Below are 144,179 nucleotides of genomic sequence, written 5' to 3' on the forward strand. Positions count from 1 at the left end.
TTCTTAGAGTCGGCCTAGAGCGCCAGGTAGTGTGGGAACTGCAAGTGTGTGCGCTGCACTAGAGCGGCATCTGGGGAGCAAGACCATGGGGCCAGATAAAAGGTTAAGTCATCTTAATATTTACTGTAACAAGACCGTGATGGGAAAAACAAGCCACCATTTCACTCCCAGTCACCCGTTCTAAGTAGAAACTAGGTGACACACTGCTGTTGCCTTAAATGGCATGTTCGCAATAGATATGTTAAGATCAATCTGGTCCTTATTAGAATATCAAAAGGTAGCTTCTGGTCATATATTGCCTCATGACTGAACTTTATATAAGTGGACAGGCCAGGTCCTTCTGATTTATGAAGCTCTTTATGTGCATATCTCCAAACATGAGTGCCAACTGGAATTGCAGTTTCCGTTTTTGAGGACGGTAGATTCCAAACATCAGCCAACAGCAACAAGGTGTCTTGAAGCCCCACTTGCCACAGGAGACTCATGAGTGAAAACAGCCAAAGAGTTTTCCCAGAATCATTGTCTCATCCCTGAGAAACTGGGTTTCTGATCTCGCATCAGCTGACTTCCCTGTAGACTAAGGCAGTTGTGAGGTTTGCAATACTACCAGCATCACCTGTAATACAGGAACCGTTTCTGCAAGGAAAAAAAGTCTCAAGTTCACTTTGATTCAGAAACAGAGCCCAACCTACAGAGCCCAGTCAGGTTTGAGGTAAATTTACGAACTTAAGGCAGTATTGACCCTGAAGAGAGTCAGCAATATGTCACTTGCTGTTTCTGTTCAGGACTTGCTGAGACCAAGAAATAGCCCTGCTGTGGTTCTTCGAACATTAACAAATATAGAAAGAATGTGTAAGCAGCAGAATTTTACCTCTTATGTTCAATGAGGCTGTAAGGCAGTGAACTTGGCACCATGAACTATATCAGGCTTGTTCTTCAGTCTTTGAAACTAGACCACTGTTCTTGCAGAGAAAAAAAAATGAGCAATTGACTGACCCCAGACCTCTGACGTATATGTGTGTTGGGGGCCTCATATCAGCTGCTGTATGCTGCCTTGTTGGTGGTCCAGTGTCTGAGAGATCTCGGGAGTCCAGGTTGAGACTGCTGGTCCTCCTACAGGGCTACCCTCCTCCTCAACTTCTTCCAGCTTTTTCTAAAGCACTTATCTAGTGATGACAAGAAAGAATATGCCCTCTACATGCACTCTAAAACTTGAGAGTTTGAGCCAGGAGAGTCTTAAGCCTAGAGGAATAATGACTGTAACAAACTGAACTCAGCAGGGAGTCTCTAACAAATGGATACTGATATCCAGACTCTTCTAGAACTTCAGTCTGATGAAGACTAAGAGGCATGAGTGGGTGCCATATATGCAAAGGGTGAATGATGAAGGAAGTACCAGAACTAGGATCTTACTCTGTACACATACACTGATGATACCAGTTTTCCTGTGTCACTTGTAAATCACTTGCTTTATAATCCTATCTCAAACACGATGGTGATGTTTGATACTAGGTTTCATTTCTTTTACTATATCAAGAAATAAATGTATATATTTTAATATCAGATTTAAAATTTTCTATTCTCCAAGAATTTCTGGAGAATCATCATCCATAATCTCAAGCTGTATTACAGATCAATTACGATAAAAACTGCATGGTATTAGTACAGAGAAAGGCAGGTAGATCAGTGGGATAGAACTGAAGATCCAGAAATAAACCCACATACTTATGGTCACTTGATCTTTGACAAAGGAGCTAAAACCATCCAGAGGAAAAAAAGGCAGCATTTGCACTCTAGCTTGAACAATTAAACAAGGAAGAGAACTAAACAAGGGAAGGAAAGACAAAGAACAGACATATAATGAGATCCCACCAATGACATCTGAATAGAACTAAAAGTAATCATGCCCAACAAAAAGGCTAAATAGATTTTTGCAAGGTAGGATTTATGAAGAAAATCCAGGCTATGTAGATTGGTTTTATGAAGGAAGTTTGACGTTCACTTTTCAGGGAGTTTTAATAATAAACTTTCTGGATTCCTTTAACCAATAAACCACACATTTATATGCATTAAGAGCCAGTCTTCTCTGTGAATACCGCTAAGAGGAATGTTAGCACAGAAATTAAGAGAAAAATACAAATAGCTCTAGGACAGGTCACCTAGAAATATGAATTCTATACAGCATGAAAAATAACATCTACTATGTGATATATCACATGCTTAAGAATGTGAATATTGCATTCCTCAGAGTTTAATGAACATTTGAGTTAAATAGAGAAATAAACCATTCATTCTGGAACAGTAGGATATAGGAAAAAGGTAACAAAAACATTTGCATACTGGGTCTTCACAAAAATATCTTTAAATGATCAAGTGGATATTCAATGTATATACAAAATGAAAGGATGGATTGATTATATTTTTAATATTACTTTTTAGGTTTGTTCATTTTCTACAAACTTAGTCTTGAGGATGAAGAGGGACATCTCAACCAAAATGGCATTAATGAAGTCCCTTGGGATCAGGAGCTTAATTACTATCTTAAAATATATAACATTAAAACATAATCGCTATTGTATCCAAGGGGAAAGTCTTAACATGTGGTGAATCTTAAACTAATAGCGTGTCTTCCTTTAAAGCAAGCAGAACAATCAGTCATCAGATAACATCTACTAGAAAGAGATGGTCTTTAATATCATCTTTGACATATTAAAGACAGAAGTGGCAATTCAATAAGGATCCTTCCATTGTTCTTTATACAGATTTAAATGCTGTGTTAAAATTTATCAGTTATATTTATTTCTAATTGGTAACTTTCTAATCACTGGAATTAGAAATTCCAATATTTACTGAGCTAAACTTTCACAAAATAAGGCACAACTACATGATCACAAGTAGTAAACACAATATAAATAATGAACCCAAAAACTAAAGGAGAAAATACTCATGCAAAAGTATGTACAGAGGCTATGGATGTATGATCCAATTCAGAGAAGCATAAAATGTCAGACTGGCTGGACCATGTTACAGTAAGTTCAATACTTCTTACAGAGAGAACACAGTGGGCTTTTAAATTCTATATTATACAACTTTACATAAATTGTTTATACACAGTATTCACATGTGCAACAGTAACAATTTGATCATTGAAATTCAGGCAAAGGGCAATTAAGACAGGGAAAATGTGGCACATTATAATTATAGAAGATCATTCATCAAGCCTGTGACTAGAAATTCTAAATTGATGGCACATTTAATTCTTATAGATCAAGTTACCCATGGTTTTTATAGCCAAAGTGCATTAAAAAAACTGCTATAGTTAAACAGGTCACAAATATCAAAATATACGGCTTTCATTTGCCTTCCACTTAGAGGCTAAACATCTTATGCAAATGCAAGAGTAAAAAAGTAGCCATAAAGACCTCAAAACTATATAAAATAATCATGAGGACCTTTTAAGAGGAATGGGAACATAAATTTGGCAGTTGCTATTTAATATTAGGATAAGGAAACTATTAAACTAGCTAATTCCACTTTAAGAGGTAGTTGAACAAAATGTTTATTTGTACACTGCACTGAGGTTTTTGTGTTTGTTTCCTTCTTCTCTTTCTTCAGAATGAGTAAGTCCTATATCAGCAGCTTTTCCTGCTATTACACATATTCTGCACATACAGTTTATTGTATACAAACCCAGCACAACCTGATTTTAAGTTTCCTTTCTGTGCTGGGGTTTGCAGTTTGCCAATACCTGACACCAATTTTGCACGATAACCAAGAACTGGGACTCTCTGTATGTGGCAGCTCCAATTCACTGACAATACAATACCACCAGAAAACATCTAAATGTACAGCCAGAAAGAACTCACAAGACTTTTTAACTAGATGAGAAAAAAACATAAGATTTGTTTCTAGTCCATACTGAATTTGTAATAGTTGAGAGGAACCAATGGTTTGTTGGGCTTCTGTGTGTCATCAGTATAGTAGTATGTGGTACAGACGTTGCTTGGGACCTATGACATAAGATTAGTTGGGAGGAACAAGAAAACTACCATGAACAGATACAATTTTCTTTGTTGCCACCCCTAATTTTTTGTGAAGTAGAGAGTGCACAAAAAGATAGTCTTCAATTAATGGATGAAATGAATAAATATTCTAATCCAGAATTTTCACTAAGTTGTGCTGTGAATATCTTCATTTTTCTAACATACTTCAAAGTATTTATATGCAAAAACCAAAAATTCAGAATTAGGACTACCTGAAAGGGTTCAGAGTTATGTAAAATGTATGAACAGCTCAGTCTATGCTGCCCAACTATTATTGTAAATATAAGAGCCACTGTATAAGCTCAAGGATATATATATATATATATCTCCAGGTCCTGGGATATAATCAGTAGGGTTTAACTTTGCTTAATAACTAAACATTACATGTCAACCCCTGTTGTTTGTATATGTTATAAATATGTCATAAACATGAAGATCCCAGCATACTCCTGACAGCAGTTTGTATTATAAATTCTTTCTTGCAAATGACATATTAGCCCTTATCTTTCTCCGCTATTGTTATTAAATGACTGCTATGATTCAATGTGTAATTTTATATTTCTTCTTCAGAAAGATAATTTAAACACTAGTATGCAGTAAGTTCAGACTTCCAATGCTTTTCCAATAACAAGTTTATCACCTGCCAGACAAGTGACCTTTAAGGGGTCTACCAACTGTATTTTGTTTTCATCCTAACTTAGGAGCTCCCAGATGTATAGAGGGTGGGGCTATACGAACTCTGCTCCGTAGCTGCTGCATCATCTTATACCACTATTTTCCACAGTTAAGAGATCCCCTGTTAATATGGACCCCTCATCAGACATAAAGCCAGCTTTCTAAATGTCAATGTATTCTTTCCTATTAGGTTAGAGCATGTATAAAGAAGAATTTTACTATTTCCTTGCCATTTGATTTTGTCTTCACAGATATGACAGTAACTGTAGCAGTTCCTAGCTTTGAAAGACTAAAGTGTAAGCACAAATACAGTGAGGCTGAGCTACACTTAGGAAGATTCTAAAGCAAACAAACTCCCTAAAGATGCTGCGAGGAGAGAGTGAGGCTGTGCTGTGAGACCATTTCAGAAAACTTTCCACCAGCAAAACCCAAGCCCAGGCCACCACATGGCTCTACAACCCACCCTCCAGCTCAGGGGGGACTTTCATACAATATTTTAGGGGACTGTGTCTGAAATAAGATAGAGAAATGGAAAGTAAGTCTAGTTTCACAAATACAATCTCAGAAGTACCATAAATTTTATATAGGAGTTCATCAAATGTACTTGAGAATTTAATCAATATTTCCCAAACAAAAACCACACTCAAATTTATAGTTAACATATCATTTAGCAAAAACTGAATTTTACAACACTCAAGTGATATGTGTTAACAACATAATTGAGCTACAGACCTATACAGGAGAAAACAGTAAGTGTTACATTCCTGTGCATGACTCCACCAAGAGAATAGAATCACTGTGTTATTGTGTAACAAAACCGCAACAAGTAATACAAACCATCTAGACATTCAGTATGTATAATCTAAGAGAAAGAAGCTAAGGAACTGTATTCATCATTTGTGAATAATTAAATTATATTTAAAAAAATACATCACTATTTTCTGTCCAAAGGTTATTTACATTTCATTGGCTAATTCTGACCTTGGCATGAAAGCTGCTTTAGGGGTTTAATGGAAAAAAGTAATTAAAGATGAACCCAAGTCTCAGAAAAATAGAAGAGTTTTACTTGATACTGGTAACATTCCAAAATATACGAATTTCGGTCTGGCCTAGTATGCAGCCAGAGTCCAAATCAATTTATTAAATCTAATGTTAGTGTGATAACCCGTTATCCTTGCAAATCATTGAAGCATGTATCACAGACACGAACAGGCTTCTTTGAAGAAGGAGTTAAGGCGTTTTTGGCTGAACACTCAGCACAGAAGATGTTTCCACACTGTCGGCAGTGGTGCTGGCAAGACAAAAATGAAACAGTTTCAGGGACAGACACTATAACAAGAGGGTTACACACCTACATGAGTGTTGCAGAGCAGTGTGTGAAATTACCCCATGGAATGTAGCCCATACACTGATCAAACACTGTGCTAACATTTTAGATAGCTTTGCTTCTATCCTAGAATTCACAAAAGAACTCTAGGAAGCCCTTCTTCTAAAACATTAAAGCACTCCTTATCAAGCAACAAACTCTTCCTAGTCACCAAAAGCCCAGAAACGCTGTCTTTACTTGTTATTTAAACTATAGTAATAGACTATTTATAGTACACTTCTTTAGATCACTCTGCTTTTGCATCTTTTAAAACACCTCATGTATAATTAAAACACACAAGCTGACTATCTACTAACTACTTCAGAAGTGACTGAATTTAAAACTACAATTCAAACACATAAGAACCAGAAGCTGGCCCTTCTGGACTGATGTTAAGGAGCCCGCAGCGCAGCTCTGGGGTTGCTCACCCGCCGCACGGTGACTGAGAAGCACTTCCCACAGGCCATGCAGTTCTGCACTTCGTTGTCTTCTGCCCACTTCCTGTTTAACGCCTGCGTGTGTTTGATCTGTTTTAAAAAGGTTTGATACATTAGAATATATAACATTTTACAGAATGACAAACTGGTTATTTGTTGCAGGTATTTACAAAATTTTGACTTTATGCTATATGAAACTATTTTTTTAAAGATTTATTTATTTTATTTATATGTGTCCACTGCCACTGTCTTCAGACACACCAGAAGAGGCATCAGATCTCATTACAGTTGGTTGTGAGCCACCATGTGATTTCTGGGATTTGAACTCAGGATCTCTGGAAGAGCAGCCAGTGCTCTTAACCACTGATCCATCTCTCCAGCCCATGAAACAAAATTTTACGGTCAGAAATACTATTCTATTTATCAGAATAGGTACATTCATAAATCTGAATGACAAAACAAAATAAAATAAAGTTTTATTTTTCGGAGGCAATGACAATTACAAAATTCTGACAATTCTGAAACTGTGGCAGTTTTACATTTGTTGTATCACAACAGCAAATTTTTCCTCATGATCACTTCCCTTTCTGTTTTTTTTTTTGATGGCTCCCCTACAACCCCCGACCCCACCCCCACCTGAGATGAGACAGGTCTTGTTTGGTAGTCCAGGCTGACTTCCAGTTGAGGTGGTCTGCCTGACTCTTCCTTTGCAGTGGTAAATCTGCACTGCCTGTCTGGCTTGAGATCATTCCTTTAAATACCCGCCACCTTACTGATTTATTCCTTTGTGTTCCTGTATTTTAAATTTTCTTTCTCTGTGACAGTCTGAGAATTGAAGAATTCTAGAAATACTGAATTGCTATATAAATTTAAAAACAAAACAAAACAAAAAAACAAACAAACCAAAACAAACAAACAAACAAACAAAAAAAAAAAACCCCAAAAAACCCACCAGGGCTTCTGGTCTACAGGCCTTGAGCTAGCAAAGAGCAGGTTTTTTGTTTTTCTTTTTGTTTTTATATTTTCTATCAAGAGCTGAGTTGTCTGGAGGTCTCTGGAGAGTGAACAAAGCTCTTTTAGAATTTTTCTATCAGAATTTCTTACCTTGGTTGGGAATCCCAAGAATTACTTAGAGAACAAATACAGCTCTTTTAAGAATTTTTTTTCTAGTAGCTTTCCATAGGGAACTGATTAAAAAGCTAACACAGCTCTTTTAGAATGTCTTCTGGCAGATGCTGGTGAGGATGTGGAGAAAGAGGAAGACTTCTCCACTGCTAGTGGGGTTGTAAACTGGTACAACCACTCTGGAAATCAGTCTGGCGGTTCCTCAAAAAATTGGACATAGTCCTACCTGAAGAACCAGCTATTCCACTTCTGGGCATATACCCCAGAGATGCTCCAACATACAATAAGGGCACATGTACCACAATGTTCATAGCAGCCCTATTTATAATAGCCAGAAGCTGGAAAGAACCCAGATGTCCTTCAGTGGATGAATGGATACAAAAATTGTGGTATATTTACACAGTGGAGTACTACTTAGCTATCAGAAACAATGACTTTATGAAATTCCTAAGAAAATGGATGCATCTAGAGAATATCATCCTGAGTGAGATAACCCAGTCACAAAAGAACAGACATAATATGCAGTCACTGATAATTGGATACTAACCCCAGAAAGCTCTGAACACCCCAGAAACAACTCACAGGGGTCATATGAAGCTCAAGAAAAACAAAGGCCAAAAAAAAAAAAAACAGAAAGTCTCAGTCCTTCTTTGGAAAAAAAAAAAAGTATAGTACCCTCCTAGAGTATGGTACACCTGGACCTTAAATCACTAATAATCCAAGAGCTAAGAATATAGCCTTTTGGCAATTTTTGGTACTCAAAGATCATTATGCTTAATCTATACTCACCAAGAAAACTGTTCCATGTTACGTTCTGTCCTACATGTACTTTATGCTTGTGGTAACTAGTGGAATTTCAATGCATGCTATCAAACCTCTAAAAGAATTAAGTACTGACAATAAATATTCATATAATGTTATGCCAAAATGCCGCTAAAAATCTGTATATGTATCCCTCTTTTTTAGAAATAAAGTTGTAAGAGAGAGAGAGAAAAAAAAAAGAAAACCCAAGAATTATTTCTAGAATTTTTTAAATAGAATTTCTGATTTGGTTGGAAATTTTTTTATAACAGCTTTTCTGACTCTAATCAAAAAAAAAAAAAAAAAAAAAAAAAAAACAAGAACTATCCAGAGAACTTTTAGAATTTTTACTAGCAGAGAGCTATCTCAAGCTGAGAGAGTTCTCTCAAGCAGACTACAGAGCCAAGAGCTATCCACAGAGAACTGTCTAGGAAGCCATCTTGAGCAGAACAAAGGCTGTGAGCTTAGACCCCCGACTTGGCTTCGCATCTTTGTTTTGCTGCCCCCAGATACCCCTTCGCTCAGGACCCTTGACCAGGCAGAGGCTGGTCTTCGGCAGACAGTATTTATCTGAAAACAGGCTTTCTCTGTGTTATACAGTACTGGAGAAGGAAACCAGGTCCTGGTATATGACAGGGAACTTCTCTACCATGGAGTCACATCCTCAACCCTGAAGGCTTTCCCTAAAGGCAAAAGTCTATTGTCACTGAGAAAGAAACTGGAGGAAGAGAAGTGTCCGCATGACCAGGCGCCTTACCTGGAGGGACTGGTTTTCTCTGCCCAGCTCCTGCACAGCGGCCGTCGTGTTGTCCAGCTTCCTTTGCAGCTCTAGAACTCTGCTCTGAAGCTTTTCTATCTCACCTTCTCCTTTAAGACACCTTACAGAATAGATAGCAAAGACAAAGTTAATATTTAAGAAATCATTAAGGACCTTTCTAGAATAAAAGTAATACATTGGAATACTTTGGTAATTTTAAATATAATACATTAAATTCAGCTATTTAATCTCTTTTAAGGTCTGATTTCCTTAATGACTGCTTACATACCTGCAGGGGTTACACACTTTCATCAACTTTTGGTTTAATGTGAAAAGGTAGACAATATTTCTATTATTTATAATAGATAAAAACTACTTATTTATTTATTTATTTATTGGCTTTTTTTCCAGGCAGGGATTCTCAGTGTAGCCTTAGCTGTCCTGGAACTCACTCTGTTAACTAGGGTGGTCTCTAACTCAGAGATCCTTCTGCCTCTGCCTCCGGAGGGCTGGAATTAAAGACGTGCCTGCACCAGCACCACCACCACGCCCTGCAGTAGTAATTTCATCAGACATCAATCACCTCTCTAGAAGTGCTCTTCTTTCGTCTTGATTATTCTGAACAGTTGCTTCTAAGACAGCAATTTCACCCCGTAAGTCATCCGTCTGCTTCTCAAGCTCACTAACTCTCCGTTGACTAGACTGCCACTCCTTCTTCACGGTACCCAAGTTTTCATTTAGTGTTGTGACTTGCATGGTAAGCTTAGCCTCATTTTCTTCATGTTTCTTCATTCCTGCTTCCTTTTCTTTTATTTCAGAATGCTGAGAAAAAATAGAGAAGGGGAAGCCATTATGTAAGTAGTACAAAATAGTATTTATGTTCATTGAAATTAAAATGCGAAACATATAAATCATATTGAAAAGGAGGCAGGAGAACGTTTTTTCTCACACACTAAAGTCTTAATTCTGCAAACCAAATGTGTGTGTAATTTAAATAGGCTTGCTCAAAAGCCATGATGCAGAAATGAGGGTCTGCAAGGTTCTCAGCAAACAGAGATAAAGTGATACAACTTGAGATTCTCCCGTGTGCCAGGAAGATGCACATGGTACGAGGAAGAAGATGTAGTGTTGACAAAGTGAGGCTCTCCTGCTTCAATGCACTGCCCTTCCTTTTTACAACCACCAGAGCTGCAATGCAAACCTCCAGGTTGACTAGAACATTCTGCAAAGCTATCTGGTGAGATTGTAATCAGTTCAATAAAGGAAAGGCAGGTGCTTCCTCTGTAATGCAGGGAAGGAAAAGCAGGCTTCGGTCACTGTAATTCCAACCCAAAGTTTCTGCTGCCAGTTTTTATGCATTTTACTCAGTCTATAGGAAGATAAATCGTACTGGAGTGATTCGAAGTTCTACTTTAAAGCACATGTCCTGGTATTCAGTTAATTCACTAACCAGCTTCGCTTCCTTCTCAGAGAACTCTTCCTTCCGCTTCTCCTCTTCCTTCTTCACCTGCTCTCGCATCAGCTGCTGACTCTCCTTCTCCTGCTCAAGAGCTGCCTTCAGTGAGTCCACTTTGCCTTGAAGTTCTAATTTCTGTTGAATCAAAAGTTGTTTGGCATCCTTGAGATTTGTTACTTCCTGTTGAAAAAAGCCAGAAAGAAATCATCCCTAAGTCCAGGCTAATTTTCTGTAAACTGACACAAAAGAAGAAGAAAACTCAATGGAGGAAATGCTACCAACAGCCTGTGGGAAACCTGAGAGGTGTCCTCTTGATTGACAGGGGTTTGCCCTGCTGATTGTGGTACCACCCCTGGTCTTATGACCCTGTAAGAAAGCAGGCTGAGCAAGTCATTACACAGCCTTCGCCATGCTTTCTGCTTCACTTCTGGCTGCCACAAACCCTGCCTCAAGTTCCTGCCTTGACTTTTCCCTGTGACAGAATGTGACCTGAGAATTACAAAGTGAAATAAACCCTTTCCTCTCCAGGTTGCTTTTGGTCATGGTGTTTTATCACAGCATGTGAGAGACAGAAAGCACACTAAGGCAACTTTTAATCAATACGTCAAATGACAGCTGAAATTGATAAAACTTTTTACACCACCAGATATAAAGGAGTTTTTGGGTGCAATATTTCAAACCACTTATTTAACATGCAAGGTATTTACTTCCTATAATTTCACTTAGGTGATACTCTATATGACCATGTTTTAATTACATTACCCCAAACCCATCTCTACACCTTTTTTCCAGTTGCTCACTTAAGATGTGTTTCCTGGGTAATCATTTAGTCATCAGACATAGTATTACATTCCGAGTATAGACTGAGTCACACAGACTGGAAGAACAGAAGAGCCTAAACCATAAGATTAAACCTAAAGTCTTACATGTTTGTAAATTATCATTATCACAGAACTCTCTAAATCAGTGTTCCCACTTCATTGTTTCCATCCAAACTTACCCGGAAGCTGCTTTGCTTTATTCAGTAATCAGAGAATAAAAGTAGGTTGCAATATGGATATGGATACCAGGCAATAACGAGATCCCTGGCCATAGTATTTGTCAAAAACAGTAGAATAATTTGTCTAGCACATAGTGGGTTCTTTCTGAATCTCTCTTATTTAATACACAGACACATAAAGAACTAAAATTACAACAGATAAAAGGGAAAAGTATTATATTAACCTACCTTTATGCTTTCTTGTTTGTGGGACTTCAGTTCTTCTTTGAGTTTAGTGATTTCTTTTTCTTGTCTACATTTAATTTCCTCCATCTCTGCCAACTTAGACTTTTCAGTTAGTAGTTCTTGTTCCTTCACTGACTGTAGAGAAATTATAAATAAATATAAACCATCCACTTTCTTGAAAGTTAGTGTGCTAAAATGTTGGTGTTTATGACCCTGCTCACACCTCTCCATGAGGTTAAGTAGAGCAGATTATACATCTTCCCTTCCTATTTACCCTGATAATGTCAACACTGAGATTAAATATTCTCAGTAAATACTATAATGTGAACAGTGCCTAGGAGAGTGAGGCTACTATGAAATATAGCAACTATTCATTTTTACAACTTCTATTACTATTACTGCTTCTATATAAGATTCTCTATTTTGAGTCAACTTTTCAATTTATAGTTTATACATAAATAACTAACTATATAAAATTTTAAAAATCAAGTCATTTACTAGGAATAGAGTAGACACTAAAACAAGATGTGTCTAAGCTGAAGTCCTTGCAGTTAAACACAGTTAAATACTGGATGTCAGAAATGTCTCAATTTGAGTCATAAATCATGAATGCCACCCCAGCTTTAAGACAATTTTTATAATTAAAGGGACTTCCAGTTTGGAATATAACATGCTTATAAAACACAAAAAGCAGTAATAAAACTGGATAGACAACACAGGAAGTAGTAGTACTGAAACCCAGGACCTCCCAGGACTGCACACAGTCTCACACAGTCTCAGGTCTTTGGGGAGTCACTGGGTCGTTAGGGGGTTGACCTAGCTGGCCTTCAAGTCTAGAGTCTGAGTGAGGTAAGGTAGAGAAGGAGGCACCTTTTCTCTCTGAGCCTCCTCAAGTGCTTTACTCCGCTCTTTTATCAGCTCTTCTTTCTTTGCTGTGTCCTGCTCCAGAGTAGCTTTGGCAGCCTGCAGTGCTTGAATTGATTTATTTTGGTTTCCAATTTGATTTCTGTTTGAAATCAAGTCTTCTTGGGCCAGAGTGAGCTTCTCTTCTACACACTTAGAAAAAATTATATCCTCAAATTATTATGGTTAGCAAATTTCAACAAGTGTAACAGTTAATAAAAGCACAATAGCATATAGTAAATAATCACATCAGTGATGAGACATGCTCTGGATATCTTTGTTAGAACATCTGTACATGAACAGTGAAGTGGGTAGTTATACAAACCTACATGGTAGCTTACTCCATACCTGGGCTATCTGGCATAGCCTAATGCCTTCAGGCTACAAATTTATACAGTAAACCAAAGCAGTAAATACCTTAGGCAGGTTCAACACTGGGATGAATATTTATGTAGAAATAATAGAAAAAGATACTAGGCAATAGGACTTTTTCAGCACAATTAAGATCTTAAGGAACTAAAGCTGCTGGGCCTGGTGGCATACATCTTTAATCCCAGCACTCTTGAGCCAGAGACATGTGGCTCTCTTGTAAGTTGGCTGTCAGCCTGGTCTAGATAGTACATTCCAAGTCAGCCAAAACTGCTTAGTGAGACCTTTTATCCAAAGACAGTTGACCAGGAGGGGGAAAGGGATGAGGTAGGGAGAAAAACGCTGAAGGTTTCCTAGAAATAATCTAAAACCATTTACTGAGTATTTATCTACTTATAACAGGAAGGAATCTCAGGTAAGTAACAACTCTATCAAATATATCTAGAGAGCACATATATAGTTGGGAAAAGATCAGTGGAGAAATGAAAGAAAACAATTTAGAAGAAATACAGTTGAATACTACATCTGCACACACACACATTTTCTATGCTCAAGGCCCCCATGACATGGTAAACAACTTGACAGACAAGCCTGAGTTTTGTTATAGGGGGTATTTTACAGTTGTCAATCCCATCCATTACATTCAGCCTTCTATGTAACTATAGTCTGACCAGCTAGAGGCCCATCCTCTGAGCAGCCTGTCTCTGAGGTACAAGTGATGTAGTTAATATCATAGTTACTAATGGCTCTAAGTCCCTCCTGTGGTGGTGAACATTGTCATGTTAATACACTTTGAATTACTATGGAAGCCAACCTTTGAGTGTATTGTGAAGGAATTTCTAGACTAGGTTAATTCAGGTAGAGAGGCCCACCTTAAATGTGGGTAGCACCATTCCATGGTCTGGGGTGCTGGACTGAATGAAAAGGAGAGAAGGGGAGCTGGGCAGGACACTCATGTCTGCCTCTACAGATACCATGTAACCTGTTGGCCTTGCACTCCTACTGCTACAGCTTCCAGGCACAGTATTCTTACTGTGAGTCAGAAACAACAACTGCTTCCTTCTTCAAGCAGCTTTTGTTAGCTGCTTTGTCACAGCAATGAGGAAAATGACTAATACAATCATAGTTACTGACTGTTCTAGGGCTCAGATGTTTGAGAAGCTGAAGTCCAAGAAAGGACCAAGTTTCTACTTGTTGGGTTACATTTGGGGGCATGGTCCTAGGGAAAGGGAACTGCTACCATCAGCTACTTTGGCTGAGGATCTGCAGGGAGTGAGAACTAGCTACCACACTCAGCAGCAGACCCAAGAGAGGCCCAGATTCTTACTGAAGGAGCATTTCCCCTGAAGGAGCCCAGTAATGAAACTCAGGAAAGGACCTCTGCCAGTCAGGATCACACAAAACACACAGTATTACCTATTAGGCAGGCAGCCAGCATTAACGGAGTGCCCTGCATAGAATGCTCCTGATCACGGAAGAGTGGCAGATGCAGAGGAAACTGTACAGGGAAGCTGAGCAAAGGCTCACCACCAAATACACAAGAAACCCTGTGTAAAAGGATGGGCATGGCAACTGGGCCAGATGTCACCAAGGAAAAACTGACTTTTAAAAGTATAAAACTTACTGTGCTGGGAGGGGTATAGGTTCGTGCAGAGTCCCTGCCTGGCCTGCATAAGGCTATGAGTCTGATCTCAGCACTGAAGTAAACAAGTTTCAAAGCTCACTGTACAAACTACTGCGACCATAATTGGGTAATGGAGGTTATGGTTCAACAGACTTACTAAAACCAAAAAAGCAGTAGTAAGCCCAAAAAATTCTGTAAATACCACAAAACCTCCAAGTCTCATTGATTTATAAGATTTTTAAATGCATGGACTATAAAAATTTAAATGTACAAAGTCCATTAATTAGCTCTTTAAAGTCAAGATTAAAGTTAGGCTGTCATCAAGTCTTCATGATGAAGCCATGGGCCAGTGCTCTGCCCTGTGTCTGAACATCTGCTGACACACTCCTACATGGTACTGTGGTGCGTGCCTCACCTGCTCAGCACTGCTTACCTGGGGCTACTCCTCTGGTCCGTTTCTTTTCCTATCTATATCTTAGCCACACCCACGGCAGTAGGCAAATCACTGAGTAGATCAGCTATCAGCCCTGATAGGATTGTAAAATTGCTGTGGTTCCAACTGTTTTTATTAAAAGCCTTCACACTTTCAAATCAAACCTTTATATTAGTTCTTACTTTTTCTGATGTCTGATAAAATGATGTAAAAGTACTGGAATGAGAATATTTAGGTTTAATTATGTATAACCCTACAATTTTCACTTCACTTCAGAAGTAACTTTATATTATGAATTTGAACTGAATAGTAAATTCCACTTCTATTTTTCTGGACAAATAATAGCACAGATTATAACCCATAGAAATACCCAGTGAGCAAACTATTTCATAAACAGTCCAGCAGATGGGGCTAACAGCACAGTCTGGTCAACCCTGCTGGTGTCCAAATACACTGTCAGCCTGAGATATACACTGACAGCTGTAACAGCTACAACAGGAAGCCTTTCACAGTAACTGTCACCTTGTAGAATGCTTTCTCTTCTGCCTTTTCTCTCACATTCGAGAACAGCTCACTGAAGCAAAGGGAAAAAGGTTGACAAAAATAGTTATCCAGTAACTGGTACTAAAAGAAGGGGGCTTCAAGTTAAACCGAGCAGCTCTCCAATCATGGTTCTGTTCTGCTTTATCAGTGGGCCCGAGACTCCAGCATGCCCTACCATAAAACTTCCCCTAGGCCTCCCCTTATGCCTTCTCTTTTCTGCAGATTACTGCAAGTCCTTTAGGGGCTCCTCACTGCCTTTAGGTTAAATGCAAACTTCTCTGCAACTTCCCCTGCCTTTCAATGTGTTGTAAAACAAAGAAGTAATTGAACACCAATAAAATGACCAGTTCTAATTTTTTTAAAGATTTATTTACATTTTTATGTGTGTGTTTGTTTGCCTGTGTATGATGCCTTAGCATCAAATGTGTGTGGTGCCCACAGAAACCAGAGAGAGCACCAGATCCAGTGGAAGTGAAGTTATATACAGGCAGTTGTGGATTGCCATGTGGGTGCTGGAAATCAAACTCAGGTCCTCTGCAAAAACAGTAAGTATTCTTAGCTACTAAGCCACCTCTCCAGCACCCTTGCCTCCACACCCCACCCTACCACCTGCCTCCTTTTGCCCTCCTTTGTTTCCCTCAGTTTTCTGTTTCTGTGTCACCTTATGACTGATCCCTTGCCCTCCCCTGGGCCTGCTATAAACTTATGAACTCTGCCCTCTACACATTCCATTCTAACTCTGTCCTGGTTCTAACCAACGCACATTTGATTACCACAGTTTGTATTTTCTTTATTTGTGTGTATACATGTGCCTGCGTGAGTTAATGGGACCATGTTCATGTAGGACACCAGATCCCCTGGAGGAGAGAAAAATCTTAACTGATTGCCCTACTAGAGATCCAAGCTTCTTTAAAATGTCCAGGTTAAAATTTAAAACGGCATGCTTTTCAGTTTTTTTTTTTCCCTCTGCTGGACCTGTTGTTGTTGCTATTTTTTAACCGAAATACCAAAATCCAATTATTTTTTGCTAAGCACTTAGTATACTTTACAATTTGGATCCTCCTTTTTAAACATAAAATACAAATGTAAGCTAGCACTCCTGGTTGGCTCTGATCAGTTCCTCCTATCACCAGACATCCTTGTAAAGAATGTATTTCCAAATTCTACCTATAGTTCAGGACCTTCTCACATATCTGTGTGGCCTGGTTCTCCTCATAACTCCTTCCCCACAGGAACCCATGAATAAAATACAAAATATAGACAAAATTTTATAAACAAAACTTTTACAGTAGTACTCTCAAAAAAAAAGAAGATAGCATATATTACCATAACGAAAGAGGTGGGGGGAGGGAGAGGAGAAACAGAGACAAGATACGAGAGAATGAGGCAGGGTGCTGGCTCTCTGTAAGCACACAATATTCACTTTCCTTAGAGAAAGGAAATGCTAGTGTTGCATAAAATTTGCTAACCTTTTTATTTATTCCTTTCATTTTAATAAACATGATAGCTCATTTGGTCATATACTATTATTAAATAAGGCTATATTTAGTTGGCCTGATTTTAATCATTAGGCATTCTTGTAAGTTAAAAAGCTGACCACAGTAATAGCACTTGCATTTCCCACAGTTGACTTATAGTCAGCCAGTCTCCAAAACTACTCTCAAATGAAGGCTTCCAACTCCTTAGAAAAGCTAATACCATAACACATGCTCACACTGTAACTCACTTCAAAATGAGTTTTTATGTATGTATGCAGGCATGCGTGTGTGTGTGTGTGTGTGTGTATTTGTGTGTATCATGATTTTTGACATAAAACAGTCTAATTTTTAAAAAGAAACATTAAAGGCATAATTTAATAGAAGAACAGAATGCCTCACAAGAGAACTGTCCACTGTACCTTAAGGTCTTGCCTTGTGGCTAGAAGCTCAGACTCTTTGCCATAGAAATCAGACTGCAGTTGTTTCAGGTCCGCCCGGCACTTGTCATAGTTGCTCTGCAGTGCTGACAGTTTTCCCTTCTCCTCCGCAAGTTCCTGTGCTGCCTGTGATGACTGCTGCTGCAGTTTATTCTCCAGCTCTGTCTAAAACATCAGCAGTTATTTAAGAGAAAATGCCAATAAGAAGCCCGTCAAGTATAAGATGGGACCTATACAACTAAAACATCTGAGAGCCCCACTAAACTACACTTATGGACTAAAATTATATTTTAGTGAAGAACAACCTATTTTAAATTTATGAAGTCAGAGAATTACCAAACCAACAAGTCTATATAATTTGAAATGCAAACACAAGCAGAGAAAGAGACATTATCCTAGGTAGTACAAGGCGCTCTGCTCTCAGGAGCTCAGTGAGGCTACCACAGAACTAGGTTTCCTGAATGACATTTTAAGGCTGAACTAAGAGAAATTTCTAATGAAAGAAATTAAGAAGTCATTACTGTTCTCATTTGAATATGCAGTTTCTACTTTTGAAAACTCAAGAGTAACTCTGGAAACTTCTATAAGTCATCTTTATTGATATCAAGACAGAAAATAAAAATTTCACTAAGTTCAAAGTACTCTAAAATCAATTTATCTTCAAGAAAATGTGGGATAGGGATAAAAATAAAACATATTTAAACTATGTCTATGTAATGAAAAGGCGTGGTTGGCTTTTAAAATAAATATACTCCTCTCATAACAGTTCTGACAGACTTAGAAGGACAGGGCCACTGGGAAAATCCAGAGATCAGAGGAAGATACCAAGTAGGACTTACAAAAAGGACCTAGCACCAAGGACTGTGAGTTGTGGTAATTCACTGTATCTTTTACAAGGAACTAGAACACAAGAAAGACTTTAGAGTTCTCATATGAAGGAATGTTGACAGGAAACAGAAATGCTAATGTCTCTAATTTCATCGATAAAAAGTATACACAAGTTTTTATCTTATTATAGTTAGAAGCCAGTTGTTTTCCAGTGAGAGACCAGATGGAAGGGAGCTGGGAGAAGTAGAGGACAGGGAAACCACAATCAGGATATATTACGTGAGAACAAAAAGCTACTTCTGATAAAAAGAAAAAATGGACACGAGTATAGAATTATCCCTACATCCACCGTATGAATAAATAAATGTGTATGTGTGTGTATGTGTGTGTGTGTGTGTGTGTGTATTGTCAATTAAACAGCCATTGGTGAGTTGCCTCCACTCCAATAAGTAACCCCACATTCATGTTTAAGCCAGGAACCTAATTAAACTCAGTGGTCATTTTTAAAAAAGGACATTCTGTCTTCTTTCATTAATATTGTTACATATACAGATGTAGCTAATGAATATTGAGCAAGGAGGTATATATGGGAGGGCTTGGGGGGGCTAGGGGAATAGATTATGTAATTATCTCAAACAATAAAAAAATTAAGAAGGAAAAAAGGTTAAGTAGTGTAAGAGCTTACAGAAGTGTCGTCAAGAACACTATATACATACAGTTGTTGAAGAGTAACAAGAAATTAGTAAAAATGTACAAAAAATACAGTGTGACAATTATATTCCAATTTCTGATTACATATGAAAGCACAAAAAGACAAATGTTTCTCCATGGACTATGCTTTTAGAAATGTATTTTTATGTAATGTAGCATAGCAGAGAAACTGGCAAAGATAAAGCTTTACATGTATTGTGTCTGATTTATATTCTTTTACTCTAGTAGCATGGAAGCTGACTCAATGGCATGTCTGTTTAGGTTAATCTACAGACTGAAGGCTTGTACCTTCTTCTCTAAAGGCCATATACAAGGACTAAAGTGGGAAAGACCTCATAGTGTTCAGATGTTGTATACTAAACACAGCCTATTCTGTTAACTCATTCTGGACAAGAGGAGAACATGTTTAAGAATGAAAACCAGCATATTATCAACCAACTGTCCCTTTATTCTTGAAAAGAAAACATTCTGCTTTAATATAAAATGTCAAATGCTACAGGAAATTTGACATCACTGAATTTTTTAAATACATTTCACTTCATGATTTTTATGGGCATTGTTTACCCATAGTAAAGATGATTTATTGTAAATTTCTTTAACTTTTGCTAAGACAGTAAAAATGTGACATAAGTAATTGTCCCAATAGCAAACATTGCTTCTATGTATTTTCATGATTATTGGACAAAGGATTATAAAAATTTTAAATAATAAATTAGTTTACAATTCCAATGAACATTCAGTCTTAAATCATGTATCAAATACAAACTTTATATTTAACATGTTAAATATGTAAAACTTATTTATAATGCAACTCTCATTTTAACATTATATGAACTTCCATATATTTTTTATGTAAGTAAGAAATGTTTTTATCAATACCTTTTGTGAAACAGCATTGTTAACCTGTCCTTGAAGTGCTTCGATCTGTTTTTTCTGTTGTTCAGTCAACTGCTTTAGCTGACTTATGTTCCCTTGAAGCTCTTGTTTTTCCTTCTCCTTCTGCTTTAATGTGCTTTGAGCTTGTGTAACTTCTCCCTTGGCTGAACTGAGTTCTACCTTCAACTGTTGAAAAGTCTAGAAGAAATTGAAACTTGTTTTACTCATTTATTCATTCAGAACACACTGCGTATCTGCTTCAACCAACACAGTACTTTTCAGAGATGTTATTAAACCTTTGGCTGTGTTCCAAGTATGACTTATTTCCATGAAGTATGTGGTTACCGTGTCATAGTCTGGAAATATCGTCACTAATATTGTTGTCTGTGTGGTGTTAGTTTTTGTTAATTTGATCTAAGTTGGAGCTATCTGAGAAAAAGAGCTTCAGTTGAGGAACTGGTCTGTGGGCAAGTCTGAGGGGCATTATCTTGATTGATGACTGACGTGGGTGGGCTCAGCCCACTCTGGGTGCTGCAGCCTCTGGCTAGATAGGTCTGGGTATATAAGAAACTAGGTAGGTGAGCAAAGGTTGGGGATTAAACACTCTCCAAGGACTCTGCTTGAGTCCCTGCCTTGACTTCCCTCAGTGATGGGCTGTGATTGGGATATGTAAGCCAAATAAATCTTTTGCTTCCCCAACTATTTCTAGTCAGTGTTTTATTAGAAAAGTAAGAAGGAAACTAGGGCAGCATATGAAGTAAGTCATGTTTAAGATGCTATTGTTTTCTTCAACTATAATGTTTTTAACTGTCTATAATTGAAACTTTTATGGTTAGTAGACTCGTTTTTCTTTTTCTTAATTATATTTCTTTATTTGGCCCTTACATTTTAAATGAATTCCAATTTTGTTAGTGATAACTAGAACACAAACAACAATTTTAAAATAAACACATATGCCATTTAATTTAACAGAAATAAACATTCTCTTGATTTCCATATCAAGGTATGACAGATTAAAAAAGACAAGAGCCATTATATTTTTACAGTTTATAGCAAAGAACACTGTACCTCTTTTTCTTTCTCAAGTGACTTTTTCAGTTCATTCTGCTCCTTCAGTGCACTTTCTGTCTGTACTTGAAGCTGATACTTTAATTCTTTACAAGCTTTTTCCTAATAAAGAAATGTCACACTGAAAACATCCACAATAACTTACAAGTGATTTATCAGTTTACAAACAGGAATAGAAGGGAATAAAGCAGCCCTACACACATACCAGTTGGGGCATTTTAATTAAAATTATGGTTTCTACCTTTGAAAATAAAAGCAAACAACTGACCAGATCTAATACAGCAGCTTTTCCTTTCTGATTCTCCTTCTCAAATTCACTTTTGGAGGATTTTAAAGAATCAGAAACTTTTGACAGTTTTTCTTTCGTTGTGGACAGCTCGGCCACGAGCTCGTCTTTCTGTGCCTTCACTGTGGCCAGCTCTGTGGCTGCAGCTTGCACCCTGTCACTCAGCTCCTTGTGCTGTGTCTTCGAATCTTGACTCAACTTCTCAAATTCTTGTTCCAATACAACTTTTTCTTCTTCTTTCTTGGTGAGGATTTGTTTAATATTTTCGATGACTTCAGATTTATTCTGTAGATCCAATTTTGCACGAGATATTCTGGATTAAAAAATTTTTTAAATTACTGTAATGTAAAATGTATCAATCAAAATTATTCATAAGTGATTACTGAGTCTTGAATTTTTATATGGCTCAGAAGAAAAAATAAAATTATTTTTAAAACACTAAAATCTGTCTTAAAACATCTCATTAGATATACATGATTTCCTTAACAAGGGTCAAGTTGTTTACATTTTCTAACTTAATCAAGTCTTGTCTGCCACCTTAAGTCATCAAAGAAATTCAGATAACAAATCCTAGCGGGTCTACAAGCAGAAAGGTTTTCCAGGCCTCATAAAGTACTGAATCAGTGTGTTATTTCCTATGCATAAATTAAACTGTCTTTTCCTATACAAATATAAAACATATTTTATGTTGATAAATTTGAATATCAAAACACTTAACAGAATGTAGTAAGATAGTTTTAAAGAAATCATTTTACTTCAAAACTAAAGACGAATGGTTTATCTAATTTCAAATATATCAGATTAAAAAGTGATCCATTATCATTATTCCTTTAACACATTTTTTTTAAATGCCAAAATGAATATGCTATAAGAATGAGAAAGTGAAAAATCCATCTTTGAGAATGTACACTAATGGGCTGGAGAGATGGCTCAGTGGTTAAGACCACTGACTGCTCTTCCAAAGGTCTTGAGTTCAATTCCCAGCAACCACATGGTGGCTCACAACCATCTGTAATGAGAGCTGATGCCCTCTTCTGGTGTGCAAGTGTACATGCAGGCAGAACTCTATACATAATAAATACACAAATCTTAAAAAAATATATACAGTGGTTCTGGTGTTTTTCCTTCCACTCAATGTGTTGGTTGTTTTCTGTCATCTGGCACAAGCTAACAGAAAATACTGCCATTGGACTGGCTAGTGGGTAAGCCTGTGATTCATTTCTTTGATGACTGATGTTCAAAATGCCTAGCCTGCCTCGAGCAACGCTAGCCCAGGGCAAATAGCCCTAAGTTGTATGAGAAAATAGTCTAAGCAAGCCATTGTTGGGTGGTGATGGGGACGTGGGGCAAGCCAGCAAGCAGCACTCTTCCACAGCCTCTGCTTCACTTCCGGCCTCCAGGTTCTTGCCTTCCTTTGAAGATGGACTCTAACCTGTAAGATGTAGTAAACCTTTTCCTCCCAAGATTTCTTTTAGTGTTTCATCACAGCCAGAGGAAGCAAAGTAAGTACTCAATAACATCAAAGCTGCAAAAATCCATGGCAACGTTGAAAAAAATCATTCCTAATGAGAAAAAAAAATCCATTCTGTACTTAGTACAGTACCTCAAAGTTGCTCTTTGGTGATACATATACACATTGCAGTATTTAAAATTTTATATTAACTATTTCAAACTGGTGAACAACTCAAAATGACTGCTCAAGAGGAACTGATACCACATTACTACTAAATAGTGACTGAATTTTTATAGAACTAAGTGAACAATAGAAAATGAAGTTAACTTTAACCAAGTAATAAAGGCTTTATTTTTCACTGACATTAGCATTAGTTGTGTATACAACCAGCACTGTGTGCAAGGGCACACACACATGTGCACGCGCACACACATACACACTAAAACAAAACAATGCTTTGTGACTTTCTAAGAATGGTGTGAACAACCAAAGCCTTGTGGGTATAAAATCGAAGGTCAGCTTACACCTCCTTCTGCTCCTGAAGCTGTTTACTCAGCTCTGCATTTCTCAGCTCCAGGTCTGTGCTCAGCTGGCTCTGCCGCTGTAGACTCTGCAAAGCTTGCTCCTTGCTTGCTTTAACTTCAAGAGTATCAGCTTCTAGTTTCTGTGGGTGAAGTACAACATCATTTGAATTTTGACAATAGCTAATAATTAAATACTATAACATTTGGCCCGCACTCAAATAGTTATTGACAAAATATACAAAATAGTTATAATGCATTTATAGAAACCCATTCTAAAACCACAATTGAATGAGGAAGTTTTTCTTCTTAGAGTCTGTCACAGAATATAGAATGGGCTTTTTACATAAATTAGGGGTTATTTTTAAAATTAATTATAAGAGAATCAACTTAAACATAAATATTAAGAATGCAAATGTTTGACAATTTAAGTTTGGAAAACAAAACTAAGTAACAGGTTATTGCTGTATCCACCTAAAATATATTACGTATTTATATGCAGTTAACAACTACAAAATAACAAGACATTTAACATAAAATTAAATGGATTTGTCATGTAGTCCTCAAACTTACACCTACTGATCCTAAATATACAACACTTAAAATTCCAGACTTTGCTTACTGCGTGTCTTTGTTACATCACTGTTGTTTACACTGTACTAGGCATCTCATACATTTTATTATATGTCTGATTTTTTCAAATTTATAAAATCAAACCACTACACATAGTTTTAAATAGAAGCAATGTGCTTTCTATTATCAGTGTGTGTGTGTGTGTGTGTGTGTGTGTGTGTGTGTGTGTGTGTGTGTGTGTGTGTGTTCCCATGTGTGTGTCTTTGGGGAGTGTCTGCAAGTAGAGGACAAATATCAAAATTGAGTGTCTTTCTCAAACACTCTCCAGTTTATTTTCTGAGACAGGGCCTGTCTGTCACTGAAGCCAGAGCTTGCAGATACAGCTAGGCAGGCCCTGCCCGGCACAAACACCACAGGCTCTTTCCATCCTGCCTGACATTTACATGGGTACCAAGTATCCAAGCTTCGGTCCTCCTGCTTACATGGCAGGGCTTTCCTGACTGAGCAATCTCCCTAGACATCATTTAATATTGCTTTAAACAAAACACAAAAACAAAGACATTCTACAGCCAGTGGGGAACCTAACAGTTTTATGCTTAAATCAAGTTAAATGCATATCCTCATTTGTCTTTGCTCTGTGCTAAAAACTTTCAAAGAAACATTTTTTTCTAACTTTTTGAAATGTACAGAATAATGTGTTATCAGTGAGCAAATATTATACAACAGCACCTCAGAGGTTCTTATTCCAATCCCAACTATTTTAAAAAGGAACCCAGAGAAGAGTTCTGTTTCCTTTCTATAACACACCATCACCTACTCTTCTCAATCACATCTATTGTCATTGCCACTACCGTAGGCATTTTAAAAGAACAACCCATTCTTTCATATGACACTGGTATAGATGTCCGTATAGAATACTCATCTCATAATTCTGTAATCATATGTCATCCTCTGACTGATTATAGAAGTGTAAGTAACATGGAACCCTAAAAATTTTTTAACTGTTAGTACTTCTAGAACTAAATTAAAGTTTTCCCTGATCTAATTATTCCATCTATTAGTAAAAGAACAACACCTCACTTATTATCTTAAAGTAAGGATGAGCTTATGATCGCCTAAATGCATTCCTAAAGTTGAGGCAAATTCCAAGGGCTATGCAAAGTTTTAAAAAGAAAAAATTCTACCATAGAAGAGATATTAGAGTAAAATAAAATGTAGAGAAATGAAATAAAATATCAAAGGAGAGAAAAGATTTTACAACAAGACTTAATTGTTTGCTGTCTCCAGGAAATATTTACACTTTACAATAAGCTAGCACTATGTTATTTTTTATTTACACAAACCACCTATTAATGAAGAAATTGAAAAATAAAGATGGAATTAAATTAATTGATAAAGTAATTTTAAATTTTATACCGCTTCATCATTTTCTGTTACATAAAAGTCTTTGAATATGTGAAGGTCGTGAGACTCCAAAGCTGTGAGTGGAAAATATGATCAATTCAACTGTTTTTATGCAAACCTTAATTTGGCCTTCTAAGTATTCAACTTTTTGTTCTAAGGAGAGGTGCTTCTCCTTGTAATCCTTCAGATGGCTTTCCAGCTGAATGCAAAGCTCCTGCTTCTCCTGAAACTTTGCAGTGATCTGATCCAACTGTGTACTGACTTTATTTAACTCCTGCAGAAAAACAAAATTGAAGAGTTATAGTACTCCAATATCGTAAAAGTAAAACTAAAAATTATGATGTTATATAAGAAAATATCTAGATAAGCCTTCAGATACATTCAATGACTTATCAGCCATTTTCTTTATCTACTAACAAAGTTGTACATAATGTCAAATACCAAGCTAATTTGTGTAACTGTTAAATAACTTAAAATATTGTATATTTATTATTTTATGCATGAGTGTTATGCCTGCATGCCGGTGGAGGTCAGAAGAGGTCATCAAATGTACTGAAACTGGAGTTACAGACAGTTGTGAGATGCCATGTGGGCACTGGGATTTGAACCCAGGTCCTCTACAAGAGCAAGGAGTGCTCTTAGCCAATAAATCAACTCTTCAGCCCTAAATATATAAATCAAACCCAGGCCCTCATACTTGCTAGATAAAAACTATGCCACTGAGCTACTTCCCCAGCCAGTTAACACAGTTTTAATAATTTTCTAGAAATGTTATCTAAAAGCTAAAACATGAAAGATCACTAAGTTAGTAAAAGTAACTACTATTATACTGCAGATGAACGTTCTCAGTTGTATTGTAGTTGTTACCTCTGTAGCACCTGCTTACCTCACTAGAATATCTAGCTTCACAGAGAGAATGCAATAATAATTACTTATTACTAATTAGTAATTACTAATAATTACTAATAATAATTACTAATTAATCGCCAGCCATAGGATTTCAGTGTCCATGTTCTGATAACTTTCCTTCTGGTCTTCTCTGTACATTGATTTTTCTTATACTTGTTTTATGTTCTGCTGTTAATGCAGGAGACAGCATTCCTAGAATGTGTGAGGCCCTGGATTCAATCTCAAGTACTACAGTAAATGAATAATTAATTATGTAAATAACATAAAAATAGGATCTTAGTTGCATATTATTATATTTTAAATTTCTTTATTTTTATTATAATTTATCATTCAACTTTCTAGTTCTCTAGATTACATGCATCTGCATAAATTCTCATTTTTTGTTATGACTCATATTTTTAGCCATTCAACTTATTACTAATCTATTTTAAATTCTTAGATTGCTATTATACTTTCTGTATTTAGTACTAAAGATGCAAATACAATCTTTATAGTTATTATTCCCTTAGCATAAAACACCATAAAATGTGGAAAATTCTAAACTTTTAAAAATTATTTTATTTCTTTTCTTTAGAAGCTAATTTTTATTAATGTGTGATTTACATACAGTTACAGATTTTAATGTTCAGTTCTTTGAGTTTTTTTTTTCAATTAGATACTCTGCATTTACATTTGAGATGTTATCCCTTTACCCCACCCGGATCCCATCCCCCCTCCTCCATTTGCCTTCACAAATGTGCACTCCCTCCTGATCCCCCTCTCCACCCCATTGCCTTGGCATTCCCCTACAATGGGAAAACATGTCCTAACTGAAACAAAAGCCTCTTCTTACATTGATGCCAGACACTGCTATCTTCAGCTACATATGCAACTGGAACAGTAGGTCTCTCAAAGTGTGCACAGAGGTTGGTGTCTTACTCCATGGGAGTTGTGGAGGGTTTGATTGGTTGATAATGTTGTTCTTCCCATGAACTTGCAACCCCTTTCAGCTCCTTAGGTCCTTCTTTTAGCAACCTCATTGGGATCCCAGAATTCAGACCAATGGGTTAGCTGCAAGCCTGCTCAGCTGTATCTATATGACTCTAGCATAGTCCCTGAGGGGGCATCTCTGTCTGGTTCCTGCCACTAAGTACTTTTTGGAATCAGCTATAGTACTTGGACTTGGTGACTGCATATGTGGTAGATCCCAAAGTGAGGTGGCTTCTGAGTGATCTTTTCTTCAATCCCTGTTCCTCTATTTGACCTTGCATTTCCTTCCATGAGAGTTTTGGTCTCTTTTCTAAGAAAGACTGAGGCTTCCACTTTTTGGCCTTCCTTCTTTTTGAGCCTTATAATGTCTGTGAATTGTTTCTTGGGTATTGGGTATTCAGAGCTTTCTGGGGCTAGTATCGGCTTATTAGTGAGTGCATACCATGTGTGTTCTTTTGTGACTGGGTTACCTCACTCAGGATGATAGTCTCTAGTTCCATTCATTTGCCTACGAATTTCATGAAGTCATTGTTTCTAATAGCTGAGTAGTACTCCACTGTGTAAATGTACCACACTTTCTGTATCCATTCATCCGTTGATGAACATCTGGGTTCTTTCCAGCTTCTGGCTATTATAAATAAGGCTGCTATAAACATGGTGGATCATGTGTCCTTGTTATATGTTGGAGCATCTTTGGGGTATATGCCCAAGAATGGAATAGCTGGGTCTTCAGGTAGTACTAGGTCCAATTTTCTGAGGAACAACTGCCAGACTGATTTCCAGAGTGGTTGTACCAGCTTACAACCCCACCAACAATGAAGAAGTGTTCCTCTTTTTCCACATCCTCACCAGCATCTGCTGTCACCTGATGTTGAGCATTTCTTTAGGTGCTTCTCAGCCATTCAATATTCCTCAGCTGAGAATTCTTTAACTCTGTACTCCATTTTTTTAATAGGATTATTTGATTCTCTATAGTCTAGCTTCCTAAATTCTTTGTATATATTGGATACTAGCCCTCTATCAGATGTAAAATTGGTAAAGATCCTTTCCCAATCTGTTGGCTGCCATTTTGTCTTCTTAACAGTGTCCTTAGCCTTACAGAAGCTTTGCAATTTCATGAGGTCCCATTTATCGATTCTTGATCTTAGAGCATAAGCCATTAGTGTTTGTTCAAAAACTTTCCCCTGTGCCTACGTGTTCTAAGGTTTTCCCTACTTTCTCTTCTAATAGTTTCAGTGTACCTGGTTTAATGTGGAGGTCTTTGATTCACTTGGACTTGAACTTTGTACAAGGAGATAGGAAAGGATCAATTTGCATTCCTCTGCATGCTGATGGCCAGTCAAACTAACACCATTTGTTGAAGAGGCTGTCCTTTTTCCATTGAATGTTTTTAGCTCCTCTGTCAAAGATCAAGTGACCATAGGTGTTTGGGTTCATTTCTGGGTCCTCAATTCTGTTCCACTGATCTACCTGCCTATCTCTGAACCAATACAGTGCAGTTTTTAATCACAATTGCTTTGTAATATAGCTCGAGACCAGGGATAGTGATTTCCCCACAAGTGTTTTTATTCTTGAATAGATTTCGCTATTCTAGGTTTTTTGTTATTCCAGATGAATTTACAAATTGCTCTTTCCAACTCCATAAAGAACTGAGTTGGAATTTTGATGGGGATTGCATTGAATTTGTAGATTGCTTTTGACAATTTTTTTCCCATTTTTATAATGTTGATCCTGCCAATCCATGAGCAAAATCATTTTATTTTTAATTAGCAAAAAAAACATAGTTTCATTATAGCATTTCCTTAAATAATTTGTTTTGATCATCCTACAAGACTTTTGTCTCTCATTTCCCACCCAATTCTTAAAACATATACACATGCAGATATATATATATACATATACAGTCCCCCCTCTCTCCCTCTCCCCTTCCCTCCCTCCCCACCTCTCTCTGTCTCTGTCTCTGTCTCTCTGTCTCTCTCTCTCTCTCTCTCTCTCTCTCACACACACACACACACACACACACACACACACAGTTTCCCTCTACAGTGACACATGTATCTAAATATTGTCTCAATTTGTAACCACGGATTCTTATGGAACCTGAATGTTTTCTAGTACAGTTTTATATTTGTACACAAATGGAGTCTTTGTTGCATATAAAATGCTTGTTACCAGAAAACTTAAAAATTCAGGTTTTAGAATATAGAACTAACAAGTTAATAACCCTTAATTAGAAACTTAAGGTTCCATGTACTCCAAATCCATCATTGTTTCTCAAAAAGTTTTGTATTGGGAGTATTTTTGATGTCAGTTCTTTGGGAAAGTAATGGTCAGCTTGAATTTCCTTAGAGGTTCACTTCCTTCTTACAATGTTTTAAATAACAAGGATGTTAACAAATCCTCATCAAACAAATGCTGGAACTTGCTTATTGTTTCATCTTTTTTATGTTTGCTCAAGAATTTTGTTAGTAGTATTTGACAGATAAAAACTACATCTTTATGTAGTTGCTCTTATAAATATTTTCACATTATCATTTTCATCTATGATCACATGCTTAGCAAACTACTTTTCCAGATGGAAGTAATATCCAAGTACTATAACTGCATATGTATGATTTCATGTGTATGAAGGAAAATATTAGTGTACTTACACCAACCAAAACATCACCAGGTTCCCTACCTGTTGTTTATCTTGTAATGCATTTTGAGCTGTGTCCAAATGATTCTGGAGATCAGCTCTTTGAGCAGTTTTTGCGGCTTCTGCTGATAATAACAATTCAGTTTTGGCTTTAATCTGTAACAAAATTTACAATTTTTTTAATTCTATATATAATTATTGACTTTCCCTTTCTTAAGATATATTAATTTTTTACAAAACTATTAAAATTTAGGTCCTTTAGTAGAAAATATTGAGACACTGAAAAAATACATATGAAATACATATGTGAAATCTTCTAAATAGAAGTGGGCAGGGGAGAAGAATCCTAGTGATGGTCAGATAACAATGAGAGCTGTTCCTGTGACACTAACCCACAATGGTCTGCCCCTTTGTGAAGGAAATGGCTCTAGGATCTGGGATACAGGTCTGTGATCCAAACATGTTAGAGGCGAAAGGATTATGTGTTCTAGTCTAGTCTATGTTACATGCTTAGACCCTATCCTAAAAAGGCAAATAACTTGTATATGTTTTTTTTTCTTTTTCCTGGAGAAGGCCACTGTATTTTTCAGAAGGACATATCCAAAGTCTACCAGTATCCCAATATGAGCTATGCCATGGGAAGTGATGACATTTCAGTATGGAGTCCAATCAAAAAAACCAACTACACGTGTGTTTAAAATTCACTCTTTCTAGATAACTTCTCATGTAAAGAGTTTTACTTTTGATGATCATTAAAAGACAAGATATTACACATTTAAAACATCAGGCTTTCTACAATATACTTTGAACCAGAATCAAATTAAAATTATGCTCTCTTTATCAAAAATAGTAAGTATTGAAATAAGTTTAGCATAACTCACCTCTAATAAAAAAAGCAAAAAGTAGAAAAAATATAAATATATTTGAAATTAAAATGATTTTAGCAGTTAAAATAATACTCATTTAGCTAAGTGAACACAAAAAATGTAAACTATCCATGATAAAGATAAATAAAAAAATAAACCTCCAAATAATAATAATAATGTTGGATAAGGTATATCTCTACACTGAGTTCAAATTGAGAACTAGAGAAAGCTCCACTTTAAATAACAGAAGAAAATGACTCACTGACAAACACAGGTATCGGACTGTGAAGAACTCATTTTTGTGCAATCAGCTTCATTTACATATAGCAGTTCATCTATATGATGAACTAAGAATCATGAAATGCTTCATATATATGTGACATGTGACATATTTCCCAAAGTCATGTAAAACATGAAGATTTAAGGGAACTGAGTTCATCCCCAGGCACTTTACATTAACAAAGAGCAGAGATCTGGCCACTGCTGCAGCCTACACTGTTGGAACTTGGGCACTGAAGTCCTCCCACAGGAAACACTAACAACAGGCTCCTAAGGTACTCGCAGACACTGCATGTGCTAACTTACCTTCATACTGTGCTGACCATCCTACCAGGAAGTACCCTGGAAGTAGGAATCAAAAGTTACATTACAGAAATCACCTGTCCATAGGGAGAAAGAACAAAAATTTCTGTGGACACAGAGAACCTCAAGAAACTACATAATTTAATTTGTATTCTCATTTTCCACTCAAATGTATGCAAAAAAAAAGTGTACCATGTATGGTCTAAAATGTTTTATGCATACAAACTCATTGCACAGCATATTACCTGTATGTCAAGCTGAGAGACCTTCTCCTTGCTTTCATTTAACTGACTGCTTAGTTCACTGACACTGGTTTCTAGAGAAAGAACACGGTCTTGTGCAGCTCGAAGATGTGCCTTCTGTTCCTGGACCTGGTCATGTAAGTTCTCCTCAGCTTGTTTATGGCTTTCTGACTGATTCTTCAGCTTCTCCATCAGTTGAGTTAGCTAGTACACATAAAAGAGCCTAATTACAAAGTTTGCAAATCACAACAATAATGAAGAAACTCAAATCAAAGTACCATCAGAATTCTGAACTGCCCTATAACAGGTGATTTTGGAGTTTTCAAGTAAAAATCTTCAAAACAAGTAAGAATAATAACCCAAATCCTAAGAACATCAAATTGAGATATACATTATTATTTTTAAATCACCTCTATCCAACTAGAACTTATATGCAATAAAATCACCTAAGTATAAAATTTCAGATTTGGTAAAGGTGTACACTCAGTAACTACTGATACAATAAAGGTAAGGAATGCTTCCATTGCACAGAGCTATTTTCACACGGGCCTTGTAGTCATCCTCACTTCCCAGCTCTCCCACTGACCTGATAACAAAGGGTTCCTTGCATACTGTAGGCATCTCTCAGTTGTCAAACAAATTATACTTCTCAGTTTGACTTTACTTTTGTAATGTTATATTTTCAAAAGCCTATATCTTAAAATTTTAGATGAAATCTAATTCATGCACATGGGAGGTTTTTTTGTTTTTTTTTTTTTTTTTAAATCTACCAATACCTTTTAATAAGTCATCCTCCTCTGATGATCATTACAGGCCACCAACCTATGAGATGCTGCTTTGGGAAGGCATGGTTCTATCTCTTCTCTGCTTCATTTTGAATGGTTTCAACTGTTCTGCTTTTATGTTCACTGATATTTTTTTTTTACTGTTAATTTTCTATGCAAATATTTTACCCGTTTTATCTTTAGCAGTTCTATATGAGTGTTCTGCCCATTTATAATATATAGTTCATGCCCACTTCTCTTCCCATTACTATGGTTTGTTCTTCACACCCATGGGCACTCAGGGGTATTGTAAAGCACTTGTCTGTTGAGCCTGTCATCTCCCATTTCAGAGCCTGTCTCCACCAAGTATGTTTGGTTGCTTTGTGGTTGCTGTTTCTGTTTTTGTTTGAAGTGCAATGCTGATTTTATTAGAGTTTAAGGAAAAAATAATACAGATCAGGTGAAAATTCCAGCAAGCACCAGAAGATAAAAGTCACTCCTGAACAGAGACAGCTTATCCACAAAGAAAGAAACACTGCCAAGAGAGGAAGTGCACTAAACTGCTTGAGAACAAAACAGACTTCCACCAAAGACCCTAGCAGACCCTAATGCGATTTTTGGTGCTTTTCTGTACAATGCTAATTCCTCCCTGACATTGAGCCTTGCAAATTCAAGCTGCCTTAGCCTCCATGAAGTTCTCTCAACCTACACTAATCAGTTCAACAACATCGCTGCTTTCCTGGGTTCTCCCATCCTACATGGCAGCCTGAAAACATGTGTGACTCAGAAGTCACAAGAGCAAAGGTCTCTGGTCTGCTTTTTTTCCCACATGGGTCCCAGTCCTGTGCTTTGCCTACTGGTTAACAGTTGGTAAGAGTGCCTTTACCCACTGTCCCACTTGCCTGTGGTTCATGGAAAAACATCTAAATAGTAATCAGTTACACCAGGTGACCAGAGTCAGAGGGACATTGATTTGTTTTAACTCATTTCTTAATCACAGTTTTAAAAAGTATTGTTTATTATTGTTGTGTGTGGGTATGTATACTGCAGATATGTACCTATATTTTCCTGACAATATTTCTTTAATAAGCAGTGTTACATTTAATTATAGACAATTAATCAATGTTTCATAAAAATTAGGCTAATAAAATCCTCATAAAAATTCTTCAAAACCAACTTGGAGCTAATCATGGTAGTATTTACCTATGAGGCAGAGGTAGAGAGATCAAGTTTGAGATGAATTTGATCTTTTATTATTCTAGTAAGTTCCATGCCAGCTAGAAACACAATAAAGAGTGCCTCTCTCAACAAACAAACAAAAAAACAAATATAATGACTTATACAGCCAGCTGCAGTGGCGTGCAGGAGGAAACTGAGCTGAGGCTGCATGCGAGTTCCCAGGCTTAAAACAAAACAAAATGGAAACTAAGCAAACAACTAAACAGGACCTGTGGCAGAAATTCATGTCACACTATAGCTTCCCGATTAGAACAGCAGTATGACTTATCATTACTTAATTTCTCTAAAACAGCAGCTATAAAATGTTTTCAGCTATTTATTTACCTACTTTTAACAAAATATCACTAGATAGCCCTAACTGGCATGAAACTTGACATATAGGCTAGCCTGACCTTGAACTCACAAAGATCCACCTGCCCCTGCCTCTGCCCCTGCCTCTGCCTCTGCCTCTGCCTCTGCCTCTGCCTCCCAGTTGCTAGAACTAAACGTGTGTACCATTGCACCCATCCTCAGTTAAGATTTCTGTATATTTCTTTTAAATTGTTTATGCATTTTGGAATAATCATTTGTTAAAACTATTTGGACGCTATATATTATCTAATGACTATTATCAAAATATGAATAACTGTTAAGTTTTAAATATTACATAATACTCAGTAATAGCTAACATTTGATTACAACATTTAACTGATTAATTTGTTACTCATTTCTTTTTTTTAACATCACAAAAATGCTAGTAGGCAAGCATGTACCATCAGTCACACCTCTACTTTACAGTGAGCCAGAGGCAGTGACTTACCTGCTATTATACAGGTAATAAGTTACTTCCTCGGACATGAACTGCACACATTTTTTATTAAAACATTGTACTGGCCTTCAATACATAGTGACCTACCTTGATAAATGTATGATATTAAAAATAACATTTAAAAACAAGTAAGAAAGGTCAGGATCATGAATGACTTTTGATGAAACAGTTAATACAACACATGGGGATCTATGTAAAGTTTACAACTGTGTTTGCAAACATACTTGCTGCTGTAGTGCATGGTTTTTCTCTTGCAACTGGTTAAGAACAGCAGTCTCTCCTTCACCAGCTTGGATTTTTGCATAAAGGTCCTCTCTTTCCTTTTCAAGTAAGGAAATATTTTCTTTACTCTTCTGTAGTAAGGCTTCAAGGTTCTGGATCTTTTGGTCCTTATCTCCAATCTGACGTAACACTTGTTCCAAATCATTCTATAAAGAATTAAAATTACAATTTTAAGATGGAAAGTTTAAAAAGTTATTCCTTAAATACATAATGACTAATAGTAAATTTAATTGTTCTAAGTATTATGCCTACATCTTTTTTTTTAAACAATGATTTACTCTTTATTGCAAAGATTTATGACAAATTACTTAAAGGCCAATTTTTTAGTTGCTTATTCCATTTCATCTAAGCATATTGCAGTCAAGTATGTGAAAATGCCTGTTAATGCTCAAATCCAATCTATGATGTGAAGATTAAACACTAAGTTGGTACATCAAATGTCACTTTGTCAAGCAGCATATTATAGTTCAGAAATAGGTTATTAGGACAGTCAAGATTTAAATTCAGGGGCACTCCATGCTTCATCACCTTAAAATCTTGATTGACCAAAATTTAAAATTAAACAGTCTTGATTCTGTAATACTAATTTAATGTATGGATTTTGATAAAAACTTTCAGATGCCTATGTTGTCCATACCAACTCTGGCCTCATACCTGATGCTTTTAATTGTAATTATGAAGGTAACCAGGTTTCCTGTATGTAAAGTTTACTACTGTCAGTTCACTTGTGTATAAGCCATGTGTGCTCACTCTTTCCCAGTTTCTGAAGCTCTGATGTGTTTATCCTCATTATAAAGTTTCTATGACACTTACAGTTAACACAACCACACTGATGACACTTTCGGGGCAAAGCAGAAGTCAACAGTCCTTCAGTGTCATCACCACTGAACTCTGCTCTGTCACTGCTGCCTGGATGAACACTGACATTTAGTTACAAGTTTAAAGACACAAGAGTTTAAAAAGTTGATTTGCACAAAGAAGTAAAAAATTATAAACAACCAATTGGTTTTTAAAAATACAAAACAAACACCTGTCACTTCTGTCATGCCAACAACTTGACACATATACACATGCAGAAGTTCCAGCTGTCATCGAACAGCTGTGCTCTACTATGAGGAACAAACCGCCGCTATGTTTCACACTGACAGAAGGTGTATTCAAAGTGTTTGCTATACTAAATACTGCAATAGTCTGCACGTATAAATGCTGGATATAATAGTTTTTGCTTTGATCAAAAGTATGTGTTAAGCAAGCTAACATTAAGTTCACTAAAATTCACAATAGTCGAGGAATCTATGACCTTACAATAAAGAAACCCAAAATGTAAAACTATAAAAAGCAATGAACAATTACTGCCAGGCAAGATTTAAGCTGAAAACTGCAAGAAAATGCAATTTAAAACAACAAGCTCGAGTATATGTAACATGCAAAAGACTCAGCAGTAAGTTCTACCAACAATGGACTTAAAAAAGAATACATTCTCTTTGCTGGTATAAATCAGATCTTCAACTATAAAGACAAGCCATCCGCCCTCTATCTCAAGAAATTAGCTCTTTTACAGTTGTTTTAATGAAATCTTTCCTCTCGGTTAAATCCTAAGCAGGATAACTTTCATATACCTCTTTGCAAATCTGCTTCACTATGACTTCTTCCAAGTTAGCATCAGCCAGTAATTTCTTCACTGTTTTCTTTACCTCTTCATCTGTAGGTAGTTTTCTCAATTTTCTAATTAAAGTTCATCATCAGAACTATCTTCAGACTCAGACTCTTTTTTGGAACTGTTTTGGTTCTTCTTGGTGGCACTGCTGTCTGCCTGAACATTAGCACTCTTTACAGGGTTTCCACTTTTAACAGTAGCTTTCTGGTTTGCTTTTTCTTTTTGGATGGCTACTCCTCCTCACTTTCTTTCCTTCATCTCAAGACTCTTCTTTGTTTTCTTCTCATCTTCATCTGACAGAATTTCAGAAAATTTAGTTTGCTTTGACTTCCTTGTCATTCCAGAACTGTTCCATTCCTTTTTACTACTTTTGCTGAAGAATTTTTTTGGATTTGTGCAATGGTTTGCCAGAAGGATTTGGATGCATTAAGAAATTCAAGATCCTCTTCACTAGTTCACTGGTCACACCTGACCTAAGTGAAGAACCTCACAGATGCTCTTTAATATGGCATTTCTAAACTTTCTCAACATTTCTTCCTTCTTTTTATACTGGGTACTGCCTTTTTCAAAGAAAAGCCACTAAACTGACCCAAATTCTTCTTCATCAAGGACACTGTGTCAGGCCTGTTGTAAAGCAGTTTCTGTAGATTTCTCAGTTCATCTGTTTTTTTCTTACTCAGAAAGAAATGTATCCTTTCAATTTCACAAAGTTTCTGACCCTTCCCTTGTGCAACTATAAATGGCTTTCTTTGTAAGGAAGACACTTTTGCATTGTCAATCTCTCTACTTTTTCCTTCTCTCTTGCCTTCCACAATAAGACTCTTTTCTTTTCCTTCCTCATCCTGGTCGTCATCCTCCTCCTCGCACTCCTCCCTAGGACCTGGCATCTCGGGTGGGTTCCTCCTCAGGTAGGTTCTGATTCACTTTGGTTCGCACCAGGAGCAGGAGCATAGGGACCGCCCAGTGTTCGATCACCTCCAAGTCACCTACTGGAGTCTGTCACTCCACCTACCTCCCCGGGGATGCCCTTTAGTCCTACATCTTAAAAACAATTACATTTTCTTGTAGCAAATTAATTAAAACCATGTGTTTAATAACACAAGTCTACATTATTTATAAGCATGAATTTAGCAATACAGTTTACACCACGCTTTTCCTAATACTCTGACCTTATTCCCTACATTTCTGGCCCCTTTCAGACACATGAGACACATTCTGTGACTACCCAAGCTCACTCCTACCTAAGAACCTTTGCACTAATGACCACTGCCTTAAATGTTCCCTACACCCAAATGGTTCCCTGTCCTCTGCCAATGTTTGCTCAAGTCACCTTCTGGGCTGGGCGGAGCAGCCCTGCCCATTACATCTCCAGCGGGAGTCTTTTGCAATGGTCTGCACACTGTTTTCTACTGCACTGCACTTAGTTCAGCACACCACGGCTTACTTATTTCTCTCATGTTTATTTACCTCCTTCTACCTCCCACCAAACATATGCTACAGAATATGAATACATTATCTTTCTTATTCATTGGTATATATCCAAGACACATGACACAGATGCTCTGAAATAAACTGAATGAAAACAACCAGTGCAGCCGGGTGTGGTGGCACACGCCTTTGATCTCAGCACTTGGGATCTGAGGCAGGTGGATCTGAGTTCCAGGCCAGCCTGGTCTACAGAGTGAGTACTAGGACAGCCAGGGTCCACAGAGAACCCTGTCTTAACCTGGCCCTCCACATCACTGCTCTCTCACACATGTACACTTATGCAAGCTGACTTCATACTTCAGCGTTCTCCCCAGTTCCCCATCCCTGCCTGGCTGAACCTGACCTATTATTACCTACATTTACCTACATACCCTGATGTGTGAGATTTTTTTTTCATAAGTGATTTACCTTGACTTTCTATTCTTTTCCCTATTGCACTGTGTCTGTCTGTGCCCATATTCACCTCCTCTGTCTGAATGTGACTCTTACCACTTCCTTTTGTCTTTCGAGCTTCAGTGGATAAGCTCAGATACACTCCCCACAGTGTGAGGTATCATAGTGTCTTACCATCCGATTCCTTAGTCACTTCTCTTCCAGCATTTTTTAATAAAGCTCTATATCAGTCGCTGTCATGAACAAGAAACTTATTCAAATCTCTTTTCTCAATAATTCTTCCTAAACCAAATTCCCCTCTCTTTCTACCCACCACTTTTTATATAATTCACATTTAAGTTACAAAAATAATTTATATTTCTTTTCCTAGATCCCACATCTCTCATTTACTAATCAGTTATTTATATTTTTCCTATCACTTTATTGAAATTATTCTGAGCAAGGTTATCAGTTTATCTTAGTGCTTATCTAGCAGATATCTCTACTTGTCCTCATTATTTTCTTTAGATTTGAAACTCCAGCAAGCCTAACAGTTGAACTCATACAGGCTTCAGTATCTTTTTCTGTGCAATTTTTACCTGGAATCTACTTCTGTACCTATCCCAGAAATACATACTCAGTGACTCAGGCTGCCACTTACAGAAAATGTTCCATAACGTTTCCAAAACAAACTTTATTTGGGTCATTTAACTGTCACCTATGTTCCCACGATTATTTTATAAGTGTGTGGAGGACTAAAACTATACTGTTTTAGTTCCTCGGACTTCTCCCATTTCCATGAGACTTTTCTTGGTCCCTTGCACTCCTGAGAGGGAACCTGTCTGTAGAGTGAAAGGCTGTTATTTCCAGCTGTGTCTATAGCTATAGAATTAATTCTGAGACCATGTAAGAAAACCCTCTTAGCTGTTGACCTCTACAGAGGTTTTCATTCTTCATTTCTTTCCTACTCTTAACAGTAAAATCCCAAAGTAACCTACAGTTACACAATCTAGTTTATGTCTCTCCCTCTCCCTCTCCCTCTTTCTCTCCCCTCTCCCTCTCCCTTTCTCTCCCCTCTCCCTCTCCCTCTTACTCGCCCCCCTCTCCCTCCCCATCCCCCCCACCTCCCTCCCTTTCCCTTCCTCCCTCCCTCTCCCTCTCTTTCTCTCTCAATCCCATCAGGTGTTCATTACATCTTCTCTGTCCAAATTGTTCTTACCAAGGTCAAAGACCTCCATGTTGCAAATCTCAGGTTTCGTAATGTCTGGTCCCAGGCAAAACTCCTTAGCCATCTTTCCCTTTCCTCCCCAATCTGCTTCCTGGTCATGGTGTTTTGTTGCAGCAATAAAATTCCTAACTAAGACACCGAGCAACCCTGCCTAGCACTGTAACCCTCACACAGCACTCACATGCTTCCTACCCTGGCCCTCAGTTGGTACATGACTACAACACTTAGACAGCTATGCATCTTGCTTATTTACCATGGGTATTGTTTGCCCCATCACCAAGCATCCAGGGCAGCACACTTCTGTATGTTTTACTCACTGCCATAAATAGATACAGAAGCAGTTCCTTGGCCAAGTTCACTGATTAAACACAAGAAGTGATAAATGAATCCAGGATTCCTTTCCTCTGTCTGACTCTTGTGTCACTCATTCTTCAAACTCAAGAGGGAAGATTACTCACTTCAGAAATGACTTACTGCCCCACAGACAACACACTGTTCCTAAACACACACCACTAACTGCTTTCCTAGAGGGTAAGCACCATGCCTTTTAATGCTCAGTGCTGAGCAGTATCTGGCATCCAGTGCTCAGTAATATCCAATAAATGAAAGAAAGAAGAAACAAACAAACGTGAAAGGCAAATTCATTTCAAACCTGTAGCATTTCTCACATAACAAACTAGACTTCTTTTACCTTCTAAGCTATGTAATAATAGAATTTGTACTAATTTAATCCAATCAATTATATTTTCTTTACCTATAGTTCCAGTGTTAAGGTAATGCTAAGAAGTAAAAGGTATGATCAACACATACTGTATTACAGTGTAGAACTACAAAATTGTGTGTGCATGAGTGTATATGTACATGTGTGTACACATGCAAGTGGAGTCCAGAAATCAACACTGGCTGTCTTCCTCCATGGCTTCTCCACTTTATCTTTCAGACACAGTCTCTTGTGACCAATGATTAGCTAGGCCAGCAAGACCTGCACCTCTTCAGCACTGGTATCACAGGTGACTGCATGCTACCAGAGTTGTTTACTTAGGAAGCAGTGATATGAACTCAAGCTTTATGAATTGCTTCATGTTTCACAGCCAACACTTTGCTAAATGAACCATTTCTCCATCTTTATATCTAATTGGGCAATTTAATAAATAGTTTTATCTAATATAATGTATCTGAATACTTTATAAATTATATATCAAACAAATGTGTTTACAATAAATAATTTCAAAGTACTTCCATTTTTCCTCATAGAAATAAGAATATATCCTAACTATCAATAATACTCGTCATCAAGTGTTTTGCCCTACAGAGCTCTATCCCTACAGAAGAATAAAGACTCTGCTCCCCTTTCTTAGAATACATTTACCTGAGCTTCTCGGAGTTTGGCTGTAGTGCTTTGCTGAAGAGCTTGCTGTTCTTGGTGCTGTTGTTTTGATTTCTCCAACTGATGTTGCAATTCAGTGGAATTTGTTACCTTTTCCTTCAACTTAAAAAATGTAGAGTGTTAGTTGAATGAGAACTTAATGTGGTCATATTACGGATAAATATCTAGCATTATGTCAATTCTCAAATTGTGAAAGAAAAGTAATTCAAGCCATATGGGAAATCAGCTTTAAAGCAGTTTCTCAATTGTCATTATAGAATTATAATTTCATGATTAAGAAGCCATCTTCTACCCACTAAATCTCATCCTAAAATGAAAACAAATCTTTCTCCAGACTATTAGTTCCCCACTGAATTTTTGTATACCACTATGCTAAAGTAATGAATATACAATTTATGTGTAACAATAACCTAAGCTACATCATCTGCAATTTTTTATTTACTTTTTAATGGTTATATTTATGGTATACTAGAAAAGAATCCAATCTGTTACCACATTTAAGACATTACCTCTAAAGAAAAATCTATTGCTGAATTAATAGATTTTATCCTGAGTATCTGTCCAATTCAAATAAAAGTCATAATTCAATCCTAACATTTACTTTAACCACATAAGGGTGCCATTGTTGTGGGGTCACAGTCAAACAGATGATTTGGTGGCATTTCTTTTGTGGTGCTAGGAGTTGAACTTAGGGCCTGATACATGCTGAACAACCTGTATCACTACTAACGTATCACACACCCAATATGGTTAACCACCAAAACAGGAAATCCTCAAGTCGACTCACACTCTGCTAATGATCCACACCAGGTATCTGCTGATCTCTTTAGGAAGTGGCTCTTTCTTAGTAAGAAGAGCACAGCAGCTTGAGGTCCAGCCCAAGGAGGCTTCCTCATGAAGGCTACACTGCAGTTGTGCATTTCCATGCAGAACTTTGAGGAATACAGTAACAGTAAAATGTGAAACTTAAAATGTAGTGAGTTAGTAGAGTCTTCTAGGTGGGGAGAAATAAATGATTTGTTGTGAAATAAAAACAATTACAATTAGAGTTCTTGATACAAAGAGATGTTTAAGAGACTGCAAGTCTGAAGTCAACTACTAATATCAGTTCAGTTTCAGATGCTAGCTTACCTGCTCTTCCAGCCGAGAGAGCTTGAGCTGTAAGTCAGCCACCTGCTGCTCCTTATCCATCAGCTTCTCACTTGAAAGCTGCCTCTGTTCCTTCAGCCTACCATGAGCTTCCCCTAATTGGCGCTCAGTCTCCAGAAGTTTGCTATGTAACTTTAAAACAGAAATGTAAGTGTAAACCAACCTTACTAAACTGCATTTTTCACCAGATAACTGTACGCTTTCTTTCCACTGTATGCCCCTTTACACCTTATACTACAGAATAACTTAAACTACAATTTAATTTTAACCATATAAATGGTAATAAATCACATATAATTATGAGCAAGCAATACATATTTTGTGCCTATTTTATTTTCCCCTTAAAAACCACAGAGGCTCAGGTTAGAGAGGTGGTAACTGAGCAGTTTAAGAGCACTGGCTGCTCTTCCAAAGAATCCAGATTTGATTTCGATCATCCACATGGCAGCTGACAACCATCTGTAACTCCCGTTTGACTGTATCTGACTCCCTCTTCTGGACCTTGCAGGTATGAGGCATCCATGTATCAGCAAAATATCCACATAAAATATAGTAATGCATTTTTAAAAATACAGGAGGCCAAGGTGAGAAATTTAAACTGTAAAATGAAACTTAAAATTAAATATTCAAAGCACATTCAGACACATTCCTTTGAATTTCCCATGGTGATTTTTGTTCGTTTTGCATAGTTAAGAACTATCACACTTGACTTAAATTTTTAATGATATTTTTTAAAAATTATTATTTAAAGTTTTATTTCATTTGTATGGGTATTTTGCTAGCATGCATATCTGTGCACTATGTGTGCCTGGTGCCCAGAGGGCATGAAAAGGGTATGAGATCTCCTAGAACTGGTGTTGCAGTGGTTGAGTGGTTGTGAACTGTCAAGTGGCCTCTGGGAATCCAACCAGTGTTCTTAGTGGCTGAGCCTGGACTCCAGCCCCGAGACAATACTGAACTAAAGAATGGTGAACAGTCTGAATTAACTGCAACTGCTCCGACCTACTGCACACCCAGTACCTGGCACTTGTGCTCATTAACAAAGGCATCGTCACAGTGGTCTGTGGGAATGGCAGCTCTCACCTGACTGACTTCCCCTTGCAGCTGTAGCCCATGCTGCTCCTTCTCTTCCCGCTGCTGCTGGAGCTGCTTCAACTCCACTTTAAGTTGCTGGTGCTTGGTCTCTACTTCCCGCAGTTCTCCTTTGAGTTTTTGAGCAGCCTCTGCCTTCTCACTGAGCTCTCCTTGGACCCTCTGTAGAGAGCCTTCGGATGCTGTTAGCCTTGCCTGAAGCTGCTGGCAATCCAGGTCCCTTTGGTGGAGGGCTGCCTGGATGTTCTTTCTACTCACTGACTCTTCATTATGCTTCTCCTCTAAGTGGGTGTAATCCACGTCTTTCTTCTGCAATTTCTCAGTCAAGTTCTGAAACATCGAGTTTAAAATTTATATTTTAATACTTTGTAATTATCCTAGCTTCTCAAACTATCTTTTGAGTAGCCAATACTACAGTGTGTAAAACTCTAAGAAATACTTTAGGAAAAATTATATCATACCAACTTATAATTTTATTATTAGTTACCATGATTAAACTGTACTGATACAAAATAACAATCACCGAGAAAATATTGCCATAACCTGAAAACACACACACACACACACCCCAAAGTATTTGCTTGTGTGCTTCTACTTAAGTTAAAAAGTGAAAGCTACTTTTCATTCAATAAAAGTGATTCTGAACACTAACATTCTGCAGGCCCCTCCCTGCCTTGGGCTACCCAGCTGCCAAGCTGACTCACAGCACACACAGCACACAGCACACACAGCACAGCACACACAACACAACACAGCACACACAGCACTCACAGCACACACAACACACACAGCACACACAATACACAGCACACATAACACACAGCACACTCAACACACACAGCACACACAACACACAGCACACACAGCACAGCTCATACAACACACACAGCACACACAGCACTCACAGCACACACAACACACACAGCACACACAACACACACAGCACACACAACACACAGCACACACAACACACAGAGCACACACAGCACTCACAGCACACACAACACACACAGCACACACAGCACTCACAGCACACACAACACACACAGCACACACAACACACACAGCACACACAACACACAGCACACACACACAGCACAGCACACACAGCACACACAGCACACACAGTACACACAGCACAGCACACACAGCACACACACAGCACAGCACACACAGCACACACAGCACAGCACACACAGCACACACAGCACAACACACACAGCACACACAGCACAACACACACAGCACACACAGCACAACACACACAGCACACACAGCACAGCACACACAGCACAGCACACACAGCACACACAGCACAGCACACACTGCACAGCAGTGTAACTGCCTCTCCACTGCATGATCCTACTGTCTGCATTTTTTTCTTCCCTTCTGTATAAAAAGCATGTTTTAGAGTTACAAGCTAAAATTAACTCAAATTTCTTTCGGGTCATATAAAAAAATGACCTAAAAATACTTAGCTACTTCATAATTTTATTTTACTCAAACTAGCAAAAATAACAAAAAATAAGACCATCAGTCACAGATCTGGATCAATCAACCTGAATTCTAAGGCTGGTCTCAGTACTGTTGTTACAACTGACACTGAATATTTTAAAATCACATAAAATACAAAAAAAATTTTTTAATTTCCCTAAGAAAAGCAGACATGCTAAGAAGAAACTACAAACAGGACCTTTTCTGTCAGTGGACATTATTTATTCACTGCACAAGAAGAGATGGTTTGACATAAGGACTATCAGACCCTCCATATCGTTAAGACACTGTATAAGTAAAACAAGCATGTTTAACATAGCCTTTCTGAAACAGCTAATTAATTCACAAACAGAAAAGATTTTAAAGGGCTAGGATGTCATCTGTTATGGCTAACCCCCTTTTTAGCATGCAGGAAGCCAGGTCAGTTGCCAGGGTAAAGAAAAGGAAGAGAAGGAGAAGAAAAGAGAACAACTTGTTTTTACAATCTGAAAATTTAACACATGAGAACTGTATTTACCACATTTGTTTCTATCTCACCTACCACCAACTCCTCCTGTGTCCTCCCAACTATCTTTTTCAAATTCACAACCTCTTCTTTGTTTTACACACACCCACACACACATGAACACACACAAATACAGCCTGCTGAGTGCACCTAGTGTTGCTTGGAAGAAGCACATGTGTTTAGGGCTGACCATATGGGATTAGGTCACCTAGCAGGGGGCTGGCCTCTAGAGATTGTTTCCCTCTTCTCTCAGAAGCCATTATTGGTTAAATCTCTTCTACTGGCAGCGGGGTCTTGTGAGATTTCCCCACCTGTGATGGTTGTCAGCTGGTGACATCATGCAGATGGTTAGGTGACCAAACTGTTAAGAGTCCATGGGTGCAGGCACTATGTTATACAGAAGACACTACCCTGTACATGTCCTGGTCCACAGGCTCTCATAATCTTTCTGCCATTCTTTCACGATGTTCCCTGAGCCTTAGGTGTAGGGCTCAATGTTGTACATGTATCAACTGGGGATTGCCAAAGAGTAAGTTAGACAGGGTAAAGCTGCAAGTAAGAAAGTAACAGTGTGAGGTTGTCTGGAAGCCCTCGGTCCTGTGAAAACTCATTTCCTCAGTGTAGGGGAAGGCCACAGTGCTGAGGTAGGAGTGGGTGGGTGGCAGTGTGAGCACCCTCACAGAAGTAGGGGAAGGGGGATGGGAGAAGGGGAACCTGGAAAGGGGATAATATTTGAAATGCAAATACATAAACTGCCCAATAAAAAAGATAGTTTAAAGAAAGAATTAAGGAAGTGTACATGTGTGTTAAAAGGCATAAGGAAAGAAAACAAATACAGGTAAGGTAACAGCAAACCTTAAAACCTCAGTAGGGAAGGGTAGGGAAAAGTCTAGATACCAACAAGTAAAGATTCTTGACCATTTTTCTGAGAAAAAGTAAGTTAACATGATTATCAGAAAAAAAATTACAAAACAAGCAGCACCCAGAAAGGCAAATGGAAGAGGAAAGAGTTCTGCAATTTTCTGTCAACTTGACACAAGCTAAAGACATCTAAGAGGAGGGAACCTCAATTAAGAAAATGCCTCCAGAACACTGTGCTGTGGGCACACCTGTAGGGCATTTTCTTATTTAGTGACTGATGGGGAAGGCCATGCCCATGGTGGGTGGTGACATCCTTGGACGGGTGGTCCTGGGGTCTGTAAGAAAGCAGGCTGAGCAAGCCATGACAAGCAAGTCAGTAAGTGACACCTTTCCACGGCTTATGCCTAAGCCCCTGCCTTCAGGCCCCTGCCCTGTTTGAGTTCCTGCAATGGCTTCTTTCATTGATGGACTATGATGGGGAAGTTTAAGTCAAAACAACCCTTTCCTCCCCAACTTGCTTTTTGCTCATGGTGTTTCATCACAGCAGTAGAAACCCTAACAAGGATCAACAACAGACTCAGAAAAGAATGACAGAAACTTGTAACACTTAACAGTATGTACTTTAACCAAGCAATGAAAACATTCCAAAAAGGCAGACAAAAGACTAGAGGAGAAATGACCCTTATGATTAAACAGCAGCCAGTTTTGCAGGCTTGTAGTATCCATACTGATTTGTACATTATCTTTTAATGGATGTTATAAAAAAAATAACTTAATGCTGTTTTTTATGAGCCATTGACCTCATCTGTGTAGATCGGTAAAATGTTGATGGAAAATCTATTTTACTCTGTTAAAATTTTCAGTTTTATCCAGTGTTTATAAATTACTGACCTTAAAAATCTTAAAATCAAAGTGATAAATGGAAGAAACTACCATGTGCTTTTTAAATAAAATTGTATTTAAACAAAATTCTGTACCTCAAGTTAATTATTTTTCATATAAGGTCTGAACAAAATCACATTACTTTATCCAGGGCTACTCCTATAGCAGGTGGTTGTAAGAGACTGAGGTATTTTGGAGGGTCTTAACTGTCTTCTCAGAAGGCTGAGGCAGGGGAATATCAGTTCACTGATTTGTTAATGATCAAAACTTTCAATGTTGGACATGGACATGTCCTGATTAATTATAAGGCCTGCTCCACTGAAGTGTTTCATGCTTAGTACTGTAATCCCATTAACAAGCCTATTATTGGGGAGACTATAGGCCCTAGTGGAGTGGTACATACTGTTTTAGTGGACAGGCATGTTATCAAATAACATTCTACTCTGTTTTATGCTTCTTTAAACTTCAGTTAGAGAAACTTCTTTTTACAATGGGTTAATGATGAGGTCATAACTGGTCAAAGTGCCAAGTATAAACAACTGAGTGCTCAGCTAGAGGTGATTATTTGTATCAATGTGCTACCTGCCAGGCTTGGGGAATTTCTAAGAAGAAAGGCATAAGAATGTAAGTGCTGACAGATTGGGAAAAGATCTTTACCAACCCCCCACTTCTGATAGAGGCCTAATATCCAAGGTATACAAAGAACTCAAGAAGTTAGACACCAGAGAATCAAACAACCCTATTAAAAAATTAGGTACAGAGCTAAACAAAAAGTTCTCAATTGAGGAATATCGAATGGCTGAGAAGCATCTAAGGAAGTGCTCGACATCCTTAGCCATCATGGAAATGCAAATCAAAACAACCCTGAGATTCCACCTCACACCAACCAGAATGTCTAAGATCGAAAATTCAGATGACAGCAGATGCTGGCGAGGATGTGGAGAAAGAGGAACACTTCTCCACTGTTGGTGGGGTTGTAAGCTGGAACAACCTCTCTGGAAATCAGTCTGGTGGTTCCTCAGAAAATTGGACATAGTCCTACCTGAAGACCCAGTTATTCCACTTCTGGGCATTTACCCCAGAGAAGCTCCAACATAAAAGAAGGACAAATACGCTACCATGTTCATAGAAGCCCTATTTATAATAGCCAGAAGCTGGAAAAAACTCAGATGTCCTTCAGTAGATGAATGAATACAAAAATTGTGGTCTATTTACACAATGGAGTACTACTCAGCTATTAGAAACAATGACTTTATGAAATTCCTATGAAAATAGATGCATCTAAAGAATATGATCCTGAGTGAGGTAACCCAATCACAAAAGAACAGACATAATATGCAGTCACTGATAACTGGATACTAGCTACAGAAAGCTCTGAATACCCCAGAAACAACTCACAGGCCATATGAAGCTCAAGAAAAACAAAGGCCAAAAAGTGAAAGCCTCAGTCCTTCTTAGGAAAAAAAACAAGTGTATAACACCCTCTCAGGGTGTATATACCTGGACCTTAAATCATTAATAATTCAAGAGCTAAGAATATAGCCTTGTGACAATTTTTGGTATTCAAAGATCATTATGTTTAATCTATACACACCAAGAAAATTCTGACTGTTTCCATGTTACGTTCTGTCCTACATGTACTTTATACTTGTGGTAACTAGTAAGATTTCAATGCATACTATCAAACTCTAAATGAATTAAGTACTGACAAAAATATATTTATATAGTGTTATGCTAAAATGCTTTTAAAAATCTGTACACGTATCTCTCTTTTTTAAATAAAGTTGTAAGAGAAAAAAAGAAAAAAAGAAATCCTATAAATGTGTATATGTAAGTCTAGGTACACTAGGTACATAATAGAATTGCAACATGATCCAACAACTTGATTCTTGCATATATAGCCAAAAGAACTAAAAACAGGGCCTGAAAGATAATTATACACAAGTTCTAAGCAGTGTTATTTATAATAACCAGAGAAGAAAGCAACCCTAGAATTTGTTGACAGATGGGTATGTAATATGTCACAAGCCTAAAATGTAGTATCATTCAGCTATAAAGAGATAATTCTGATATTAAATAATGACAGTTAAAGAACCACAAATACTTTATGAATCCCTTATCTAAGGGACTTGGTATGTAAAGGTCATAGAGCACACATACAAGAGAACAAACATGGTGGTTGGCTGGAGTTCAGGGAAGGATAGTAGGGAAGGCTGTTCTTTGGGTAAAAGACACAGTTTTGCCACATGAAGAATTCTTGGAAACTGCTTTGAGCCCATGTGGATATACTTAAATTAAGCACATGCATACCTACATACATGCATACATACACACACGGGGAGGGAGGGAAAAAGGAAGGGTGAGTTATCTTGTCCTACCATACAAATAAAATTATTTTTTAATTATTAAGTTTAATAATTAAATTAAAATTTATTTACCACTATGTGCAACTTTAAAATTCTTACCTGGTTTTTTTGTGTTAATTCATTTATTGAACCTTTAAGTTTTTGTATTTCCTGCACATATACTGCAACTTCTTGGGGGCCTTTGGCAAGTTCACTTCTTAGCTGGTTTATTGTAGCCTGAAAAATAAAATTAACAATTAAAGCAAATAAAATGAGATATGCAAAGGTTTGAAAACAATAACATTTCTGCTGCTATTACAGTTAAGTTGAAGTAACACTTGACACTTTACAACCTGATCTTTATTCTGATATCAGTAATACTCACATCTAAATTTTTTTGCTTAAAATTAATTTTTAAAATACATCCAAGATACATGATTCATTTGTTTTATTATATATCAGCTGAAATGCTGGCTTCTTCATCTGTCTGAGATAACATCAAACTTCAGTTTTTAATTTCATGGTTTTAAATCTATAATTGAGCCTCCTGAATCCAAACAGGAAAACCAAGTTATATCTAGAGATTCTTCAACCTTCTACCTCAGAAACATTTCCTTCTACATTAAAGCATGTAATTACATTCAAATATGTAATCTAGTTTGATTTGGGTGAGTCACCTTTCTAATAAATAATGAAAGTATATTTAATGAAACAGTTTACTAAGCTAAAGTCCTATATGGTTTCATTAACCAACACTACTTTATGGTCAAGCATTAACACTTGAATAGAAATGTGAGATAGTGAACTTAAACATGTTCAATAACGATAAATTGATGTTTATTGTTTAGATAGTTTGATTGCTTAAAAATAATGAAAGGGAAAAGTAGGTGGGCATGTATCTTAGAAAGCTATACCTCTAACACTCAATAGCTCAAACATTAGAAAGCTGCTGCAAATGAAACACATGAGATTTGTATTTCTAGTATTTCCTGCTGGCTCTACTTTTTACATAAAGTTGGTCACTTCCATTGCATATATTATTTATGATGAATAAACGTTACAGTATGGATACTCATAAATTTAGAATTCTGCCCTTACCACCCAACCCTTTATCCATATGCATTACAAAACAGTCCCTGCATCGTACAGAAGAGACCTTGGAGGATCTGGGTTACAGTGTCCAATGCCACTGCTCAGATATTTTTCCAACTCTCTGAGAAACCCAGTCTACACAGAACTTAAATTCTGAGGTACTTTCAGAGGTACTGTGTCTCCATCCATTTAGAAAACAGTGGTTTCAAATCTCAGAAATGAATTAAACAGATTAATGACCGAATTGGATTTATTTTATTTAATAACAATAAATTTAAAAAACAAGTTTTGTTCAGATTAATATGAGCACTTAAAAGTTTAAGTTTGGTCATGATGAAAAGAGATGTGTCAAGAGTGTGCCCCAGAAGGAAGAAATTGGCTGTATGGAGAAACAGAAAAGAGAGGTTCTAAGAGACTTTCCCTTTCCCTGATGCATACTAGCAATCATTTCTAGCTTTTTAAATAATAAAATATTGTTCTGTTTGAGGAAAAATAGTGATTAGAGAAAAAAATAAGGGACATAAAATCTATTTTCTATTCAGATAGACACTCCAATGTCTTTCTCTTTCTGTGGTGACTTTCCTTGCCACCTAGCAACACAAGTTCATCTATGACTTGCAGTTCAGCACTTGCTATAATCACTTTCCAGGATTCCTCTTTACAGAACCTCATGGTGAGTCCCACTTACTATAATCTCTGTACTCATATCCTCAAGATCTTCCTTGGCCACACTAGTAAAATTGTCCCACATTATTCCTGGCCCTTCCATCGCACACACCCTACTTTTATTTTCCTTCTCCACAGAATCTATTATCACTTCACTTCCTACAAAACATCTCAAAAGGCTCGTGTGATTAAGCCTTGATTCACTAGCTCTAATCATTGAGGTCATAGACGGGACCATGAGGTCTCTGACCATTGATTAATTTGATCCTGTTAGTTGGCGATAGTGAAATGTTCGGAGGTGAGGCACACTTAGAGGAAGTGGTCATCAGGGGCATCTTGACCCAGTTCCCTGCTCTGTGCTTCCTGGCTTCCAGAAGTAAGCAACCTACACCACAGGCCCTGGCTAGCATAATGTTCTAAAGGAAAGAATCCACATAAACCTGTACTAAGACCAGAAGACAAACTGAATCTTTCATCCTATAAAATTGTTTCTTGAATGACTTTCACAGCAATAAAAAGCTAATTAACACAAATCAAGATTGGCTTTCTTACACATTTTTTGATTCTCACAAAGGACTATGAATCTTATGAGAACAGGTGCTAACTTAATGATGTATTCTTAAAACCTAGAATTGTTTCTACCACTTAATACTTATTCAAAATATACTCCATAATGAGTGATCATCCCCTCAAAGATTTAATAGATATTTATACCTATTAGAACAATACATGAGGTCCCATCAAAATTTTATTGTCCTTGATGCTATGTTATTAAACTGAATATTAGGCTTTTAGTGGGACTTTAAGTTACAAATAACTAAGCAACAATATTTTGACATTCTGCTAGTGCTACAGAATTATAATTATTGCTTGAATTTCTACTATTAAAATAATCATTTTAAATGGATGAGAACTTGTTTGATTAACAAAACAAAAATGAGCATGTCTACGATGTTCTAAGATTGGCCCATCACACACTACTGCACAGGACAATAAAGATGGTGGATAAAGACAGTACCAAAACTAGCAAGTGTTCCAAAGCACATTACCTCAAATTTAAGCATCTCCATGAGAAAGCAGAAAAAAAATAATAAAATGGTGGATGAAAGGTGGAAGACAGTACTGACAAGGTGCACATCGAGAACACAATAAAAATGTCCACATATACTTACAAACATGATCTCTTAAGCTAACATACTTAATATTCTTAAATAGCTTAAATAATCTTAAATAGCTCTGTATGATTATAATCATCCATATTCCATACTTGCATAAACAGTTTTGCTTTTAAAATTAAGATTCAAATAAGATTACTTGGAACATGAATAAGATTCTTTAAAATCATTTCCATTAACACGGTAACATATCTAAACTCATTGCAGCTTTTTTTAATATTTACCTTCATGAAGGGGTTTCAAAATAATTCTAAATCTTTAAACCTTCAATCTTCAATCTATAAAATCTCCAACTACTTATTAAGCACTTCAAATGTTTTAGAATAAAAATATAGTTTTATAAATATGCAGACAAATGTAATGAGGTCACAAGGTTTCGAGGAAAATAAACCAAAGGTGTATTTAACAATGTGTGTTACATATCACCAATCCCAATTAGAAAACATTTGGTAAATCCTTGTATTTCTTGCTTGTCTAATGGCCTTTAATGTGTTTTGATTCTGATTAAGAAAAAGTAACCACATCAATAATAATTTGATTCTAGAAGATGTTTAAATGCTGAACTTCACTGATATACTTAGCTGAGAACGACTAGAACTCAATTTTAATTAGACATGCTACATATTCATAGCAAGTAGAAGCGGCCCATCTGCCACCTGGACCAACAAACAAATCAAATAAGGTCACACACAAGTATATGAGATAAAACAATCAATTATACTAACGTTTCTATGTAAACAATATAGATAAACATAAAAATATTTTCAGTTATCATTCAATACATAACAACATACAATTTTGACAAAACACTAAAGTAGTACTAAACAATAGGACAAGGCAAGTAGCACAAAATGCTTGGCATGGTGGCTCACTCTCCTAACTCAATCTTAGGAGGCTGAGGCACAGAGAGTCACAGATAAGAGATTGGGGCCAGCCAGGGCTACATAGGGAGTTCCAGGTTAGCCTCGGCTAGACTGAGATACTATCTCAAAATAAAAACAAGAAACAAGCAAACAGAAAGATGAGGAGCACAGAGTCACTCATGAGGCAACTGTGAGACAAGTTCAATGGAAGACAGGGTGCTAAGGGAGGAATGCTGGAGCTGAGTAAGACCTAGGTTTCATATTCTAGACATGTGACCTAAAGAAAGCTGCTACACCTCACAAGCCTCAGATTCCTGCTATGAGAGACAGACCTAATAACGTCACAAGATAGAATGAGGAAATCTTTAAAGCTAACACTGGATCTGCCACCAGGAACAACGGAGATCCAGGGACACAGGCCTGGTGAGACGACTCTCCGAGTAGCCTGGGAACAGAGAGGTCTATGCCGAGCACTCAGAAAGTGCGCACCACACCACTGGTTCAGGGGAGCAGGAACCCTGCCTTAGGGTCTCTGTTTCCACCCAGCAGCCCGTGCCTGCATAACAAGCTTTCAGGCCATCTGTAACCAGGAAAAGTGTAGATCCAGGGACACAAGCCAGGTACACGAGAGAGATGGGAAACAATCACTGACAACAAGACCAGGTATAATCACAGACAACAAGATGGCAAGAGAAAAGCAAAAGAATGTACCCCAGGGAAACCAAGACAACCTGGCAACACCAGAACCCAGCTCTCCCATCACAGCAAACAGCAGAATGCCAACACTCCAGAAAACGAAGACACAGACCAGATATCATACCTAGAGATGAAGATAGAGATCCTTAAACAAGAACAGGAGGAAAAGCATAAAGAAATAGAAGCTTTTAAAGAGAAAACAAAAAACACTCAAAGAAATCAAAGAACTAGAGGAAAACAGAACCAAAGAGATGAAGAAATGGAAGAAAGAATTTAAAATGGAAATGGAAACAATAAAGAAAAAACTAAAAGAGAAAACCCTAGAGGTAGAAAACCTAAAAAAGAAACCAGAAGTCACAGATGCAAGCATCTCGAACAGACTACAAGAGATGGAAGAGAGAATCTCAGGGGTTTAAGACAACATTGAAAACATAGACAAAACACTCAGAGAAGATGCAAAAACCCAAAAGTTCCTAACCCAAAATGTCCAGGAAATCCAGGACACAATGAGAAGACCAAACCTAAGGATAATAGGAATAGAAGAGGGCAAAGAATATCAACTAAGGCACAGTAAATATCTTCAACAAAATAATAGAATAAGCCTCCCCTACCCTTAAGAATGAAATGACCATGAGCATAAAAGAAGCCTACAGAACTCCAAATAGAGTAGACCAGAAAAGAAATTCCTCCTGACACATAATAGTCAAAATGCCAAGTGTCCAAAGCAAAGAAAGAATACTAAAAGTAGTAAGGGAAAAAGGTCATGTAACATAAAGGCAGACCAATCAGACACACCCGATTACTCAACATAGACTATAAAAGCTAGAAGATCCTGGACAGACATCATGCAGACCCTAAGAGAACAGAAGTGTCAGCCCAAGCTGCTATACCCAGCAAAACTATCAATCACCATAGATGGAGAGACCAAGATATTCCAAGACAAAACTAAATTTACACAATATCTGACCACAAACCCAGCACTACAATGAATTATAGGTGGAAAACCCAATACAACCAGAGAAACTACATCCTAATAAAACGAGAAAATACCTAAGCAAGAAAACCAAAAGAAGAAAAACACATAGGCACAAGTCTACCTTCAAAAGCCAAAATAGCAGGAAACAGCAACCACTATTCCTTAATATCTGTTAACATAAGTGGACTCAATTCCCCAATAAAAAGATATAGGCTATCAGACTGGATACACAAACCAAGCATTTTCCTGCATATGGGAAACTCATCTCAGAGATAAGGACAGACACTATTCAGATTAAAAGGTTGGGAAAAAAAACCCTCCAAGCAAATGGCCCCAAGAAGCAAGCTGGTGTGGCCATTCAATAACGAATAAAGTAGATTTTCAACCAAAAGTTATCAAAAAAGATAAGGACAATTTTACTCAATACAGGGAAAATTGGTCAGGAGGAACTCTCAATCCTTAACATAAATGCTCCAAATACAAGAGCACCCATATTCATAAAAGAAACCCTACTAAACCTCAAAAAATACATTGCACATCACACAATAACAGTGGGAGACCTCAACACCCCACTCTCACCAATGGACAGATCATGGAAACAGAAACTGAACGAGGACACAGTAAAACTAACAGAAGTTATGAATCAATTGAAATTAATAGATATCTACAGAACATATCATCCTAAAACAAAAGAATACAGCTTCTTCTCAGCACCTCACGGCACCTTCTCGAAAACTGCCCATGTAATCAGTCACAAAACAAGCCACAATAGATATAAGAAGATTGAAATGCTCCCATGCATCCTGTCAGATCACCATGCTGGTCTTTCATAACAACAAAAACAACAAGAAGCCCATATGCACATGGAAACTAAACAATGTTCTATTAAACAATAGCATGTTCGAAGAAGAAATTTTTTTAAAAATTAAGGATTTTCTAGAATTTAATGAAAATGAAAACACAACATACCCAAACCTATGGGATGCCAGGAAAGCAGTACTGAGAAGAAAATTCATAGCTCTGAGTGCTTCCAAAAAGTAACTGGAGAGAGCATACACTAGCAAATTGACAGAACAGTTGAAAGCTCTAGAACAAAAGGAAGCAGATACACCCAGGAGAAGTAGAAGGCAAGAAATAATCAAACTCAGAGCAGAAATTGACCAAATAGAAACAAAAAGAACCATTCAAAGAATCAACAGAAGCAAGAGCAGGTTCTTTGAGAAAATTAACAAAATAGATAAATCTTTAGCCAAACTAACTACAGAGAAAAGAGAGTATCAAACTTAATAAAATCAAAAAGGAAAGTGAAGACATAATAACAAAAACTGAGGAAATTCAAGAAATCATCAGATCCTACTACAAAAGCCTATACTCAACAAAGCTGAAAAATCTAGAGGAAATGGATGAATTCCTAGACAGATACAAGATACCAAAGTTAAACCAGGACCAGGTAAACCATCTAAATAATCCCATAACACCTAAAGAAATAGGGGCAGACTTCAAAAGCCTCCCAACCAAAAAAGGCCCAGGTCCAGATGGGGGTTCAGTGCAGAGTTTTATCAGACATTTATTCACGACCTAATACCAATACTCTCCAAACTATTCCACAAAATAGAATCAGATGGAATACTACCTAACTCATTTTTGAGGCCACAATAACCATTGTTCTTAAACTACACAAAGACCGTATAAGGAAAGAGAACTTCAGACCAATCTCACTTATGAACATTGATGCAAAAATAATCAACAAAATTCTTTAAAAGCAAATCCAAGAACACATAAAAACGATCATTCACCATGATCAAGTAGACTTCATCCCTGGGATGCAGGGATGGTTTAAAATACAGAAATCCACCAACGTAATCCACCATATAAACAAACACAAATAAAAAACCACATGGTCATCTCACTAGATGCTGAGATAGCCTTTGGCAAAATTCAATACCCCTTCATGTCAAAAGTCTTGGAAAGAACAGGAATCCAAGGCCCATACCTAAACATAATAAAAGCAATATACAGCAAACCAACGGCCAACATCAAACTTAACAGTGAAAAACTTGAAGCAATCCCATTAAAATCAGGGACTAGACAAGGCTGCCCACTCTTCCTCTACCTATTCAACATAGTACTGGAAGTCCTGGCTCGAGCAATTAGAAATCAAAAGGAAATCAAAAGGATGCAAATTGGAAAGGAAGAAGTAAAAACATCACTGTTTGCACATGATATGATAGTGTACTTAAGTGACCTCAAAAATTCCACCAGAGAACTTCTACAGCTGATTAACAAGTTCAGCAAAGTGGCTGGATATAAAATTAACGCAAACAAATCAGTAGCCTTCCTCTACTCAAAGGACAAACATGTGGAGAAAGAAATTAGGGAAAAGATACCCTTCCCAATAGTCACAAACAATATGAAATACCTTGGTGTGACTCTAACTAAGCAAGTGAAGGACCTGTATGATGAGAACTTCAAATCTCTAAAGAAGGAAATTGAGGAAGATCTCAGAAAATAGAAAGATCTCCCATGCTCAAAGATTGGAAGGAAAAAAAAAAAGATTGGAAGGATCAACATTGTAAAAATGGCCATCTTACCAAAAGCAATCTACAGATTCAATGCAATCACCATTAAAATTCTAACCCAATTCTTCATAGAGTTGGAAAGAACAATGTGCAATTTCATCTGGAATAATAAAAGACCTAGAATAGCGAAATCCATCCACAACAACAAGAAAACATCTGAGGGAATCACTATCCTTGACCTCAAGCTATATTACAAGGAGATTGTGCTAAAAACTGCATGGTACTGTTACAGAGATAGGCACATGGATCAATGGAATAGAATAGAAGATCCAGAAATGAGCCCTCACATATATAGTCACTTGATTTTTGACAAAGGAGCTGTAAACATTCAATGGAAAAAGGAAAGCCTCTTCAACAAATGGTGTTGGTCCAACTGGCACTCAGCATGCAGAAGAATGAAAATAGACCCTTTCTTATCTCCTTGTACAAAGCTTAAGTGTAAGTGGATCAAAGATCTCCACATTAAACCAGATACACCGAAACTATTAGATTAGAAACTAGGGAAAACCTTAGAACACATAGGCACAGGAGAAAATTTCCTGAACAGAACACCCATGGCTCATGTTCTAAGGTCAAAGATTGACAAATGGGACTTAATGAGATTGCAAAGTTTCTGTAAGGCTAAGGACACTGTCAAGAAACAAAATGGCAGCCAAAAGATTGGGAAAAGATCTTTACCAACCCCATGTCAGATAGAGGCCTAATATCCAAGGTATACAAAGAACTCAAGAAGTTAGATACCAAAGAATCAAACAACGCTATTTAAAAATGGGGTACAGAGCTAAAGAAAAAGTTCTCAATTGAGGAATATCGAATGGCTGAGAAGCATCTAAGGAAGTGCTTGACATCATTAACCATCAGCGAAATGCAAATCAACCTGAGATTCCACCTTACACCAACCAGAATGTCTAAGATCAAAAATTCAGATGACAACAGATGCTGGCGAGGTTGCGGAGAAAGAGGAACACTTCTCCACTGTTGGTGGCATTGTAAACTGGTACAACCACTCTGGAAATCAGTCTGGCGATTCCTCAGAAAATTGGACATAGTACTTACCTGAAGACCCAGTTATTCTACCTCTGGGCATATACCCCAGAGAAGCTCCAACATACAACAAAGACACATGCACCACAATGTTCATAGCAGGTCTATTTATAATAGCCAGAAGGTGGAACAAACCCAGATGTCCTTCAGTAAATGAATGGATAAAAAAATGTGGTATATTTACACAATGGAGTACTACTCAGCTATCAGAAACAATGACGTTATAAAATTCTTAAGAAAATGGATGCATCTAGAGAATGTCATCCTGAGTGAGATAACCCAGTCACAAAAGAATAGATATAATATGCAGCCACTGATAATTGGATACTAACCCCAGAAAGCTCAGAACACCCCCAGAAACAACTCACAGACTATATGAAATTCAAGAAAAAAAAAAAAAGAAAATGAAAAACCACTGTGCTTAATCTTTACACACCAAGAAAACTTTGACTAATTCCAGTTACATCTTGTTTTACATGTACTTGATGCTCAATGTAACTAGTAAGATCTTAATGCACAATATCAAGCCTTTAAAAAAAACCAAGTACTAACAAAAATGTATTCGTATACTTTTATGCAAAAATGCTTAAAATTTGTACATTTATCTTTGTTTTTTAAAATAAAGTTGTTCAATTAAAAAAAAAAAAAGCTAACACTGTATCCAAAATGACCTGGTAGAGTATCAGAAACCTAGTGGTGTCCAAATAAATCCATGTCTAATGGCATTAGTGTGATGCTAATACTACTTCTTTGGGGGACTGGGAGGCTGAGGGCTTTTCTTTTTGTTTATTAAGACAGAGTTCCTCTAGGTAGCCCTTGCTGTCTTGAAACTTGCTCCATAGACCAGGCTAGCCTCGTGGCCTGCCTCTCTTCTTCAGTGCTTGGATTAAAGGTATATACCACCACTGCCTGGATTTTGCTAATATTTTTAGTTAACAAGTATGACTCTTTAATGCTCAACTAAAAAAAGTCAGAGGGAATTACATTTTAAAATATGTATACACTAAAACCACCATTTAATTACTTTCATTAAAATTTATATGGAAATATCAAATAATATCCAATGGCATTTTTAGGTGAAGAGAGTACTTTTTTTAATTTGAGAAGTTAGCAGTCAGCAGTTAGATCTAATCAACATGAGTCCTTTACTAAGTACAGAAATAAATGACTGGGCTTGCTCAAGTTAAAGTCATCTAATACACACTCTTACTTATCAGACTTTGACTGGGCATCTTCTCGTCTTTTATGTGTACAGAAGTGTTGCTTGCAGGAATGTATGTGCACTGTGTGGAGGTTAAGAAGACCTTGTCAGATCCCTTGGAGAGATAAAAGGGTACTGGGAAAAGTAGCCAATGCTCTTTACTGCTGAGCCCTCTCTCTAGCTGCCAATTATACTTACAGTCTAATTAGTAATACCTCTCAACATTGAACTGGCTTTGATAAAGTTATGAACTCCCTCAAACTACTTGAAAATTTGTGAAATTATGTGTTTAGGGTTATGAAGTGTCATTTGGGGAGAATGACATGGTAAATTAGTGTCAAACATCATAGAGTTTCATAATCTCATGATATTAAAACTATACACTTTCATAAGTTCCCACTGATAAGAAACAGGTAAAAGAAAACACAGGAGGAATTACACAGGATATCTGTAAAAGTTTTACTCCACTATTTACAAATATGTTACTATGTATGAACAGAGTGATATTTTAATCAACAGCTGAAAACCAGAAACAAAATAAACTGTCACTACAAAAAAAAATGCTTTTCTTTTTCTGTTTTGGGGTGAGTGTATGTGCGCGAGTGCACATGTGCGTGTTTTCAAATGGGTCCCTCACTATGTACCTAAAATTGGCCTCAAACTCTTGATCCTCCTGTCTCAGCCTCCAAATGTTAGAATTCTAAGTGTGTGTATGTGTGTGTGTGTGTGTGTGTGTGTGTGTGTGTGTGTGTGAGTGTGTGTGTGTGTGTAACCACATATGGTAAACTAAATCTAAGTTATGATAGTAGGTTGGCGCATTTTTTAAGAAGATTTATTTACTTTTATTTTTCACATACAAGTGTTTTGCCTACATGTACATCTGTGTACCACATGTGTGCCGGGTGCCTTGAGAAGCTAGGAAGAGCACATCAGATCTCCTAGAAGTGAAGTTTCAGATGTTTGTGAGTTGGTTGGGGTTGATGGGAACCAAATCCTGGTCCTCTGCAAGAACAGTGAGTGCTTTAACTGCTCAGCCCACTCTCCACAGTCCCAATTAGAACACTGTAAAGATTATTCTCAGCTACATCATTCAATGTCTATCAATTAGAAATAAGCCTACTAAAAAATACATCTTCTGCTAGGTACAGTGGTACACTTCTGTCATCTCATAGAGACCAAGCCTAGGAGGGTAAAAAGAGCCTGGTCAACATAGTGAAACTCCACGTCAAAAAAATTTTAAAGAAGAAAGAGGAAGAAAGAAAGGAAGGAAGGAAGGAAGGAAGGAAGGAAGGAAGGAAGGAAGGAAGGAAGGAAGGAAAAAGAAAAGAGAAGAAATTTCTAAGTATTTTACAAACAACACTGTTAAAGTAGTATAGGAAATGTTATCATACTTGGCTCACTCCTACCAAATGAAGATAAATTCAATCATCACTTACCAACTAATCCTTCCTTATCTAACTATATGCATCACTTAGTAGGTGAATAGTAATCGCCTAATAAATCACAGAAGCATTCTACTCTGAGTGTCATTACCTCTGAAATAGCATGTTCTGATTGTAACTTTTTGCATTCATCTTTGAGTTTTTCAGATTCTCTCTCACGTTCCAAAGTCATGTTATCCATTAGTGTTTGAACTTGGACCAGTTCTTTCTTTAGTACAGCAACATCTTCTATACCAGGTCTCTGAAGCTGTGAAACAGACATTTTAATTAAATATTACAGTAAAAAAATTAAAATAACATACATTTTAGAAGAAATCTGTAAAAAAAGATCAAAATAAAATTTTAGACTCTAAACGGCAAACCTCAATAAATCCAACACCCGCTTTCCCATCCCTTCTATCAACAGTTCATCAAGTGCACCCCTGCACACCACAGCTATCCTCAGCACACCAACAGTTTTGCTTTCCTGAACCAACTGTAAGGATCCTACCAACACCTTGACAGACAGGACATTCTTCCCTCTCCTGAGGAGGAGGCAATGAGACTACAGAAGTACTGAGCCCTGAGGGCACCTCTTGCCTTAGCATGGAGCCATGGGGTCCACACTTTGCAATGATACAGTAACAAAATGTAAATGAAGAAAAGAAGATGTGAGCTTGTTCAGGGTTTTCAGTAGGTTGCTTGCAAGTCAGTCATTTATTCATATATTTATTCAGTGCTACATAAATAAAGATGTAAAAGACAGGTCTAAGGTTGTAAAGCCTAAGGAAACCATCAAACCATGGTACCTACTGACAAATACTGTCATCAAAGAAGTATGATTTGTATTTTTTGTTTGTAGAATTTGAAATAAAATGTCATTCCTGTTGAAGGCAATCCTAAAACCAGATGCACAGTAAAACTGGAGTGTACGGAAATGTTTAATGGTGGCATACACGTTTAGCCCCAGCATTCAGGAAGCAGAGGTCAGAGGATCTCTGTAAGTCAGAGACCAGTCTTGTCTACATAGCAAGTTCCATGATGGCCAAGGATACATAATGAGAGCCTGTCTCAAAAGACAGCTTCAGGGATGTACACATAGGAAACACTTAAAACAAAACAAAGAAGGGGAACTTAAACAGAAACAATAACGTTAAAGAGGTGAAATGACATAATTTTATAACATCTTTTGTACTTTTAGAAATCACAGAGAATATGTTTAAGTAGAAGGATATATAGAATTTTTTTATTGCCTCCAGTTCATTAAACTATTGTTCAAATATTTCTTCAGCTGGATATCCAACTCAAAACCTCATACATCCTAGGCACGTTCTCTATCAGTTAGCCCTATGTCTGGTATCATACAGATGTCAGTTTAATTAGGACAGTGTAAGTGACACAGCGATGAAAACAGATCACCAGTTCAGTTCTCAGGTCCTGAACTACAGCTGTCTGTCTGCTCAGCTCCTCTGTCAGATGTGTCACTTTCTGTTCAGCAGCTGCTCGGAGACTCTTTTCCTCGTCGTATTTTGACTTTATATCTGATTAAAAATAGCAATACAAATATTAGTTTCCTAATATTAGTCCTGCAGGTTTTATAAATCTGCATGTATTAACCTTCAAGCTTATACGCACTTAAGTCTAATTCACATTCCTTAAGTACCCATACTACACCCATAAAATTATGATCATGATAAATTCCACCCAATAGTAGGCTACTCAGCATTTTAATGTTTTATACACATAAAATACTTTGCCAAGAAGCACATAATTTAAAACAAAATACTTCCTGAATACTTGATAGCACAACCAAGTATTAAATCTCTATTACACAATCAATTTATTTAAAATGTTACATTTTAATCATCAAGCATATCAAAAGAGAAAATTTAACTTTAAATTTCAAGAATACTAAAGGAATAACATTGAACAACAAAATAATTTACATAGCAATTCATATTATTAAACTCTATTAATCACTTTCATAGTCTACAACCAATGTTTTATTACTCTTGAAATATTAGGTAGTTTTCTAGGACATATAAAGATAAGAGTGGTAAGAATTTTTTATTAACTAAAATAATTCAGATTCAATATACCTGCAATTTCAGTGGCAAGTTGGGCTGCTTTCTGTTCAAACAGATCTTTCATTTGCTTAATATTAAAATTCTCTGTGTGGGCTTCTTCTAGCTGTTGCTCTAAAGACTGCAGCTCTAGAAAAGAGTATAACATATGCTAAATGCAGTATCAATTATATACACTGAATTTTTATTACTTATATCATAATCATATAATAGTAAAGACAATTTGAATCCATTCTCTATAAGGAAATTATTTTCACATTTCTAAGATATTGAGTATATTTGAATCAATTAGTGTAAAAGCCACAATTTATAAACATGATTTATAAATAAAAATAATTAGAATAACCTCCAAATATCTATAAATATTTGCCTAGAAGTTTAGTTTTGCTTTTTAAAAATTAAGATCTTACTTTACAGCTAAGGCTAGATTAGGACTTGTGATCCTCCTGCCTCAGTCTCCTGCATGCTAGTATTACACACATACACCATCACACCCATTTTAAATGTATTATGTTGCTCAGAAACATCATAAAGTGAATTTAGAAGTAACTAAGAACAACAATGGCCTTAAAACACATTAATACAAATGTGCAATCAATGTCTGTTGCTACTAATTCATTCTGAGAAACAACCTCTTATCTGAATCTAACCTGAAGGATTCACTGAGTATCCACCCACTAAACAGCAGGTTATTCACTTCAAGAGGTACAGATATACCATTCCCTCATATAGACTTGAATTTTCTTTAAGCAATCATATGGTGGTAACATTCCAGAAGTTTATTCATAACTTTAGAATATAATGAACTAGATAACTGACTAAATTGTGGCACAGGTAATTATCTAAACAGAACACATAAACAACATTTTTACCATTTTACAAACATCATGTATAAGCATAAACAAAATTCCTTTATCAGGTATTAAATTTTAAAAAGGATAAAAAAAAGAAAAAACCGTTTTTAATTACCTGCTGATGAATCGGTCACCAATCCATCAGATTTAGCCTCCTTAATTAAAACAGAACATATAAATAAATGTGGTAAAAGGAGAAGAAAACACTATACAATCGCTATGTCTGTCAAGTTATGTAACAGGATTTGGGTTAAGAGCAGAATCTGATGGTTCTCCTACTTTCAGGTCTGTAAGGTGTCATTAGATGGCTAGCATAATTCCACTGCAGTGTGCCAGTCCAACAACTTCCCTTTGTTTGTATAAACCTCTTAGTGTCATGCAACTGGTGACACCCATAATTTCTCATATTCAGCAATAAAGTAATAATAGCACTTCCCCGTCTCCAGAACGCAACAACAGATCTTATCACACTCTGTGTACAAGCTCCTGCATCAACTGCTAGGCTGCAAACACACAAGCCTAAGGATGGACAGATTCAGTCATAGCATGCAGCATTCAGTTGTCTATCTCTCCAACACCAACAGCTCCAGCTCTGTAGGGTCACACTCCTTTAGCCTTCCCTTTCAAATCTTGCCACTGCCACCTACAGGGCACTCCATCAGTAAGTGAACCCTGTTACACAGCTCTCTTAGAAAGCATCACTCTCAAGAAACCACTTATAAAGGTACACCTTAAATTGTATTGAGATTTTGCTTAGCACGAGAGACTGATTCTACTACAGTTGACAAATTATTAATGGACTTTAATAACTGTGGAATTCACTAAGCTGTTTATGTAACATCTATTGAATGTATTCTCTGTGAAATTTGTTTACTGTAATCTCTCCTTAAACACTGGAAATTTAAAGTAAAGTAAGTAGCAATAAATATGATTAAAGAGATCATCACATTGATCACATTCTTACTATATGCATAAGAACATCTAAGCTATTTGAAAATAACCTTATATATGCAACCCATTATGACAATCAAAAAGGGTACTGTGTGAAATTAGGAGCCATGGTTGGACACTGGAACACAGGTATGTAGTAAAGCATTTGCCTAGTACACAGGCCCCTGAGTTCTATCCACAGCACTTCAAACTTTTAATTAATTAAAGATAATTTTTTAAAATTAACAATCATCAATCATCTCAAAAAGAGAAATAAAGGGCAGACAAGATGGCTCAGTGGGTAAATGTACTTGTCACTAGGACCTGAACTCACCTCCTAGAGCCAAGAAAAGAAATCTATTCTCACAAGCTATTGACTGACCTCTACATGCAAGAAGGTATCACATATATGTACACACACACACACAAACATAAATATACACGTGCACACATGTGCAATAAATAAATGTGAAACACAGACATTAACCCATTAAAACACCAGGCATGCCTTTATTCTCAGCAGAGGCCTATAATCCCAGGTCTAGAAGGACATTTTCCAGAAGGCCTTGTTATTACAGAAACGATAAGGCTATTGTTACTGCCCTTGAAGATTTTTCAGTGAAATGAGATGTGGAAGTAGAGGCCTATATTTTGTGTTGAGCCTCAATTTCTTAAGCCATTTAAGTATACTGTCAGAAAAATAGAATAACAAAAGCTTGATGCTTTAAAAACTGGTAACTGATTCTCTTTTAAAGCAATGTGGATAGATAGATAGATAGATAGATAGATAGATAGATAGATAGATAGATAGATAGATATAGAAAGAAATGATAGATGATAGATGGATAGATGGTATATAGATGGTAGATAATTGATAGATGATGGATGGATGGATGGATGGATGGATGGATGGATGGATAGATGGATGGATGGGTGGGTGGGTGGGCGGGCAGGCGGGCAGGCAGTCTGATTTTTAATTGTGTGTATGCACAAGCACACATATGCAGGAAACCAAAAGAGGGTATTAGATCCAAGGAACTGGAGTTACAGGCAGCTGTGAGTTGCCTGATATTGGTACAGTGGATTGACCCTGGGTCCTCTGCAAATGCAACAAGCACACTTAGTTACTGAGCCATGCCTCCAGCCCCCTCACAACTTTTTGAGAAAAGGTCTTGCTATGTAGCCTATGCTATCTTTGAACTCATATTTTCTGGTCTCTGCTTCCAAGTGCTGGGATTGCAAACACGTACTATCACACCTGACATAGCAAATTCTTAATGAAACATGTTTAAAAAGCTCTATCTTTACTTCCCATATATGCTTCCAAATTCATTAGAATTATACAGACTATTTAATAGGCTTTTACACAAAAAATAAATTAAGTAGGTATTTATATCAAGCCCCTTACAAAAGACTATAATGCTTAACTTTCAACAATAAAAATAAACATGCTTCAAAAATTTAAAATACAATTACTTGCTGCTGTAGCCCTTGATATTTTTCTAATTCTTTCTTTAATTCTTCTGAGTACCATTTTTCTTCCTGATAAGAAAGATTTTAATTAGTAAATTTTAAACCATTTTTAGTGTGAAACTCTGAAAATAAACAAGCATTAGAGTTTTTATTCTCACCTTAAGTGAGGCCTGTAGGTCTTGGACCTCTTGCCTGAGTAGTGTTATGTCATCTCTAAAGATGCATGAGGAGAGAAGAAAAGTCTTTTAATTTACAAGCTTAGCAAGTGACAATCAGTAACTATCAATGTTATAGCTTCCTCAATTATTTTAAAAACACTGAATGTTTTCTATATAAAAGCATTTAGAAAAACAGTTTCAGTTTTAAAGGCACATGGTTTACAAACAAAAACAATCTCAAGAAAATAATTACATAACTGACTGTCAAGTGCCTAGGGCAAAAACAAAGTATTTTCTATTAATTTGCCAATAATAATCATGAATGTCTTCCTAACACAGTTAGCATAAAACCTAAAGCTGCTAGCAGTACTATAAATTGTGCATGTCCCCTGCGTGGTCACTCTCCCATCCCTTCATTTGGCTGTATAACACTGGTTTGTTTCTCTTCCTTGAATGTGATATAATGAACCTTCTCCGTTCTGGTATTCTTACCTAAGACTCAAACCGACAAGAATGTAAGCAGACAAGCTAGAGAGGAAACCCATGCTGGGTGAAGATAGATTTAAATTAAGTAGCATGAAAAATCACTATTTTCACAAAGTAACTAATGTTGACATAGCAATTATATGGCATGTGCATTCCATGACAATAACACATTTCAAACTAGCATACTGTACCGTGTCAAAGCAAGACTGGCCTCTCCACCATGACCCGAGTCATTACCAGCATCATGAACTGCCTGATAGTGTTTGAAAAGTTCATCAGCAGAGCCAAGAGATTTCATACACTGGGGACATATGAAACCCTATAAAAAGGGGAACAAAAAAGTTTTAAAAATATTAAATTTTAAAGAACAACCCTTAGCATTTATGAAATATGGCCAAAATTCATACTATAATACCATTAAATAAACTGTAATTTCTCATAAGTCACAATTCTGATATCAAGTATTTCACTATCAATTCTACATAAAGTATACAAAACATAAAGAAAACACATCTATCTTTATGGGTTTCTTTATAAAGAAAAAAAATCTATCATTTAGGCTACATCAAATTAATAGCTAAAAAAATGAATGACACATTTGTTTGTGGGTTTTTTTTTTTCTTTTGTGAGACAGAGTCCCACTTGGATGTCCAAGAACTCACTATGTAAATCAGGATGGCCTTGAACTCACAGAGCTCCACCTGCCTCTGCCTCACAGGACACCTAGCTATTCTAGATTTTCTGTCACCATTTTTCTCTCTATATGTATATGTGTATTCCCATTAAAGTAACATTTGTTCTAATCTATTCCATAGGAATATTTTAAAAGGTAAGATGATGAAATGATTTTGTCACCAAAGGAAAAAAATTGAGGCCATAAGTGTGTCACAGAAAGCTCTATTAGCAAAGTGCTGGAATCAGAAAGAATCCAGCTGACTGATGGTGAACACCTGAAACTTCAGCAACCCGGAAACAGAGGCAAAGGGATCTGAAGTTTAAAGTCATCCTCAGCTACACAGTGAGTTTAAGACCAGCACTGGGTACATGAGACCCTGCTTCAAAATAAATAAACAGACAAATAAATAATTGCTAGCCTAAGGTTAACACAATAAAAGCCCTAAGTTAATGAAAAGCCTAATAAAACATAAAGACCTGATAATCCCAAAACTAATATATTTTTTCAGACTATCATTGATAATGCTGTTAAGCATACTGCTGTAATTCCATGTTTTCTGTGTTTAGGGTTACAATTCAGAACTGAGTCATAAAATCAGCCTACTTGACTATAAATTTAATATTCCACAGAATACATTAAAGTTTGTTACTAATAGTAAAGAACATTTCAATAATTTTTTGATTAATGACAAAAATATTTATTACAGTGTGTAATCAAAAACATTTCAGAAGTACACTTACAAATTAAATGTTAGAGGTAGCTAGAATAACAAAAAAAATTCTATTGGATTTTTTTTCACAACTCTATTTTACAAAATAAAGATAAATGTACAGATTTTAAGCATTTTTTGCGTAAAATTATAAAATACATTCTTGTCAGTACTTTTTTTTCAGATTTTAAAATAATTTTTACATAAAACTATATGAATATATTTTTTAGTCAGTACTTGATTTTTTAAAGGTTTGATAATATGCATTGAAAACTTAATAGTTACAATGAGCATAAAGTACATGTAAAACAAAATGCAACATGGAAATAGTCAAAGCTTTATTGTTGTGTAAAGATTTTTTCGTTTTGTTTTGTTTTGCTTTCTTTATTTCTTGGACTTCATACAGTCTGTGAGCCGTTTCTGGGGCAGTGCGAGCCTATGTGGTTAGCATCCCAATATCAGTGACTGCATATTATGTCTGTTCTTTTGTGACTGGGTTATCTCACTCAGAATGATATTCTCTAGATGCAGCCATTTTCTTAAGAATTTGGTCAAGTCATGTTTCTGTGGCTGAGTAGTATTCCATTTTGTAAATCTACCACAATTTTTGTATCCATTCATCTTCTGAAGGACATCTGGGTTCTTTCCAGCTTCTGGCTATTATAAATAGAGCTGCTACGAACATTGTGGTGCATATATCTTTGTTGTGTACTAAGGTGTCTCTGGGGTAAATGCCCAGAAGTGGAACAGCTGGATCTTCAGGTAGTATTATGTCCAATTTTCTGAGGTATCGCCAGACTGATTTCCAGAGTGGTTGCATTAGTTTGAAACCCCACCAACAGTGGAGAAGTGTTCCTCTTTCTCCACAACCTCGCCAGCATCGGTTGTCATCTGAGTTTTGGATCTTGGCCAATCTGACTGGTGTGGGGTGGAATCTCAGGGTTGTTTTGATTTGCATTTCCCTGATGGCTAAGGCTGTCGAGTACTACCTCAGATATTTCTCAGCCATTCGATATTCCTTAACTGAGAACGTTTTTTTTAGCTCTGTACCCATTTTTAATAGTGTTATTTGATTCTCTGGTGTCTAGCTTTTTGAGTTCTTTGTATACCTTAGATATTAGGCCTCTATCTGATGTGGAGTTGGTAAGGTCTTTTCCCATTCTGTTGGTTGCCCTTTTGTTTTCTTGACAATGTCCTTAGCCTTACAGAAACTTTGCAATCTCATTAAGTCCCATTTGTTAATCTGTGACCTTAGAGCTTGAGCCATTGGTGTTTTGTTCAGAAAATTTTCTCCTGTGCCTATGTGTTCTAAAGTTTTCCCTACTTTCTCATCTAATAGTTTCAGTGTATCTGGTTTAATGTGCAGATGTATGATCCACTTACACTTGAGCTTTGTACAAGGAGATAAGAAAGGGTCTATTTTCATTCTTTTGCATGCTGAGTGCCAGTTGGACCAACCCCATTTATTGAAGAGGCTGTCCTTTTTCCATTGAATGTTTACAGCTCCTTTGTCAAAAATCAGGTTACCATATACATGAGGGCTCATTTCTGGATCTTCTATTCTATTCCATTGATCCACATGCCTATTTCTGTACCAGTACCATGCAGTTTTCAGCACAATTGCCTTGTAATATAGCTTGAGGTCAGGGATAGTGATTCCCTCAGATGTTTTCTTGTTGTTGAGGATGAATTTCGCTATTCTAGGTCTTTTGTTGTTCCATATAAAATTGCACATTGATCTTTCCAATTCCATGAAGAACTGTGTTGGAATTTTGATGGGGAATGTGTTGAATCTGTAGATTGCTTTTGGTAGGATGGCCATTTTTAAAATGTTGATCTTTCCAATCCATGAGCAAGGGAGATCTTTCCATTTTCTAAGATTCTCCTCAATTTCCTTCTTTAGAGGTTTGAAGTTCTTGTCGTATAGGTCCTTCACTTGCTTAGTTAGAGTCACACCAAGGTATTTCATAGTTTTTCTGACGACTGTGAAGGGTACCTTTTCCCTAATTTCTTTCTCCACATGTTTGTCCTTTGAGTATAGGAAGGCTACTGATTTGTTTGAGTTACTTTTGTATCCAGCCACTTTGCTGAACTTGTTTATCAGCTGTAGGAGTTCTCTGGTGGAATTTTTGGGGTCACTCAAGTACACTATCATGTCATCGGCAAAGAGTGATGTTTTTATCTCTTCCTTTCTGATTTGTATCTCCTTGATCTCCTTTTGCTGTCTAATTGCTATAGCCAGGACTTCCAGTACTATGTTGAATAGGTAGGGGGAGAGTAGGCAGCCTTGTCTAGTCCCTAATTTTAATGGGATTGCTTCAAGTTTCCCACCATTAAGTTTGATGTTGGCTGTTGGTTTGCTGTATATTGCTTTTATTATGTTTAAGTATGGACCTTGGATTCCTGTTCTTTCCAGGACTTTTAAAATGAAGGGGTGTTGAATTTTGTCAAATGCTTTCTCAGCATCTAGTGAGATGACCATGTGATTTTGTTCTTTGAGTTTGTTTATATGGTGGATTACATTGATGGATTTCCTTATATTAAACCATCCCTGCATCCCAGGGATGAAGCCTACTTGGTCATGATAACTGGTCATTTTGATGTGTTCTTGGATTCGGTTTGCAAGGATTTTGTTGAGTATTTTTGCGTCAATGTTCATAAGTGAGATTGGTCTGAAGTTTTCTTTCCTTGTAGGGTCTTTGTGTGGTTTAGGTACTAGGGTTATTGTATCCTCAAAAAATGAGTTAGGTAGTATTCCATCTGATTCTATCTTTTGGAATAGTTTGGAGAGTATTGGTGTTATATCCGCAATAAATGTCTGATAAAATTCTGCACTGAACCCGTCTGGACCTGGGCTTTTTTTGGTTGGGAGGCTTTTGATGACTTCTTCTATTTCTTTAGGTGTTATAGGGTTATTTAGATGGTTTACTTGGTCCTGGTGTAACTTTAGGATCTTGTATCTGTCTAGGAATTCGTCCATTTCCTCCAGATTTTCCAATTTTGTAGAGTATAAGTTTTTGTAGTAGGATCTGATGATTTCATGAATTTCCTCAGTTTCAGTTGTTATGTCTCCACTTTCCTTTCTGATTTTGTTAATTTGTATACTCTCTCTTTGCCCTCTAGTTAGTCTGGATAGGGGTTTATCAATCTTGTTGATTTTCTCAAAGAACCAACTCTTGGTTTTGTTGATTTTTTCAATGGTTCTTTTTGTTTCTATTTGGTCTATTTCTGCTCTAATTTTGATTATTTCTTGCCGTCTACTCTTCTTTGGTATATCTGCTTCCTTTTGTTCTAAGGCTTTTAGTTGTGCTGTCAGGTTGCTGATGTAAGCTCTCTCCAGTTTCTTTTTGGAAGCACTTAGGGCTATGAGTTTTTCTCTCAGTACTGCTTTCATTGCATCCCATAGGTTTGGGTATGTTTTGTTTTCATTTTCGTTGAATTCTAGAAAATCCTTAATTTCTTTCTTTATTTCTTCTTTGACCCTGCTATTGTTTAACAGAGCGTTGTTTAGTTTCCATGTGTATGTGGGCTTTTTGCTGTCTTTGTTGTTGTTAAAGACCAGCCGTAGACCATGGTGATCTGAGAGGATGCATGGGAGTATTTCAATCTTCTTATATCGATTAAGGCTCGTTCTGTGTCCAATTATGTGGTCAATTTTCGAGAAGGTGCTATGGGGTGCTGAGAAGAAGGTGTATTCTTTTACTTTAGGATGATATGTTCTGTATATACCTATTAATTCTAGTTGGTTCAAAGTCTCTGCTAGTTTTGCAGTGTCCTTGTTCAGTTTCTGTTTCCATGATCTGTCCATTGATGAGAGTGGGGTATTAAAGTCTCCCACTATTATTGTGTGGGGTGAAATGTATTTTTTGAGCTTTACTAGGGTTTCTTTTATGAATGTGGGTCCTTTTTTATTTGGAGCATATATGTGAAGGATTGAGAGTTCCTCCTGACAGATTTCCCCGGTGATGAGTAAAAAGTGTCCTTCCTTATCTTTTTTGATAACTTTTGGTTGGAAATTTACTTTATTTGATATTAGAATAGCCACTCCAGCTTGCTTCTTGGAGCTGTTTGCTTGGAAGTTTTTTTCCCACCCTTTTACTCTGAAATAGTGTCTTTTTTTTTTCTCTGAGATGAGTTTCCTGTATGCAGCAAAAGGCTGGATTTTGTTTATATATCCAGTCTGATAGCCTATGTCTCTTTATTGGGAGTTGAGTCCATTTATGTTAATAGATATCAAGGAATAGTTGTTTCTGTTTCCTGCCATTATTGCTTTTGTGGGTTGAGTTGTGTCTGTGTCTTTTTCTTCTTTTAGTTTTCTTGTTTAGGAGTTTTCTTGTTTTTACTAGGCTGTATTTTCCCTCATTGTATTGGGTTTTCCACCTATAATTCATTGTAGTGCTGGGTTTGTGGTCAGATATTCTGTAAATTTTGATTTGTCTTGAAATATCTTCATCTCTCCATCTTGCTGGGTATAGCAGCTTGGGCTGGCACTTGTGCTCTCTTAGGGTATGCATGATGTCTGTCCAGGCTCTTCTAGCTTTCATAGTCTCTGTTGAGAAATCGGGTGTGATTCTGATTGGCCTGCCTTTATATGTTACCTGACCTTTTTCCCTTACCGCTTTTAGTATTCTTTCTTTGCTTTGGGCACTTGGTATTTTTACTATTATGTGTCAGGACGTATTTCTTTTCTGGTCCAACCTATTTGGAGTTCTGAAGGCTTCTTTTATGCTCGTGGTCATCTCATTCTTGAGGGTAGGGACGTTTTCTTCTACGATTTTGTTGAAGATATTTACTGTGCCTCTTAGTTGATACTCTTCTCCCTCTTCTATTCCTATTATCCTTAGGTTCGGTCTTCTCATTGTGTCCTGGATTTCCTGGACATTTTGGGTTAGGAGCTTTTTGTTTTTTGCATCTTCTCTGGCTGTTTTGTCTATGTTTACAATGTTGTCTTCTGCCCCCGAGATTCTCTCTTCCATCTCTTGTAATCTATTGGAAATGCTTGCTTCTGTGACTCCTGATTTCTTTTTTAGGTGTTCTACCTCTAGGGTTATCTCTTTTAGTGTTTTCTTTATTGTGTCAATTTCCGTTTTAAATTCCCTCTTCCATTCTTTTGTCTCTTTGGTTGTGTTTTACACTAGTTCTTTGAGTTCTTTGAGTGTTTTTCTTGTTTCCTCTTTAAAAGCTTCTGACTCTTTTTGCTTTTCCTCCCGTTCTTGTTTAAGTATCTCTATCAGCATCTTGAGGTATGATTTCAGGTCTGCATCTTCTTTTTCTGGAGTGTTTGGCATTCCGATGTTTGCTGTTATGGGAGAGCTGGGTTCTGGTGTTGCCAGGTTGTCTTGGTTTCCTTGGGATATACTCTTTCGCTTTCCTCTTGCCATTTTGTTGTCAGTGATGTGTTCTCGCCTTTCCCTTGTATCTGGTCTGTGTCCCTGGATCGCCACTGGTCCAGGTGTCAGATGGGCCGAGCCCTGTTCTATGCCTCAGAGTCGCCGGGTGGGAACAAAAGTTCCAAAGTTCTGTTCCTGGTCCCTGGATCAGGGAGGGCAGGGCGGGGGGTGCGCTTTCTGTGCATACTCCGCAGAGATCTCTCTGCTCCCTGGCTGCCCAGATCTCCTACTCACCAGTTTTTCAACCCTTAGGAGCTGGCGGTCTGTGTGGCAGATGGGCCGGGCTCTGTTCTGCCTATTGGATCTATACTATGCACCAGATATTTATCTCATTTAAAGCTCAAGCCTATTTATTTAGTGTTACTTCCATATTAGTCAGAAAACTAAATGACTATCCTGAACTCACAAATGACTAAGATTTTCTAAGCTAATCCCATGTTTCCAGAATATTATATTGTCTCTCGAACTCGCTGACTTAACCCTTAAAAGTGACTTCCTTAAAACAGGCCTTCTTGTCTTCTAAATTCCCGGTGACTTTGTTAAACAAATATCTATTATCATCTGAGAATAATAATAGCAGCTCTGTTAGAGACACAAACTACAGTCCATCCCAGCCCACACAGAAAGAAGACTGACTAGACAAATGGAAAAATATCTTTTTGTGAAATGGCATCAAAGACTAGCCAAACAGCTAACTACAAACTATATTAGCAAATCAAAGGCAACTCCCTTCTTAGTGGTCTGATGGTCTTCTAAAAATTATTTGTTTGAGAGATATATAAGTTGTAAGTAGCATTCAAAGTATTGCATTTTATTTCAGTGTAATTAGTTAATATACAAAAGAAATCTCACTTTTAGTCTCTTAAATTTTTGTATTCAAAGTTTCTATGATGTCAGGCAGTGGTGGTACATGCCTCTAATCACAGTACTGAAGAAGCAGAGGCAGGTGGATCTCTGAATATCAGGCTAGCCTGGTCTATAGAACAAGTTTCAGGACAGCCAGAGCTACACAAAAAAGTCCTGTATCAAAACAAAGCATTTTTATGAATAATAGTTTTCCAAACTTTGGACATCCCTATAATCCTCACCAAGAGCTCTAAGGATACCTTATTCTAAATCCTTACCTAAAAACTACCAGATCATGTTAATTCTGAAAACACTCCCAGCCCCTACCAACCCAACCTACCCTTCCCTCTAGATCTTAAGAACACCCCAAATACAAATGATTTTGCAGGGGTATGTCCTATACCCAAAATATTTAGGTTTATTGAAACAACGAAGAAATACTAGTGAAAAGCTCATAAAGTTTTTATGTATATAATCTTCTAATGCAAGAAATAAATCTGTACTGTGTTTAGCATTGGCATGGTAATTCTGAGATGCTCCTCAATTTTAGACACAAAGGTAAAAACTGCACATGAGAGTGGCGTTTCAGTGCACATCCACATTGCAAGCAACAATTATGTTGTAACTTTGAAACATCTATGAAAATTAAGGTTTGTTTCATAGGAATATAGGAATGGCCATCTTTTCTTCATTCTATAAAAACTAGAAAAATTCCCTATAAAGGGCACTATTGTCTTGCACAATATCTAATCGGAACTATCACTTTTCTTTTGAAAAAAAAATGTCCTTGCCATATTTTTTAAAAAACATTAAATTGTGGAGCAAGTGGACTGTGCCACCAAACAGAAGCACTAGTAAGGTCAAAACAAGTTCAAATCCCCAGAAAATTTCAGAATTGTGAACTGGAGACAGAACCAGCTCCCTGCCAAGCTCTACCTGTCCTACAATGGGTACTCATGACACCACACCAAGAGGACCATGACAAAATCAATTATACAGCATAAAAACCTTGCTAATGAGGTATCCAGATAGGCCCCAAGTATTTAGCCAATGAGCTTCCCTTCCAGGGCCTGCCTTCCTGCAAAAGGTTATTTTTTTATTTTTATTTTTTGTATCTTGGCCTAGTATTTATTAATTTTTATTTTATTATTACTTTTTTATTGGATATTCTCTGTATTTACATTTCAGATGTTATCTCCTTTCCCTAGTTCCATCCCCTCTCCCCTTCCCATTGCTTCCATGAAGGTGCTCCCTCTCCCAACAACCCTCTCCCGCCTCAGCGTCTTGTCATTCCCCTACACTGGAAAAATGAGAATTCGCTGGACCAAAGGACTCTCCACCCATTGATGCCAGACAATGTTGTCCTCTGCTACCTATGCACCTGGAGCCATGGGTCTCTCCATGTGAATTCCTTGGTTGGTGTTTTAGTCCCTGGGAGCTGTGATAGGTTTGGTTAGTTGATAATTTTGTTCTTCCTATGAGGTTGCAGAACCTTTCAGCTCCTTCAGTCCTTTCTCTAGCTCCTTCATTGGGGTCCCCGTGTTCAGTCCAATGGTTAGCTGCGAGCATCCTCCTCTGTTATCAATATGGCTCTCGAATTGCCTCTGAGGAGGCATCCATATCTGGTTCCTGCCAGTAAGCACTACTTGGCATCAGCAATAGTGCTCACGTTTAGTGGCTGCGTATGGAATAAATTCCTAGGTGAGTCAGTCTCTGGATGATCTTTTCTCCAATCCCTGCTCCTCTATTAGTCCCATTATTTCTTCCCATAAGTGTTTTGTTTCTCCCTACTAAGGACTGAGACATCCACTTTCTGGCCTTCCTTAATTGTTTCTTGGGTATTTTGAGCTTTTTGGGCTAGTCTGTTTATCAGTGAGTACATACCATTAGTGTTCTTTTGTGACTGGGTTACCTCACTCAGGATGATAGCTTCAAGTTCCATCCATTTGCCTAGAAATTTCATGAAGTCATTATTTTTAATAACTGAGTAATATTCCATTGTGTAAATGTACCACAATGTCTGAGTCTATTCCTCTGTTGAAGGACATCTGGGTTCTTTCCAGCTTCTGGCTATTATAAATATGAACATGGTGGCGCATGTGTCCTTGTTAGATGTTGGAGCTTCTTTGGGGTATATGCCCAGGAGTGGTATAGCTGGGTCTTCTGGTAGGACTATGTCCAATTTTCTGAGGAACCACCAAACTGATTTCCAGAGTGGTTGTACCAGCTTACAACCCCACCAACAGTGGAGGAGTGTTCCTCTTGCTCCACATCCTCAAAGGTTATTTTTTTCTTACTCATTTTATTCATTTACATTTCAAATGATACCACCCTTGCAGGTTACCCCTCCACAAATCCCCCATCCCATTCTCCTACCCCTTTGTCTCTATGAGAATGATCTTCCACCGCCTCACCCCTCACAGCTCTAGCATCCCCCTACATTGGACGTCCACAGGACCAAGGACCTCCCCATTAGTATCAGAAAAGGTCAGCCTCTGCTACATACGTATCTGTAGCCACGAATTCCTCCATGTGTACTCTTTGGTTGGAGGTTTAGTCTCTGGGAGCTCTGGGTTGTCCAGTTAGTTGAAATCATTCTTACTATGAAGTTGCAATCCCCTGCAGCTCCTTCAGTCCTTCTCCTAACTCTTCGACTGCACTCCCCAGGCTCAGTCAGATGGTTGGCTGTATCTACATCTATATTGGTCAGGTGCTGGTAGAACCTCTCAGGGAACAGCTATACCAGGCTCCTGTCAGCAAGAATTCTTGGCATCAGCAATAGTGTCTGGGTTTGGTGTCCGCAGATGCGTAGGTGAGGCAGTCTCTGGATGGCATTCCCTTCGTTCTATGTTCCATTTTCTGTCTGTCATTCCTTTGAATAGGAACATTTCTGGGTTTAAAATTTTGAGATGAGAGATTGGCCCCATCCCTCAACTGGAGGTGGTGCCTATCTACTGGAGAAGGTCTCTACAGGTGATATCTCCCGTTTGTTGTGTATTTCCGCTAATGTCACCCCTGCTGGGTCCTGAGAGACTCACTTCCCTGGCATCTGGGACTTTCTAATGGTTATCTCCAGTACTCCACACCCACTGCTACATATTTCTATTTGATTTCCTGACCCTCTGGTACTTCTGTCCCTTCCAAAACTTGATCCTGCCCATCTTTAATCCCTCCCCATTTCCCTCCAAGTTCTTTCTCTCTCTTTACCTCCTGCAATTATTTTGTTCCCCCTTCTATGTAGGACTGAAGCATCCACACTTTGGTTTTCCGTCTTCTTAAGTTCCTTATGGTTTGTGTGTTGTATCGTGGGTATTCAGAGCTTTTGGGGCTATTATCCACTTATCAATGAGTATATACCATGTGTGTTCTTTAGTGACTGGGTTACCTCAATCAGGATATTTTCTAGTTCCATCCATTTGCCTGCAAATTTCACAAAGTATTGTTTTTAGTTGCTGAGTAGTACTCCATTGTGTAAATGTATCACATTTTCTGTATCCATTCTTCTCTTGAGGGATATCTGGATTGTTTCCAGTTTCTGGCTATTATAAATAATGGTGCTATAACATAATGGAGAATGTGTCCTTGTTAAATAGTGTGCATCTTTGGGGTATATGCCTAGGAGTAGTACAGCTGGGTCCACAGGTAGAACTATTTACAATTTTCTGAGCAACTGACAGATTGATTTCCAAAATGGTTTTACCAGCTGACAGTTCCTCCAGCAATGGAGGAGTGATCCTCTTTCTCTACATCCTTGCCAGCATCTGCTGTCACCAGAGTTTTTGATCTTAGCCATTCTGACTGGTGTGAGGTGGAATTTCAGGATTATTTTGATTTGCATTTCCCAGATGACAAAGGATGTTGAACATTTAAGTGCTTCTCAGGTATTCAAGATTTCTCAGTTGAGAATTCTTTATCTCTGTACCCCATTTCTTAATAGTGTTATTTGGTTCTCTGGAGTCTAACTTCTTGAGTTCTTTGTATATTTTGGGTATTAGCCCTCTATCAGGTAGGGTTAGTAAAGATCTTTTTCCAATCTTATGATTGCTGTTCTGTCCTATTGACAGTGTTCTTTGCCTTACAAAAACTTTTTAATTTTATGAGGTCCCATTTGTCAATGGTTGATCTTAGAGCATAAGTCATTGGTGTTGTTCAGGAAATTTTCCCTTGTGCCCATGTGTTCGAGGCTCTTCCCCACTTTCTCTTCTATTAGTTCGAGTGTATATGGTTTTATATGGAGGTCCTTGATCTACTTAAATTTGAGCTTTGTACAAGGAGATAAGAATGGGTTGATTTGCATTCTTCTACTTGCTGACCTCAAGTTAAACCATCACCATTTGTTTAAAATGCTGTCTTTTTTTCACTGGATGGTTTTGGCTTCTTTGTCAAAGATGAGGTAACCATAGGTGTGTGGGTTCATTTCTGAGTCTTCAATTCTATTCCTCTGGTCTACCTACCTGTATCTGTACCAATACCATGCACTTTTTTATCACGATTGTTCTATAATACAGCTTGAGGTCAGGGATGGCAATTCCATCAGAAGTTCTTTTATCGATGAAAATAGTAAGAGAACTTCAAACCAATTTTTCTTATGAATACTGAAGCAAAAATATTCAATGAAATTCTCGTAAACCAAATCCAAGAACACATCAAAAATAACCATTCACCATGATCAAGTAGGCCTCATCCCAGGAATGAAGGAATGGTTCAATACATGAAAATCCATCAATGTGATCCACTATATAAACAAACTCAAAGACAAAAAAACCCACATGATTATCTCATTAGATACTGAAAAAGTCTTTGACAAAATACAACACCCCTTCATGTTAAAAATATTGGAGAGATAAGGAATTCAATGTCCATACCTAAACATAATAAAAGTAATATACAACAAAACACTAGCTAACATCAAACTAAATGGAGAGAAACTTGAAGCAATCTCACTAAAATGAGGTACTAGACAAGGCTGCACACTCTCTCCCTATCTACTCAATATAGCACTAGAAGACCTAGCCAGAGCAATCAGACCACAAAAGGATATCAAAGGGACACAAACTGGGAGGGAGAAAGTCAAGATATCACTATTTGCAGATGATAAGATAACATACATAATCGATCCCAAAAATTCTACCAGCGAACTCCTAAACCTGATAAACAACTTCAGCAAAGTGGCTGGATATAAAATTCACTCTAACAAATCAGTAGCCTTCTACTCAAAGGGTAAATGGACTGAGAAAAAAAACAGAATAACGACATCCTTCACAATAGTTACAAATATCAAATATCTTGGTGTGACTCTAACCAAGCAAGTGACAGATCCGTACAACAAAAGCTCCATCAGGCACCTAAAATGTCTACAGTCCATGTTAGTACCTCACAAAAAACCTGATCCAAAAAAAACATAAAATTAATACTCCAAATGCCTGAATTTTCCCTGTGATTTGATCATGAATATTTAAATAAAACTTAAATTTTGGCATAGCTGCAAGAAAAATAAATCTTTGTAAATATATTTGCCCACTTGATTAACTCATATTAAATCTTTGTGTGATGACTTAACAGCGTAAACATTAAGTCAATTAGTATCTTCCACTCTTAATTTTAACGAGATTCTTTAATTCCTATAACCTACTTTTTTATGTTTTTTTATATTTTAAAAGTCATCTCTAAAAACCATTAGTATGATAGGTATATATAAAAATACAGTAATAAAAAGATTATTAAAACTACATACCCACCTTAAAATATAATTAGCTTCTACTAATCACTCATGAATGAAGCAAATGAACCTGTTATCTCACAGAGTTTGATATTAAATCTAAATACAAGAGACTATTTTTTTCTAATCTACACTTATGGCACAAAGATTGCTAGACAGATAAACTGCAGAGAAATATTCACTAACAAAATGTGGGAAAAATAGACAAGTATATCTTTCTAAATTTGCCAACAAATTTAAAAAAACTTATTTAAGGTTAAAAGCAATAAATTCTTTGCTCGGGAGTTATTATCTGTAATCCTTTCTTGGATCCAGTGCAACTAAAAACTTACCCTGACTTAAGGTATTCCTGTGGAACCAAGGACCCTTTTAGTCATAAGGAAAACTCTTAGGTGGCGAGTGCCTATGATTGTCACTCTCACTTAAATACAAAGAAGAAAAACTGACTCATCCATAGACAACTAAAGACATACCAAACGGATCTCTAAGACCTTAGTCTCATCTTTGTTTGCCATGCTTCAAATGGCTTAGCCAGATCATATCTAACTATTGTTAGACTGCCCCACCTGAATCGGCCATTTGTCCTCTACACAGAAAACATCTATCACAGAGACTTCCTGGTGTGCCTGCTGTAAGTACCTTACAACTTAAACATCTGCTCTATATAAAGTACTTTATAAGCACATTGAGAGAGTTTGCTGGGCTATTTTTTATAAATGACTATGTCACAGAAAAATAGTCATTTTTTTTCAGCACCTCATAGTACTAAGTTTTATTCTTTTATGATATTTTTAAAGAAACTAAAAAAGTTAGGATTTTTTGCTTTTATAAAAGCAAATTTTAAAAAGAAACACATTACAAAATCATTGGGAAAATTCTTTCCATCCTAAAAATCATATTCCCTAATACTCTGCCCACACAGCCTTAGATACACACCAGCATGTGCTGTAGAGTAATAGTTCTGCACTTGTAGATCACAACACCCTTGAGTCAAATGACCCTTTCACAGGGGTCACCTAAGACCATCGGAAAACACAGATATTTACATTAAAATTCATAACCATAGCAGAATTATAGTTATGAAGTAGCAACAAAATAACTTTATGGCTGGGGGTCACAAGCTGAGAACTGTGTGGAAGACTGGCAACACTGGGAAGGTTGAGAAGCACTGATCTAGAGACAGGCTTCAGAACCCACACCGGGGGATGATGTGCACTCATCACTTCCAGTGGATCTGGAGAGCAAAAGCAAAGACGGAAATAGCCTTAGATTCAGATTCTAATGCTGTTGAGATACAAAACCTTTCTATCCAAGAATCATTTTCACCTGAACACTTTAATAACTCATTAATAAAGCATATATAATGGATAATCCTACAAATACTGAAATACTACTTTATATTTCAAATTTTATGGCAAAATGTATGTAAACATATTAAAACATTTATTTTTATTTACAAAGTCACAAAAAGACAACTGGAAACAATGAGAAACCAAACGACTACCCAAAAGCCTTTTTTCTTTATTGATTCTTCCCTTAAGCATGCATAATTAAAGCAATCCATATTCCTTATAGCATGAAAGGGAACCAACACCAAGAAGAGGAAAACAAAGTTATTTTGAGCAACCCATAACCAAGCTACCAAAACAAAATGTATAGGACCCACAGTCACACTGGAGTCACTAAGGAGTTCCTGTCCTCTTGTCTCGTGTTCAGTGTGTACCTCCTGGTAATGTTCCGACAAGGCAACAGCAGTTACACATCTTATCATACACAATGGGCAGATGAAACCCTGTGAAATAACAACTTTTAGTTTTTAATTTATTTTAATAAAAACAAACCATAAGCATACAAACATTTATAGGAAGAAACTAACCAATTTCTTTTTGGTATGGGTCAGGGAAATTTTAAGGTGTATCTGCAAATGGTGAAAGGTAAATGCAGCCATGAGTTTTTGCTATAGTGCATTGGCTCCCAGCAGATCTCACACGTTTACCTGCCCAGGAGCTATCTTTGGATCCACAAATGAAAGACACACACATACTAGCTTATTTTTAAAATATTTTGCTAACTCAAAGGCTAGGCACTTTGAAACCACCCCATTACCCAAGACCCAATTGGGAAAGTGGCCAGTTGCCACCCACATGAAATCTCGCATGTCTGGTTGGTTTTATCTCCTGATGCTCCTGCATCCCATCCTTCTACCCCAAGTCATGGCGATTCTCTCCCATGTCCTTGCCCATGCAACTCTAAGGGTCCCGCCCCATGCCTGTTCATTGGCCATTAGCATCTTTATTCATCAACCAAAAACCAATTGGGGACAAGGACCTTTAGCATTTGGACACGCAGGTTCCCAATTGAAACAAAGCATTAGAACCAATCTCCAACAGGTATATATGAAACAGAACTTTAAAAATTAGTCCCCATCTTTACATAATAAACTTTCTTTGGTTTACTTGTTCCTATGAAAGTCAGCTGCTTTGGCTCAGATATTCTTTTTAATCATTTAAAAAAATTTTTTTTTTGTTTATGGTACTTTGTCTATAGTTATCTGAAACCCAGTATTGGCAAGTTAGGTTTTATTTTAGATCAAGAAATTTCTGACAGGTAAGACAGGTAGCCTTTATGTGATATTATGTTCTCAACAAATTTGTCTTAAAGTAATTTTTTAGTCTTTACTATGTTCCACTTAGTAATAATGATCACTCTTCCCATATCAGTAATCCAAATACATGATGCTCCTTTCTGATTCTCTGGCCACTGTGGGCTCATATATTTGAATGCTTAGCCATCAGGTAATGGCACTATTTGAGAAGGATTAGAATGATTAAGAGGTGTGGCCTTGTTGGAGGAAGTGTGTTATTGGTGAAGGGCTTGGAGATTTCAAAAGCTCATGCCAGGCCCAGCCACTCTGTCTTTGCCTATAAATCAGACTGAAGCTCTCAGCTACTGCTCCAGTGCCTGCCTACATGATGCCATGGTGGCTGCCATGACGATAATGGACTGAAACTCAGAAACTGTTGTAAGAGTTGTGTTGATTGTGGTACTTCTTCACAACAATAGAAAAATAACTAAGACAAAGACTGAGTCTAAAAATGGCTACATTTTATAAAATGCAGGCTATTAAACTGATTTATGACTTCAGATTATATCAGAAATGAACAATGAAAGGATAAGAACATAAAGGAGCTAAAAATACGATGGACACAGTAAATAAAATACAACAGTAGGAACAGAAGTTTAGAATTCAATTCTTTTATATAAACAAATACAGACTTGGATCCATGGGACCTAAGCAAAGTAATAGTAGGTTATTGGGGGCAAGTCTAAGATGGTTATGTCTTATTCTTCATACCTTCCTGTTTCTCTCTGTCTTTATCTATCATTTATTCTAAATGCCATAAAGTAATCAGCTTTGCTGAGTAATGCCCGCCATGACACAAGGTTATAAGTAACACGAGCCCCAATAAAGGAGCTAAGCAATCATGAACTGACACCACTAAAACTATATACCAAAATATATTCTTCTTCCTTGTGGTGATTTGAACAAGAATGGCTCCCATAGGCTCATATAGCAGGTCATCAGGGAATGACAGTACTTGAGAGAAATTAGGAGACATGGCCTTGTTAGAGTAGGTTTGGACTTGTTGAAGGAAGTGTGTCATTAGGGGTGGGCTTTGAGGTTTCAAGGGTCAAAGCCAGGCCAGTGTTTCTCACTATTATTGTTGTCTGTTGGTCTGGATGTAGAACGCTCACCTACCATGTCTGCCTATATACCACCATGCTCCCTGCCACGAGGATAATGAAAAACAGCTGAAACTATAAGGAAGCCCCAATTAAAGGCAATAGAACACTGACTAACACATCCCTCTTTCGTTAATTTCAGGTGCTGAAAAGCTGTCTAACACAACATGTAAAACACACATTACCTGTACAAAGGAGGCATTCAGTAAACGTTTCCTAGTTATCACCACTCATTCTCTCTGTGTGATTGTGTGTGTGTGTGTGTGTGTGTGTGTGTATGAGAGTGAGGCACAAATGTATATGGGAGGTTGCATGTGTGCAACATGTGTGGGTGGTCCACATACATATATGTGTAAGTGCACATGGAAGTCAGAAGAGAACCTTAGGTGTCATTCCTCAAGAACTGCCTATCTTTTTGGGTTTTGTTTTATTTTGTTTGAGACACGATCTCTCACTAACCTAGAATGCACCATGCAGACTAAGACAATGCTGTCTGTCCAGCATATTTCAGGGGTCTTTCTCTACCTCCGTAATGTTGGAATTATAAGCACACATCAGAACCATTTTATTTAACACTCTGTTGATGAAACTCAGATCATCCTTATAAGTACTTTACCAGATGAGCTATCTCTACAAACCCCATTATTCCTTTGTTTGTCTCTTATGAGGAAATTATCCAGGAGCAAAAGCAAGGATCACAAATTCACCTTTTTTTTTAACTAGTCAAAGAGTTGTCTTTCAGATAAACACATCCCAAGTACTAGAACTACAGAACAGCACTTCTTTAAAAGATGACTCTTGTCAGTTCTGCTTCCTTTAGCATATGTTTTACTCTAGCTATGACTGTAGTCAGAGGTGTGACCTGTGGTAGTGTGGCCTTGTTGGAGAAAGTCTGTCACTATGGGGGTGGGCCTTGAGGTCTTATGCTTAAGGTTTGCTCTGGGTGGAGGAGAGTTTCTTCCTGGTTCCTTTGGATTAAAATCTATAATTCTCAGTTTTCTAGCCCCATGTCTTCCTAGACTCTGCCATGCTTTCTACTATGATGATAAAGGACTAAATAAACCTCAGGAACTGTAAGCCAGCCCTAATTAAATATTTTCCTTTATAAAAGTTCTCCTGGTCATGGCGTCTTTTCACAGCAGTGAAACCCTAACTAAGATAGTAGTTATCACTGAAGATTTTTCCAGTGGAAAGGATGGTGGTGGCCTATTTTAGAACTGAAGAGGGTGAAGAAATGAGCCAAGGCAGTTTCTGGGGCAAGTGATGTAGAACAGTGAAAACCGTTGAGCTAACAGTATGTCTGGCATGATGAAAATAAGCTAGGAGGCCAGTGAAGCTCTAGAATACTAAGTGTTTACAGACTGGCTCAGTGGTTAAGTCTCTGTGAGGTACAGAAGCCCATGGAGAATCTTGGGCAGGGAAATGATAGGATAACATGCCTGCCATTGAACACTGTGGTAGCTGCTGTGTTGAACACATACTAAGTGGAGGGAAGGGTGGATTCATAGGGGTCATCTGCTGCAGTATGAGGTAGCTGGCATTAGGGATGGCAGTGGAGGGGCTGAGCCTGAATGGAGGGCTGTTCTGAATGTAAACCCGGAGGAATTTTCTGGTTTTGTGAAGTTTAATATATTTTTCTTGATAAGCCTGTAAAGGGGACTTTACCTTTTCCATATTGTTTTCAGCACCACATCTAATAGCTAGAGCAGAGCAGTTCTGCAGTAAATGACTGACTGGGTGACTGGACACGGACATTGCCAAGCACATTCAAACCAGCACAGCTACCTAAAACTATAACTACACAGAAGCTGTACTACTCCCTCTTTCCTGCTGATTTTTCTCAGTAACACCCATATGTATCCTGGTACATTATGAGAATGTTTTGGATTTTTACTGCTTACATAGAAAATACAAGGCCAGCCAGGGGCAGATAGTCAGATTGTATCCAACAAAAGTGAATCAGTATCATGAACATAGGTGAACATCCTCAAAAAAATTAACAAGTAAAATCTAACAATATATTAAAATAGTGGTAACAATACATCATTATCAAGTGAATTTGCCCTGAGAATACAAAGGTATAAAAATACTATTTTAAGTGCATGTAATTAATCACAGAACATGGGAGAAAAACCATATCACCATGTCAATGCATGTAGACAAAAGCATTCTGAATGGCAAGATCCAGTCAAAGGGAAAGTGGAAGGGAGAAGGTACGGAGCAACAGCAAGGCAGCATATGCGCTGTTGTGATGCTCAGTACAACTGTGAACAGCAGGCACCTTGCTTTGTTCCTGGACTTGGAGCACTGTCCTAACATTTAAGGGTTTTACCACTGAGTGACATGATCATAGGTTTTTTTATGTCTTCTTTTTCTACAATGAACAAATACTTCTTAAAATCAGTTCTTAAATATAAAAGTAGTAATACAATTTAAAAGGCTTTGTAATTGAAATTCTAAGCTTATTTACTTTACTACTGGTTTTTAATAAGTTGACAAAGATAACGTAAAATTTAATAGGTTATAAGTAAAATTAGAAAATACCAGAAAAAGGTGGCACAAATGTAATACTTAATTAACAGTTTATAACAGTACACATATACACAAAAGATTAAATATCCTTCATTAAATTGAGATGATGACATGAAAGACAAACTGGTAGTACTAATTTTTAATCTTAACATGCAGTTTTTCAATATTACAACCAAATGTGTGTATGTTTTTATAAAGATAACTCAAAAATTACATTGTATAATATGATTTGTGAGAATTTTCCAATATGAACATAATTTGTTTCCAAATAGTACTATATTTGCTAATTTCCATTAAACAACAGTGAATTTTATTTTCTATGAACTTTTCTTACCTCTGAAGAACCCTCATTATTGACATCCACCGTATTTATAGACGTTGCTGATGAATCTAAATCAGAACCTTGAGAGCCAACTCTCCCAGGAGTCTGAAACAGAAAGGGAAAAAAATCAGAGTTAATATTAGTATAATAAGTTGATATATCCATAAACTACACAACAATAAAAACAATGGGATACAAGAGAAGTAAGTAACTCTGACATTCATTCTCTACTTATCAAGATCACTGTAAGAATTTTCAATTTTTATGCGTTTTTTTTTGTGTGTGTGTGTGATTTGAACCTGTTTTAATTTTTTTTTTTTTTGAACTGGTCATGGCACATAATTAATATTTTCCACAACAAAATATAATTTATTTTTTTAATTGAACAACTTTATTTTAAAAAACAAAGATAAATATACAGATTTTAAGCATTTTTGCATTAAAGTATACCAATACAATTTTGTCAGTACTTGATTTTTTTTTAAGGTTTGAGAGTATGCCTTAAAATCTTACTAGCTACAATGAGCATAAAGTACATGTAAAACAAGATGTAACCTGAAAATAGTCAAAGTTTTCTTGGTGTGTAATGATTAAGCATAATGATTTTTCTTTTTTTTTCTTTTTTTGCATTTGTTTTTCTTGAACTTCATATAGTCTGTGAGTTGTTTCTGGGGTGTTCTGAGATTTCTGGGGTTAGTATCCAATTATCAGTGACTGCAAATTATATCTGTTCTTTTGTGACTGGGTTATCTCACTCAGGATGATATTCTCTAGATGCATCCATTTTCTTAAGAATTTCATAAAGTCATTGTTTCTAATAGCTGAGTAGTACTCCATTGTGTAAATATACCACAAATTTTTGTATCCATTCATCTACTGAAGGACATCTGGGTTCTTTCCAGCTTCTGGCTATTATAAATAGGGCTGCTGTGAACATTGTAGTGCATGTGTCTTTGTTGTATGTTGGTGTCTCTGGGATAAAGGCCCAGAAGTGGAATAACTGGGTCTTCAGGTAGTACTATGACCAATTTTCTGAGGAATCACCAGACTGACTTCCAGAGTGGTTGTACCAGTTTACAACCCCACCAACAGTGGAGAAGTGTTCATCTTTCTCCACATCCTTACCAGCATTTTCTGTTATCTGAATTTTTGATCTTAGACATTCTGGTTGGTGTGAGGTGGAATCTCAGGTTGATTTGATTTGCATTTCCCTGATGGCTAAGGATGTCGAGCACTTCCTTAGATGCTTCTCAGCCATTCGATATTCCTCAATTGAGAACTTTTTGTTTAGCTCTGTATCCCATTTTTAAATAGGGTTGTCTGATTCTTTGGTATCTAACTTCTTGAGTTCTTTGTATACCTTGGATATTAGGCCTCTATCTGACATGGGATTGGTAAAGATCTTTTCCAAATCTTTTGACTGCCATTTTGTTTAGTGACAGTGTCCTTATCCTTACAGAAACTTTGCAATCTCATTAAGTCCCATTTGTCAATCTCTGACCTTAGAGCATGAGCCATGGGTGCTTTGTTCAGGAAATTTTCTCCCGTGCCTATGTGTTCTAAGGTTTTCCCTACTTTCTCTTCTAATAGTTTCAGTGTACCTGGTTTAATGTGAAGATCTTTGATCCACTTGCACTTGAGCTTTGTACAAGGAGATAAGAAAGGATCTATTTTCATTCTACTGCATTCTGATTGCCAGTTGGACCAACACCATTTGTTGAAGAGGCTGTCCTTTTTCCATTGAATGTTTACAGCTCCTTTGTCAAAAATCAAGTGACCATATATGTGAGGGCTCATTTCTAGATCTTCTACTCTTTCCATTGATCCATGTGCCTATCTCTGTAACAGTACCATGCAGTTTTTAGCACAATTGCCTTGTAATATAGCTTGAGGTCAAGGATAGTGATTCCCTCAGATGTTTTCTTCTTGTTGTGGATGGATTTTGCTATTCTAGGTCTTATGTTATTCCAGATGAAATTGCACGTTTCTCTTTCCAACTCTATAAAGAATTGGTTTGGAATTCTGATGGGGATTGCATTGAATCTGTAGATTATTTTTTGGTAAGATGGCCATTTTTACAATGTGATCCTTCCAATCTATGAGCATGGGAGATATTTCCATTTTCTGAGATCTTCCTCAATTTCCTTCTTTAGAGATTTGAAGTTCTTGTCATACAGGTATTCACTTGATTAGCTAAAGTCACACCAAGATATTTCATATTGTTTGTGACTATTGGGAAGGGTATCTTTTTCTTAATTTCTTTCTCCACATGTCTGTCCTTTGAGTAGAGGAAGGCTACTGATTTGTTTGAGTTAATTTTATATCCAGCCACTTTGCTGAACTTGTTAATCAGCTGTAGAAGTTCTCTGGTGAAATTTTTGGGGTCACTTAAGTACACTATCATATCATGTGCAAACAGTGATGTTTTTACTTCTTCATTCCCAATTTGTATCTTTTTGATTACCTTTTGATGTCTAATTGCTCGAGCCAGGACTTCCAGTACTATGTTGAATAGGTAGGGGGAGAGTGGGCAGCCTTGTCTAGTCCCTAATTTTAGTGGGATTGCTTCAAGTTTCCCACCATTAAGTTTGATGTTGGCTGTTGGTTTGCTGTATATTGCTTTTATTATGTTTAGGTATGGGCCTTGGATTCCTGTTCTTTCCAAGACTTTTAATATGAAGGGGTGTTGGATTTTGTCAAATGCTTTCTCAGCATCTAGTGAGATGACCATGTGGTTTTTTTCTTTGAGTTTGTTTATATGGTGGATTACATTGATGGATTTCCTTATATTAAACCATCCCTGCATTCCAGGGATGAAGCCTACTTGGTCATGGTGAATGATCATTTTGATGTGTTCTTGGATTCGGTTTGCAAGGATTTTGTTGAGTATTTTTGCATCAATGTTCATAAGTGAGATTGGTCTGAAGTTCTCTTTCCTTGTAGGGTCTTTGTGTGGTTTAGGAACGAGGGTTATTGTGGCCTGGAAAAATGAGTTAGGTAGTGTTCCATCTGATTCTATTTTGTGGAATAGTTTGGAGAGTATTGGTATTAGGTCTTCTGAACCCATCTGGACCTGGGCTTTTTTTGGTTGGGAGGCTTTTGATGACTGCTTCTATTTCTTTAGGTGTTATGGGATTATTTAGATGGCTTACCTTGTCCTGGTTTAACTTTAGTATCTGATATCTGTCTAAGAATTCATCCATTTCCTCTATATTTTCCAGCTTTGTTGAGTATAGGCTTTTGTAGTAGGATCTGATGATTTCTTGAATTTCCTCAGTTTCAGTTATTATGTCTCCACTTTCCTTTCTGATTTTGTTAATTTGGATACTCTCTCTTTTGTTCTCTAATTAGTCTGGCTAAGGGTTTATCAATATTTTTGATTTTCTCAAAGAACCAGCTCTTGGTATTTTTATTCGTTCTAAATAAAGCTTTTATATAGTATTTTATAGCCTTTAATCTACTTTCATAAAACATATTTAATCACAATGATATCTCTGAGACAGGTATAGCATTTTCCCCCTATAGAGAAAACATTTAAAAGCAGTTAAATGACTTGCTTATGACATAATTTTAACAGCCACATCATAACAACAACAAAAAAAAAAAAAAAAAACAAGGAAATAAACATAAAAACCAAAAACGGACACAGAACTAAAATGCTGATCTTCTGATTCCTCTTACATTGCTGTTTCCTGCATGAACTGGAAAGTACAGGGGTGTAGGAAAATGTTCTCCCCATTACCTAGTCACCTACTCCATCCCTGTACCATTCAGGCCAATAGTTATCAGTCTATCTCTGACACGTTAGGATACTGCCAAGCATACATTTCATAATATAAAGGTAATTTTAATTCTAACAGTATTCATCCTCTAACATAATTATTTATTAATACCTGCATATAAATGGACTTGAAATTTAGTAAAACACTTTAAAACAAGATTCAAAGTACAAAGCCTACTTGATACTTGTCCATTTACATATGAATAGATATATATATACACACACACACTGCATACTTCCCACTTTACCCTAGTCTGAAGGAAGGCAAAAAGACTAAGACACCTGACAAAGCCAAATGGCTAAGAAATAGAGGAAAAGGTTTATATTGGACCATGAGGTTCTGAATCACTGATCAAAACTGCTTCTTTCTTAGAAGTCTCTATGGAAATGTACAAATACCCAAGATTGAAACCAATTAACTATATGTTTGCTTCAACACACAAAAATACTTTTATATTTTAAAAATTATGCTTAAAATAAGACAAACCAAATAGTCCACATTCTCTTTTATTCCCTTACTTATATGCTGTACATGATCAGTATATATTTGATCTAAATACCAAAACAAAAATGATCTCCTGTCAATCTGAAAACTAAATGAGGTAGTGTAAGATAGTAGGTATGGTGGTACATACCTAAAGTCACAGCACACAGGAGGCTGAGGCAAGATAACTGAAACTTACAGATCAGCCTCAGTTACGTTTTCAGATTCCCCTCCACGTGTGTGTATGTGTGTATACATATCCATTCTTACTTTATAAATATGCTTATGTATATGTGTTATACTATATAAGATCTATATAACAACATTGAAAAATATTACAAAATGCAAATAATGATTACTATAGCAAGGCACAATTACAAGGGGTTTAGGTCTTAGCTTTCCTCAACTTTTGTTTTTGCAATTGTTTCTCTCAATTTCAATCATATTACTTTTATATTTAAGAATATTTATACTTTAAACTAATCAGATAGTCTTCATTCTTTTTTATACTTCACACATTTATTTATAGTGTTTGTTCTTAAATAAATTGAGATAAGCAGGAAATGACAACAGGTAAAGTCACAAGGAAATTCCTACACTCTTCCTAAACACAGTCACTCAAAGTAGTATGTAACATTAAGTTTTTATTTCTATGGGAAGAGATGAATCAAATATACCAGGATAACAATGGGAAAACTGGGGCTGAAAGGATAGCTCAGAAGATAAGAGCACTTGTTACTCATGCAGAGAACTAGGGTTCAGTTCCTTGCACCTATATGGTAGCTTTCCGCTAAGTAACTCCCTAGGCATCAGGAACACGTACAGTCCACACATATACATGCAGACATTCAAAAACATAAAATAAAGAGAATGAACAATGAAAAAACTGGATGGCTTTAAATTTTTAAAAACTGCAAGGTGAACATCCCTAATCTTAAAAACTGGTTTGTTCTAAAATCTTACACTTTCTGAGTACTAACATGATACAAGTATGAAATTCATTAAGCTTGGTGGTACAAGCCTATAACTCCAGCAATAGGGAGGCTGCTTAGGCTATCTTAGATTCTCTCTAAATAGAAAGTTAAAGAATAGCAAGGAAAAAGTATAAAATTTCACAAGGAACTATTCCACACACAAAATTTTAACTAATACATAAAACTACCTTCAGTTTAAATGTATAGTGTACATATGAACTCTAAATTAGTTCATGCTTATGCTTTGTTCTCTCCAAGGTATCTCATATACATACAAGCAAACTTGAAACCTGAAACATTTTCAGTGCCAAGCATTCCCAAAAACAGATATTCACCCTGTTCTTATCTTTGTTAGTATCCTCAGACAGTATCCCAGGTTCTGTGACCGTCTGGCTAAAGAAACAAGGAAGAAACATCATCATCTAGTGTGGAACTACTGTCTTAACACAGAGGGATGGATACCAAGCCCAATTCAGAAAAACATCCTAATGGTGGCACAAAAGATGAAGCCAGTGTTCTTTCTGACAGAGGAGACAGGAAGAGTTGCTACTATACCCAGGGCCTATCCAACTGATTGAGAAAAACAGAATTTTGAGAAAAATGTTAAAGATAAAATATGTAAAAGCTAATTTCTAGCCAAAGATAAAAGAAAATGAGATGAGCTAGACACACATTGTATCCATTTAGTCATTAGTACCAAGACATGCTATCCAAAATGATGACTATGTGTACCTTCCATCTCCAAATAAGCCAGGCAAACAGGGCAAGTATATACAGAAGGGAGATAGGGAACTGATTCCACCTCAGGGTAGGGCAGAGTTAACAGCTTCCAAGTCACTGTGCTCTCACTTTCTCCTCAGGTTATTTCTCAGAATAAAAACAGCTATCTCTGACAAAATAACTCAACTAGTAGGAACAATAATACTGAAATAACAATAATACTGGGGAAAAACTATAAAATTAAACACAAAGGACACTTATATCTACTCCATTTGAAATCTATTTCTTTCTGCCCACGGGGCTCAGCAGGCTAGGTCTTAAAACTTTGTCCTCGGTGTTAAGGCTACCCTTTCTACTGGGAAATTACCCTGAGAAAGTCAGCTAAATATAGTTTAGGGAATGACCAAAATAGAGTGATACTGGTGACAATGATGTCACTTCAAAGAAGAGAGAGAGCCGAGGACTCTTGAAAGCCCACAGGACTCCACCTGATATTTCTGATGTATCACACTAACACTTCATCTTAATGTACTCTGTCCTTGGGCAAAGGTTGGGATCATCTTCTTGAGTAGAGTGGGGTCAAATTTTGAATCTAGTCTTCATTCTGCAGAGACAATAAAGACAGCACTGGAGGAATGCGGGGAGAGTGGCCGTAGGTCTGCACTCATTCACTTTTGCTTGTCTCCTTTTTCTTTAGGCCCTTTCTAAGATGTATGGTTTTTGTCTGGACTGAAACACAGCAAGTTCTTCTGAAACCTCAGCCATATGACAGGTAATTTTCCAAACGGCTCTAATGATGGGCCCAAACTTCTTTACAGAGGATTGCTCCCCCATTAATAAAATTGACCCTCTGTGTCTTGGATACTTGATAATAGTCTTCAGTGACATCTACTGGAAAAGAGATTAGTGATTCCTAGTTATCATCACTAAGGATTTTGGTTTGGGTGTGTAATTTTTGTTTTTATCTACTACACTGATACCAAACATCTTTACAGAAACAGAAAACTGGCGGGGGAGGGTGTAAAAAGTGAAGTACTACCCTAGCCCCTTTCCAATGACCCAGGGAACTATCCCTTAATGATCATGAAAACAATGGTATTGATCTAATATTTCTTCTACTCTGGACTTTTTGTGTGAGGGCTTCCATGCTAGAGACATTTTTGTTTTATAGATTTCTTAAACACAGTAATTTAAATTTAAAGCCCCACTTGCCTAAGGACAGATAACTTCCTGGAATGCTAGAGGATACTGATCATATAAGATAACAAGCCACTTCTGTAAATAAAGTTGGTTGTCACAACTGCACAGGATGTGTCTGATCACACACAGACCAGAGGTATGTAGACAGGAACTACATTGGGATGTATGTTTGCTCCTGATTTGACAAAGACAGAAACGCCCTTGTGGGGTTTGCCTTTATAAGCACCAGACAAAAATAATTTGCAGCCATTCTCTGAGAGTCCTGGATATAAAGCTGGCTGGTGCCCATCCTCCTGAAAAATGAAGCTTGCTTCATATTTGGCTCAAAAATTGTGGTACTAGTCTTATTTTTCACCTACTTAGACTTGCTCTTGGGGTCTCTGATTTCCTGGTACTATGAAGGAATGGGCCTTGGGTCTCCATAGTCTCTTTAAAGTTTTCAAAACCTAACTTTCCAAAACTTTAACTTATTCAGAGTATGACTTTACTGTATTCATTGACTACCCATCAAGTATAATTTTCAAGCTTTTAACTTACTATCTTATGTTTTGTCAATGTAACTCATCCAGAAAGTAATTTAAGAATCTTTCCCAAAATGATATACTCAAAACCAGGTTTTGTGATGCAAACATGCCTGTCATGCTCGCATTGGGAGTCTAAGGAACAGAATGATGAAGGCTAAAGCCAGCAGACGTACTATGGAAAGAAGCACGTTCAGAACTCTGATCCAAATGCACTTAAGAGTAAAAAGAGGAAACCAGACAATTCTGTTCCAAACACAGAACATTTGCATCCTAATGATGCAAAGACTTTGAAATATTAAAAATAAAACCTGTTTCAAAACAAGAATTCAGATAATCGAAAATAAAAACAAATAGTAACTATACTGTTCTGGGACCAAAACCAGACAACTGCAATCACATTCTGCACAAGGGACCAAAAGTGTCACACAAGATAGTAGATAAAGAGATAGATTCACTGGAAACTAAGGAAGTGGACAATGCTACTGCTCTCTGCCACAAACAGAAACTTCTGAAAACATTGCTAAGTCCACTCAATGTCTGTACTTGAAGTTTGATTAAAACTTTTCTAGGAGCCGGAGAAAGAAAACTCCATATAGTGATTTACCTATAAAAAAGAAAACTTTTCTGCTTTTTATTCTTTGTTATGTTTAAAACATAGGTATGATTAAAATATTTTAAAGCTGATATAAAGATTATATAAAAAGCAAGAATGGATGATATAATTTTGAACTTACAAAAGACATGAAGTAACAAGTTTATATGCCATAGCTTCAATGATATAAAAATGTAAACACAAAGAAATTAAAAGGTAATCATGTAAGATGATGATCTTCATGTTATTTCCTATGTTCCATTTTACACAAAGAGTGGGTTAATATGTTTTTATAAACCATTTACCTATCTCTTCCAATGTGTTACTAGTACTGCTATAATACTTGTGAAAGCCTTTTAAAGATAATTCCAAAATGAGCCTGATTTTTAAAAAAAAGATTCATATAATTATAGTTGACAAACATCTATTATTAATGCCAAATAGACTAAGAAAAAAATAAAACTATTTTCCTATTCACTATTGAGAAGAGCCAAATGTGTAAGCTTTTTCTAACCAAGCTTCAATTCTCTCTGGTTGCCAATACCATGTCTCACAGCTTATTAAAATCTGGCACTGTTGGAGCATTCTGCAAACAGCACAGATTAAAGGATCTGTTTCTTAAGATTCCCCATCCCTTGCTAATGCCATCTCCAAGGAACAAATTCCAACGTTATCCAAACTTCTGTCCATTGACCATAAGTCAAGGGTTCCCATAACCCTGTCTCTGGTTCAGTAACTTGTTATAAGAGCTCAAAGAACCCAGAGAAGCATTTGACTTATTTTTACTATAAAGGATACAAATGAACAGCCACATGAAGAGGAGTTTAGGGGAAGATCTGGATGAATCATGAGCAAAGGCATTTTGTCCCAGGAAAATTTGGAATATGCCTCCTTACCAAGTAATGGAAGTGTTCAGTAACTCAGACATTCTCCAAACATTCATTATTTAAGCATGCCTGATTAAATCCCTGCCACTGGTGATTAACTCAACCTCTAACTCCTCTTCATCCTGAGGCTGAAAGGTGTAGCTCAAAGTTCTAAACAGGTGTCTTTGGTTAGCTTTTCTGGCAATTGATGCAGAAAATTATGGGTGTTTTTTGTTAATTTGGCAATCATCAAAGGAGCCTCAGATACCCACTCTCGCCTGCCCCTTGTATAATATGTAGCTGCAGTGGGCATACTAACAAGTGACAGGAATAGCCTGTGGAAATTATCCTTGTTCTAAAACTCTGTAAAGTTGAAACTTACCTCATGACTAGGTCGTATGCATCAGATATGCCTCATCTGGCCTACCTGCTAGGAAAAAGCAATTAAGTACCCCGTGCACACTACCCTTAAATCATCTTCTTAGCTAATTCTGCAGCAAGACTTTAGTAACAAGAGCTCTGTCTTCTCATTGAGCAGCTTTCGCATTAGAGTTCCCTTTCTTTCTACACCTTTTCACTTCATCACCCAGCCTGTCCTGTCAAGCAGTCAGACTCATTCCAGAAATACAACTAGTCCCTAATTTGAAACCATCAGGGAGGCATCAATTGTCACCTCATGCTGCACCTGATAACAAAGCAGGGCTGTACCAAGTTTAAGACCTGCTTTACAAACAGCAAATTCAAGGCCAACTTGAGCTATCAGGCTAGACCTTGTCTCAAAATAATTGTTTTTAAGGAGGACAGGATTGAAGATGATTCTTAGTAGTAGAACACTTGTCTGGGATGTACAAGGCCTTAGGTTCAATTCCCAGTACGAGGGCGGGGGGGCAGGGCATGAGCTCACTAACATAAACTAAAGGTGAAGGTGAAAAGGGCTTGCTACAAATCAAGCATCAAGATGCTTTCACTATTACTGGAAATCCCAAAGACTCTAGTAGTCTGTGTCATAAACTAAGTAAGGCTCAACCACACAGTTCTTATAAATAACATCACATCAATAACTGCAACTAGGAAACAAAACCACTTATGATAAACAAATAGCAACTAGAATACACAGAATATCCTAGATTGTGAATAATATACAATTGGATGGTATTACTAAAAACTAAGATAATACAGCATTAGTCCCTGCAAAACTGCTTTCATTAAACAATCTTGAAAAACAAGAACAAAACAAAAATCAGCATTTTGTTGGCCAAAAAGAAGCAGGGCTGTCATCATTATCTACTGTACATAATACTTAAAAGAAACTACTGTCCTGAAAGGTTAGATCAGAGGTTTTCTATGAAACAAAATGTTGATTTATTTCAGCCTAGTTGTTTACTTAATGAAATTTAGATAATCTGGACTGAAGATCTCAATCAATGGTAGGATTGGGGTCCAGCAGTCACTTCATAACCCACATAATCTTAGTCAGACAGGAGTAGGTTATTGAGTACAGGCCTCAGGACTGATCAATCAGAACCACAAATCAGACTTGGGAGCTGAACCATGACACTGAATTAAGATTCTACAGGGTTTTTAAGCCTAAAATTCACAAACACTTGTGCCAAGTTATTACACCAATCAGGATTTAGGGATAGGGGATTTCCTTAGAAACATGTCTTTGCTGTACACTTATCCTGTACCCATTGGTTGGGGTACTCAACTGTGACAGAAGACTTGCCTTGTCTAATATTCATGTCTTGTCTTGTCAACCAGGAAGACACACTTGTCTAACATTCATGTTTTAACTTGCCAACCAGGATGTCTATTACCTACATATATGTCTCTTTCTGCCAAGTAGGATATCCGTTCCCAGAGAACTTGGGAACTTAAATATTACTCGACCCCTATTCAAAATGGAAGTCTTACTCTAAATAGTTTCTTATATTGATGAAGCTATCCCTCTTACATTGGGATCTATTCCAGGGACAGCTTATAAAGGCAAATATTGTAAAAGTTTATATACAGACACAGGAAGTACTACTGGGTGGTTGGTTTGGATCCAAGCCTATTGTAGGTAACTAAACAAAACAGTTCTACTGACTTCTCTGGTGACTGATTTCCAAGGGCACACAACATAACAGAATATGTAATCAACCTGGGCATGAGAAAGTTTCCTAATAAAAGCAGAAACAACATGTAAAAAAGTTTCCTTATAATATTAGTAACATCACAAAATGGCAGACTAGCCAGGTAACAGTTACCTAGGCCTTAACATTATACCTGGGCTTTAGCGTATGATCTAGTCCTTAATATTTTATCTAGACCTTAGCAGTGGAGTGATTGGGTAAGCATGTTTAAGGTCCAAGCACTGCAAAATAGACATATATAATCTACAAGTCAGAATCACACTAGCACTGCTATGAGAAAGTCACCAGAATCAAAATAAAGCTGTGAGATTAAAGAAAATTTCTCACACAATTAGTGTTAACTCACGAAAGTTTTCAAGAACCACTACTTTACACAAAGATCAGCACAGCTTTATGCATACAAAAAAAAAAAAAAAAAAAAACTTCTGCATGAGCATCTGCCCAGCATCTTGGACTGAAATTATATTTGTTACTAATCTTTGTAGCCAGTAATTCTTATTTCAAAATATCTTATGTAATCTTCCTAGTGCTTTTGCCTTTAAAATTCTTCCTTTATTTTAAGACTTTAATGTATTTTAATAGCAAACTTACAGGAACAGCTCAGAAGACAGACATTAAAAACAAGTACTTGCATGTAGGACATCTCAGTTAGAAAGTGTAGTAGATGGATGGAATCTACTGGATAATGAAAATGCTACAAACACCATTTAGTTGCTGTCAATAAGAAATTTACTCATTAAAAAAAAAAACCCAAATGCTGGCATTGTCCAAAATTTTTTCAGGTTTATTTAAAATTGTTATAAAGTTGAACTGTTGGAATGTGTTCACTGAAACATTTTGCTTGCATTAATGCTTTACATCTTGCAATTATATTAAAAATTCACACACAAATGAACATGGGAAAACTGCTAATACCTGATTCTGTTCCCTATATTTCCATTCACAATCATATACTTAGGTACCTTTGACCCCATGGGAAAAATACCTAACATTCAGAACGACTGATAACAGGAAAAAGAGGGAGAAAAAAAATTGAGAATGAAATGTTTCCCCTATTAGTGGACTCTTAAGCATGTTCTCCACATATGTGGTGTGCTAGTTGAATAACTTTTGGCATAATTGTTACTTGTTTGGCATGGATAGCACACAGGTTGGTATCTTCAAAAAGGCCAACCAATAGCTGCACTTTGGAAGCGCAGATCTGTTTTGAAGTCCTGAGCAATTTCTCGCACCAGACACTGAAAGGGAGCTTGCAAATCAGAAGTTCAGTGGACTTCTGATAGCGTCTGATCTCACAGAATGCTACAGTGCCAGGCCTGTAACGATGTTTCTTCACCCCTCCAGTAGAGGGCACACTCTTGCAAGCAGCTTTTGTAGCCAGTTGTTTCCTGGCTGCTTTTAGTAGATTTGCGGGCTGTCTGCTTTGTAAGAGTCATGTTATGGGCACCTCCTTACTTACCCCCTTCTCCTTCGGCTGGAGCTCAGCAAGGGAGAAGCGTCGCTGGCATTAGAGAGCAAAGGCTGCGAACATCAAAAGTCTTCCTTTGTCTTAACCTCTTTGAACACGTTTGTAGTTTCAATATATAGCATATTATTGCCACTGCAATATCACTCTACACCCAGAGAAAATGATCAAGATTCTGTGAAGACTCTTTCTCTGACTGCTGTGTAGATTGGTGGTTATTGTAAAAAAAAAAAAAAAAAAAAAAAACAATAGCTTCAGCTTCCAAACGCAGCTGAAAATCTTCATTGAATAACAAAGTTGACAGAAGTGAGACAAACATCTAGTGGTATGTGGGTATATGGTACAGATATTTCATAGATAAGTAAGAAAAGCTTTTCTATTAGCTGGTGATCCTGAGTCACACTTTCCTAGGTCCCCATACAATAACCCTAACTCTGCACATGATTCTACATTAGAGAATATCAAACAGAGAAAAGCAAGTTCTTGAGTGGGAAATCTTTAAGTCACATTACAGTCTAAATTACTAGCAAAGAAACAGAACTGCCTGATGCAGAACTGCCTAGGTAAGGTCTCGCCTACTTTAGAAGCAAAGAAACTGACTGAAATGGTAAATACAACACTGTTGATCATGCGGAAAACATGAATTCAGCAAATTCACAACCCGTATCATCTTAAAGAACCAATTAAACCCACAAAAGTCAAGTTAATGAAAGACTAACCTCACAAAATGGTAAGCATGCTCAAAATACATTTTCAATTTTGAAAAAAAAAATCTTAGAAAAACACAGATATTACTATGGTTCAAATAATATGCTGAAAATTTAATAATATGTTGAAGTTTATGATGGGTTAAATTTAGAATCTTTAGGGGCTGACTAAGCCATGATGGCCATCTTCATAAACAAATTAGTAACCTGGGCTGTAGCAAAACATCTGAGGCTGAGTGTTCTATAAAGAACAGAAACCTATAGCTCAAGGCTTCTGCTCCTTCACAGGACCCAGGTATAATTCCAAGCAGCCACATGGCAGCTCACCGCTGCTTGTAACTAGTTTCAGGAGACTGGATACTAACTCTGACACCCTCAAACACCAGACACACATAGTGCACACATATATATGCAAATAAAACACTCCCACACATAAAATAAGTAAATCTTTAAAAATATAAATTAAATAGCATAAGAATCTCTTAGAAAATGTAACTTTTAGCAAGAATCTTGCTACTTATATTTCTTCATCATTCCACCATAAAAACTAATTAGGTTAGGCACAGTGGTACATGCCTCTAATACCAACACACTGGAGGCAAAGGCAAACAGATCTCTGCGGCTTCAATTCCATCCTACTGTGCATACACAGGCCAGCCAGAGCTACATAGTAAAACCCTGACTCAAAAAGGGTTGAGATTGGGAGGAGGAAAGAAATCAAGAAATAGAAAACAAAAGAAGTCAATAAAAGAGAAAAAACTGAAAATATTTCACAAATTCAAAAAGCTTGAAAAGACCGCTACTATACACCGTGTGGTAGTTTGAATGGAAATGGTCCCCACATAAGTTCACTCTTATGCACTGTAAGACTGGCATCATTTGAAAGGATTAAGAGGTGTGGCCTTGTTAGATTTCTGTGGCCTTGTTGGAGGAAGTGTGTCCCTGGCGACAGGATTTGAAGTTTCAAATGTCCAATCCAGGCCTAGTGTCTCTCTCTTTCTCTTCCTGCTGCCAACACATGTAGATGTAGATCTTCTAGCCACACACGTCTACCTGTTTGCTGCCATGTTTCCTGCCATGATGATAATAAACTAAACCTCTGAACCAGTAAGGCAGCACATAAAATGTTTTCCTTTTCGAGAGTTGTTATGGTCATAGTGTCTCTTCACAGCAATAAAAACTCTAAGACAAGATTAAATACATCATCGGTAGTATACCATGTAGCTGTTTTGACTCCCTTTCTATTATTAAGAGGCAAATGCTTGACACATAGGGATAAAGTAAAAAGGTACATTTTGAATAACACAACTTCATGAGAAAGCCAATATCAAGAGAGGCACCAGCACATGTGAAGAGCTTTATCATCACCCTGCTGTTCGGTTGGATGAACTAAATGTCATGGGCTTAAATAGGTCCTGGAGTAGCAGAGGTCAGGTGATAGGACAGGGTTGACCAGGCAAGGTGATCATAGTTTTTGGAGTGGGTAGCATAGGCAAAGCAGTGTCCACAATGGCCTGACCTGTAATGGGTAACACAGCAAAGAGAATTTTATGGTGGCATGACACATACGGACCTTTGGTACTGGTTAATCAGTCATGGTGTTTCCAGGCACAAAATAGGTAAGAAGTCTACCGTATTTCTGTTTGATCTGTATAAACAACAAAGAAAAATTCTCAAGCAACTGAAAAAAAAAATGGCTACACTAGATCATGGTAAGAGCAGAATCTTGCCCCATGAATCAATTTCCAGACTTGAGCCAGTTTGCAGACCAAGAACCCATTGAAAAAGGGTAACTGTATACTGTGAGCAAGGAAGCTCAGACTTTCTGGGGTTTATTGGGTACTAGTTCATAATTGACACCGCTGATTCCAGGAGATGCCAAGAAGCATTATAGCCCTCCAATTAAAGTAGGGATTTGTGGAGTTGAGGTGATTAATGAAGTTTTGGCTGAGGTCCAACTCACAGGTCTAGTGGGTCCTCAACTCACCCTGTAGTTATTTCCCAGTCCCAGAATATATAATTGGGATGATATAGTCTCAAGTTGGCAGAGTTTCCACATTGCTTCCCTGACCTGTAGAGTGAGAGCTACTGTGGTTGGAAAGCCAAAATAGAAGCTCCTGGAATTGTTAGGAAAAATAGTAAATCAAAGATGATATCAAATCTCTGGAAGAATTGCAGAAATTACTATCAGCATCAAAGACTTAAAAGATGCAGAGATGGTGGTTCCCACCACATCTCCCTTTAACTCTCCTATCTGGCCAGTGCAGGAGACAGATGGATCATGGAAAATGACAGTTGACTACTGAAAACTTAATCAAGCAGTAACTCCAATTTGTAGCTGAGGTATCCTTCCTTGATTAGCATGCCTCCTAACACATGGTATACAGGTACTGATCTAGCAAATGCCCTTTTCTAGGTACTTGTCCATAAGAACAATCAGAAATAAGCAATATGCTTTCAGTTGGTAAGGCCAACAGTCTACTTTTACAGTTTTACCTCAAGGATACATTAACTCTCCTGCCTTGTATCATAATTTAGGGATTTTGATCATCTGTCTCTTCCACAAAATTTCACACTGGTCCACATATTAATAACATCATGCTGACTGGGCCAAGTGAGCAGGAGGAAATAATCACTCTGAACTTGTTGGTAACAAATATGCATATCAAAGGATAAAAATAAATCCAACCAAAATTCAAGGGCCTTCTACCCCAGTGAAGTTTTTATGAATCCATGAATGTGGGGCATGCAGATATAGTCCTTTTAAGAAGGATAAGTCACTGTAGCTGGACCCTCCCACCACCAAAGAAGCAAACATTTAGTGGGCCAATCTGGATTCATTCTTTCCATGTAAAGCAGCACAAGAGTTTGCAGGCAGCTTCCACACTTACCTACATAGCTCATTATATATGCTTCGGGTGATTTCACTTATTAAAACCAGAATCTAATCCAGACCACAGCTATCCTTCAAATTCATATTTTCCTGTCCGTCTAAGTGTCTCCATCTGAGTGCCTTTCGAGCACTTCTAAGTCAGCTCTCAGCTGGATATTAAAATGGCTCACATGTGTAATTCCAGCATCTGAAAGGTAGAGCAAAAGGACTGCCACAAATTCAAGGCCAGGACAGATCACACAGTGAGTCTCAGGCCATCCTGGGCTATAATTAAGATCATACATCACGAAAAATAATGCACCTCATTAAAACCAAATTTATTGTCTTTTCTGGCAAATCTTTCCCCCATCTGCATTCCTTATCTCAGACTACAAGCTATCCCACTAATCCTGGCAAATCCAAGCCATCATCCTTAGCAGTTTCCCCTTTCTCCCTTAACTCTCACATCTAATCAACAAGCTAATTCAAATGCCTCCATGAATATGGAGTCTATCTGCCTTTCCTTAGCTACTTGGTCACTACACTGCCTCAGTTCAAACTGTCATCTTCCCACTTGGCCTATTAAAGAGAATTTTACATTATATACTACCACACCTACATTATTAGGGCTTCCTAAGAATCACACAATGAATTTTCCAGATTGCCTGAAATTTATCATAACCAAAACCAAAACTTTCATTCACCTCCATTCATTGCCATCCCAGGAGCGGGGAGCTATATTTGGTTAGGTGAGTTAATAACATCTTTATACATAAAAAGACTCTCAAGGACTCTAACCAAATATAAACAGGACAGGTACAGTGGCTCATGCCTATAATCCTAACACTCACAAGGCAGAGGAACCCAGAGTTCCAGACCAGCTTGAATCAAAAAAAACCAAGAATCCTCAATATACCAGGATTCAACGCAGCACCACTGGGAACAGGTAAAATGTAGAGGCAACCATGGATGGTAGAGAAACAAAACACAGTCTATACTAAGGTCATTATTAAAGGTACAGCTACACAGGAGTGATGGTAATGAAAACAGTGCACATGGGAGAACCTCTCACTCTTGCCCAGTTTCACTATGAATCTAGAAGTACTCTTAAGTACTCTATGTTAAAAATTCATGAGTTCTCTTAAAATAGAAAAACAAAGTAAGTGATCAGCACTAAAAAGTTAGTATAAAAATTCTTATCCAAAATTTAATAATTAAGAATTATTTGTTCTACCCTTGGGGGCTCCCAGAAACTGAATCACTACCAACCAAAGAGCATACATGGGTTGGACCTTGGCCCACCCCTGTCCATGTGTAGCAGATGCACAGCTTGGTCTTTATGGGAGTCCCAAACAACTGGAGTAAGGACTATCCCTGACTCTGTTACCTGCCTGTGGATCCTGTTTCCCTAATTGGGCTACTTTGTCTAACCTCAATGGGAGAGGATGTGCCCAGTCCTACAGTGACTTGATGCACAAGGGTGTGTTGGTGTGGTGAGGGGGCTCCCCGTTCTCAGAGATGAGGAAGAGGGAGGGGAGAGGCAAGGGACTGTTGGAGGGGCAGGTAGGAAGGGGGATGTGATTGAGTTGTAAAGTGAATATATAAAGTAATGAAGAAAAAAATTTGTTCTGTTTTCCTGGGTTACAATAAAACTCAAGATAAAAATCAGCTCTAATATTCGGTAAAAGCTGTTTTTATTGTTTTGGTTTGGTTCTTGGTTTAAGGATTTTCTTTTGTTCCTTTTTGAGGCAGATCTCACTGCATAGTCCAGATTGGCCTTAAATTTATGATACTCCTGCCTCAGCTTCCCAAGTACTATAAATTTCTTTACGTAAAGTTTTCAGTTGATATATATCGGAGTAAAATTTTTTAAGTGCAAACGATGGTGAAATTAGTCTTTCTAAGTCAAATGACATAAAAAATAAAACCTGACTCTCTCCCTTCAGGTAAGAAATACTTCCAGGGGTGGAGAGATGTCTCAGTGGTTAAGAGTACTGGCTCCACTTCAAGAGGGCTGACATGGCAGCTCAAAACCATCTTTTAATTCCATTTGCATAGGACCTGATGATTTCTTTTAGCCTTCACAATAACCACACATGCATTTGCTGCACAAACATATATGTAGGCAAAACACTTAGGCACATATTTTTTTTAAAGAGACACTTCCATTCTTTAAATTCTACTATGTACTTTATTTATAGTTCTCTGTAGATATACTTAAAATACAAACCCGAGAGTCTCATCTGTGTTTTAATGTCCTTGTCACTCTTTTCTGTAGTAAGCATTTCTCACATTAATTCTATACTGTCCATGCAATTTGTTTCAGCTAATAGTATAACAACCAAGAAGAGAGACAATGTGTGTGTGTGTGTGTGTGTGTGTGTGTGTGTGTGTGTTCCCATACAGAGTTTTCTGATGACTAGCAGGCTGCAGTACTGAGGGCAAAGGAACTAGAGAGAAGAGAGTGCTGGTAAATGTCAGTCCCAGCAACCACAAAAAGCCTACCTGTATGCATGTACAATCCCTTCTCCCCTCCCCTTCCCTCTCTCCCTCCCTCCTCTCTCTCTCTCCCCTCTCCTTCTCTCTTCTACCTCTCCCTCTTCCCCTCTTTCTCCCTCCTCAAGGAAACAACAGACAGCCTGCAAAAGTCATTGTAGCAACCAAGAACAGTCCAGAACTTTCTAACAAGTCTCTCTACCTCTGCAGAGACAAAAATCACAGCACCTGCTTGTGAATTTTTAGCAACTCTGGGACAACTCAGAGTTCTTTCCCTCCCCCATCATGTTTGACTATTCTTTCCTGTTTGATCCTACTTTTTCACATTTGCATTCCCACATTCAACCAAACAAGGCCTGGCAGGCACCCTGATACTACCATAAATTTGGACCTTCTAGAGCTACAGAGCCACAACTGCTACAGGGGCCAGTACAGGAAAAAAATGGAAGGAAAGCCAAAAGTCATTTTGTAGCTCTCTGCTACAGCCAGGAGCCCAACCCTGGACACTCCTCTATTCCTCAGGAGAAGCAGAGTTCAGTTTCCACCACTCCTGCCTATCAGAGGGAAAAATATTCTCTTAAAGCCTGGCTGGGCAGTTGTTGGAGGAGCCAAGCCTAAAGCTTCTGACATATTTTGGGAGCTTCCTCCAGTGGCTAGGGGCAGAGGGTCCCATTACTGCTTCAGCCGCCAAGTCTCTGCACTCGCTGAGCTGAAGAAGGAAATTCATACTTTCAATTGTTTCCAGACTCTAACACCTGCTTACATACACTGATAAAAGATTAAAGAAGCCAGCAAGATGACTCAAGAGAGTAAATGTACTTAACACCAAACCTAACTACCTAAGTTCAATACTTAAGATCTACATAATGTTATGGAAGATGAGAACCAACAACTACAAGTTGTTCTCTGACCTATACATGCATACCACGGCACCCATGCATATGCACATGTGTACACACAAAAAAAAAATTTTTTTAGAATATGGCATGCATGCATCTACTCAAAGCTTAGCTTGTGGAACTGAAAACTATTATGCAATACTTTATAACCTAACATATTCTAATCTACTGGCTATAGACACCTGTATGAAAGATACATAGACTGTCAGTTTCAACATAAGAGTGGGATGCTCAGTGGACACCTTTTTCAATTACATGATGCCCTGGGTTTAATCCTTAGTATCTCCAATTCAAAAAAAGAGAAGATGAAATGCAAAAAATAGAACACAAACTCATAAAATCAATATCTACTAAAATTGTAGGTGGCTGTCATAATTCCCGTTCCCAAGGAGATGCACTTGGAGTGAACTCTACATGCAAGAACTTTATCAGGACATGATCTCAAGGGCAACACCTGTGTACACCAGGGAAGAAGTATGACTGGGTAAAGGGAGAGGCTGAACAGTACTGAACAGTGACAGATCTGCAGTGGCAGCTGGAGCATAGTCCTAAGTTCTGAAGCTGGGACAGTCCTTCACATCAGTCCCTCACACTGAAGCAAAAGGATACTTCTCTGTATCCTCCCATCAGCCAGTAACAAAATGTATGCTGCTTTGGTTTGCTATGACAGACCCAAAAAATAAGGGGAGGAGAGGGGAGAGGAGGCGAGGAGAAGGAAGAGGAGAGAAGTTAGGAGTCATTCACAGCCTTAATTCTGGGGAACTGGAAGTGTGTCTCTACCCTAAATGGAGAGGTAGTGTCACACCCCTGTTGGACACCATAGAAAGCTGTACTGGGGCCCATATCTTCTGAAACTTACTATGTGGCAGGTGCTATGACAATAATCTTCTATGAGTTATCACATTTTCTCACTGAATCCTTGCTTTTCTGAAGACAGCTGCCTTTTCTTAACAAAGGTGAAAACAAAGAGCAAAACATCTCAAAATTTTTATACATAACAAACCAAAAATTCTATGTTGTGGATTTGAAAATGGTCAGCAAAAATCATGGTTCTTCCTTATTTTGGAGAAGCTAGCTTAGTTGTTAGGATCCCAGATACAGGGCTAGAGAGATAATCCAGTTGTTAAAGATGCTTGCTGCCAGCTTGCTGACCTGAGTACAATCCCTGAAACAAAGTAGAAGCAAAGTTGTGACTCCCCAAAGAAAATGAAAATTGCAAACATTATAATAAGTAGGGCTGAGATTCCACTTGGCTTCAATGTTTGTGTTTTAAATATTAAATATGCTCTGTATCGGCCCCATCTACTGCGAGAATGAAGACCATTCTTAGCAATCAGATGGTCGACATTCTAGAAAATGTTGACATCACTCTGAAGGGGTGCACAGTCATTGTGAAGGGCCCCAGGGGAACTCTGCAGAGGGACTTCAATCTCATCAATGTAGAGCTGAGTCTTCTTGGGAAGAAAAAGAAGAGGCTCCCTGTTGACAAATGGTGGGGTAACAGAAAGGAGCTGGCCACTGTCAGAACCATGTGCAGTCATGTTCAGAACATGATCAAGGATGTTACACTGAGCTTCTGTTACAAGATGAGGTCTGTGGATGCTCACTGCCCCATCAACGTCATTATTCAGGAGAATGGGTCTTTGCTTGAAATCCGGAATTTCTTGGGTGAAAAATACATCTGCAGGGTTCGGATGAGGACAGGTGTTGCTTGTTCAGTCTCTCAAGTCCAGAAGGTTGAATTAATCCTTGAAGGAAATGATATTGAACTTGTTTCAAATTCAGCGGCTCTGATTCAGCAAGCCACAACAGTTAAAAACAAGGATATCAGAAAGTGTTTGGATGGCATCTATGTGTCTGAGAAGGGAACCGTGCAGCAGGCTGATGAATGAGATCTCAATTTCCTAGCTCCAGAAACAAGACCCTGATCACAAGAACAATTTGGGGACAATAAAAAATTTAGATATTAAAAAAAATGCTGTGTATCACATCCCTATACTAAGTCTAATTTTTTTTGAACTTTTCAAATTTTCTTGATTCCTATCATTCTCAAAATGAAAAGTATAAATTTATTGTTTAAAATAAATTTAGCACCCAGTGTGAGGTCTCACAACTATAATCCCAGGACTCAAAAGTTGCTGGGAATCCCAGCCAGGAGTTGCTGGGAATTTGAAGCTACTTTGCACATCATGGTGAGTTCCAAATAACCCTAGGCTATAAAGTGGGTATTGTGATTTGTATATGCTCAGCCCAAGGAGTGGCAGGATTAGAATGTGTGGCCCTGTTGGAGTAGGTGTGCCACTGTGGGTGTGGGCTTAAGACTCTCACCCTAGCTGCCTGGAAGTAAGTCTTCCACTAGCAGCTTTCAGAAGATGTAGAACTCTCAGCTCCTCCTACACAATACCTGCCTGGATGCTACCATGCTCCTTGATGATGTTGGACTGAACCTCTGCATCTGTAAGCCAGCCCAATTAAAATGTTGTCCTTTATAAGACTTGCCTTGGTCATGGTATCTGTTCACAGCAATAAAACCATAACTAAGACAGAAATTGGTACCAGGAGTGGGGTATTCATGGGACAACCTGACCATGTTTTGGGGAGGGCTGTGTAAGAACTTTGGAACTTTAGGCTAGAAAGTCATTAGGTGTTAAGAGCTCTGTGGGATGTTCTGTAGGAGCTTGGAAAATAATGTTGAGAACAGTGCAAATGATGGAGGCCTGGCTTGTGAAATTTCAAAAGAAAGATTAAAGACTCTTATCAGGACCATGTTGTTTCAATTGTGAAGATTCTGTGGTTTTGGTTAACTGGAGCTGAAAAATCAGTTGTGATTAACATGAACAGAACTACTAAAGGGAGCCTTTGCATTACTGGAACAACTGATACTGGTTAGCTAGAGCTAAGAAATTAGCAGTGATAAAGAAGAAACTAGCAGACCCTCTCAAACCGCCATCCCACAAACATGGATCAGAAAATGCAGTTTGTTGAGCAAAGTCGGCAGTTTATAAAAGACTCAATTTGGCTGGTTAAAAGATGTACCAAACCTGATAGAAAAGAATTCCAGAAGATCGCCATGGCCACAGCTTATCATGATTTGCTACCATGGGATTCATTGGCTTCTTTGTGAAACTGATCCACATTCCTATTAATAACATTATTGTGGGTGGCTGAGTCCTTTCTCATATTGGGACTAGTGAACCAATGAGGGGGTGAGTGACAAACTCATGAAGTAAAACATTGCCTGAGGGAAAAAAAAAAGGAGAGACCAGCATCATTGAGGTGAAATCCTCTGGGAAGTGTTTCTTTGAGAGTTGTGTTCCAGAGATAGCTAAGGTATCTCATACCTCATGGTATGGCTGGATTTGGTAATGGGTAAGAGTGGTACTGGTTTTGAAAGCATGAAGGGGTCCTGAAGAGCTGCTGAGGCTCTGCACCGTGAGAGGCCATGGAAGGCCATTGGTGAAGGTGCAACCTCAGTTCAAATTGATGGTCCAGGACTGAAGGGGTCATTCAAAGAAGTTGAGGCTTGGCATCATGAAGAGAGCCTATGAGAGGCTATTGGTGAAGCCTAGTTGCAGCTGAAGACTGCAGTGTTTTGGAGATGCCAGTGCCATGGGATGACCACTAAGAACAGCAGCAGCAGTGGAGAACAGGCAGCTGGATCCTAGAAGACAAGGTGTGTGCTACAAAGGGCTGAGCTGGAGAAGTGACCCAAGCACTTGGAGGATGCCAGAAGATCATGGGTGGATCCCAGACATTAGGAGTTAAGAGTCTGATTTTGCTTTTGATTATGACAGTACCCTGATATTTTTCCCTGTTGAAGGAAGAAAGTATTTTAGTGGAGCCCACAGTTAAGAGACTTTAAATTAAAAAAGACTTTGAATTTTAAAAAAGATTGAATATTTAAAAAGAATTGAAATTTTATAATGTAAGAATTTGTAAAGACTGTGACTTTTCAAGTTATTTAGATCTTGAGGATGAGTAAGAAAGTAAGGGTTAAGGCTTAATAGTGATGTGTTTGTGTGTCAAGTTGACAAGGGGTCAATTGTACTGGCTGGTTTTGTGTGTCAACTTGACACAAGCTGGAGTTATCAGAGAAAAGAGCGTCCGTTGAGGAAATGCCTCCAGCTGCAAGGCATTTTTTCAACTAATGATCAATAAGGAAGGGCCCTGCTCATGGTGGGTGGTGCCATCTCTGGTCCTGGGTTCTATAAGAAAGCAGGCTGAGCAAACTAAGATGAACTAGTCAATAAGCAGCATCATTCCATGGCTTCTGCAATGCTCCTGCCTTCCAGGATCCTGCCCTGTTTGAGCTCTTGTCCTGACTTCCTTCAATAGAAGTATAAGTCAGATAAATCCCTTTTCACCAATTTATGTTTTGGTCATGGTGTTTTTGATGAAACAATAGAAACTCTAATTTAAAAAAAAAAAAAAAACATTCTGTGCCAAAATACATTTAAGTGGTAGGTCTTATTATTAATTAATTTTTTAAAAACCCCAGAATCTCACTGTCTTACTCAGGGTTTCTATTTCTGCATAAAACACCATGACCAAGAAACAAGATTGGGGGAAGAGGTATTCAGCTTGCATTTCCACATTGCTGTTTATCACCAAAGGAAGTCAGGACTGGAATCCAAGCAGGTCAGGAAGCAGGAGCTGATGCAGAGGATGGAAGTATGTTAATTACTGGCAAAGAGTGAATGTGTAACAGAATGTTACACAAATGCCAATGGACTGGCTGCTCATCTAAAAATTTTTTTTAAAAGATACTATCTTAGTCTATGTTCTGTTAATGTACTTGAGTATGGGTAATTTGGGGTTTTTTTGATTGTTTGGGGGCTTTTGGTTTTTTTTTTTTTTTTTTTTTTTTTTTTTTTTTTTTTTGGTTGTTGGGGGGGTAATTTGTTTTTAAAGGAGGTTTGGGGTTGCAAAGAGATGTCTCAAAGGCTAGAGTAAGTGTGCCTGCAACCAAGCCAATAACCTGAGTTCAATCCTGAAAACTACATGGTAGAAAGAGAATTTAGTCCCAAAAGTTACCTCCACAGGTGTGATGCTTCATAACACACACACTAAATACTTTAATTAAAAACAGTGAGGTTGGGATCTGTCTTGAGATTCTGTAAGTACAAGAACAAAATGTCAGTGCCCCTGCTATTCCATCATGTGACAGAACAAGAGAAGGGCCCACCTGTCTGCAGAAAGACCACATGAGAACACTACAGCCATGGAACGCAAAACCAATTCCATGTTCCTGTTTTTTATTTCTGTTTCTGCTATAAACTACACAACACAGGGCTATCCTCTAACTCACTTGGTAGCAAGGCTGAGCTTAAACTCAGTCCTCCTGCCTGGGCCTGCAAGCTTTGCCCAACCTAACCTCTTAAGAAAGTCATTAACCAATTTATGACTTTCTCCTGTTACCTCATCACCTCTCCAAAGCCAGGCCTCCCAATGCCAACACAAAAAAAAAAAAAAAAAAATTGGTAGGGGCAAAGCATATCCATGCCACAAGACAAAACAATTGTTTAATGTTCGTTAAAAAATTAAAATTTATAATTATAACAACAAAACAATATTTTAGCAACAGCTAATATGTACAGAGAGTTTCAGAAAGTCCAGTTAATCTTCCCTAAACCATGCACTTAAGGTGTAGGGTGGATATCAACACAGGCAGGCTGACATCAGGGTTTGTATTATCCCCCCTCACAATACCAAACACACATCTTTTTATTTTACTTGAGATGCTGTCTAAGTTGTCAAGACTGTACCCAAAGTCCTGGTTCAGAGTTCACATTCTCTGTTTTATTATTAGATCAATTTATTTATTCACTTGACATCCCCGCCACCCCCAGTGTCCCTTCATGCAGATTCTTCCCCCCATTCTTTTCTCCCCTTCTCCTTTAAAGGGGAGCCCCCATCGAGGTATTACCACACACACACACACACACACACACACACAAAGAGAGAGAGAGAGAGAGAGAGAGAGAGAGAGAGAGAGAGAGCGGTACATCAAGTCTCTGCAAGACTAGGTACATCCTCTCCCACTGAGGCCTGACAAGGTAGCCAAGTTAGGGAAACAGGATCTACAGGAAGGTAACAGCCATGGGACAGCACAAAGCTAAAGCCTCACCAGATGTCCCTCCACTCTGGATTCTTTCACTAAATTTCTCTTTATAAATTATTTTGCTACAGTAACACAACTAATATGTGGGGGTGATAGCCCAGATTAAAATAAATCATAGTAGCACCAGCAAAGATGGCTCAGTAGTTAAAGCCACTGTCACCAACCCTGACGACCTGAGTCCAATCCCTGTAACACATGGGTGGAAGGGGAAAGCCAATTCCCACAAGTTGTCCTCCAGCCTACACATAATACTACCACACTAAATGAGTAAGTGTAAAACTTAAATAGAAGAGGTCAGAGTAATGTGGCAACTAAATTTTTTAACCCATTAAAACAAAATCTAACTCCAGTTCTATAACAAGAGTAGATTTCTTTTCTTCACTGATAAACCATGCCTCTACAGACTTGAGGGAAAAATAGAGGAGGAGAAAACTAAAGGAGAAAGAAGTAAGAGAAGTAACAAACTGCAAAAGCAAGTCAAGTTAAACATTAGCAAAAGTCAGATACAGGTTGTCTTAGTTACTATTCTATTGCTGTGAAGAGACACCACAATCAAGACAAACTTTTTTTAAAAAAGCATTTAATACAGGACTTGCTTACAGTTTTAGAGGGTGCATTCATGGCCATCAAGGTAAGGGCACGGGGCAGGCATGTAGGCATGTCACTGGAATAGCTGATAGCACAGCTAGCAGCAAGGTGGAGGCAAAGAAACTGGGACAGGTTTCGACTTTTGACACCTCAAATTCCAGCCCCCGTGTCACACCCCCACGGCTACACCTTCCAGTACTTTCTAAACAGTCCACCATCTAGTTACCAAACATTCCAAAGGATTGGCGTATGGAAGCCATTCTCAAACCACTACAAGTAAAGAAGATAAAGGTGCTCTTCATATTTCTTTATTCTCACAACGTTTTCAAAGTTCAAAATTTGTTCCAAACAAAAAGTTAAAAATGAAGTATACTGATATTCAACTACCTGTTCTTTTCAAAACAGTACCCTAACTATATGAGACCCCTGAATGGCTGAAATGCAGTTAGCTCAGTTAAGGTATATCATTAGAGTTCAGCATATTCCAAAGCCTTGAGAACAAAAAATGCAAAGTCTTAATAATTTTAGGTGGCTCACATAATAGAAATATTTAAGTATACTAGCTTAAAAGAATATTTTCAACTCCTGTTTTGCTTTTTTAAAAAATATGACTACTTCCACTCTCCGCTTAAAAATGACTCATGTTTGCACTGGACAGAGCTGACCCAGACAATCAACCCTCAAGGTTGGGTTTCTTTCATATTACTTTACAAGCTTCTCTCTTAGTACCTTTCTGCTTTAAATACACCTCTATCCCTAAGACACTTGGTTTTAAGCAACTTATGTCCCTATTCACTGCTATCTTGGGTGTCTAGCACATAGTAAGTACTGCTACTTACTGTTTTAGTGTTAAAAGGTATTATTCTAAAGAAGAATAAAAGCAGGAAAGAGAAATACTATCCTGTCTAAATCATTGCTTACATCATAATGCCTCCCCTGCCATGAAACTTTCTCTCCTTGATCATGAGCATTCTTCATAACCCCCTCTAATGACAGTATTTTCAAGGTGACCTTTCCTCTGTACTACATTAGAGTCTTTAATGACTCTATAATTTACTTTAACATTTCACAAAGACAGTCCCTGAAAGAGAAATTGGGTCTCACATTTCTCCTGACTCTTTCACAGTGTTAACCACACAAAATGATCAGTAAGGAGAATGAAGTAAAGTTCTTGGAAAAGGGACCAGACTGGGAATTTGTAAAATTTGGTCATAGGAACTAGAGAGATTGCTCAATAACTAAGATCACTTGCTGATCTTGAGAGGACCAGGGCTCAGTTGCTATACCTACATGGCAGTTTACAACTGTCAGTAACTCTAACTCTAGGAGAGCCACTCACTACTTCATTTGGCCTTCACTGGCACTGGGTATGAACACGGTACACATACATACATGCAAATTGATAAATAAATAAGTATTTTTGATATGACTCTAGTCTTTGGAATCTACTAACTTCATTGATAAATCATGGCATCCCATTCACTTTCTACTTTCTGATCTGTAAAACCAGAGATAAACAAAATGACCAGTAAAGCAGCCCTTCCATTTCTACATTCCGAATTAAATACATTCTTTCTCAGAAATATTTTATATTTATCAGCCAAAGAAAACCCAATACTCTCTTACTAAATCATACCATGTTCTTTAAGAAAGAAATCACATAATGTTTGCAAACTGCCTAATGTATTAAATGCTGATCATCTTTCTGGCCACTGAGAACCTTAAGTTCAAGTATTTTTCAAAGAATCTATGAGGATTTGAATAAGAATGTGCCCCACAGTTATAGGTTTGAATACTCAGCTCCTGATTGATAGAACTTTTTGGGAAGGACTAGGCAGTATGGCCTTTTGGGGGAAGGTATAGGGCATGGAGGGCAGGTTTTGAGGTTTCAGAAGACTCAAGCCATTTTCAGTGTCTCCTTCTATGCCTCCAAATTGTACATTAAGATGTGAGCTCTCAGCTGTTCCTGCTGTCATGCCTTTGTTCCACCATCATGGACTCTAACTTCTACAGCCATAAGATACAAAGTAAACACCTTCTTTTATAAGTTACCTTGTTCATGGTGATTACCACAGCAATAGAAATGTAATGAGGCTAGTACCTGAATCAAAATATTCCTTATATAGATATCAGAGTATCTTAGTCACCATTACTGTTTTCCAGACCTTTCTAAACCTCACTAACACCTTTGTTTTAGTAAGCTAATGCAAGAAGAGGAAGAATAAAATTTCTGTGAAATATCCTAAGGACTTATTAATAATGTTCAAAGACTAAATTATAATGTATTATATGTGCAATGTCCTTTTCCTCTTTTCAAATGTTATCTACAGTAGACTAATCAGAAGAAAATTATAATAGTCAAAATAAAAGATCACCTAAAACAGGATATTAGGAGAAGTGAAATATAGTTAGAAGCATGCAGATGGCTCAAGCAAAGCTCTAAATCAGTGTATTTAGTCTCAGTTTTGTATCTTAATACCACTGTTGAGAAGGGTAAGGGAAGTAAAAGGACTGCGATTTATAAAATTTAAAGATTCATGTTATACCTGTTAGCAAAAACCACCTGTAGAGTTAATAAAAACACACTTTATAGGTTCTAAATCAGTAACATAAATCACAAGCCTTATCATCATGAAAACACCCATATTAAATAATAAGCATTCAAAATAGACACACAGACAAGTCAAACTTGAACACCTTCAGAGAGATACAGGGTCCTCTCATAGTTTGGTCACTCCCCACTAGAGTAGCCTCATCTCCCACCCCTGAATACCAACCGTCTCACTGCTCAAACTTAACCATTCACCTCCCCCAAGGATCTCTTGCTCCTTTAATGATGCCATGCTTTTATAAAGGCTATTCCCTCAGCCTCACATGTCCTTCCCTCTCAAGCTATAAATATGTCCTCCTTCCTGAAGCTTATCGTAACTGCCTAACACCCTCCTCCAAAGTAGCTCCCAGGGCACCCCTCGTTCTTCCAGTTCACAGCACTGTAATTACCCCATGTTCCCCTCCCCAACCAGGTTCTGAGTTCTAAAAGGAGGACTACATCTTATTAAAAACCACTTCATAGCTCCTAACATTACGTCTGAATCCTACGGGAGCTCAACATATATACTGTAGAAGAAAACATTAGCTATAGGAAACATTTCAAACTTTTCTATTAAAGATATATCCATATATACATATATATCATTTAGATATACACTGTAGAAGATAACATTAACTATAAAAGACATTTCAAACTTTTCTATTGATGGATATATCCATACATAGATCATGTACATATATACATACATACATATATCATAGACACATATATAATGGTGGATCTCAACCAGAGGCAATTTAGCCCCTAGAGAACACTTGGTAAAGTCTGGAGACAGTTTTGGTTGCCTCAAAGCAGGTACAATATAAAAAGTCATGCTTCTATCACTTACTCGATAGAAGCCATGGATGACTTTAACTATTGACAAATGCACAAGGCCACCCTTAGGATAGAATGACTTGCTCACAAGTATCTCTAGTTCCAAGGCTGGGAAGCCCATTTGTCAATCTTGTTTATTTAAATATGAGGATTCAGTAATATATCTCATCAATAACCACAGTAAATACCATGTTTTAGTTTTGACAGAAACTTCTAGAACAGATAAACAATACTAAGAATGACCTTCACATAATCCCAGGTCTTCAAAACTGGAAAGCAACCCATGTTTTTTGAAAGTCAAACTGTAGCCACCAGAAGCAACTTCCAAATCAGAAAACACTGGTTTTTAAAGCAAACCACAAACTCCTTTTCTTTTGTGTAACTATGACAAATAAATATATATTTATTCATTTATATATATATATATATATGTGTATATATATATATATATATATAATACACACACACAAACACACACACACACATATATATATATACTCAGTCTGAGGCATGAGGTAATCAGTTCCCTCCAGGACTGATAAAAATCTCTTAAGCAAATCAAGTAATCAATCACACACAGAAGCCTTTGCTGTTGAACAAATCAAGCAATGGGGAGAGTAAAGGGTATATATATATATAGATGCCCTTGCTTGCTACCAAACTACTGCTTTATCAAAATTTCAAAACACTACCAAAACCATTGCAAAAAGAAAACTAGAAGAAAAACTCAAATGTCACTACAGAGGGTGAGAGGCAGAAGTTAACTCTGATGTATGACCAGATGACATCAACGTTTCACAGAAGACGTCTAAAACAGAATCTTCCCTTCCTGTGTACAGGCTGACTCAACCCTCCTTGGCACATTCTTTAACTAAATACTACACATTCATTAAGTTCTCATCCTTTGAACTAATTCTCCTACTCTCTAGGTAACATCGCTTTACAGTAACCAGTCTCAGAAGGGAGCGAATGGAAGCTATCCAAAACAAAAACTTGAGTAGGCAACTCTTATTAGAAGAGATTTTAGTTATGTTATTCTAGGAACTGGTACCTAAACAAAACACCTACGGCTTTTCCAACGCTCTTACCTTTTTACCCTCAAGATTTTTCCAGATTTTACATTGAGCTAGCCCTGGTAAAAACGAAACTGGAGTGCATTTATTCCTGAATAAGTAAAATGAGGTTCTGAGTCTTGGAGAGGGAAATGCACTTGTAATTCTTAAAAGAAAGTTTCCAACAGTGAGTAATATCTTCCTTCTCCGCTGACTTTGGCAGTTAAGCGTCCCCAAGTCCCAGGACTAGGCCGGGTCTCCCATTACCGTCTTGTACCAGGCAGATGAGTCCAGGAAGCAGAGCGGCGAGAGGCAGGTGCTTGTCGTGGGGAAGTGGAGGCACGCTGGGGCAGGGAAGGGCCCCGCAGCCGCCCGCAGCCGAGCACCCACGGACGGGCGGCGGGGAGGGACGCGCGGGCACCACACCCTCCAGCCCGTGGTGACAACCCCGCGCCGGAGCCGGCCTGGAGCCTCCGGGCTCCGGCCTGCGCCCCGCCCCACCCGCAGCCCGGCTCCCGCAGGGCCAGCAGGCCTCGGCGCACGCAGCCACCGGGCCTAGTGGAGCTCCGAGACCCCCCCGTCGCCTGCCCGCCTGCCCAGGCTGCCCGCGGCGGGGCTCGGACGCTCGCGCTCACGTGCTGCCGGAAGGACGGTTTCACTCTTACCCTCTGCAAGATCCTCCGAAACATGGTTTGGCCGGTCGCCGCCGCCGCCGCGGGGGCTCTCCGCACCCTATGCGGGTTACTCACGACCGGAGGGCGCGAGGGCCGGCAGCCGAGCCGGGAGGAGGGCGGGGAAGAGGCAGCGGTGGACGCGGCTTTGGCGGCCCGGACTTCCCTACAGGCGGCGAGAGGCAGCGAGCACGAGCCAGCGAGGAGGTAGCCAGCGAGCGCCCGCCTGCCGGGCCGCCCCCGTAACTGACAGCTGGGCGGGCCCGCCCGCCCGTGGCCGGGGGGCGGAGTCGCTGCAGCCCCGCCTCCTTGGCCTGTCCATCTGCAGGGAGGGCGGGGCCGGAGGAGAGCCGGCCCGAGGCTTCGACCAATCCGAAGCGGGGCTAGCGTGACAGACAAGCGGCAGGAAGCTGGTGCCTCAGCTTCTTCCGCTGAGCGCTTGGACCTCTGGGCGCCGGACCTTGCTTAGGAATTTGGAGGGCTGCGTCCTGATGGAGAAGCTGAGTGTGTCCCGCCTGGAAGTGTCCCCACCCCAGGCTGGAGGTACTGGCTTCAGAGTTACCTTCAGCCGAGCTCCAGCCTACGATGGAAGTTTGCTAGCGCTCTTAGTGTGTCGACCCTGAGCCTCTTGGCCTGAAAGGCTGATTCCACCACTAAGCTCCAAGCCAGTGTGAACCCAAGAAACCGAGGCCTTCTTAACTGTGTTGGACTTCTTTTCCATTCCCAAGTTATGCACCTCCTTTCTACTTCTAATTGAAGCCAGAGCCTCAGCGAAGCATGGGAGGATACTGGATTTTGGATTAACTAGAGACGTTTGGTGTTATTCTTTTGTGACAGGGCAAAGGTTCTTCGTCTTATTTCAGCTGGAGCCATTTTTGCTTTAAGCTGAAACACACACACACGCACACACACACACGCACACCTTTTCTAGCCCTTCCATGGGAAAATACCTAACCATGTTCGAAAAGCAAGGGGTAGAAATACCCCAGCAAACTTCATACCCTTGGCTTCTGTTTAACTACTTGCTTGCTTCCTCCTGCAACCACCAACAAGGATGTGAGCTTTTTGTGTTCTTTGTCTCTAAAATCTCTGTAAAGTACATTTGAGGTTGCTCTGTAATAAGTGTTTTCCCCCAGGCAGTTCCAGTGCTTGGGAGGCCTCTGGTAGGTTCTAGATGACTGATCTGCACAAGGTGAGGCTTGGGATGTGACTGTACCTGGTGACCCGAGAAAGCTGTCAGAAAGGCCTAGAAATTGGGAATGCCTAGGTGGGTTCCCAATACCTAAGTCAGTGGGGCCTCCCGGACACTGCCCTCTCTGTTAGGTCAGGATTCTGGGACCAGACTGTAGAACTTTGTGGGGTTTTTTGTTTTTGTTTGTTTTTGTATTGTGTAGATTGCTTGTGCTGTTTATTGTCTTTGAGGAAATTAAAACCATGACTCAAAAATTCTACCCAGAAACCCCCCCTGAACCTGATGAAAGCTAATTTTAAGGGTCTCCAGAAAAAAAAGCTCAGGAGTCCACAGAACAGATCTATACAGGAAATTTAACTACTTTTTCTACCCTTGATTGGTCTTCATTTCAGGTGGGCTGGCCAGCTGAGGGCCGCTTTCTCTTATGCACAAAGGGCAATGTGTGGTCTTTAATAAGCCAGGACACCTGGACCAGCATCCCACATTCTGGCCTGGAGGTTCCTGGTGGAGGAGTCCCAATCCCAGATTTAAAAAAAATAAAAATAAAAAAATACTGACCAGAGCTTTTCCCTAACACCATCATTTTTATTTCAGAGGAAGTAAGTAGAACCAAGGGGCAGGGCAAGTCTAGGCCTCTGGTCCTAAGCAACCCTGTCAAAGAAGTTGTGCCGCCATCCTATACACCTGTAACACCAGCCAGGCAAAGATACGTGTCGCCAGAGCTACTCCAGTGTCACTGGCTCACACCTGATGCAGATCAACCCCAACCATCTGTTCATTCTCCTGTTTCTGACTCTGACTCCCAGTCCCCTCCTGACTCCATTTTGGAGGCCTCCTCCCAACCTGCTCTTCTTTTAAAGGCACAGCAGGTCTCCCTTGGGCTGCCAGCTTCAAGACACCCTTACTTCCCTTTCATGATCCTCCCCTGAGGCCCTTCCAGGATAGGAAAGGCAGAACATGTCCTCAATCTGTGATAATTTATGTTCTGTTCTCCACTACTGATCTGTGTAACTGAAAACTGCAGGACCTCTCTCAAGCCCCAGAATTCAGTCCCTCTGATAGACATTTCAGCGTGTTTTATACATGCTGGCCAATTTAGGTGAACTGTCAGTGGCTACTTCAGACTCTCTCCCAAAGAGGGAGAGAATCCTACAAGAAGCCTAGAAACTTGTTTTGGGGGAATACATGAGACCAGTCAGTGGCCCTTCATTGGCTGAGAAGGATTTTCCTTTCAGGCAACCAGACTGGAACCCAGTACAAGGTAGAGATTCTCTTCACCTCTCTTGGCAGACTCTGTTGGGTGGTATCCAGGCTGCCAGTGAGTGTCCTACAAATTTGTTTAGGTAAGATAAGTCAGGAAATCCAGGGCCCAAATGAGTCAGCCTCATCTGCTATTCTGGACTACCATTGGGAAGCTTATCAGATTTATACTCCAATGAACCAGAGGATGCAGAAAATCAAAAGGCTCTTTTCAGTAGTCAGCATCAGACATTCAAAGACTCGGAGAATAGAAGGATTTGAAGTTAAAATTGCCTCCCAAGTGAACAACAAGAGGGATACCCCAGAGGATAGGCAGACCGGGAAATTAGCTAAGATTATGGTGGTAGCCTTCCAGGAAGAGAGACCTTCACATACAGGATTTATCAAAGAAGGAGAAACTGAGAAACACAGATGTCAAGTAAAGGACCCCTTAAGAAAAGTTTAATGTGTCTTCTATAATGAGTCATCATTGGAGAGATAAATGCCCAAGAAAAGATCAATGTGCCTACTCTAACTAACCATTGGAAAAGTGAATACCCAGACCAAAACACAAGAGACTGTCAGTGCTTCAAGTAGATACAGACTGATGGGGTCCAGCCACCACCCCAGCCCAGAATTACTCTACAGGTGGAGTGTTCATGTTATTTCCCTTGTAGGTATGGGATCACTTTCTTAGTTTTAAATCAGACAGACAGGCCACTGAGTAAGAAATAAATAGACTGTAATACAAAGACCTACTGAGTCACAGATCTGCTCTTGGACCACTAGAACTGTGTACTTGGGAAAGATGTCTGTGACCTATGTTTTCTTACTCATGCCTAAAATGCCCATACCATCTGCTAGGGAGTCACAAACCAAAGACAGAAATATGTTTGGCTTTAAAAGCCCTAAAATTATGGACAAAATATTATTAACTGTCTCACTAGGGGAATAATATACTCTATTAAACACCCCTCCTTTGGAGAAGAAATCAGGTCTTTTACAAGACCTACAACAAAAATGTCCTTCTGTTTGGGCAGAGACAAACCCACTGGAACTTGCAGCTCCCCAACCCCCAATCATAATGAAACTAAAAAGCAATGTTACCCCCAATAAGGTAACGGGATACCCTGTGATATTGGAGGGAAAACAGAATTAAAGTTTAAATTGATAAACTACTTGAAGCCAGCATATTAGTCTCTTGCCACTCACTTTGGAATATAACATTGTTGCCTGTTAAGAAACTGGGAACAGGCCATTAAAGGCCAGTACAGGATGTTTAGGAAGTGAAGAGAACTGTACAGGACATTCACCGAACCATTCCAAATCTATACACTCCTGAGTTTAGCCCCTCTGAAGAAGCAGGTTTATACTGTACTAGATCTAAAGTATGCTTTCTTCAGCATTCTTCTGGCCAGGTAAAGTTAGCTGATACTCAATTTTGAATGGGTACATATAGACAAAGGGACCAGTGCCCATTTAACCTCTGGGCTGCCTCAGGGTTTCAAAAGCTCCAACCGTATTTGATGAGGCACTCCATGGATATTTGTAAGCATTCACTACTGAGAATGTAACTCTCCTGTAATATGAAGATGTCCTTCCGATGGCCACTGAAGCAGAGGAAGACTATCTCCATGTCACAGACAAACAACTGGAGATCCTACAACATCAGGGATATTGAATCTCTGTAAAGAAGCACAATTCTGTGCCTGTAAGGCAACATTCCTGAGCTATGAACTGTGGGAAGGTAAGATACCCAAATTCCCAACCCTGAAGACAAAAGGAAGCTCCAGGAATTTCTTGGGGCTGCAGATATTGTAGACTCTGAATAACCAGATTTTCTAGGCTGGCCAAGATCCTATACCCAGCTACCCAGGGTACTGAGCAAGACTTTGGTCACCAGCAGAGGGACATACTTTGAATGAGTTGAAACAGACCCTGGTCTCAGCTCTGGCATTAGCTTTATCTGGCATTACCAAGCATTCCACTTGTTTATAGATGAGATGAAAGCCATTTCCCAGGGTGTCCTAACACAAAGACTTGGACCATGGCAACAACTTGTTGTCTACCTCACTTAAGAAATTGAATCCTATGGCAGCATGCTTAAGCACTATAGCACCCACAGCCCGCTTGACAGAAGAAGCAGATAAATTGATTCTGGGGCAAGATCTGTTGAGCATGACCCCATACTCGATTAAAGCCCTCTTGAGAACCACCCCAGATATATGGATGACTAACTCCAGTACAGCCGGTTATCAAGCCTTATCAAGCCTTGTTCTTAGACCAGCGGAGAGTGAAGATTCCTCAGACAGCTGCCATAAGTCCAGCCCCTTTGATGCTGGAGACTAGTGACACTACCATCCAACATGACTCCCTTGAGATTACCACCACATGGTAAGGATTGAAGCATTGGGACCTGACAGATACCCACATGGGTGCAGCCAGATTTGGTAATGTTCTCAGATGGCAGATGGTTTTTAGGATGAAACCAGGTATACTGAGACAACTATGGAACTGTGGAACATGGAACAGTAGAACATGTCCTCTGGGGAGAAGCCTTTCCCCTAGTGATCATGGTGCAAAGAGATGAGCTGGTATTCAGCAAGACTCTCATATTGAAGAAAGAAAATACCATAAATGTATTTACTGACAGTAGATATGCCTTAGCCATCACACATGTGCACAGAACCATCTACAAGGAGAGGGGCCCCCTGATGACAGAGGGAACAATACTAAAAACAAGACTGAAATCCTGTGGGAAGAACAACATCATCAAGGAACCAAACCCTCCAAAACACCCATGGACTAAAACACCAACCTTTGAGCACACATTGAGACCTATGGCTCCAGTTGCTTATGTAGCTGAAGATATCAGTGTCTGGCATCAATGTGAGAAGAGGCCTTTGGTCTAGTGAGGGCACATTTTTCCAATGTAGAGGAATGCAAAGGCAATGTGGTGGAGAGGGTTATTAGGAGGGTGTGCACCTTTGTGAAGGCAAATGGAGGGGGAAGGGAGATAGGATTGTGGTGGGGGAAAGGGATAACATCTAAAATGTAAATACAGAGTATCTAATAAAAAAAGAAAAGAAAAAAAAATTGAAATCCTGAACTTAATAGCTGCAATCTGGTACTAAAATGAGAGGCTATCATCCACTGTCTCAGACATCAAAAAGTAGATGCGCTAAAGGTTATTGAAAACAGGATGGCTGACAATGCAGCCAAGGAAGCTGCCCTACAAGCAGCAAAATGTCTGCCTTCCATTCCAGAACCCATCTTACCTGACAAATTCCAATATTCAGTAAATGACTTAAAGGCAGCTGAAAAACTGGGCATCAGAGCATAGCTCAAACTAATGATAGAAAGCGCTCTCTCAATGAGCACTAAGAAGATTATTTGTCACATCACCTCCATGAAAGGATTCACCTAGGAAAACACAGGTTAACTGAACATACAAGGAAAGGATTGCTTCTCATGGGAATATACCAGATAACACAGGAAATTGCTTCTAGATATCAAGCCTATCAACATACCAATAACTTCCTCCAATAAGGTGCCAACCCAGGCATCAAGAAAGGAGGCTCAGGACCAGGGAGATATTGGGAAGTAGATTTTAAAGAGATCAACACCAGGACAGTATGGATAAAGGTATTTACCCATCTTTGTGAATATATTTTCTGGATGGGTGGCAGCTTTTCCCACCAAGACAGGGACTGCTCAGATCACAGCCAAGAAACTGGAAGAGATAACACCTAGGTTTGGAATTTTACTACCCATGGAATCAGAAATGGACAACCTTTTATGTGTAGAATTACTGAGAACCTTTCTGCCATTCTGGGGATCAACTAACAGCTGAATTGTGTCATTCCTTCCAAAGTTCAGGGCAGGTAGAGAGGATAAAAGACCCTGAAAGAGACATTGACTAAATTAACCTTGAACTGTGGAAAAGGATGGGTAGAACTCCTTCCCTCACCCTTTCTAGGGCTCATCTTACTCCTTGTGTGAAAGCTTTAACTGTTTTCTTTGTGGGGAGACTTCTACCCATCTTCCTCTAATAGGGTTGGGCCTCGCTGAAGTTAGTAAACTATCAAGTACTTCAGTCCATACAGGATCTACATGTGACTCAGATGTGACCTACTTTAGGACTGCTTTCCAGACTCCACTGCCTCATTTATGTCCCTTTCAACCAAGAGATAATGTGTGAATCAAAAGCTGAGAAATACTGGGATCCAGCCAGAAGGGAACACATCTGGTCATCATGACCACCAGTTGCTGTCAAACCACTTCCTACCACCACAACTCCTCTCTTTTCCCTGGCACTGCTCCTTCAACACCCCTGCCCAATCCTTAATGACCATACGAATAGTGTACCCACTTATAAGTACTATAAGTTCTTTGACCCAGATTAGATCTACAGTGAAGAGATCTACTTTTATTCAAAGAATATGTCTATATCTCCCTTTAGGAGTAAATGCACATCCACCATCAAGGTTTTAAACCTCCCAGGAACCACTCCATCAGGTAACAGTTCCTTTATTGATCAGCTAAAACTGTTTGGCTTGCATGCGCTAACTGGTTGATTCCTTACTTATCTATATGGCCTATGCATAAAACCATGAATCTTTGCCTCGTAGTATTCTTGTTTTCTCAGATGTGCATTTATGATGGCTCAGGAGGAAGACAGCACTTACATCCACAAACCCTTTCAGCCTTCCTACTTGTACTGGTTGGTTTTGTGTCAACTTGACACAAGCTGGAGTTATCACAGAGAAATGAGCCTCAGTTGAGAAAATGACTCCATGAGATCCAGCTGTAAGGCATTTTCTCAACTAGTAATCAAGTGGGGAGGGTACATCCCATTGTGGGTGGCGCCATCCCTGGGCTGGTAGACCTGGGTTCTATAATAAAGCAAGGTGAGCAAGCCAAGGGAAGCAAACCAGTAAGTAACATCCCTCCATGACCTCTGCATCAGCTCCTGCTTCCTGACCTGCTTGGGTTCTAGTCCTGACTTCCTTTAGTGATGAACAGCTAGCTATATGGAAGTGTAAGCTGAATAAACCCTTTCCTCCCCAACTTGATTCTTGGTTATGATGTATATGCAGAAATAGAAACCCTGACTAAGACAATACTCAAAAAGAAATATGCAGCACCTCTCCTCACACCTCTCCTAATATGCTTAGGATTGCATGGGCCAGACATAAACTCAAAAAAAAAAAAAAAAAAAAAAAAAAAAAAAAAAAAAAAAAAAAACTAGGACAGCAAATAGACCATAGTCTATCCATATTAGAAGAATTTATTAACATAGTGGAAGAACAGGAGGAATTATTAGCTGAAGTGATTTTACAGTATGGAAGGGGGGCTCAACCAGCTGCAGAACAAGGAAGTTATTGTGTGGCTTTAGGAGAAAATTGTCATTTCTATGCAAACCACTCAGGAATCATTAGAGATAATTTGGCTACACTCCAGAAAAAAAATTGCAGAAAGAGAAAGAACCCAAAACAGGGAGGGAAAAAATGATTCTGCTTTTCATTTTCAGGACTGATATGTATACTGCCAGTTATAACAGTGCCTATAGCCCTTCTGCTTCTGCTAATAATGGCTTTAATCAGGTATATTGGATCCCAATATGAACAAGTACCCACTACAGAGTCAAGAGTTTGACTCAGGATACAACTTAAGGAGGAACGTAATGTCTTACATTATATTTAATATTTAATTGCTGTGCATAAGGGATTTAAAAATAAAAATACCTCTAGTCTGTAAACGCTCTGTCATCCAGCTTGCTCAAAAACAAATAACTTCCTGGAACATTAACTATTCCTGTAATTGCTTGGTCTTGTACAGTTTAACAAAAACTATTGTTCTTGTAACAGGCCACAATGCTAACCATGTTTTTCAATTCTGTAAACTAGCTTTGCTTGCTCAAGATAACCAAAGTTGCAGGACATCTCTTTAATAAATTGATCTCCTGCTTATACACACAGGATTCTAGCACATAGGCAAGCTATGTGCTAACAGGTAACCAGAATGTAACCATATGGTTTTTACATCTATAAACTCCTGACTAGCATGGCTCAGGGCTATCTACATCTTGAGAAGCCCAAACACGAGTGTAGTGATGGTGCCATTATCTAAATAAAGTCTCTTCTTTGTAACCTATTGTGGGTTGTTTACTGTATGCTGTGCCTTGTTCCCAGAAATAATGGCTCAGTGCTTTATTATATTTAACAAACACCTTGGCCATAAGTTTTGGGTAGTTCTCTGACTAGCTCATAACTTATATCCCATTTATTCTCATCTAGCTTCTGCCATGTGGCTCATTACTGCTCAGCAGCTTTCACATGTCTATCCTCCTTCATGTCCCAGGACAAATACTGCCCCCTCCATGGTTCCTCTCTTCCAGAAATCAATCTCTCTAGTGGATGTTGCATTTTCTAGTCCCTGCCTAAGCTTACAGGCCAATCAGCTTTTTATTAGCAGGTGCTGCATCTATACAGTACACAAGTACAATAATCCATTCATTCTTGGGCTTGCCTGATTTCCCCAATCTCTCTTAAGATAAGACATCTTATGTAAACAGAAAATCACCATCACCTCTGATAAGACCCAGACTTATAAATACCCAGCAAAACATTGGTGTCTTGCACTTTGTGGGAAAAAAAATTATATATATATATATATAATCTAGCCAAAAGACCTACACACAATTAGTTGGACTAGCTCTCAGATTTACAGCAGACTCCTGGAAGTATGGGCAAAAAACAACCCTGGGATTGCCTCAAGCACCAAATTCCCACAGTTGTATACTAGTTCAGCTACCCCAATCCATATTAAATCATGCCCAGTGACTCTAGAAACAAAAGGAATAATTACAGTCTATATTGCCCAACTTTAGAGACAGACATTTTAACCTGAGACCGGTCACCCTGGAATGCCTGAGATTTAACCTGTAACCTCTGATTATAGACCAGTTTAAGATCTGAGGGAAGTGAGTAAGAGGGTCAAGAGCATCTACTCTAGGATCCCAAACCTATACATTCACAAACCTGATTCCTCCAAAGTAACAGATATATACTGTCTTGGACCTGAGAAATGAGATGCTAGTCAACCCAACCTCACTTTTTGAAAGACCAGACACATTGAGTTGTTATAGTAGGCAACTTTCTTGGACCAAGTTGCTCCAAGGATTTAAAAACTCTCCAACTCTGTTTAAGAAGGCACTAAGTATTGAGCTTTTGCCTTCCATCAGAAGTTTCCTGGGACCATACTCTTACAGTATGTAGATGATGTCCTCTTAGCCTCTGAAAATTAAATAGCTCATAAAGCTGTCACTGAGGGACTGTTGCAAAAATTAGAAACCTTGGGTTATAGTGTGTAGGCTGAGAAAACCCAACTGTGTAGCTCAGTGGCTACCTACTTTGGCTACCAAGTAAAAGGAGGCAAAAAAAGCTTGTCTCAGAGTAATATTGCTGCTATCCTTCAGATCCCAACCCCAAAAATCTAAAAGACAAGTTTGAGAGTTCTTAGCCATGGTTGAGCATTGCTGCCTCCAAATACCAGAATTTGCAGAAATAGCAAAGCCTCTGCACATGAGCTAGACTGAGTCTGAACATAAAGCATTTGATGCTTTAAAAACAGCCCTGACTTTGCCTCCAGCCCTAGCATTTCCAATATCTCAAAACCTTTTTACCTGTTTACAAAACAAAATGCATTGCAAAACTTGGAGCCATTGGAAATACCCTGTGGCATACCTGCCCAAATGATTGGACACTGTGGCCTTAGGATGGCCCACTTGTCTAAGAGCTGTGGTACCTACTAATATTCTAGTGAAAGAAGCAAACAAGTTAACTCTGGGTCAGAATCTTATACTCACACTAACAGCACCTCACACAGTTGAGACCCACCTCCAAGGAACACCAAACCCTTGTGACCCATAACAGGCCCTACTCCTGGGCCACATCCAAGTCTAGTTTGAGAAACCCATTACTATCAATTCTGCTACCCTCTTACTTGATGACAACCTGCATTTGCTCATACATGACCATCTTAAAATAACCATAGTGGTTTAAGGGATCCACTCAGGTGTGGGACACCCTCCTGAAAGATCCCAATAGAGTACTTTGCACAGATGGGAGCAGCTTCATTAAAGATGGAACCAGGTACTCAGATGCTATAGTAGTTACTTCAACTGAAGTGGTTTGGATCCAAGTCTTAGGAGCAGGTACCTCAACCAACCCAGAAAGAAGAACTGATCAATCTAACCCAAGATGGGGGAAAGGAAAGTCCATCATTATGTACATAGTCACTGTGCTTTTGCTACTGTGCATATCTGTTGTATGATCTATAGAGAAAGAAGGTTCTTCACTGCTAGGGGAGGAAATCTTGGCCTTTCTAGATACTACGTGGCTACATCTACAAGTTGCTATTCTTCACTACTGAAGACATCAAAAAGATGACTCCTCTAAGGCAAGAGAAAACTGAACCCCTGACCTGGCTCCCCAACAAGTGTTCCTAAAAACCAATGGCTTCTATTAATATTCCAGTGACACACCCTGACCTGGTGCTGCCTAAGACTTGTTGGTACAACAAAGAGAAAAGAGAAGATACAAAAGGGATATACAACTCAAACCCAGGGCCAGAGTCCTGTGTCCTGCTGTCCCAGAAGCTGAGGGAGTCCCATTTCTATTTTCAACTTTTAACATGGTTCACCACTTAGTTAATCATTTCCAGCCAGAAACTTGCCAGGATTACTGGTAATACTTTGAGCAGAGCCCTGGCCCCCATACTTCATAGAGATAGGAACTAATCATACTGTCAGTTCATTGACTTACAAAACCCATTGTGCTGGGGACAGTCCAGACTAACATTAGAGGACTTATGAGGAAATGAAACTTATCTAATATCCAAAACCTTTAACGTAGATACTTCCCCTTATTCTGATGCCTGCTATTCTGTCATTAAGGCTAATATACCTGGACAACAGCACTATTACCAAGCTTCTGAGACTACTTGGTGATAATGTACTAATAGTTTGACTAGATGTGCCTGGTCTGATGCTTTTCAAACTAAGAAATCACTTTTATATGCCTGTACATATATTCTGTCCTATGTATATCTAATAATGTGGAAGAAGGGAGAATATATTTTAATACAGTCTGTGGACTACAGAGAATAATAAAGAGCTTCACCAATCCTCATTCCATTCTTGGTCTAAGTAAGCATAGCTGGTTCAAAAGTCATAAGCACATCAGCCTTTAGTGTGGAAAATTAAAACTTATGGAACTACATAGAAAGGTTGATCAGGACCTAAAGAGGTATTAAAATCAGGTATTAAAAGTTTGCATCACTGAATTAGAACAACAGATTCTTTTGCAGATATGGTCCTACAAAATCTGAGAAGCTTAGACTTCTCATGAGAAAAAAGGGACTGTGTTCTGGCTTTGGAAGAAACCTGTTGTTTCTGTGTTAATCAACCAATGTTAGGGATCGGTTCTAATGCTTTGAATTAATCTTGTCCCTAAAATCAGAAATCTACATTCGCAAACACTGAAGGTACTGTGCCCAATTGGTTTTTGATCCATCAATAAAGTGCCAATGACCACTGGGCTGGTAGACTGAGGCGGGATCTTTAGATTTGTGCACTAGGAACTGGGAGAGAGAAAGCAGAGAATTGCCATGATTCAGAGGGAGATGAGTCAGATTTGGAGCTGCAGAAGGAAAAACATTTGAAATGTAGGTGAGAAGAAAGAATGCCCCCCAAGAAGGGCTTCCCAGAGTGTCTTGGGCAGCAAAGATTAGGAGGCTGCACAGAAAGAGCCAGAGCAACAAATATAGAATTAGAGGGTGTTAAACCAGAAGTATCGGAAGAAAAGTATGCTAGCTGCAGGGAGGATTAGAACTGCCCAACCTTTGAGCTACACAAGGCTTATGTAAAATTAATTGGTGTGGTGGTGGTGGTGGTGGTGGTGGTGGTGGTGGTGGTGGTGGTGGTGGTGGTGTGTGTGTGTGTGTGTGTGTGTATGTGTGTGCATGTGTGTGTCTGTGCATATGTGTTTCATTCATGAATCCAGATAGCTCTTGGGCAGGTGAGTGGATGTGACCCACCAAGAACACAAGGTGGTTTAGTTAAACTTGCTGCAACAAATCAGGAGTGATCTTCAGGAGAAAATTTTTTTGCCGTGGTTGAAGGAAACTTAAAAAGAGAGAAACAATGATGTGAAACAAATCAAAGATTGATACCAATCTGGATTCTCTAGGTTCCCCTTGTTAACTACTCTGTTATTAGCACTGTCTAGACCTTTAATTCTTATTTTTACTTGATTGAGAGTACGGTCCTTCATTTTAAATTTCATGGACCAGAATGGATAACAAAGGATTAATTCAGTCAAACTAATGATCCTTAGGATCAACTACACTTCTTCAGAGTAGGATGAGCTCATGGTGCATGTGACAGTGCAAAGGTTTCTCCATCTTGTTTCATCTGGAGCCATTTTTTGTTTAAACAGAAACTGACCCCCTCCTGTCTTTCTTATGTCCTTCTGTTGGGGGGGGGGCTGCTGTAGGAACTTGGGGTCAAAATATCCCAGCTAACTGAACAGTCTTGGTTTCTGTTTCACTGTTTCACTGCTTGCTTGCTTGCTTGCTTGCTTGCTTGCTTGCTTGCTTGCTTGCTTGCTTGCTTGCTTGCTTTCTGCTGCAACTGCCAACCAGGATGTAGTTTTCTTATGTGCTTTTTCTGTCAGAACTCCCTGTAATATATATTCAAGACTGCTCTATGAGAAATGTTTCCCCTCAAGCCATCACAGGCTGACTTTCAGACTCTCAATTTGGGTTTTGTTTATACTGGGTAGCCTTTGGGTCTCTACCCTCAACCCTTTGGGGCCTTAACTGTATTTTATGGATTGATTTCATTAACATGCTTCATTTTGTAAAGCCTTAACTTGTGCTAAGAAATGTTAAGTCTGAGTCTGAATAATACATAAATGACATACATAGTAACTCATCATTAATGCTAGTGTTTCTACACAAGATGTCAACTTGGAACTGGCCTCTGAGCATAATGTCAATATTTAAATGTGAAAATCAGCATTTCTATATTCTACAATTCTGCCAATATTCATTAGTCAAGAGGCTCAGCTTTCACTCTAGGTGGGTAAAACTATTTAATATTGCTTAAGTAGGGAAGGATCAGGAAACCACAAAATTAACCTTGTCCTTGGAGATTCAAGGTACACACTAACCTTGACTTTTACCAAGCAATACCTTGAGTGGTTGTTGGAAATTAAGTATAGAACTCTTAAAAATACAGGAAATTGTTTTCACATATTAATTACAATCTATTTAGTAAAATGTAACAGGATAATATGTCCTCTTTTTTTTTTTTTTAATCATGTATTGGTTTTTAGCATACAGCCAAACAGTCAAACTTATATATAACATATCATTTATCATTATTGATAACACATGTGCTAAGCACACTTTCATCTCTTATTTATGTTGTATTTTAGAAAATACAAGAAACATTCTCAGTGACTTTAAGTGACTTTATGTTTTCAAAACTTAATTTAAATTTATGTTTAGTATGTATTGCATGTCCTTGGAATGGAATTCTTAGGTAGAATCTTTAATTAATAGGCTTGAGTCTGTTCTTTAGCTAGATAGGTTGTTGAAAAATTGTTGTACTCTTAGGTGGTTTGTATTCCATCACTGGAATAATATAGTTCAGAGATGAGTTGCTCCAGATGAAAACAGGCAGTGGTTGAGACATAATCAGATAAGAATACCCTTTACTAATCCTGCACATAACAGTTTTGTTTATCCTGTGTGACCACTAATTCCTACCCATTCACCTTTCTCACATTTAACTTTCCCCAAACCCCTTCTTTGACACCCACTGTGGTCTCTCATCCATTGACCTCTCTTACTTTCTTACTACAGTAATTTCCCTGGCCTGTTTATTTCCATCCAAACCCAGTTCAAAGTAAATTGAGTGCTGCAAGCCTATAATCCCAGCACTCAAGAGGCTGAGGCAGAAAGATCATGAATTTGAAGCCAAACTGAGCCACTTTGTCAGACCTCCTCTACAAAAAGAAATATAAACAACTATATCTATTTCTCGCCCTCACACATTATTGACATAAAGATTATTACTGTAGGCACATTTCTTTTTAATCCTATCAACACAGGAACATGTTGACTGTTGCCTTAATTCTGCTATGTAGGAAATTTACAGGGATAGTCTTACTTCTTAACTCCATCATATTACATGATATATGGACAAAGTCCTCAATATCAAATACACAGCAGCTTCTATCCATAATTTCCACAGTTTCTATTACAAAAAAGCTGGCTGTCATAAATCCAGCACAAATATTTCCAGAGGTGTAATAAAGTGAGAACTAAAATGCTTACTGCTGCCCTTGTGGAATATCACTAAAACCAGAACAAGAAAAGATGTCTGCCCTCTCTGCTACTGCTCAGTACTTGAAGAATTAGCTAGAGCAATAAGATAGGAAAAGGACATAAGGTTGGTACAAATAGGAAGTGAAATTGTCCAATTCCTATTCTCACATGTTTGGAGTGTTCCTGACCTTATCCCTCCCTTTATTGTCTAATTATGACTCACCCCTGTCTTTCACACCAAGCTTCATGGCCTATGAGGACATGTATTTTGTGATCAAGACTATTATTATAGGAAAAAGCCAGTCTGTATTAATTACTTTTCTTCTTGCTATGACAAATTACCTGATGAAAAGTTAAGGCACGGTTTATTTTGGTTCATTGTTTGAGGCTATAGTCTATCAGGTATGGTAACAGGAGGATGAGGCAGCTAGTCCTGTGCATCATCAGTCAGGGAAGAGAGAGATGAGGTTGGTGCTCTGCTCTCTTCCTCATGTTTATTCACCCCAGAACCCCAGCTCATGATATGTTGCCACTCACATTCAGGACAGATCTTCCTTCAGCAATTAAACATTTTTAGAAACATCATGACAGGTGCACCACAGAGTGTGTTTCCATGGTGATTCTTAAGCCAATCATGTTCCAGTGGAGATTAACCATCGTACCATCTGACTCATGATACATGGTTATATCTAACAGTCGCATAGAGTATTCTGAAATCTTCCATTTAAGTTTTACCCAAATAAACAGTTCTTTGTAAATACTAAGTCTAGAAACGTGTTGCCATCATAGAGCATGAAGATGGTTGATATGGTGAAGCGCTTTGGCTAACATTGTCATTAATAGGGGAGTTATTGGTTTATGAGAAAAATGTTATGAAGATTGTATTTCTCCTTATCTATTTTCATTTGACCTAAAAATCATGTTTCCCCCTAAGGAAGAAAACCATCCTGGATAACTCAGGGCAGTCATCCTTATATTATCAGTTATAAGGGATATTAATATAAATGTAACATTCTCAGGAATTTCAGACAAGAGGACTGCAAGTTTTGGGCTGCTGGGACTATTGAACAAAGTCAAAGCTAGCATAAGAAATTTAGCAAGACCCTGCCACAAAAGAAAAAAAAAAAGGATCTTTAAAGATCTAGGGTTATAATAGTTCAAGTACTACAATACCCGTGTTAGGCTCTGGGTTTAATCTCTAGTTCCACATACAAAGAAGAAAAATTAATACCATTTGGAAGATGACAAAATAAAGCCCACTAAAGACTTGGATAAAAATGAGGTCCAAAATGCAATTTGTTAACAGATTTCAGATTAATGTGTACTGCTGTGTTTTATCAAGAAGTCAAGGATATGCTTTGAAGAGAACAGCATGGTGAGGTGGAGGGGTGTCTTGGTGGATCCATGCTGAGGCATCCCTTCCCCCGAGGTACCAACGGTATAGAACAGAGTTTATTTGAGGGCATGTGAAAGGGACTTGAGAAGGGAGTAGAGGCCAAGAAAGAGAAGGAACCGAGAAGGAGGGAGAGAGAGAGAGAGAGAGAGAGAGAGAGAGAGAGAGAGAGAGAGAGAGACAGAGAGAGAGAGAGAGAGAGAGAGAGAGAGAGAGAGAGAGAGAGAGAAGGCTACTTAGGGACATGTGGAGAGAGAGGGGAGGGCAAGGGGAGAGAGGGAGAAAAGGGTTAAGGAGAGCAAAGGGGGTCAATGAGTAAGAGAAGAGGCAGAGAGAGCTAGGAGGGGTCAAACAGCTTCTTTTATAGCAAGCTAGGTCTACCTGGCTGTTGCTAGGTAACTGTTGGGCAGAACATAGAAGGAATTCCAACAGATGTAATGGACTTTTGTTTGACATAAAATAAAAACACACTAATTTGGAGAGGCAACAAAAGAACCACTTTTGAAATATGCAACCTACCTTCTCCCTTCTTCCTTGGTGTGGCCACCCAGAAAATGAATGACTTGCTGGGGACATAGTGGTCCTTGGCACCCAAAGATCACTAGGGAAACCAGGAATGTTAATCACACAGGGTGTTTCCTCAAAAGATGAAATATCCCTTTTTCTACTCAGAAGGCTGGGAGAGGATATTAACAACCTGATGACCATTTGCTATCTGTAGAGACAGAGCTCACCCAAATCACCCAGAATGTTTATCCCAAACTCTCCCTCCCTAGATCTTTATCTTTAGCTCTCAGTCAATAGAACCTACCCAGCCTGCTGATCTCTGTGCTATGTCAGCCAGAGACCACACTAGATTCTACACCTTTTAGCTATAGAACCTATCTTCACGGTCACGTGTACTTTGCAATGCAGTTTCAATGAAGTCACCATAAGTTTTATTGTGCACCTGAAATTGGAATGATTGTTGCCTGGAAACCTTCACCCCAAATTCTACTATATTCAAATATGCTGACAATGGCAAGTAACTCCCTGGCATCAGACTCTAGAAGTTTGATCTAGCCTGGTGAAGTTGGGCTGAACTACGTTTTGATTCTCACCTCTTCTCTTCATGGTTCATTGCCTGCCATGACACCCTACAAGAACCTCACCCCTACACTCCCACAAAGATTAACTTGCCTAGTTTATTTGAAATGCAGATTGCAACATTATTCACTTTTAGTCACAGAACCACCTCAGTGACCTCATTTCCATAGTGGGTAGCTAGCCTAGTTTACTATACTACCAGCCATCTATAAGAATCCCTTGACAAAATATACTCAATTCGTTGTTTAATGATAGACATTCTGACTGGGCTGAGATGGCCTCTCAAGGTAGCTTTAATTTTCATCTTTCTGATGGCTACTGAGTCAACATTTTTCATGTATTTATTGGTTATTTGTATGCTGATGAATTGAAATTTTGTTTTTCTGTTCTTTGTACACTCTAGATATTAATTCTCTGTCAGAAGCAAAGCTAACAAAGGTTTTTTCTCCCATTTGATAGACTATCATCCGTTCCCTGACTGTTTCTTTGGCCATGAGGAACTTTTTAATCTTATGAGTCCTGTTTGACAATTGCTGGCAATACTTCATGAACAACTAGACTCCTGTTCCAAAGAAAAAATACGTCTGTGTCTTCAAGAGCTTTCCTGACTCTTTCATCTAGCATTTTCAGAGTCTCGGGTCTTACACTAAGATCTTCAATGCATTTGGGGTCTACGTTCATCTTCATGGAGTGAAATACAGGGCTCTAATTTCATTCTTTTACATGTGGATGTACACTTCACCTGTACCATTTGTCAAAGAGGTTCTCTTTTCTCCCATGAATACTTTAATACTTTTGAAAAAAATGATGTAGCTACAGCTATGAAGGGTTTATTTCTGGGCCCTCTATTTAATTCCCTGGGTCCTCACTTCTGCTTCTGTGCCAGCACTGAATGGTTCTGTTAATTCAGCCATGTGGTTTAATTTAAAATCAGGCACCATGATCTACTCTGTAGACAAAAGCTCCTTTTTCCTGATTGTCTTCCATGTTTGGAGTCTTCCACACTTTCCTCTGAATGTTAGGGCTGCGTCTTCAGAGGCAAGAGTGATGGGACAGAAGGGGCTCTGGGTTTGGACTGTGTAGGGATCAAGAGCTCATACCTGAAGGGCAAGAGATGCAGTGGGGGCTGCCTTTGAGAGCCTGATGCCAGATTCCACTGAAGGGTGATAAGGATGGTTGGAGCTGTCAGCCTGGTGCCGAACCCACACACGAACTAACAGCACAACAGGTACTGAACCCACACAAGAACTAACAGCACAACAGGTGCTGAACCCACAAGATAAACAGTCTGCTTTTGCAGTGGGACCTGGGCTGGAAGGAATGTAAAAAGCTTAGGGGTGGGGAGTGTAAGAGAGATGTTCCATCTCTCCTTTTGCCTTCCCACTTCTGAGATAACCTGGTGAGAAGCTGGATAGTGATCCTGCCTGAGGACTTTTCATGGTCTCACCCAGCTTTTGCTTTTCCTTCCTTGGCTCAGAGCTGTCTCTTGATCGGTTCGTATTCTATGCCTTATTTACACACACACACACACACACACACACACACACACACACACACACACACACGAGTCAATCATGACCCACCTCTCTAAAAAACCTTTTTGGCACTCTTGAATAGGAACCACCGCCAGCTAGCTGTTCCTGCTGTCTTGGTAGGAAGATGTTGGAAGATTTCAGTCAGCTTCCTGGTTGGAGTGATGCTCACAGCCAGTACCTAGCTTCAACCAGGTTGGTTCTAGGTGTTCCTAGGAGAAAGAAGACTGCTCCTGAGACCCACCCCAATGTTTCTCACCCTTCCTGATGCTGTGACCCTTTATTACAGTTCCTCATGTTTGGTGACCTCCAACCTAAAATTGTTTTGTTGCTACTTCATAACTGCAATTGCATTACTGTTATAAATCATAGTATAAATATCTGATATGCAGGCTGTGACCCCCATGGGGATGGATTGTAATCCATAAAATGAGAACTTTGCACCAGACAGACCTGCTGGAACACCAGTCCAAGGAGGGAAATTCACCCAAGTGCCCACAGCTACTGCCCCATGACACACTACTCTTACTTCCAGGCAGAGAATTTGCCTATACTCAAAGAATGAGTGTCCCTGCTTTGACATACACCATTCCTGCCTTAGCCTTTGAGACCTGCCAGAGACACGAGACACTCCCCCACCCCACCCCCACCCCGACTGCTACTTTTATTGGTGAGCTTCTGTCTACAGAGTTGCTCTTTGTGGGCTGCTGCTGAGCACCTAGAGTATAGAGCTCTCACATGCCCTGAGTCTCTCAGCTGGGCGGCAGTAAGTCTACTGAGACCGTAGATCTGTAACATTCTCTTCTCTCTGAACCAGTTGACATCCTGTTAACTTTCCTGTTAAAAGTTTACACTTTCTCATTAAGATTGCTTCCCCATGGGGTGGAGCAGGGTTCTCTTCCCCCCCACCCTCTGCTGCTCCCCCCCTACTCCATTCTTGGAGGGAGAGCAAAACAGGCACCCAAGGTAAGAAAAATCACTGGTCTCAATATGGTAATTCCCATCCATCCACTATAACTTGGGGCTTCCTATATACACACAGGATTTTAGCATTATCTTTTGGGCTGCTGGTTGTGTTTAAGTTTGCAATTAAAATACATGATGCCAGTAACTCAATCCTGTAATGTCAGTCCTTGGGAGGTAGGAAGAGTTCAAGTTCTTTCTCTGTTACCTAAAGAGTTTAAGCCAGCACTGGGCTGTGTGTGACCATGACTCAAAAACCAAGGAAAGAGAAAAGGGGTCATGCATGGTGATGTAGGCCTTTAATTTCAGCACGATGTAGGAGAAAGAGTATATTAGAGACCAACCTGAGTATAATATTTTTGACCAAGAAAACTTATAGAAAGAAGGCTTTATTTGTGCTTACAGTTTCATAGGGATAGAAGTCTACCACCAACATGGGGGAGTGGGGGAGGGTGGCAGCAGGCAGTTATCATGGAAGAAACAGGAAACTGAGATTTCATATCTTGAACCACTGGCAAGTGTCAAAAGAGCAAACTAGGAATGGCCAGAGTCTTTTGAGACCTCAAAGCCTATTCCCAGTGGCATATTTCCTCCAGTAAGGCCATACCTCCTAAACCCGCTCAAATAGCACCACTAACTAGAGACCAAGTATTCAAACGACTGAGACTGTAAGGGGCAGCTCATGCAATCCACCACCCTGGGTTATACAGCAAGACCTGTAGCAAAGTAATAATAATAATAATAATAATAATAATAATAATAATAATAATAATAATAATAATGGAGGAGTTGACCAAAATAGAATTAAGACTGAGAACAGTAGGTAACAAAAGATTCATTGGCTATTGATGTATTTGTTTAGTGACATGTTAAATCGTTATCAGCTGTGAGAGGGGATACAAATATTTGAGATTTTTATTTTCTTAATCATATATTATTGAAATATGTTCATAGGAAAACCTGATATATTTGTTTTTCTAGGAAAAGGAAAACTTTTTAAGGACTATGAAAAGATGAATGCATGCAAATGTGAAAATAGGTATAAAATATGGGCTAGACAAAATTGCAATAGTCTTAATACAGTATATTTTCACTTCTAAATTACAGATTTCCAACTTAACATAAGACAGCTTCACACCAAACTTAATGACTTGAAACAGAAACAGCCAGAAAAGAAAGCTGAATTCAAATGGGCTGTCTCCCTTATTTGGGACCTGTCCCGCTCCTTGCTAAGTGAAGGGGAGAGCAGAAGACGGTCTTGGGGTGGGGACATGATGGAGGGATAGAGACAGGCAGAGAAAGGGAATGAGAGAGAAGGCAGAGAGGGTAGAGAAAGGGGCAGGGAGAAGGAGCTGGGGGTCTAGAGGCACTTTTATGCACACCACACACCTGGCACACCTCGAAGAGGCAGGTGATGACGTTAATGGTTGCTAGGTCCCCAGGAGCAGGCCAGCAGAAGTTCCTGCTTACTAACTGGAACATTAGAAGCCATTCTTACTATCTCAGTTAGCAGAGAATTTAGTGAGTTTCCTAAGGTTCCATAAATGGCCAATGGTGGAGACAGCATTCTGCGTAAGTTTGACATGATTACACTACATCATACTCGAATTTCTTAAAGAGTAAACAAAGATGTTCAATTTTTATGCATCTTCAACCTTTTACTGTGGACATTTTTACATGTAAAAATAGAAAAATAGAAAATAAAAACTCACATACCTGCAACCTCACTTGCAACCTACCTGCTCCAGTATTTGTTTATATTTTGCAATTCTCTTTCCATGAATTCATCCCTGAAATTTATACTGTTTCTTTTCTGGAGTTATTTTGTTGTGTTTTTGTTTAATTACTTATAAATAAAAATTCATTATATTTCTCTAATGCATAGAAATGTAAGGAAAACAAGACAGTAATAACACTACACCCTTAAAACAAACAGTTCCTCAATATACTTTATATTCCATTTGAGTTAAACTTTTCTTTCTTTCTTTATAAATTTTATTTAATTGTTTTAGTCAGAATCTCACTATGTGACCCAGGCTTGCCTCTGGAGTGCTGGGATTACAGGCATGCACATGACTTTCAACTTTCCTTGACTGTTGCAAATGTATGGTCCTAGAGTTCTCCAAGTAAAAACTAACAAATGGGGTACACCTCTCCCATGTCAGTTTGGGACTGAAGCTTTGTTAAAGAAAATTAGTCACAGTGGGGTGACCCATAAAGATTTAGAGCCTGGTTCCGCCCCTACTTCCAGTCTGTTCTTTATTTATTTGTATCTTGTCTATGTGCAACGATGTGACTATTGCTGCCCCTTCCCATTACCATGAACCATATCCCTTGTCAAACAAGGAGCCAAATCAATTGGTTTTGTCGGATACTTCGCCACAGCAATGAGAGACGTAGCACCGTTGGTTTATCCTCTCCCTTTTGTTTTTAAATGTGTCATCATGAGTCAACTTCATAATCAACCTTGTATTTCCTGACAAAGTAGGGTTGTGTCTCTGTGGAATGTCTCACAGTCTGGTTTGATCTTTCACAAGTTCTTCCATATGCATACATTCTTATAACCTGGGGGTGGGTGCTTTATGAGGCTTCATTAGACTCGGGTTCCAACTTTACAAATGTGGGGAGGGCAAGTATAGACTAGGGTTGGTACAACAGTTCAGTTTTAAAGTAAACTATAACCGTTTTTGCTCAACGTGCTGTATTGCTGCTTACAGCATGCTCTTTTTCTTCTCTACATCTACTTTGTAACGAGAGCTTCCTTTTCAAGCTCCCGGACATTGTTTCAAACCCATCCTTTCATGGTATCACGCTCAATGTGAGAAGAACCTCACTTTCAGTTGTGGAACATTTCTGTTCTATCCCAGTTAAACTTTAATTTCTCATCCAACTCAGATTATCTGGTCTCTGTTCCCTGCTGCAGCTGGTAGGCAGGGCTCAGTAAGAAGGAAAGGGGACCTGCCTGAATGTATTCCAGTTATTGGGCAGTCCCTACGATCTCTTCTTGAACCACAGGAAACATGACTGCTCTACTCAGTGGTGGCATAACCAGCCCTTCTGGCTTTGTCCCAGCCATGCAGCAGAAGTGCTAACCTGTTCTTCAAGTTTCTCTAGAGCCTTTAAAGTCCAGAGGATTCTTTTCAGCTTCTTCCCCAAACTCCCTTGCTTCCTGCAGTATCCCAAATACAGCCCAGAAGGCATCCTGCAAGGAGGAAAAGTCCAACATCCCATCATTGACAGTCTCCTGGATGCTTCTAAAGAATGTTCACTATCTTCCTTCAATAGCTTCTGCTCCTCCTAGACAGAGAAAGAATACCACTGTGTACCTTTCTGGCAGAGTGGCTTTAAAAATGCATCTGCCACGATGCATCTCAGGTCTTTCCTGCTGTATGCTATTTGGAATAATGATTTCATTGCTCTGGAGGGACAACATTACCAAGGTAACTCTTATAAAGGCAAACATTTAATTGGGGTTGGCTTACAGCTTCAGAGGTTCAGTCCATTATCATTATGGTGGGAGCATGACCGCACCCAGGGAGGCGGGGTGCAGGAGGAGCTGAGAGTTTTACATCTTCATATGAAGGCAGCAAGGATAACATTTTCTTCTGCAGGCAGCCAGGAGGATGGTCTCTCTTCTGCATTTGGTGGGCTTGAGCATAAGAGACCTCCAAAGCCCACCTACACAGTGACACACTTTCTCCATCAAGGCCATACCTACTCCAACAAGGTCATACCTCTTAATAGTGCTACTTCCCATGGGCCAAGCATATTGAAACCTGTTGTCTTAGGTTTCTATTGCTGTAACAAAAACACCACAGAAACAAAAAACAACCTGGGGAAGAAAATGTTTGCTTCACCTCGCAGCTCTCAGATCAAGTGTTACCATTGAGGGAAGTCAGGGCAGCAACCTGGAGGCAAGAGCTGAAGCAAAGGAAATGTAGGAATGCTGCTTGCTGATTTGTTCCTTCTGGCTTGCTTGGTTTTTCTTTCTCATACATTCGCGGAACCACCTGACCAGAGGGGTTGCACTGCCTAAAAGGGGATATCGGATTTTTGCTCCTGGTGGGATGCCTTCCGGGCTGCATTTGGGTTACTGCAGGAGGTAAGGGAGTTTGGGGAAGAATCTGAAATGGATCCTTTGGATGTTAAAGGGTTGCACAGTGGGATGGGCCCTCTCACATCAATCACTAGTCAAGAAAATACCCAATAGACTACAGGCGAATTTTAAGAAGGTAGTTTTTCAATTGAGAGTCCCTCTTCTCTAATGGCTCTAGCTTGGGTCAAGTTGACATAAAACTAAGCAACATCTGGTGAGAAAAGTTGTGTTGAATAAAGACAGTGGTTCTCAACCTATGGGTCACAACCCCTTTGGGGGTCAAAAACCCTTTTTATAGAGATGGCCTCAGACAGTCAGCATATCAGATATTTACATTATGATTCATAATAATAACAAAATTACAGTTATGAAGTGTCAACAAAAATATTCACCACAACATGAACTGTATGAAGGGGTTGCATTGCAGCATTAGGAAGGCAGAGAGCCACTGAGACCTGGGTATATGCTGAGAGCTCCTCTTTGTGTTCTAAAAAGATGTTAGAAGACTCCCTTTGAAACATGGGCATTTATTTGTCTCATACTTCCACAACATAGATTATCATGAAAGGAAGTCCAGGATGTTAACTCAAACCTAAAGGCAGGATGATGCAGAGGCCATAGTGGGGTGCTGCTTACTGGCTTCCTTATTATGGCTTGCTCAACCTGCTTGGGTCATTTCTCCAGCTCTGCCCTTTGTAGCACACACCTTGTCTTCTAGGCTCCAGCTGCCTGTTCTCCACTGCCGCTGCTGCTCTTGGTGGTCATCTCATGGTACCAGCATCTCCAAAACACTACTCTCAGTCCTGGGGCACTAATTGCAACTGAGGCTGCACCTTCACCAGTGGCCGTCCACTGCCTCTCATAGTACCAAGCCTCAGCTGCTCTCTTCATTCCTTCAAAACCTGGGTGACTCTTACACATTACCAAGTCCAGCTACAGCACGAGGCACAACCTTAGCTATCTCTGGAACACAGCCTCTTTGTGCTCTCAGAAACAGTTCCCAGTAGATTTCACCTCAGTGCTGCTAATCTCTTCTTAATCACAACTAATTTCTTAGCTCCAGCCAACCAGCATCAATAGTCCCAGTAATGCAAAGGTTTTGCTTTAGTAGTTCTGGTATCTTGTTAATCACAGCTGATTCTTCAGCCCCAGCTATCCAAAACCACAGAATCTTCACAATCAAAATAACCACAGTCCTGTTAAGAGTTTTTAATCTTCCCTCTGAAATTTCACAAGCCAGGCCTGCATCTTCTGCACTGTTCTTAACATTATCTTCCAAGACATACAGAATATCCCACAGAGCTCTTAATATTGCAATGGCTCTTTTAGCTCAAAGTTCCAAAGTCCTTCCACAGTCCTCCCTAAAACATGGTCAGGTTGTCACAGAAATTCCCCACTCCTGGTACCAATTTGCCTTAGTCAGGGTTTCTATTCCTGCACAAACATTATGAACAAGAAGCAAATTGGGGAGGAAAGGGTTTATTCAGCTTACACTTCCACATTGCTGTTTATCACCAAAGGAAGTCAGGACTGGAACTCAAGCAGGTCAGGAAGCAGGAGCTGATGCAGAGGCCATGGAGAGATGTTGCTTACTGGCTTGCTTCCCCTGGCTTGCTCAGCCTGCTTTCTTATAGAACCCAGGTCTACCAGCCCTGAGATGGCACCGCCCACAATGGTCTGGGCCCTCCCTCCTAGATCACTAGTTGAGAAAATGCCTTACAGCTGGATCTCATGGAGACATTTCCTCAACTTTCTCTGTGATAACTCCAGCTTGTTTCAGGTTGACACAAAACCAGCCAGTACAGTGGTGGTGCAGGACGCATTGCTGAGAATCTTGAGTGGGTTGTCATATTTCTCATGGTCACACCATGGTTCACAAACATGGGGACATCGACCAAAGGGGCAGAGATGATGACAC

The 144,179-nt window shown here is 38.5% G+C and overlaps 2 protein-coding genes and 2 pseudogenes across 4 annotated transcripts; 2 read left to right on the plus strand and 2 right to left on the minus strand.

Moving 5' to 3' along the window:
* Positions 1 to 2,417: 2,417 nt before the first annotated feature.
* On the minus strand, positions 2,418 to 118,514 carry EEA1 (early endosome antigen 1). The gene is made up of 29 exons (XM_080935041.1): positions 118,356 to 118,514; positions 86,800 to 86,892; positions 67,041 to 67,168; positions 66,364 to 66,418; positions 66,209 to 66,274; positions 63,918 to 63,957; positions 62,964 to 63,077; positions 62,284 to 62,405; positions 60,977 to 61,132; positions 49,272 to 49,388; positions 43,056 to 43,394; positions 41,955 to 42,104; positions 40,806 to 40,925; positions 34,634 to 34,837; positions 31,602 to 31,802; positions 29,951 to 30,064; positions 25,511 to 25,666; positions 23,419 to 23,558; positions 21,424 to 21,754; positions 21,156 to 21,257; positions 20,091 to 20,285; positions 17,655 to 17,837; positions 12,756 to 12,941; positions 11,889 to 12,020; positions 10,655 to 10,840; positions 9,788 to 10,026; positions 9,205 to 9,325; positions 6,513 to 6,611; positions 2,418 to 6,009 (listed from the first exon to the last, which is right to left on the minus strand). Exons 1-29 carry the CDS (start codon positions 118,377 to 118,379, stop codon positions 5,887 to 5,889), a joined length of 4,236 nt encoding a protein of 1,411 aa, XP_080791167.1. The 5' UTR covers positions 118,380 to 118,514; the 3' UTR covers positions 2,418 to 5,886.
* On the minus strand, positions 36,230 to 38,883 carry LOC308435235 (protein DEK-like; annotated as a pseudogene). The gene is made up of 2 exons: positions 38,870 to 38,883; positions 36,230 to 37,263 (listed from the first exon to the last, which is right to left on the minus strand). The product of its transcript is annotated as a protein DEK-like (transcript).
* LOC308435315 (large ribosomal subunit protein uL6-like) lies at positions 107,816 to 108,394 on the plus strand (the record flags this gene model as incomplete). Its single annotated transcript, XM_080935985.1, has 1 exon — positions 107,816 to 108,394. One exon carries the CDS (start codon positions 107,816 to 107,818, stop codon positions 108,392 to 108,394), a length of 579 nt encoding a protein of 192 aa, XP_080792111.1.
* On the plus strand, positions 109,462 to 109,670 carry LOC308434837 (protein transport protein Sec61 subunit gamma-like; annotated as a pseudogene). Its single transcript has one exon. The product of its transcript is annotated as a protein transport protein Sec61 subunit gamma-like (transcript).
* Positions 118,515 to 144,179: the final 25,665 nt, after the last annotated feature.

This window comes from Micromys minutus (genome assembly GCF_963924665.1).
Source record: "Micromys minutus genome assembly, chromosome: 22".
Lineage (NCBI taxonomy): Eukaryota > Metazoa > Chordata > Mammalia > Rodentia > Muridae > Micromys > Micromys minutus.

What these genes read in the sequence shown, in the direction of transcription:
- EEA1 (XM_080935041.1), bottom strand. Translation starts at nt 118,379, where the DNA reads ATGTTTCGGAGGATCTTGCAGAGG. An exon ending in ATAATGAGGGTTCTTCAGAG is followed by an intron (nt 67,169 to 86,799) that starts GTAAGAAAAGTT and finishes CCCTTTTTATAG; the next exon opens with GGTTTCATATGTCCCCAGTG. An exon ending in ACAAACAAGAAAGCATAAAG is followed by an intron (nt 10,841 to 11,888) that starts GTAGGTTAATAT and finishes TTTTTTCAACAG; the next exon opens with GAAGTAACAAATCTCAAGGA.